Here is a 128,216-nt window from a genome sequence, read left to right on the forward strand (position 1 = left end):
AGAATGGTCATGCTCAAGAAAAACGATTTACCAATCATTTACGACAACTAGTCTTTTAGCAAGTTATTTCGTGCCCCGGTAGAACTGAACCAAGGACTGAATTTGATGTTTGTGTACTCCGATGTAGTGGAGTACAACGTTGTGGGACACACCTCTGTGCCGTTACTGCGTGTCATTCCTTTCAAAGTGGATTCTGCCACGGTCACTGACGAGGAAGGTGGAAACACTTACCACGTTCACCGCGAATTTGTACATCCTCACTATTTGCCTGTCAGCAAGTCGTATTTGGACACGGTCAAAATTACTATAAAAGGAGATCTGGGACAAAATATTCCATTCACCAAAGGAAAAGTCACGGTGAAACTCCATTTTCGAAAACGGTTCTCTCACGACTCGTAAGTCATGTATCCAGTGTACTGAGGGGTTGCTTGACAGCGAGGACACGGTTTAGGAGATATGCTGAAATCGGCCTTTCGTTCGGTGGCCCCAGTGTTGAAACCGATGGTGACACGCGGATTGCACGCCTTGAAAGATGCGGCACTGACACAAGGCAAAGAATTTCTCTAAAATGTCATCATCGACAAACAAAATCCTAAAGAAGCCTTCATGAGGGCAGGCAAAAATGTCTTGCTGCAAACGGGCAAAGACCTTTTGGGTCGACGAGACACACCTATAAATGCCCTGCACGCTACCGAGTCAGGCATTCAGCAAGGACAAGGCAGAAAGAGACGTCGAAGAAAACACCCTTTCACCAGATTCACACGTCTAAAGCTAGAAAGGCAAAGAAAAGAAGAACCGTTCGAGACTTAGACGTTTTCGATTATTGAGAAAGAGAAAAAAATGATGCACCGAGAGTCTTGCGCTTGTTCCAAGTCGGAACTGGATCTGTTTGCCATGCCCCCCACCATGATGATAATGCAAGAATCCCAATGGGTGGAATTTCACCCCGTCTCCTCTTTGACAGATTCAGCTCCCATCGAGTTTGAAATCAAAGGTCAGCCCGAAGATTACATCGATCTGAATAGCAGTTACCTTATTTGAAAGTGAAAGTGATCAAAACGGACAATACCAATCCAGGAGGCGATGCTAGAGTAGCTCCTGTCAACAATTTCATGCATTCCTTGTTCAGTGAAGTGGACTTGTACTTGAATAACAAACTGGTCAGCAGCAGCATGGATACTTACCCATATCGTGCCTACCTGGAAAATCTCTTGACATACGGAAAAGAAGCCAAGAATACTCATCTGGATGCTTGCGTGGTATGGAAACTTGACACGGCAGGTGTAGCCACGTTTAGCGACACAGTCCTGACAGAAGATGACAATCCTCACAATGTGGGGTTTAACGACCGTCGTAAGAAAATTCTGCAAGGGCGAAGTTTAGAACTGATGGATCATTTGCATTTGGACATGTGGTTACAAGAAAAGTATTTGCTGAACGGGGTGGATATCCGTCTGAGACTGAATCGTAGCAGTGCCGCTTTCCATTTGATGGGCCATGCCAATGAATACAAAACTATCATTCAAGAAGCCCGACTTTACGTGTGTCGTGTGGAAGTGTTACCTAAAGTGGGAAACGACGTCAGTCAGACGTTGAGCAGAACGACTGCCAAGTATCCGATACGACGCGTAGAAGTGAAAACGTTCACCATTCCCGCTGGACAGCGATCTATGATCGAAGATCATCTGTTCCAAGGACAGTTACCCAAGGGTTTGATTGTTGGTATCGTCAGGAATTCAGCCTTCAACGGAACCCACGATCAAAATCCTTTTGAGTTCCAACATTACAATGTGTCCAAGATCGAAGTCAGTCGCGACGGCAAGACCTTGTGTACCCGACCCTTTGAGCCTAACTTTGGTGTCGCGAAGAATTATTTGAGATCGTACTTGTCCCTGTACGAAGCCACGGGACAGTTAGGAACCAACACCAGTCACGGTATTTCGTACGACGATTATGCAGGAGGCTATGCTTTGTGGGGTTTTGATTTCACTCCAGACCAAGGCAGCGAAGAGGGACATTTCCACCCTATAAAATCGGGTCAGATTCGTGTGGAACTTCAGTTTGCAAATCCACCTCCAGATCACACAGTGAACGTCCTCCTGTATGCAGAATTTGACAATACCATAGAAATCAACAGTTTGAGAGAAGTCATTCTAGATTATTAGAAGCCATGGAAGACTGTTATCCCTCTTTACAAAGTGGAGAAACTTTAGAGATGGAATGTGAGGAGACCGTGGAAGAAGAAGTTATCATGATGAAGTCGAGATGGCCAGAACAAGAAGCCCATTTAGTCTCCTGTTTTGCCAAACACTTTTTCGAAAAAAGGACGGAATTGATCAAGAAAGATTGCTTTGGATGTCAAAACGATCATCCCAGTCAAATGCAACACGATAAATGCCTGATGCTGAGTCAAGAAGAAAAATTGGACGAGTATCTGGACGAAGCTTGGAGTCTCATCTCGGACGAAGTCGTGTTACATCAGTGGTATAAAGACTTGCGTGAACATTCTTGTCCACCATTAACCACTCAAGAGATTCATCGTATCGAAGCTGTCCTGAATCAGAGTGGGGAGACGAAGCTAAATGCCTTTTACTTGTCAGACATTTTCAAGCAAAAAGTCAGGATCGAATTGATCACTTATTATTACCTGTGAAGAAGAAAACCACACAAATCAATGGATACCTGGGAACTTTATTACCTTTTGAATCACAGCTCGTACACGGCTTCTTGGAATCCTGTCGTCTGTGCTAAAGATGAACTCCCTCATCGCAAACCTCAAGACCATCAAGCTTATGTGAACAACACGGACGATAGTCATCTCCCAGGAACCCACTGGGTAGCCGTCTACTTTCCTCAAGAACGATGTGTGGAATATTTCGATTCGTATGGATTTCCTCCTTTGGAAGACGATATCGTTGACTTTATGAGAAGAAATGCTCAGACCACCCGATTCAATAATGTGAAATTACAAGGCACAGATTCCTTGGTGTGTGGACAATATTGTGTGTATTTTCTGCATAATCGCAGCCTGGGCTATTCTTTAGAACATTTAGTGACTCATTTTGATCCTCGTTCTTCTTCTAGAAACGATGTGAAAGTAAATCAATGGTTTTGTGACCATTATGCTTATCTTTTGTCTCAAGCTAGGAAACGTAGTGTCCATCAATGGCCTAATGACTTCCAACAGTGGAAATCACAATTTCATTCACAACGTTGTCAGCCCTGTCCAAAATAATGTGTTAGTTGGAAAAAAATGTTTGTGATTTGAAAAAAAATGTTTGATGTTATATTGTTAAAAATGTTATAGTTGTTTGTTAGTGTTAAGTGATTTTAAATAAAAAATGTTGTGTTTTGAAAAAAGTGCCTTTGTCTTTTGTTTGGCTATAGAAATCTTGATTCATTCTCTTTGACTTCTTACTATCCCTCTCATGACACTCATTGAACGTTGCGGCTCGAAAACCGTGGAGGGATGTTTTCCTTCACGTCCGCGCTTTGACTTTAAAACCGGGGTAGCCTCCAGTCTAACCATCCATTGTCGACTCATCCTTCTACGAAGATGTGCTCCAAACTAGCTAAGCTAAACGAAGCCTACGTGAACTTGCATAGGGTCAGACACAGTCTGATACCGAAGCCTGATGAGACAGAGAATGTGAGAATGTTAAAAGTCACTGAAGACCTGATAGAAGAGCTCTTCAGAGAAGAAGTGAACAGGGAGAAAGAAGAATGGACAGAGAAGTACAGACTTCAGAAACAGCAGAGAGAGCAGCAACAGCAGCAACAACAGCAGCAACAGAAACCTGAACCTGACAGAGGCTTTGTCGACTGTCGTATCGACACCAAAGAGTTCTTCTTCTCTTTCCGAAGAAGCAGACCTATCGTCAGAAAGTCTATAGTCAGAGGACGTCGCATTCTTAGAAACTAAAAGATTGCCATAGCAAACAAAAAAGCAGCCCTTTTTAGGGCTACCCAATACTCTAGAAAAGAAATAGCAATCCATTTGCCAATGTGTGTATGTAGAGTAATGTGAATATAAACACTGACTCTTTTTTATAGTGTGAGTATATGTGTTTGTGTATATGATTGTGTGTTTGTAAGTGCTCACGTACGTTTGTGTGGATAGTACATTAAGATCATGTTTTTTTGCTGTTTGACGTGTGAGGAGAGTAGATTTGGGGTTTGATTTGATTGCTTTGCGTATGTGGATAGTATATTATTGGTTTAATAATTTTTTTAGAATAGTGATGGGTAGCATAAAAAGTGAGTGAGTGTTTCTTTTAGGTCCGCGCGTTGTTTGGTCATGAGCTAGGTAAGATCAATTTTGTTTTAGGGGATGTTTTCCATCACGTCCGCGCTTTTAGTATAAATTGAAACTCGCTTGGCAGTCTAGCTACCCTGTTCATTCGTTAACAAGACAATGAATACCAGAATAAGCAAACTTCTTGAACTCCAGATACATCTGGAATATGTCAGGCGCCTGTTAAATGAAATGGCAGCGGAGGCCATAGTAGAAGAGGGAAGAATAAAGAAGGAAGAGGAGGAGAGAAGACAGAGGGGAGAGGAGGAAAAGAAAATAGGAGAGAGGATGGCTTACAAGATACCAGAGACAGAGGATTGGGGTGCTGAAGCCAATCATCCTCCCTCTGCGCTCTCAAGAAAAAAAGTAAAAGGAGACTGGGGAAGAAGATGTGTGTGTGGTGCCAGGCCTGGAAGGTGCCATCATTAACCAGGTGTCACTGGAGTTAAAAAACAAACAGCCCTTTTCAGGGCTACCCCAATCTCTAGAAAAGAAATAGTAATCCATTTGCCAATGTGTGTATGTAGAGTAGTATGAATATCAAAACTGACTCTTATGTGGTGTGAGTGTATGTGTTTGTAAGAGCTGAGGTACGTTTATGTGGATAGTAGATTATTGGGCTTTGTAAGTGATCACGTATGTTTGTGTGGATAGTAAATTTAGGGTTTGATTTTAATGCTTTGCATGTGTGGATAGTAGATTTTGGGTTTGTTTATTGTTGCTGCAGGTATGTGGATAGTAGATCATATGAAATGAGAAAAGTAGGGGATGTTTTCCTTCACGTCCGCACGTTTTAAGTGATGATCTAGGTAATATAACTTTTGGGCTTCAGGGGGATGTTTTCCATCACGTCCGCGCTTTTCGTATAAGAACCCACAGTATTCGTCGTTCAAACCATTCTACAGAGAATAAAAAAGAAGATGGCTTCAAACCAACTTGATAAAATAAAACATTGCAAGACGTCCTGGACAATTTGGGTATGATGGAGCAAATGTTAGTTAGACTAAACGAGGATCACTATTCTTATAGTCCCCATCGAGTGAAGATGGAGATCAACAATTTAAGAAAAGTAAAGGACATGATCAGTGCTCTGATGAAAGAAATAAAGGAGGAGAAGGAGGATGAAGAGGAAAGGATAAGGATGAGAGAATGGAACGAAAAAAATGAAAAAGAAGAAGAAAATGAGAAGAGGAAAATAGAATAGAAGGAGAAGCAGAAAGAAGAGATAAAGAAGAAATAGGAGGATTTATTCCCCATGATTTATCCCCCATGTTAAATTCCCCTTGTCGCCAGGGTACAAACGTTTTTCTCTAATGTTAAAGTTTCCATTGTCGCCAGGGTACAACCCCCCTATTTTAACATTAAAGTCACATTGTCGCTAAAGTATCCCCATTAACTACTCATGTTTAAAAATGTTTAAAAAAAGAAGGAAAACAAAATAATAACAATGTAGGTGTTTTTAAAACTGCTCACTATATTATTTGACACCAATTTATTGATTTGCTGTAATCGCGAACATGTTCTCTCACGTTTTACATACATGTCTGTTTTATAAATTCGTGTTTAAATGTTATTAACAACCACTCATTACAGAAAGATTTAACTCTAACCTACATAACAATACATAGGTGAAATCTATTATTTTACTTGTTTTATGTAATATTACTTCAACTCTATAATTTTCGGTTAAATCATCGATGGGAATACACAATCTATCATCCGATATGTTACACCCGGTATTATTACATCTGACAATGACTTCAAGAATATTTCTGATCGTGCTTTACCAAAAAATGTCCATCATTTGTTTCCCAATCTGTTTCTTTTTTATATATGAATAATTTCCTATATGATCCATGTGCAATATTTTGTGCTTCTTTCATTCATTGTTTTTCGTGGCTTCCGTCGTTATTACTTAGTTTTAAAACTTGATGAACTTGATTTTGAGACGTAGTTATACAGTGAAACATGACAGATTCTAGTGGAAGCGAATTTGATAAATATCTTTTGTAAGCATGATTAAGATGAGGGTGAGTATGAGAAAAACAGTGGGAATTAGTAAATCATAAAATTATGCTGACAGATGTCTAATTAAAAACTTAAAACTTATTTGTAACTAGCGTATATATGGTTCATGTGTATTAAACATTTATTATATACGACTTACGTACAGGTAATAAAGTTCAATAATTTAATTGGGCCTTATTTTTAATTTATTGATAAAATATTGGTTCATGAAGAACAAATAAAGATTCTAAGAAAGGTAAAGAACAAAACAAAAAAGGTGACCAAAAAGCTGCTAATGGTGGAAGAGATTTTTTGTAAGATATCTTTGGTGAAAAATAGAAGTAAACTAAATCGAAATCACCAGACGAATAACAAGCTCTTACATAGATAAAAACATTAATATTAGTATTTACCTAATACAACTAATAATAGTTCCGGAGGATATATCAGTGTTAATAATGAACCATGACAGTGGTAAGTTTAAAAAAAAAAAAACATATTTATAAATTATTACCTTGACAGAATTGATAGTGAACAACCTGCAAGTTTATTAACACTGTAAGATTATTTACACTGCAATAACCAAGAGAAATAAGAGCATACTAAGTACTGTTGAAGTAATATCACCGAACTTAGAGCATACGAAAGTTGAACCATTTATATACGACGAAGGAGATAAAGGATATAAATAAAGACTTTATTTTAATTTAAAAAACATTTACGAAGCCAAATTAAAGAAATCTTAAAATAATACAAAAATATAAAGAGCACAAACATATAGACATTTAGCACACACACACGTACGTACGTATATGTATGTATGTATGTATGTATGTATGTATGTATGTATGTATGTATGTATGTATGTATGTATGTATGTATGTATGTATATATTTATAGGTTACTGCATTTGTATGTTAACATATGAACAAGTTTTTCGAATGGAAATACTGCACGACTTTGAGTGTGCAGTATATCCATCCGACAAAACGAGTTCATATGTTAACATACAAATGCAGTAACCTTTTTATTATATGCTCATTTTTTATTCTACCTGATGCTTAATTATACTAACAAAATACACTACAGAAAACAAACTGAATGTATGCCGTATTCCAAACTAAATACACAAGCAAAGATTCATCATTACACAACAACAACATTATTACTGCGCACATAACTCCGCCCAGATAAATTTGAATTTAGTCGCGCGCTCGACCTAACTTTCGAACGAAAATGGCGTGTCTAGTTAAAATGAAATTTGAAGTCATATTGTGAATGAATGCACATTGCAACAACTTTTCCATTTGATCTGAAATGCATAGATTTTGGTATTTTGTTCGATTCTATGAAATTTCGTGATTATGGACTGGATTTATATGTGACAATTCCACATTAAACACATCGGATTGAAGAAGCGAGGGAGAAGCGTGTTGACATCTGCAAATGTGTTTCTGTTTCTGTCATCGAATGTTTGAAATCATAATGTGGGAAAAATATGAAGTCTTTCAATTGCAATTATACAAAAGACGCTATGGAATTTAATGCTTATTTCATTTTGAGTGCAGCAAGGAGTATGTAATTGCACTTTTATTCGAAATTACAGTACAATTTCGAAATGAGTAATCAAGACTGAGAACGTATGACATGGCTCATGTAATTCGGATTTGCAGAACTAAGAAAGTACATTTTGAGGAAATTTAGGATGTAAGTATATTTTTTGCCATTCTTATCACCAGCTAAAGAAGACAGTATATGCATTGTCATTTGTATGGCATTTATAAGGACCCTTTCTTGCACCTGTTGTAAAGTTAGCCTAAATCCGAAACACTGTATTAAAAAGTACACGCGGATTGTGCCAAATCAACTGGTATGTGGCAGTCCACGAAACATCTGCTTTACTTCATTCAGAAACAAATTTAAACAACCACAACGTAAAGCACTCACTACTAGAGTGTAATGATTTGTTTACAAATCAAAAGTGCTGGCGTCTGCGTCCATTGTTTGTTTACAATTGGAAGTAGTTCCTTTATGCACGTGAAATCAATATGTGTATTGGCACACATATATATATATATATATATATATATATATATATATATATATATATATATATATATATATATATATATATATATATATATATATATATATATATATATATATATATATATATATATATATATATATATATATATATATATATATATATATATATATATATATATATATATATATATATATATGATCACAGAATGGGGGAGGGTATGGGCTAACTTGTGCAAAGGTAATAAATTTAAAGAAATGCTCAAAGTCAGGACCTTTCATGTTTCTTTTTTACTATGCAATTGTAATAAGATACTTAATAACGGAGGATATGACTAAAATAAAAACACGAATGTATGTATTTGATAATGTGTAACATATGAAATAGACAAATGCTATTGTATGCTAGCCTTCATAACCTCAAAGAATTATTCAGCAAAAAAGGGATGACCCACGGAGGAAGTATGGTGAAAATTAGCCCTAAATTCTAAATGTGGAGGGAGATAGAAGTTTATTTAAAATGGCACAATATTACTTTTATATTAAGCCTGAATCGATAGCAGTGAATTGAGTTTGAATTGATTCCTATTGTTGTACTATATATTTAATTCCAGTCTATTTATTAGAATAAAGAAATTAAAATTTGTTGACTTGTTTTGTGTATAAGCTTCTTAATGTCATTCAATAAAGTTATAATTATAACTACCTCAATATAGTGTTCTTTTTAATTGATGGAGATATGTAGATTGTTGACAACTATCTCTCAAATTTTGCTCCAGTGTCGGTTTAGAAATTGATCTTACTTAAATCCATATGAGAGTGAGCATTATGGATTTGTGGATTACAAGGTCAGATTGTTTTGAAAAACACTTTTCTTAAGGCAAATCATGAAGTACACTCTTCATGGCCTAGCATTATTCACAAAAATAAAACAAATGTTGATGGTAATGTCAATGTGGCACGGACAAAGAAAAACAGAAACCTATCTCCAGACAAGACTCTTTTTTATAATAAAAGTTGAAAATATGAATGCTGGTGGTGGGTGTTAGGGTTATGATGGCTTTGCATGTAATAGACTGTATATAAATATGAACAATATGTTATATGGCGGTGTAATATTTAGAAAGTCTGTTGACCTACTAGACTAAAAGAAATTATGACACGTTTGGGGTAGGAAAATATTGGTGTAGTTTCATTATTGCTCGCAAAACAAATTAGACTTATCAGAGAGGTTAACATATAAATGTTCCTAGATGATATTTCAACACCCTGAGAAGGAATATCGATATTTCCTGAATGGTACATTTTTTTCAAATATAACTGACTCTGACTGAAAAGACCATTCACATTATTAAATCATTTTCTTGTGTAAAGGACACATACAGTTATTTTATTTTCACATTTAATCTAATTATCCTACAGGCAAGTAAATAACTTTTTTGAAATAGTTAATGGCCCCCCATAAATTAAATTGTTGAAGCAAAGTCAGCAAAATGGAAATGATAACGACTAATTATATGCTCATTCTATAATTTTGGAAAAGTGCTCTGAAAGGTCCGGGTATAAATTTACATTTTTTTGAACAAAAGGACAAAGTATCCATATCAAATAACTCTCAAAAACTGTTAAAACTTCTTTTAAACATAATTCTACAGATAATATTCAACTGTTTATCATCATGTCTTACCGGCAGAACCAAGCACAATATTGAGCATACATGAAGAATAAAGAAAAAATAAACCTGCTGTAAGATCTGAGCAGAATCAGTTGTGTTATTGTTATACCAAATATTTAATTTGGGCTGGAATTTATTCAGATTTTTTAATTGAAGTTATTCTTCTATGGAAATACAAATGAAAATAACATTCTTGGAAATAGAGCTTTGGATTTATAGTGATATTCAAATAAGGATATACTCATGGATTGTATCATTGTGATTCACCAAGAGACAGTTGGTACATCACCAAAACGCAGGTCATCACAGTAACGTAAACACTTCCAGCATTGGATTTATATTGGAATACTTTTTTCGATATGTATTCCTGGGAAATAAATTATTGTTGAATTTTACAAAACTTGGTGGTTTCTGCTCTTTTCTATTACTTATTTTTAGACCATAGAGTTGTAATAATATTGTCTATAGAAAATTCAACCATTTCACTACAATAGATTCAGTTCCAATACCAAGAATATATGATTGAATTGACATAATTGGATAAGCAAAATATGTCACCAAGTTTGACATTTTGAAAAGGAACTTGGTAAATTCCACTCACAGAAAGAGCAAAGGAAATTCCAGCATTTGCAACTCCAGCTGGGCTTTATCAGAATAAAGTGATGCCCTTTGAAATGAAAAATTCTTTGGCAACATTTAAAAGTCTAACAGCTGGTTTAGATAAGTATGACATGCACCTCAATGACGTTATCGTCTACAACTAGACAAGAGAATTTCGCTTGGAAACCATTTAGAACTTCTTCGATCACTTCTTGATGCAAATTTGACAGTTTATATTATGTAAAATTGAGTTTTAGAAATCTTGTATCTCATTTTAGGACATATTGTGGGACACAGTCGTGTTTAAGTTAAATAAGTTAACATCAAGGTTGTCTGAATTCCAAGAGCATATTAGTAAAAACAATTGATGGGATTTTTTGGGCATGCTGGATATAAGCTAAAATGTTTCAAAAATTATCAAGCCACTGATAAATTTGCTGAGTAAGAAATCTGAGTTCATTTGGCATACAAGTGTCAGGTTTCTTTGGGCAAATTGAAGGCCATGCTTAGAAGTACATCTGTCCTTTCAACACCAAATTTCAGACAATTATTTAAAATGTTTGTTGAGGCCAGTGATGTCATAGTTTGTGAAGTATTGAATCAAGAAGATAAAAATGGTATGAATAAACCAGTGTGCAATTATTCTATTACAGAAAAGAAAAAACATCAGAAAAATTATTCCACAATTGAAAAGGAATATTTGGCTTTGATGCTGGTTTTGCAACATTTTGATATAATAGCTCAGCTGTTTCTCCAGTTGTTGTGTTCAGTGATCACAATCAATTTACTGTCATTAACATGGTTGTTGAGGTGGAGTTAAATGCTGTGAGAATATAACATTGACATTAGACACATCAGGGGAAATAGTCATTGAATCTACTTCAGTTTGTAATATATCTGTTTGGATCAAAAACACGTTCCATATTTTTTGCAGTTAATTTTTCTTATTTGCTTGATCATTTATTTCAACCACAGTAACACAAATAAGTTACTTGTTGCCAAGGCAGCTCGAGTAAAGTGCCTTGCAGGAGGACACATCACAGTAGCTGACCCAGGCTAGTCTGATGGCAGGATTCAAACTTGCACCTTATTGGTTGCAAGTCTGGCATGCTAACCACTGATCCACTGAGAGACCAAAACATCTTGTATCAAACTGATATTTATTACCTATTCTTTATAAGCATAATCTTTGATACATGTTTGTGATTTTTCTATTTCAGCAGCATGTTCATTTAAGGAGTTGGTAAAGTCTGATCAGTTATAATTTTATTGTATCTATTGAATCACAAAGAAAAGAGATTGAATCATTGGTGAAGAATTCTTTATTTAAATCTTAAAATACAAATTTATAATAAATTTGGCTCTCTAATGACTATAAAATATTCTAAAAATTTGGCATGCATACAAAAATAAGTAAAAATAAAGTCATAGACATTCTTTATCAGTTTTCATTACAATTTACTTGTGATGTCCTATTGCTGCATTTTGAATTTATCAAAATTTAAATGAAACTGCAAACATTGTAATCCGCTTCTTAAGCACCTTCTGCATATTCTTAATAAATTACTTCAGTTGCTGTGTCCCATTATCAAATGAGCTGTATACTTTACACAATTTTAAGTGATAAATATTTGATTTGTGTGCATACACTAAAATGTTTTATGTAAAAGCCTCATCATCAGTTAAGATGCAAAGAAATCTCAAGCAAGCTTGAAAGCGTACATGTCTTAAATCACCATAAAAAGACATCATAGATGGTCTCTATTTCCAATGAAAAATGATACTATCCATTCAGATAGAATGTAGGATCTCTCCATATAGTACATCGTTGTAAAAGCTAAGCATGAACTGAAAGACTATAGTGTGTTTCAGAACCAATCGTCTTGATCACTGGGATGGTGCTAATTTCTGCCTAGATCACACTAAAGAGCAGACAGTTTGTCTTCATCCATTGGAAGTTAAGCAGCAACAAACAAATACAGAACCTATTGTTTTTAGAACAGGTACATATCCCTAGTCTGCAAGAATTAATGCTGTCATATACAAATTATAGTTAGCATCAAGTACGCTGAACCAGTCATGAAGAGTTTAACAGCTCATGTTTGACAAGTGCATCCAATGCTATGTTCAAACCAGATGGATAGTAATCCTCCTTTTAACTAGGTATATTAGGCATGTCTTTCTTAAACACAGAAATAAATGCCATAAAATGTAATTCATAGGCACTGTGGTGTCATGGTTAGAACAGCCCGCTAATGAACTTTAAGACTATACAGTCTGAAAATACATGTAAAACAAAAATAAGCATTCTGTCTGAAACAAACAGAATCCAATATAAAATTGATTTTACATAGAAAATTTTAAACTTTTCAAAAGTGCTTTAGTATTTCTTTAAAGACACATGTATGCACATATTTACAACAAAGAAAATGGATGTAATCATCAATAACATTGTTTAAGAAAACACTTTATATAAGGACCAACAAAATATATTTGTAGAATAATATCTTCCTGAAAGATCTTATATTCATTTCAGATTCAGTTTGGTATATCAACACGACTCAAATAAGATAAAATGTTATAAAATTGGTGACTATATACATATGTATACATAGGATCCATGACAAATGTATATTCAGAGAGAAAACATAAATCAAACAAATGTGGAGCAAGTCTGATGGTAAAACAAACAAAAAGCTTGAGAAAAACTTTTGATAACAAACCTCTACTTTGAGATTAAAATTCAAACTATTGATGTTATAAAAATACTGCCAGTGAATTTGAGTTATGGAAATTTAGCTTAAAAGAGAAAAGCAAACTGAAGCTATGAATGCAAAGAAAGTTCTTCATGTTTAACTTGGTTATAAATAAAGTTATTTTACTATCAAAATAGTTTAAATCTGAGCCCGAACTTAAAATTCCTTGCTCAAAATGTTCTGAGAATTATACACATTCAGATATATTACATAATGATGTACTTAATGTACATGTCTTTCAGTTCTGACTGCTCTGGTGGCCTAGTGGTTAGAGCGTCTGCCTCAGATGCGGAAGGTCGTGAGTTTGATCCCTGGCTGAGTCATACCAAAGACTTATAAACATGGTACTAACAAGCAGCAGCAGACAGGGCGAATCCCACAAGGTATTTTGCTTAACAGAGCCTTCTATCGAAGACATTTTAGATAGAGATATTATTTTTGACAAAAATAAACCGTCCATTCAGAAAAACATGACGAAATAGGCTTTCTCTGCTGACTTGAAGAGTTATATCGTGAAAATAACTACCTATACAACTATTTCCTGGTACAAGGGTCTATCTTGCGAAAACACTCAGGGTGTTTCGCCCTCTCTGCTGTTCTGTGTTATATAAATTACGTCTGTGTCTGCCCCTGGAAAATATCCTGGCAGAGTTTGCCTGCAGTCGCCGTTTCTGCTGCTGTGAATTAAAAATTTAAGTTAACAATAATGGCCAACATTGGAGAAGCACATTCCGCTAGACTAGCTCGAGAGCGACTAGAAGCAATAAAAAAAATTCTTCCTGTACGAGATAGTGTAAGACAAAAATTACAAGCGCGGCAGCAAGCACAAGTTGAATTTGCAACAGGTGCAGAAGAATTATTTAAACCCGTTACAACAGCTACTGAAAAAGCTGCAGAGATCACAGAAAGAGCTTTATTGAGGGTATTCTTCCAGTGTTAAAACAAACCGCTGAGCAAACTGAAAAGATTGCTAGAAGAACCAAACAAACAAAAAAGATTTTACTAAAGCTTCCAACTGATATAGTTCCAGCTCAACCACAACTTGAAGATGAAGGAGAAGAAATACTTGAAGGTGCTGTTGGTGAAGCCCAAAAAAAAGAAAAGAAAGTAATCGATTTTAGGGAGAAATTTACTGAAGAGGGTATGCAGGAAATTAAAAAATATAAAATGAAAACTAGACAGGACAAAGCCAAGTTTGGTTGGTTTGCTGTCGAACGTTTTTCTTCCAGAAATCAATTTTTGAAACCCGGATACATTAAAGTAAGTAGTGATACATGGAGAGATTGGTTGTTTAAAATCAATCAAGATGTTGATTATATAGACAAGGAAGATGTTGGTTATAAGATTTACTTAAAAGGGGCACAAAGTTATTATAAAACATTAAAAGAAAAAAAGCAGGAAAAAAGACAGCAAGAACAAGAACAAAGACAAAAACAAAAAGAACAAAAGCGAAAAGAAAAAGAACAAAAACAAAAAGAAAAGGAACAAAAGCGAAAAGAAAAAGAACAAAAGCGAAAACTGAAACAAAAAACGCAGGAACCTTCACTGCCATTGGAGGAGCGTCCAGATGAGAAAGATGATGATGTTCTCTATTCACTATTTGGTTCCAGTGCAACTGGCAGTGGTTTGGGAGGTGATTTTATTCCCTGCCCTGATAATATCATCAATGACGTATCGCGGTTAGAAATTCTCATCGGAGGAAGGCGTGCCGGAAATAACTCACCAGAAATAATTAATGAAGCAGCTGATATATGTCAGCGATTATTTCGCGGCGGCATCATGGATGCTCACATCTACCGAGAACTTATTGATGAACTCGTGGACAGCGACTAGTTAAATAAATAACTAATTAAATAAAATGATCGTACACAATTCTCATCGTAGACCAGTCATGGTCAGGGTGGTAAATTCACGAGTACCCGTATACAGGATGACATATGGAAACGGACTCGGCGATGTTGTTCGGGGTTTATTCGCGAGGATGGCACCTAAAGCAATACCGATCGCAAAACAATTATCGATGAAAGCCATTAATGTTATTAAAGATAAAGCTACTGGCGCTGTTGGTAGCGATGCCAGTAAAGCATTCCTGGCAATCAAGGACAGACTAGCACGATTAATGCGCAGAACCAAAGGGGTCCACCACCGGTAAAATTACCAGCCACCGCAGATATGCCTGCAAATGTTAGTAAAGTAATAAATGAAGCCGCAAATCAAAAACTAGCAGCGCTGATAAATCAAGGGACTGAACAAATAAACACAAAGTTTGGTGGCGGGAAGTGGTCTTCGTTTTAGACGATAACTTTTATAATAAAATGTTTAAACGGGAATCCGACCCAGCATTCGACATAGACGAACCTATCCTTAAAAATGAATCAGTGCGTGATTATCAGTATTACTCTTATGACGCACGAGAGCCAAATAAACGAGGACGAATTGAATTGCAGGTTCAAGATACAAGTAGATATTTCCTACCCGCTGAAGCGTATATTGAAGTAGAAGGTGAAAGTAAAAAAATAGATAACACAGACTACGGGGATGCGTTTAAAATCGGTTTTGTCAATAACGGAATTATGGCCTTGTTTAGTAGCGCCATATATATGATTGATGGAAAAAATATCGAATCGATTCAGAATGATGTTGATGTTGCTACAACAATAATTGGTCTAGCGAGATATTCTGATGATTATACAAGATCAGCTGGTCCATCAATGATGTTTGCCAAGGACACTTGTAATCATCCTAACAGTGATCAGTACAATATTAGACGACCAAGAAATAGTGGCAACACCGCTGACGCTGATGTGGCGCCGGTGGTTCATGGTGCTAATGCAAATTTTAATTTAGGTTTTCATACGCGTAAATTAATGTTGAGCGGAGATAGTAGAAAATTTTCTTGTGCGATTCCGCTGTCGCATATCTTTGGATTTTGCCGAGATGTCCGAAAGATATTTTTTGGAGCAAAACATACAGTCGTGCTTATCAGAAAAAATGACGATAATGATGCTTTATGGCGAGAAGCTGGTGGTGGTGCTGGTGATGCTAGTAAAGTATTAATAACAAAACTATCACTGTGGATGCCGGTAATGACTCCGGCAATTACTGAAGAACAAGGACTGCTCTCTTTTATGGATCAAGGTGATAAATTGTTGTTATCGTGGCTTACAACAACCACAGATAGTATTCAAAGTACCATCAATGGTTTATTCACATGGCATATAGCATCACAGCAGGGGGTTTCCGCGCCGCGACATATTTTTATTGCTCTTCAAAATACTGCACAAGTAAACTCACAAACACATTCGCATATGATATTTGATCAACTTGGTATTACTGACGTTTCTGAGTTAGGAGCAGTTGGAACCGCTGCTGGAATGGCACTAAAGAAAGCCACAGGAAAAGGATAGAAAAAAAAGGGACGCGGTCTCAGACTCCCAGGAACTCCGCCATCATGGTACCCAAAAAGGTTTTAAAAACACAAAGTCTTTTCACACCAATGTCAAATTTTGATTTACTTGATGCTGTTAAACAATTAAATATAAAAAATTTCAGAGGCGTCTTTATGCGAGATCAATTGCCACAACAACCGAATAATCCAGAAACCGGAATTATTAATCTTGATAACAGCAACGGTCCAGGAACTCACTGGGTTGCTTACGCGATCGATCCACGTGGAATTATATATTTTGATTCGTATGGGTTAGCACCACCAGTTGAATTTCTTCGATATACAAAAAACATTCCCCTGACAGGGACTTTGTCAAAGACAAAGGTTTGGTATTCAACGTTACCAACACAAACACTGACCGATCCTCCGATATGTGGCCGTGAAGTATTAAATGTTCTTGATGCGATCTCGAAATCAAAGATTTCTCCTCACAAAATCGTGCACGAGTATACCATGGGTCGATTTAAACAGTTTCCTATCAAATAATGGTTGATATTTACGGAAGATCTCTTCTCGAAACAAAAACAAAAAAACTCCCCGATGTGGATTTATCAAAATATGCGACCAAAGATGAAATCGATAATCTTTTAAGTCTGACCGGGATAGACCCAGATGAGGTTGTTATTTTTCAGGACCGACACGGAAAACTTAAAACCAGCGATATCAAATGGCATGAAATAATTCGTAGGGTTATTGGAGCTACTCCGGGTAACATCCCTGTGTTCACTGACAGCGGAAAAATCAGAGTTTCACTCATATCAATCGCGGCGCTTCGAGATGACACACAAAAAGCTGCAGGGGAACGTGTAGCGAAGACCGGTGATACAATGACAGGTGAACTCAATCTCAGTGGTAACAAAATAACCGCGTTAGCGATTCCAACCTCGCCGGAAGATGCCACTAACAAACAATATGTTGACACCATTGACGGTAAACTAACAACGTTGCGGGCAGAGTATGATGTTCACATAAACTCGTTCACAAGACTTCGAAGAAACTTTCAAAAAACTGATGATGCCACGGATAAGTTCTTTCGAACTCTTCCCGTCATCGACATGAAACTTTCTGATATTAAATAAAAACTTACTGGTAACGCCAGCGAAGTCAACGCGATTAATGCCCGGTTAGGTGTAGTCAGAACAGATAGAAGTATTTCAGAAGCAGCAGAGGGGGCGAATCGGACATTTTGTCCAATCGTTATTTTGCTTAATTATTACTTTCTGCACTCAGCGGATCCGGTGTAGTCAGCGCCTGGTAAAAAAAAAACGACGTCGTCGTTGGGGGATCGTCCAAACGTCATTTGGTTTAATTAACACCTTCTGCGCGTCGATCCCCAGCGTCGTCAGCGTCCGGTAAGCACATCGACGACCGCGTCGATGTCATCGCCCCCTCTGCTGCTAAGTGGTTATTTACAATGAAGATCCTCATGATCTTACAAACAGAGTGATCACTAACTCTTCCTCTTGTAGATCAATTAGGTTATTTGACTGATCGGTAAGTCTAAAATTAATTCTCGTTAAAAACCGATCATGACATCGCATATAGACCGGATTAATCGGACTCTCAACGATTAAAAATCCCGGAGGGGCTGTTGGTGAAAATGAATAAAGGATATACCCCTGTTGAGCTTGATTTGATTGCTTGGTATTTACCTGGTAACTCCCTTCGATAACATCACACACTAGATTAATCGCTATCACCGATGCGATATTTACGTTGTACGGGGCGATATGCCTACCACCATCTCCGTTATCGTGTTTGAGGATATTAGTTGATGGACCGAGAAAATCATTAAGAGATTTTCTTAGTTCTGGCGCGTTGTATCCTGGAAACCTGAAATCGGGTAAATCGGCTTCTGTGATATTATACTCGGTTAGGAATCGTTGTTTATTATCATTTCTGTTATCGGATATTATTTTAACGACTCGTTCATTGATATATTCCATGTCTGATATAAGTTGATTTAACACCTCAACGTGTTTTCGTTCTTTTGTCTCCCGTAGTTGTTCTAGTTGCAATTGGTAATTACGATTAATCTCGGCAAACGCATCAGTGATATCACTTAAAATAAATGTTAATATGACGTATGATTCAGGAGTTTCATTATACTGAAAATACCACTGCATGATATTTCTGTCTTGAAATAAAAACCAACTGGGTAATAACGTGCTTTTTATAATAGACAAATCATTCAGATAATTGGGATTAATCTCATGATACGATTGCACATTTGTGTGCAAGTCCGCGGGTGGATTCTTGGGCCATCCTAGTATGGTTCTTATTGAACTGTTATAAATATCAACCATATACCCCGGTGTGCTTATTTCAATCGTCGACGATAACGTCGGTTCATGAACCGTAATAGCGATTTTTGATTCTTTTCCTGTGATCGATTTTATCCTGCGTTGAAATTCTTTATTGATTTGTTCTATTTGGTATGACCCAGTTGGTATTGTAACCTCATTCCAGTCTGGGGTCCCATCGGGTTTATTTGTCCATGCAAAAACCAGCGAGTTATTAGGTTGTTGTCCGTTAAATGCGTCCGCTCGAATATTAGGCCAACTGTGATATACTCGCAATTTTGCCAGCGCTATTTCCTTTACTGGAACCGGTGATGGAAAGTTCACACTGAATTCGGGTTTCGTTGACGTTATCGATATCATATTTGTTTGTACCGGAGTGGTATTCTCCACGATCCGCTGAAGTAATTGAGACCCTTCGGGGTTCAGCGACATTATTATTATTCGTTGTCTTTAGTGTCTAATTTCAACAACTAGGTGGTTCCGGCTTCCAGTTGAAAATCCTCGATTTTTGACATCGCGGAGCTATACAACTGGACCATCGTGGAGAATTCAACATCGGATTTGAACAAATTATCAATCGATAACGAGATCAACCCGGATAATTTCGAGTACGCGTCGGATACTATTTGATGTTTTACTGTATACTCGTTGAGTTTTTTCTGAAAACACGATGATATCTTCCTAGTGATTGCGTTGGCGACTCCAGCAATTGTTGTCATCGCGGAGACGGCGATTGGAACAGCGATCGGGGCTATCGTGGTCACCGTGGATAAAATAACACCGGTACCGGCTACTATACCCGACACCGAGTACACGACCGCGTCGATGGCGGTTATTTTTCTGCGGTATTTTTTTATTTTTGCACGGTATTGTTCGGAAAGCGTTTTCAAGTTCGCGGAAAATTCTTTTGCGGTATCGAATCGATATTGATGTGACGTCGGTGATACCTCTGATTCAATTTCCTTGGTGGTCATTTTTATTTTAAAAGAGCTAGTGTTTTTAATTACTTAGATTCGCTACAAATTCCACATACCATGTGATGTTTGCCCTAAATAGACTGCTATCAACGGCCTTAATCACAAACAGTTCAGTTGTGTCCTTGTCAATGATTGTTGACACTGTATTGTTAAACCCGGATGAACTCGACGATGATATATTAAACTGCATCGTCGAAATCAATGTCAATCGATAAATGCCCTTAACAATTGCGGTGATATTTACTGTATTCTGTGTAGGAGTCCAATCGAATGATCCGTATTGAACCGTGTATACGCTATTACCGATGCTCCCATGAGGTGTTTTTATTTTTTCGAGTTGCTCTGCCATTCTCGGTAGCCCGTCTTTAATCGCTTCAACAATAATTTTGATTTTTTCTATTTCCTGTCCATACGCAGTGATATCATTTATAGTTATTGTGATTTCATCCGGTTTGATATTTTTTTTACCAAAGAATTTATCAACGGTGCTATCAATCTTGTTAACATTTTTTCGTAACGAGGATAAATTGGCCGACAGTATCGTAAACTCCAAAATAGCATTTTTTATTGCTTCAAGATTTGGTTTGGTTACCGTCGGGGTCCCGAAAAAACTAGCGGTAGTGAGCTGTATATCGGTGATAGATTTTTTCACCTGCGCGTCAAGTTCGGTCACCGATTTATCCAACCTTGTAAAACCGTCTCGGATTAATGTTATCGTCGATAGATGTTCACCCGGTTTGAGTCGTCCGTCGCTGGTATACAGCGCGATAGTGTCTTCGGCGGCATCACGCTGTCGTATTAAAACGTCATCCAGCGACACATTACTGGATTTCAATTTACCCTGGCGGTCTTGAAATACAACTATTTCACCTGGGTCAACACTGGTTAAATTCAACGTATCAGCGATTTCATCCTCAATTAGTTTTTTTATGTCATCGGTGGCGGGCGTTTCCGTGGGCTTTTTCAGCGCCGAAACCGGTCGCCCCCAGATATCAATCATTATTATTGTAAATGTTATTCTCTAAAATCCGTTGAGCTTCTACGACCCCACTAGTGTATTCGTTTACAACCACATGAGGTGGTTTTCGCGATGATGAAATCGCCGCGAGTACGTTCAATACCTCACGACCACATATCGGTGGGTCACTTAATTGTTGTGTTGGCAGCGTGGAATAAAAAATCCGGGCTGAACACGCCCGGGTTGAACACGCCCGGATATACCGCATGAACTCTTTCGGCGGGGCTAACCCGTATGAATCAAAATAGACGATCGCACGCGGATCAATCGCGTACGCAACCCAATGAGTCCCCGCTCCGGCGGCCCCATCGAGGTTAATTATGCCTGTTTCAGTATTCCTTGGGGCCGCCGGTAATTGATCCCTCATAAAAACACCTCTGAAGTTTTTTATCGCTAACGCGTTTGCGGCGTCTATTAAATCAAAATTAGACATTGGAGTCAATAAACGGTTCCCGGTAGTCTTAGACCCTTTCCCGAGTACCATGAATACGGGGTTCCCGGTAGTCTTAGACCTTTCCCCGAGTACCATGAATACGGGGTTCCCGGTAGTCTTAGACCCTTTCCGGCCACGGGTCGTTTTTTTTTGTAGCCTTTCCCGGTTGCCTTCTTCAATGCCATTCCCGCCGCGGTACCAACGGCTCCTAACGCCGCCGCCTTAGCCACTGCTGGTGCGGCCGCGGCAATCAATGCCGGAATCGCAGCTAACAGCGGAAATATCCCACCGGTCTTTTCCATGTTTTTAATTGCTGCGGCTGAAAAATCTATTTGAACACCCTTTTTATTCTTCATCGCATCATTGAAATGTTTTATTTGACGCGCCGTCAACGATATCTTATGATTACCACCCGCCATCTGTGACGGCTTCAGCGTTATTGTGATCCCGCATTGTTTAGCCGACTTTGATCGTAATTTCTTGACTTGACCATCAGTCAACTCTACATTGACGACACTATACGACATTTTATTGTAAACGCGTTTTGTGCTTTCAATTACATGTTTTCCACTGGCGCATCAACGATTCTCATTCGTCCACCAACACCTTCTAGCAGCATTGATTTATCGCTGAGAATGATAGCGACCGCTCTATAATTAACACCACCCGGGGCTATACGAGCTCGGAAGTGTATATCAACGACGGATTGTCTCGTTAAATCAAGATGTTCCAGCGAAAAATAATAAATCGGATACAGGTTTTTAAAATCAAGTTGTGATATTTGCAAACCAGTGTCGACGTTTTGATCACGACCCATATACGACAGCAATCGATGATACACACGTGCGATATGGTTGTCGCCGTAATTAAGCTGTATATCCTCGGATGGTTCCTGTTGTCCGTTTATTCTCAGCGAAACATCCCTGACTCCTAATTGATCAAATATCATATGGCTGTGTTCTTGACTGCCCAATCGTTCCCTATTCTGTAGCGCTATGAATATATGACGCGGGGCTGAAACACCTTGTTTTGATGCCAGGTGCCATGTAAACGTATCGGCGACGTTATCTTCTTTAGCATCAGTTGTTACCGCTAGCCAACTCAACAACGATTTCCCTCCCTGTTCCATAAATGCTAACAATCGTGCCTCCGTGGTAACTGATGGAGTCAGCACCGGCATCCACAATGCCATTTTAGTTAAAATGACTTTACCGGCAGCGACGCCAGCAGCACGCCATATTGCATTGTTATCATCGCCCCTTCGCGTCAGCGCGATTGTATGCTTAGCCCCATAGACAACTTTTCTGACATTTCTGCAGAATCCGAATATGTGATGGAGTGGAATCGCGCATGAAAACTTTCGGCGTTGTCCTTGCAACATTCCTACTCGTGCTGCGAATCCTAGATTGTAATTATCGTTAAGACTTTTTATAACAGTGAAATTAGCGCCTGGTTTTGCTCTGCGATCTGGATTGGTTGCTTCAACCTGGTCAACTGCGGTATCTTTTTCCACTAGCACGTTAACGTACTGAAAATGGTCAGCGTTATCGGTGGTGTCCTTTGCGAATATTATAGATGGGCCCGCCGATCTTGTATAATCATCCGAGTATCTCGCCAACCCAATTATCGTCGTTGCAACATCAACCTCGCGTTCTATTGACTCAATTTCTCGCCCGTCAATAAGATATCTGGCGCTCTCAAATAACGCCATGATACCGTTGTTGACGAAGCCAACTCGAACACGATGGTCATCTGCGTATGGTGCATTATCGGCGGCATTTGTCACGAGTTCTCCCTCAATTTCGATAAACGCTTCACACGGCAGAAAGTATTTACTGGTATCTTGGACCTGAAGTTCAATTCGCGATCGTAGGTCGGGTTGCGTTGCATAATAAGAATAATATTGATAATCACGGATAGAATCATCCCTGCGCACTGGGGCATCCATATCAAACGCGGGATCAGCGGTACGCGCAAACATTCTATTATTTATCATGTTGATGTTTTCAATTGCGATTTTTTCGTCGTAAATTCCTTGAATTTAAACCACTCCCCGCTATCGCGTTCATGAGCGCGTTGGTTGCCGCATCGGCGGATGGCGAAGTCGCCAACGACTGAGTCGTCGCCAACGACTCTAGTTTTTCTTCCACGGCGTTATTTATTACTTTACTGACATTTGCAGGCATCACTGTCGTTGATGGCATTACCGGTGGTTTCTGTTTTCTTTTTGAAAATCCCCTAGATTTCACCAACGACATTAGTTTGTCTCGCGCGGCTGAAAGCGCCTTTCCGGCAACGTCTCCAATAGCGCTGATTCCCTTATCACGAATAACATCAATAGCCTTCATTCCTAATTGTTTGGCTAACGGCGCTACTTTTGGAGCCATTCTTGTAAATAACCCCGCAATGGTGCTACCGAGACCATCTCCATAGTACGCGCGGTAAACAGGCAATCGCGAGTTTACCACGTAGACGAGTACTGGTTTATCATGGTTGTAGTGTATGATCATCTTTATTATAAAAACACCAGTTTTCCAATTAATCATCCACGAGCTCGTCTATGAGCGTTCGATATGCATTAATGTCCATAATACCGCCTGCAAATAACCGCTTGCAAATATCAGCGGCCTCATTGATTATTTCCGGAGAGTTATTTCCGGCTCGTTTTCCTCCGATTAGTACTTCCAGCCGTGATATATCACTGAGAACACTATTAGGACAGGTAACGCCGTAGGATTCTTTACCAACAGAGTATCCTTTTCCTTTTTTTGGTGTTATACTCTTAACTTCCTTGTGGAATGCGTCGTAATCGGATTTACTACGATGTGGTAATGCATCTTTATGTTTACTCGCTAAATACACTATTCTTGCCCAGTCCTTTAACGACTTTATATTTTTCTCGTAACCGCTATTGATATGCTTCTTATCTCGTATGCTCTTAGCAAAATTGTTGGCAGCAAAATTAATTAATTCTTCCCTGTTGCTGAAGCCTCTAATTTGATCTATTGTGCTCTTCTTGAGTACAATACGGGGTATATTCCCCTCTTTTTCTTCCGGTTCTCTTGCGGTGGCGCCTAGTTCTTCTTCCGGTATTTCTTCTTTCGGTATTTCTTCTTCCGGTATTTCTTCTTCTGGTTCTTTCGCAGTAGCACCTAATTCTTCTTCGTCGGCCATTGTAACATAAGGTTCTTGTGGTTCGGTTATAGCGAGTGGTGGTGGCCTCCGTGTTGTAGCAGCCGCTATTTTCGCAGGGAGTGTTTCTAAAGACCTTTTTGTTTGTTCGGTCTGAGCCGCTATCTTTTCAAGCGCATCGAGGACGGGTACAGTTGCCGCCGTAACATCTTTGGTCGCTTTAGTTACCGGGGCAAAGAGTTGTTCGCTTCCAACAGTAAAATCGGTTTGTAGTTGCTGCCGCGTTTGAAGTTGTTCTCGGACCCTGTCTCGTAACGGTATAAACTTTTTAAGCGCTGCTAGCCGCTCTCTGGCTAGCCGAGTAGTAAGTGATTCGCCTACCATTATTGCAATTGCGAAGCAATTTCTAATTTCTCGCCGGAGTTTTCGTCTATAATCCTTCTAATGTTTTTGATCTTGCTAGAAATCTCCCGGCGTCGCTCATAAACACGTCCGAGTTTTTTTCGTATTATTTCAACGGCAGTGAATAGTCCAATGAATGCATTTGCGTCATTGTGGTACAGGTTCTCATTAATCGTATGTTGTAATCGTTTTATAAAAAAATACTCGCGGGCCAGGGTAAAACGCCCCCGTTTCGACTGCTCGTTAATAATTTCATAATCGGATAATATTTTTTCACTGTCGAGACCATCAGATAATTCAATTCCTTGATTTTTTAATTTTGAAATCTCGGCTAATATATTATTGATGTCTTCGATATTCATTATTCTTATAGAACATCTTGTTTTTAAATAAAAAAAAATGAAACCCCGTGTATCAATCCCGAGGTGTTCATACTTTGTTTTCTTTCGGAATGGACAATTTATTGTCAGCGCCGGTGACCTTGTCAGCGCCATAGGCGCTGGTGACTTCGTCACTCGCTGATATTTACATATGAAAATCGAATTCTATGCCCGGTCTTTTTTGAGATTGCTGTTTGACATACTCGTTCTGCAACAAATCGTACTGAGGTGCTACAAATGTCAAAATATTTTCCTGCCGCATACATGGAGTGAAATATTTTTTCCTCGTGCGTTGTTGTATCAAACGATTTGACACCCCTTGCTTGCTTTGAACACTTACCAGTTTGGCCTTTTTTACTGTTTTCACTCTGAGAGATGGCTTGCAAATTACACAGTCTGTTATCTTGACAATTAGAATTAATGTGATCAATAACGAGGCCATCCTTGATCAATCCGTTGAATGCTTCAAATACCACCCTGTGAACAAGATACTTCGTCTTTCCCGCACTAAACATTAGATACCCCTGATTACTTACGGTACCAACCGGCTTCTTCAGTCTGCGGTTTCTAACAATACCGTCGCGAGATGCCTCGTAATTAACGAGCACAGGATGCGGCTGAAATTCTTGGTCCATTTGTATAATAATACTACTTGTCTAATTTATTATTTGGTTTAATTATGAATCTTTCAACGTAGTCTTGGGGGGTTTTAATGACAAAATCGGCGGTGGGGTCAATGACGGCGTTTTTAATTCGCTTGTCATAATAGCGTTTTAGTTCCCTGTATCGCTTTCCGCCACAGTTAATACACAACTGCGATTTTCCTCTTACACCGACGTGGCAAACCAAGCACGGGAGGGGGCCAAGAGAACCATTACGAACGCTTTGTAAATGATACCCGCAGAATTCACCTCTACATGATTTATTGCACGGGGTTATCGACCCAATCATCAACCATTTGCAGTGATTCATTATACTATATTCTTTCATTTAAATACTTGTTTTAATTATATGGATGAGTTTGAGAGATTAGCAGTAATTAAGCCCCGGAAAAATATTAAGTTCAATCTCGATAGAGTCCTCAAGGACACACCAAAAGCGTTAATAAACGATAGAACCCTGTTGAATAAAATACGCGATTGTATCAATGAATTCAAGCGTGATGGTGCATCTCATAGTTGGTCAACATTTCGAATTGATGGCATTGTTGATGCTACCATGAACGACAACCGCGCAGCAACGATAATATCACAACTTGACGGTAAAAGATATTTCTTCAGAGTAAAATTCATTGTCCGGGTGGAATCAGGCGATTGGATCATACGTGATAAATTTGAACCAGTTCTCAGCGACATGAAAACAGTCACTGTTAGCCGCGACTCCAAGCCGGGGTTGTTAACCGGAATTGATAGACCATACTATGAACGAGCGTATCCTGAAACAGCAGTTGTTTATGGAATATACCCGTTAAATAAGAAACCTGATATCGGAAAACTGAAACCAATGAAACAGTCAACGGGGATAAATTGTGTAGCAGAACGAGTAATAGAGCATTTTACAAATGCGTGTCGAGGAAACAAATTGACTGATTTACGACGTAGCAAAATCAACCAGTGGGAACTAACCGTAAAAGAGCGTGGAGCAACTATCAGCGACATAGCGAGATTAGAAACGTCGTTGAGATTTCCAATAACCGTTACAACGATAACCGGTGAAGTATTATACGAATCAAAGTATAAATCGAAGGGAGCCCCAATCAAAATTATTGATCATAACGAACACGCATGGACGCCCGCGATCACAATATTTCCACGGGATAGAACAGTAAAGTATATACCCGAAGAATTCCTGGGAGAACAATTCTCCAAGGACGGTTTTCTCGCGGAGAGGAAACTATTTGATGCTATTGCCTGCTTGTGTAAAAACGACCCTGTGTCAGTGTGGTTACTTCGCAGCGCTGAAAACGACATGGATACCTTTGATCAGTTTGTAAGACCAAACGGCGAATTATATCGCACTGAAGCGTTTCACAACAAGATGAAAAAAACCGCCATGGAATTTGAAGAGCATGATGAACAACTGCTAACAAATTGTTTTACTATTCCATCGGTTGTAGCTCATGTTGCAGCAAGGAAAAATGCGTGGAGACCAACGCGCAAGGAATTTCTACCAGACGTACAATCCAGTTGTTTGGAATATTATCACGGTGGACTATGGAACACTGAATACAACCGCGACGCTATGATTTCCGTTGATATGGTTGCCTGTTATCCAGCGAGTTTTCTCGGGTATGGATCCGCCGCTGAGTATTTCAAACGATTTGGACATCCCAGACATGAAATGACTCGTGTTGCTATTAATGGACCACTGCCTGATTTTGATTTAACCGGATTCGCTCGCATAGTATCATTTGAATTCGCGGCAGGACTCCATCGCTGTTGCTATATTTGGATCGGTAGACACATGGCTGAAAAGAAGTGGTTGCCAATAGCGCTGCTACGGTATATGATTGATTGTAGCATGCTAGTTTCGTTGATTGTCAGTGACGCGATTATATCATACCGGGCGCAGACTGAAGTCTGGTTACCAGAACCGGAGCGTCTAGATAGCATAATTGACGAGTCCAGAAAAAACATTGATGCCGACGAGGAATATATCATCGAATGGTCCAAAAAGATATTCAACCAACGAAACCGCGAGGCAAAAGATCTCGGTAGAAGAATAATTGGTAAGTTCACACAAGGTGGAAAAAACTGCGACTACAAACGATATTGCTCACGGCTGATTATAGATGACGCAGAATATGATTTCGTAATCAAGGACGCAGTGGCAAAAAATAGATACGTGAACTGCAAAACAGCTTTCTTGTCCAATGGAACAAAGTTGGGTACAGTTGTTACCCACAGCGATGGAGACAGCCCGGCGTATCCACATTTGAGGGCGTCTATGCTGGGTTATGCCGCTATCAATTTATTCTCGATGATAAATAGATTCCCCGATACCGCGGTTAGAGTAGCCGTTGATTCATTTTATATAGACGCGAAGTATAAGAAAAACGTAACCGAGTTTACTAGTCCGGACGAGAGTTGGGGTACATGGAGAATTAAAAATGAAATACGACGCGATTATTCCCCGTCAGCAGATGTCACCGTTGAAAACAATTACTTACGCGGTGATAATTTATCAGAATGGTCTAATGCACCACCGTGTTCTGATCCAATTTGTAGACACAAAACAGTTTATTTAAGCGGCTGTGGCGGGTCAGGAAAGACGACTCGGGCAATTGAATTATTTCGAACGCGGGCAAGTATAATCGTGCTTACACCGACCCATAGACTAGCGCGAGAGATAAAACAACGAAATGTTGACGCCGTTACCTATCACAGCTTTTTTCGATACAGCGGCGGTGAGTGGACTCCTGATCGAATGGGTGAAAAATTTATTCCTGAAGTTATCATCTGGGATGAGATATGTACTGTTTCGTTAGATACTTTACAAATGTTTCTTGAGTGGTTGCTGCGCGCGAATACAGCGGTGATCATGTGTGGCGACCATGGCCAACCACCACCATTTGTCGGCGAGGGTCCACATGATTGGTTGAGCGGGTTCGTAGACTATTATGAAGAAACCGATACTGATTACCGAGCACTTGATGAACAACTGCGCGAGGTTAAAAAACTAATCAGATTACAGCCGGATAGAATTCAATGTGAAATAATTCGCGAGGTGATTCCGGAAACGCCGTTAAATGAATTCTGGGAAACATGGAGACCAAACGATTTGATTGTAGCGAGTAGAAAGATAGTCAGAGACACACTTCAGCGGAAGTTGTTTGCGTTGCATAAGGAAAAGTTTCCAACGCGTCCAGTGCCGTTATGTTATAGACCCGCGGACACACGGCGGCAGAACATTGAAGTTGAAATCCCGGGCCGGACAGCGTCGGGGACAAAAAAACAAATTCTCGTGCTGAATGATATCATGCTCGTTGATATCAGCGTCGTCGAGGACGCGCTACGTGCTGATAAATCCCCGTGGACGCTAGGATACGCAACAACAATACATTCCTCGCAGGGACTAACCATCACGGACACAATTGTTTGGATAGTTGATAATCGCATCGAATGGTCGAATCTAGTCTATCTTGCAGTGTCCCGAGTACGGAGAATAAATCAGCTTCGAAGAATTGTTATTGACGAAGCCGGTGACGGAGTCACTGACGGAGTCACCAACGACAACGACATTATCGATGCAAGCGTCATTGATAGAAAACTCTCGGGTTACCGCCAACAGGATAAAAAAAAACAGCGGCGTTTTGATATTGATGCCGAATTAATAATTGCGTTACGACAACAACAGAATAATCACTGCGCGAGTTGTAATTGTGTAATGCGCTGGCGTTATTCGGATAAAGACGCTCGCCAATTTACCGTGGACAGGATCGATAACAGTCTCGGTCATGTCAAAAACAATGTGAGGTTGACCTGTCTTGAGTGCAATAGACGCAACGGCGCTAGTTAAGACCACGCGGGGGTAATTGAGTATCGTCAGGTATCACTTGTAGTTGCTCGCGTGTAAATCCGCGCTGAGGAGCAGTTGAATCCAGTCTATAGATCGGTGGTCTACCAGTTGATCGTGTTATCGTTGATATGTTATGTGTGGTAACACTCCAAATAGGATCAGTAGCTCTTTTTTTACCGCCTTCAAGCTCTCCTGGTTCATATAGATATCTCACGGTGACATTGCCGAGAATCGGCTTGGAAACGCTATTTATTTTTGATTTTCCGGGTATATACTCGTATTTAATCGCGTCGCTGGGCTTCATGTTGATTGCTCGGGTAATCTCGTTATTTAACGCTGCAATTACACCTGGCAACCTTTTAACCCATTCACGAGATCGTTTTTCCTGAATGAATTCCTTCGCGTATTGATATCCAAATAACCGTTCAGCGAGAGTCCGATTGAATCGTTCAACAATTGCCTGATCACGATGTAGCGCAGTATGACCTCGTCGTATCGCGACGCTATGATGTTTTAGCGTTGATAAAACAGTGCCGCGAAATTCACTACCAGGATCAACTTGTAATAGATTTGGCCAGCGCAGAGGACCTCTTCGATAAATTCTTTCAAACGCACCGGCTACTTCAGTTGCTGACTTTGTTTTTAACGGCTCCGCTTGTTTGTATCGACTCGCAACATCAACTACGGTTAGCGCGTATTTGTAACCGTTGTCATGCGGCAAAAATAGTATATCAGCCTGATGAACCTCATTAGGTACGCTGACATCAAAGCGCGAGAAGTTGATTTGTTTAGGCGGTGGTAGATAAATTTGCCATATAGCCTGTTTGGATAACCAATTAGCCGCAGTGGCCTTTGTTACCTTTGCAGCGCTTGCAAGCTTACCAATTGCGGCCTTCCCCTTCCAGTATCCTCTCGGAGAATAATAGATGGATTCCATATTGTTATTATAAACGCTAGCGTTTTCAATTACCAGCGCGAGAAGCTCCGCTTCCAATCATTAATTTACCTTTCATAGCCGATTTTACCAACCATGAGGCCAATTTTTCTTTCACGGATTTATCAGGAATAGCATTTAGCGCGTGAATTAATTTTACATCCGCGATATGACGCTGTTGCAGATCACCGCTACGATAAGCTATATCATGTATCCGACATGCTTCGTCGATAGCGTTTATTGGATACTCACCGGGTTTGGGCTGATTTTGATCATCGAGTCTAATATCTAATCGTGTTCCGGGGCCACAGTAGTTATATCCTGGGAGGTGTTTTTCTCCTGGATACTTTGCCCACGGTGTTCCGGGGAGTTTTGCCAATTTGGCTGCGATGTCACCTCCTCGCTTTTTTTTAAAACATCTCCGGGTCTAATAGAAATAAATCTAAATTTCTTTGTACCGCATTGTACACACTTACCAGTAAGCGCCGATCTGTTATTTCTTGTTGTAGCGGTTGTCATATCATTTGTGCCAGTACGTACTCTACACTTCACACAATATAGATCCATAATTTATGTATAGAGATATGAATATAATTGATTTTTCGGCGACTAAAACAAGAGAACCAGTTAAGCATGTTGCAGCGTTACCAAACTCGATCCGGATGATTATCATCGGACCATCTGGATCCGGCAAGACGCAATTGTTACTCAATTTAATAATGAGATGGATGAAGTGGGATAAGTTGTATTTGGTTGCTCCTAGCGTGGATGATCAACGATGCTACGAGGTGTTGAAAGATTTCAACGAGAATGCATCAGCGATCGCTAAAAAAAATGTTATTGAGTTTATTACAGATATCAATGATGCACCAGGTATTGATGATATTGATGGCGACGTTAACAATCTAGTCGTGTACGATGATGTTATGTTAGACAATCAAAAAAACCCAGCTAGGATATTTTCCAGAGGCAGGCATAAAAACACCGACGTGATATATGTCACTCAACGATACACTCAGATTCCAAAAGTAATTAGAGACAACTGTAATATTCTTGCTGTATTCAACGGCGTTGATACACACACGCTACGAAATATTTGGCAGACATGGTGCGGCGGTGACATGGACTTTAATGTTTTTCGAAACTTTTTTAGTCATGCTCAGTCGACCCCACATGGATTCGTAACGATAAATTTACATGATCCTCGGACACGATATCGTATCGGACTTGACCAAATATTCGGTTAGTTGTAAATAATTTTCATTGTAAATAACCACTTAGCAGCAGAGGGGGCGATGACATCGACGCGGTCGTCGATGTGCTTACCGGACGCTGACGACGCTGGGGATCGACGCGCAGAAGGTGTTAATTAAACCAAATGACGTTTGGACGATCCCCCAACGACGACGTCGTTTTTTTTTTACCAGGCGCTGACTACACCGGATCCGCTGAGTGCAGAAAGTAATAATTAAGCAAAATAACGATTGGACAAAATGTCCGATTCGCCCCCTCTGCTGCTTCAGATCAAATCGCGTTGATACAAAATAACATTGACACGATCAAACAAACACAGCAAAACATCGTAGCGGGGATTCCTGAGATTGTTAGCAAAACCAGTTTGATTAAAGTCCCCACTGGAGTTACTCCTGGGCATATCACCAACATAGTATACACGATATCCTCTGGATTCGCAACATGGTCCAAACAAAATAATACTATCAAATATACAGCAACAGCCACTGGAGTGTATAGACTGTGTTCAGTGCCGCTAAATTTGAAATCTTCACAACATATCCCTGGAGACATTCAACCGATAAGTATTCCGGGGTTGTGACTATCATATTAAACAAGGAAACCGAAGAAACATTTATGCTGGAAGCCGCCGACAAGAAATTAACCGCAACATCTTACTGGTGGTGTTTGGAATTTGTAGCTGAAAGGCCTCAATTGGTTACCGCGTAAAATAATAAAATGGAATCAAAAACACAAAGTGTTTTGAAGTCAACATCAACGACAACATTAGATGCGCAGCAATATAAATACGATCAAGTACGCGAATGGCATTCAGAGTTAAAAGATACTATTGACAAGTGCACAACAAAGATAAAAAATACAAACGGCGTGTAACTATGTTAGACACAATAGTGTATTCGGTATCCGCGGTAGTTGCATCTACTGGGGTGCTATTGTCTGCGTTAACTCCGGTGACAACTGCAATCGAGATTACAATCACAATTTCAACATCAGCGACAATTGCAGGAGTTGCTAACATCATTGCGAAAAAAATATCCTCGTGTGCGCTAACAAAATTGCACGAATATGAAAAGTTAAACAGCGCGGCCACAAGCACCTACTCGAAATTGTCGTCGTTGATATCATCCAGCCTTGACGATACAACAGTATCAGATTCCGAATTCGCGCAGATGGCAGGGGTGTACAACCATTACACAAAGAACTTCGATTTGAAACGACAGCAGATAAATAATGACGGAATTACTTCAGCAGATAGTCGCAAATACAAGCCCGGCGCGAACATCTTTGTTAACAGTAACTTCAACTAAGCCACAATTCAGTATTAATTTTCCAACTTCGATTCCAGTAAACGAGATAGCGTTAGCACAGTTACGAGTATCTCACAGTTGGCCCAATATCAGAGAGAAATCATTTGGAAAATTGTCAGCAAATAATTCGTTTGTGTTTGCATATAAAAATAAACCCGATGGCACCCCAGACTGGAACGTCATTGGGTTACCAACCGGGTCTTATCAAATCGAAGAAATCAGTGAGGAATTACAACGTCGAATAAAAAATATTACAACAAAGGAATCCAAAATAGCAATAACTGTTCATGAGCCAACTCTGTCATCCACGATCGAAATAAACACCCCAGACTACGCCGTGGATATATATAATAGTTCAATCAGAACAGTGTTAGGATGGCCTGAAGTCGCTCCACTGGCACAACCAATACCACCAACACCTAAAACGTCTGACTATGTCACTGATAATAAGTCATATCACGGAGTTTTACCGATATACGAGGAAAATTTAATTCAGCTAAAAAACGCAAATTTGGGCAGTATATTTGAATTTCACAGTAAGGATAATATCAAATGGTTTTTTGCTTATGAAAGGGATCTCCAAAGAGGAACTGCTAAATACTTTGATACAAACCTAGATGAGATCAATCATTACTTCAAATTTATTGATGAAGAGCATAAGAAACAATTGCAGCAACTACAGCAACTTTTCCAAGAACATATTTTTGATACATCACTACGCAGCGAAATTATTAAACAAATTGAGATATTAAATCAGCTCGCATACGATATGGAATACTTTAATCAGCGATTAATTCAGGCGATAATCGATCATGTTGACGGCGTAACCAAAAATAAGCAACAATTTTTAAACTTCTTTAGAATACCAGAGGCGAATCTACCAAATTTTAAACTTCCCTGGTATAACGTGCCCGAGCTAAGAAAATCCGTCATCGACCTCATCAATGAATCCTTCGATGACATACTCGCACAACACAGAAAAACACTACCGGAGCCAACTATACTCAGACATAACAATAACACCGAAGGGCAAGGCCGTCATGTATCCCCGGGCATTGTAAATATAACTTCAGTGGTCGCGGTCAATCTTGTGTGTGATGTCATCGATGGCAGTTACAGCACAGATACGACATTATCAAATCAAGCCCAGCAAGGATTTATTCTTTATTCATTTACTCCGAAAGAACCACCTGGATTTCTGATTGTGCAAGAGCCAATCAATCAGGTCTATCTACGATGTCATAATCCATGGCTGACGAGAATAAATTTCACGCTGACAGACCAGTCTGGGAATCCCCTTGATTTGCGAAATGTAACACTACATATTAGTCTCCTAGTGAAATCCTAAGGACTTTCATCGTAAACGATTTTCAGTCTTAAGACTTTCAATCCTGAGGATTTCCAATTAATAATATTATATTATAATAATGTCCATGAAGAAAAAATGTGATGATGATTTCATTGATGATGTAACTGACGACGACAGTGATGATGATTTCATTGATGATAGTAGTGATAGCAGTGATGTCACTGACGACGATAGCAGTGATGTCACTGACGACGACAGCAGTAATGTTACCGTCAACATAAAAAATATTTCAATAAATTATTTTAAAAAATAAAAAAATATAATGAAAATCGCGGAAGTCTTCGACTTGAAAATCGAAGATTTTTAGGATTGAAAATCGTTCACGATTTCACAATTAATCAAGCAAGTATCATATAATGTAACACCGCGTGAAATGTTTCATACATAATAAAGAACTTCTTGATAGCGCTGTCAAAACCGGAAAAGTTACCCCAGAAAAAATAATTGCTGATATATACGGTCATGATGATTTTATACTTACTGATGCACAACTGCAAGTATTGACAAAAGAGATCATGTTGCGATCGCACATTGCGATATACATCAAATCCTCGAGTATATACACGTATTTAGATCGATAAATCTATAGATTAGATTTATATATATCTTAAATATGTACCACCACACAGATGTTTTCGTGTATAACAAACAAGCACTCGAGCAAGCAGTTAGGGCTGCATTTGCGCAAGAAGAAATTAACGTTAAATTGCTTATTGATGAATACGCAGATTTCTTACTAACACAGCAACAGTTAGATAATCTCAGACGCGAGCATATTACCGCAATAGTATGTGACAGAGATCAAATTTTCAATTATGCACACTCCTGCATTGAACCCGACCGACTTATCGCGCTGATTTCGTCATCTTGATTTTGTTGTCATCTTGATAAAATCCTTGACTTTGTCACCTTGATTTCATCCTTGACTTTGTCAAGGGGAAGTAAAAAAAAAATATATTACTTTTTTTTTACTCTCGATTTCATTTCCAAGTACCTGATTTCATCCTTGACTTTGTCAAGGGGAGGTATTTATTCCTTGATTTCATCATTGATGAAATCAGCGTTGACTTCATCACTGACTTTGTCATCCTTGACTTTGTCAAGGGACATACAATGTTTCAATTTCTAACGCGAGTATTTATTATCTTTTTTGTTTAATACTCGGCTGCCAGTGCCAACCTAATCTTTTCAATTGCAAGAGATAGTGAAACAAATTCATGTATTTGTGCTTCTTCTACTACTGTGACCAGCGATTTATACAAATTATTTTGAATTTTTTTTATGAATCGATATTGAGCAGGAAGAATATAACGCCCTGCGCGTTTAGCTTCATGCAATGATTCAAAATCGGACATAATTGTTTCAGGATTTAGTGATAAATTAAATCCTTGTTCTTCTAATTTTTTAATAGCAGCAATCACATTATTGATATTTTCGTAATTCATATATATATATATATATATATATATATATATATATATATATATATATATATATATATATATATATATATATAATATAATATTTATATATTTTAAAGAAAAAACATCACATCTCCTTTGAGCCTCTAGGGTGTCTTATAACATCCTACCAAACTCAGGAGCGGAAACACGACCCCCATGTGAGCCCTAACCTGTCAAATAACAGTCTAGAGAGCCCAGAGGGTGTGTTTGCGAGAGACGAGACATTCCCCGTATTGAACCCCCTAGCTTACCTGAATGATATGCTAGCAAGGTTCATATAGGGACAACACACAACATGTAGTATTTACATCTGTAAAGCTTCTAAATTGCCACCGCATTTTAGCAAGCCTACAGTAGTATTTTACACTATATAACTTAATTCTAACTTATCCTAGGACTGTAAAGCTTCCAAATTGCCACCGCATTTTAGCAAGCTTACAGTAGTATTGTAGACATATAGTAGTAACTAAGGACAGCACAATATATAGTAAGACGACTTATCCTAACGGAGTCATTTTCTACACTCAACAGCGGGACAATACCATCCCGAAAATCAACCCCTGGATTGACGCAAAAAGCATCCTCCATGGGCGGATATGACGGGATGGTATTGATTGCTGTTGAACTTCGAAGACTCCGTCTTCTAATAGGATCGTATCGTATATAAACCGACTGATACTTGGAAGCTCAAAAATAGCTCACGCGATGGGCGTGACTTGTTTAAAATGTTGTATTTGTTTTTTTCTTAAATATGATCATGTGGAAAATACAGATGAACCATAACCCCGAACAAGTGTAATAAAATAAAGATTTTATCCGCAAAAAAAGATAAATAGACAATTACGCCTTTGTCAAGGATAAAATCATTCTTGACTTTGTTAAGGAATAAAGGGAAGTTATTTACTTCCTTGTACACAGAAAACCGTCTGCTCGTTGTGTTACCTGTAAACGATTTACCTCTGTAGTGGTAACAGACAGTTAACAAATTCCGAATTTATTTTAAGTTCTGAATTGAAAAATACCCGTGAACGCGGAAGTGTTATAAATAATAATTGTATACCACTAAGTCGCGCTGGATAAATTTACCCACAATGACATCTCAAGGAGTATTGCACAAAGGGAGGGAACTAATTGCATAAGATATGCGTAACGGAGTTATCTCCGTTTGAAAATCCGAGGATTTTAGTGATAATGAAAAACAATTTTCTGATTATTATATTTTTTTGACAAAGCTGATTTGTTTATATTTTCTGCGGCTTTTCGTACTGAGGGTATACAAATATCAAAATACTTGCCAGCTGAGTTCATAGATGGAAATATTATTTGTTCTTTTGTATCTAAATTTATGGAAACAACCTTCTTGGCGTATTTACTATAACAACCAGTGTTTCCGAATTGACAGTTCTCGCGCTGTGTGACAACTCTCAGATTGGATAAAGAATTATCGGTTTTTACACCATTGATGTGATCAATTACAAGACCGTCTTTGATCTCTCAATGGAAACACTCGTACACGGCCCTGTGATTATAATAGCTTTTATTCCCAGTGCCGAATTTAAGATAACCAGTATTATTAACAGCACCAACTGGTTTTTTCAGCCTACAGTGTCTGACTATTCCCTCGCGAGATGCTTCGTAATTTTTAATGGTTGGATGTGGAACAAATTCTTGGCTCATTTATATAATAATATATTTGTCTAATTTATAATTTGTCTGAAAACTTAGTTATATAATCACGCTCGGATTTCAGCGCATCTCCATTATTTTTTTTATTGTAATATCGCTTGAGTTCACGGTATCGCTTTCCTCCGCATCCGCACACAACAGCGTTTTATCTCTGACCCCAATACCACATCGAAGGCATGGTATTGGTCCTGTGCTTCCTCGTTTGATGCTTTGTAGGTGTTCACCGCAGAATTCCTTCCTGCAGGACTTATTACAGACTGTTACAGATCCAACTTTTAACCACTTGCAATTATTCATTTGTATATATAATATTTCTTATTTAAATATTTGTCTTAAATATAATATGGAGGAGTTTTCGAGGTTATCTGCAGTTGGCGCCGGGAGATTCGATCTTGACAGACTAACCCGGGACTTACGACGACAATTCCTGACTGATGTGTTTGATATTATCAGGAATGCCAAAAAAGAATTCCGCGACGACGGTGCATCACACGTATGGTCGTCATTTAGAATTATCCGCGACGATTCTGTCATTGACAAAGTCATCGATGCTACAATGAATGATGCACGAGCAAAAACAATTATTGATTATCTCACCGCTGATGAGGGTGGTCGGAAATATTTTTTCAGAATAAAATTTATTGTGCAAGCAGATTCTGATATATGGATTATCCGTGACAAACTCGACCCTGTTCTTGATAATGGAAAAACCGTTCTGGTAAGTAAAGATTCCAAACCAGGAATGCTGACCGGGATTGATAAACCATATTACACTCGAGCGTATCCTGTGACCGCAGTCATTTATGGAATCTATTAAATAAAAAAACCCAAAATTGATAAACACACCACGATGAGAACATCGTCAGCGACTACGTCAATGACTTCGTCGTTGGCGCTGAATTGTGTAGCCGAGCGAGTAATGGAACATTTTAAAAATGCGATGCGGGGAAACGGTCTGACTGCGTTAAGACAGTCCAAAATAACAGCGTGGGCTGAGCGGGTCAAACACACAGGAGCATCAATAAACAATGTCGCCAAGCTAGAAAGCGCATTAAGATTCCAAATAACCGTAACAACGATAACAAAGGAAGTATTATACAAATCAAAATATAATCGATACGGGGCTCCAATAAATATCATTGATCATAACTCTCATGCTTGGACTAACGCAGTTACGATATTTCCGCGGGATCGTGTTGTGAAATATTATTCGGAAAATATATTTGATGCTATCAAACAGATAAGCAAAACCGACCCTGTGTCGATGTGGTTGTTTAAAAGCTCCGAAGATTCCGAGTATGATCAATTTGTAAAACCCAACGGTGAATTATACCGGACGGAGTCGTTGCAACAACAAATGAAAAAACTCGCAGAGAAATAAGTGAAAATCGAAGAAAACACCGAGCAGTTATTGGTTAATTGTTTTACAATTCCGAGTGTTGCCGCTCACGCTGCAAGAGAAAGAAATTCATGGAGACCAACCCGAAGTCAGTTTCTCTCGGATATACAATTAAGTTGTGTCGAGTATGGACATGGCGGGCTGTGGAATACCCGGTATGACAACCGGGATATGATTTCCGTGGATATGATCGCGTGTTATCCGGGAAGCTTTCTCGGGATGGGCGAGTGCCGCGAATACTTTAAGCGATTTGGACATCCCACGAACTCGATGACACGAGTTGCTATAAACGGTCCTTTACCCGATTTTGATTTGACAGGATTTGTTCGTGTGACTTCGTTTGAATTTGCCGCGGGACTTCATCCGTGCTGTTATGTTTGGTTTGGCAGACACTTCAGTGAAAAGCGCTGGGTACCAATAGTGTTATTGCGATATATGCTTGACAGCCGAATACTGGTATCGTTGACTGTCAGTGAAGCAATCATATCATATCGACCGCAGACCTCAGTTTGGTTACCAACACCGGAGCGTATCAGTCTCGATGAAGTTATTAGCGAGTATGCACGAGAGAGTCCAAATACTCCCACGGATGTCATTACCGGTAAGGCTCCTAAAGTTCTCAAACTTAGCAATAGTGAAAAAATAGCAAAAGATCTCGGACGAATAATAATCGGTAAATTTACTCAAGGTGCTGCATATGATCATAAACTACATCACTCGCGACTGATTATCGATGATGCTGAATTGGATTTTATAATTTCTGATGCCGTTGCGAGAAATATATTTTGTAATCGGGAGGATGCTTACTTGTCCGACGGGAAAAAGTTGGGCACAATTGTAAGTTATATCGACGGAGAATCGCCTCAATACACACATCTAAGATCTTCGATGCTGGCTTATGTTTCTATAAATTTGCTATCAATAATAAATCGATTTCCTGACACCGCAGTTAGAGTTGCAACGGATTCATTTTATATCAATAAAAGATACTTAGAATCACTGGCTCGTTTTACAAAGAAAGTCGAAGACTTTTACGATGAATCATGGAGTTCGTGGAGAATAAAAACGGAGATGTTACATGAATATTGTGAATCCGCTGATGTTACAATTAAGGATAATTATTGTAAATCAGAATTATCAGAAATGTCGAACGCACCATCTGTGCATGATCCAATCACCAGACACAAAACCGTTTATTTGAACGGACCAGGTGGGTCTGGTAAGACAACTCGAGCGATTGAATTATTTCGAAATTCAGATATGATTGTGCTAACACCTACACACAGGCTTGCCAGGGAGATGAAACAACGAGGTGTCAATTCTTGTACTTATCACAGCTTTTTCAAATACAGCGGCGGTGTGTGGACGTCAGATCGAATGGGAACAAAATATATTCCCGAGAAAATAATTTGGGATGAGATATGTACGGTACCGTTGGAAACGTTAAAAACATTTCTTGATTGGCTGCTAATAGCGAATACTGCAGTAATAATGTGCGGCGATCACGGTCAGCCACCTCCGTTTGTCGGCGTATCTCCACATTCGTGGTTAAAAGATTTTGTTGATTATTATGAAGAAGTGTCCGATGATCATAGAGCACTTGATGCAACGTTGAAGGAATTTAAAACATTAATCAGATTACAACCGAATAAAATTCAATGTGAAATTATGCGCGATATGATTCCTGAAACTTCAATGAGCGACTTTTGGAGCGCGTGGAAACCAGATGATTTGATAGTGGCAAGTAGAAAGATAGTCAGAGACACACTTCAACAACAGCTATTTCAGTTACAACAAGAAAAGTTTCCAATGCTGCCAGTGCCGTTATGTTATAGACCAGCTGATACGCGGTTACAGAATATAGATGTTGATATTCCTGGGAAAACAGAGAAACGGAATTTAGTACTGAATGATATTGTGTTAGTTGATATTAATGCTGTCAAAGATGCACTAAAAATTAATAAATCCCCGTGGACGCTGAGATACGCAATGACAATTCATTCATCTCAAGGACTAACTATCAGTGATACAACTGTCTGGATTGTTGATGATCGAATCGAATGGTCAAACTTGGTCTACTTGGCTGTGTCCAGAGTCAGAAGAATATCTGAACTGCGAAGAATTGTCTTGGAAGATTCAACAGCTGATAAAATTAATAATGAAAACAACAGCGACATAATAAAAAGAAAACTCGCTGGTTACAAACAAAGTGACAAAAAAAAATAATCGCGATTTCGACCTCGATGATGACTTCGTTGTTGCATTGAAACAACAGCAGAATAATCACTGTGCGAGCTGTAATTGTATAATGCTATGGCAGTATTCGAGTAATAATCCAAGACAATTCACCGTAGATAGAAAAGATAACAGTCGCGGTCATACACGCGATAATATCATGCTGACCTGTCTTGAGTGTAATCGACGTAGAGGCGCCAGCGCCTTGGGTGATAGTTAAGTGATCGGGGTGGTAATTGTGTGTCCTCGGGAATTACTTGTAATTGCTCACGTGTGAATCCACGTTGAGGAGCAGTTGAATCCAACCTGTAGATCGCTGGTCTGCCTGACGATCTTGTCACGGTGGATATCTTGTGTGTGGTAACACTCCAAATAGGATCAGTCGCTCTTCGTTTACCGCCTTCAAGTTCACCTGGTTCATATAAATATCTTACAGTGACATTACCCAGTATTGGATGTGCTGAAGAATCACGTCGTACGGGTATATGTTTTTTTGTGATCGCGATGGCAGGTTTCATGTTGGTTGTTCGAGTTATTTCATTAATTAACGCAGCTATCACACTTGGTAATCTTGCAACCCATTCACGAGATCTCGTATCCTGAATAAATTCCTTCGCGTACTGATATACAAATAACCGTTCAGCAAGTGTTCGATTAAATCGTTCAACAATTGCCTGATCACGGTGAATTTCAGTATGCCCTCGTCTGATGGTGACATTATGTTGTTTCATCAGTGATGATACTGCACCTTGAAATTCTTTGCCAGGATCAACTTGTAACAAATGCGGCCATTGTGGAGGTCCTCGTTGATAAATTCGCTCAAAAGCAGAAGCAACCTCAGATGCTGTTTTAGTTGTTAAAGGCTCAGCATCTTTGTATCTACTTGCAACATCAACTACAGTTAACGCGTACGTGTATGTGTTTTGACGTCTTCGGATTTTAATGGTATCATGTGGCAGAAATAATATATCAGCCTGATGAACCTCATTTGGCACACTAACACTGAAATGCGCAAAGTGAATTTGTTTAGGATGCGGCAGATAAATTTGCCATATTGCTTGTCGGGATAACCACGTTTTAGCAGTAGCTCGCGTAACTTTTGCTGCTTCAGCGAGTTTACTAATTGCTGCGCTACCTCTCCAATATCCATTTGGGAATAATAAATCGACTCCATTATATGCCAGCACCTAGCGCTAATTTACCTTTCATTGCGGATTTTATTAACCAGGATGCTAACTTTTCTTTGAAAGATTTATCAGTGATGGCATTTAACGCATGAATTAATTTCACATCCGCGAGATGACGCTGTTGCAAATCCTTACTTCGGTAAACTACATCATGTGCATGACACGCCTTATCGATAGCATTTATCAGATACTCACCTGGATTGGGCTGATTCTGGTCATTAAGTCTGATATCAAGTCGGGTTCCAGGACCACAGTAATTATATCCTGGAAGATGTTTTTCTCCTGGGTATTTAGCCCACGGAGCTCCTGGCAGCGCTGTTAACTTGGCTGCGATATCAACTCCTTTTTTTAAAAAATAAATTTAAACTTTTTTGTGCCGTATCGTTCACACTTGCCTGTAAGTGCAGATCGATTATTTTTTGTTGTAGTGGTTGTTATGTCCGCAGTTGAGGTACATGTTCTACATTTCACACAATATAAATCCATATTATTTTATGATATATCTAATGGAGATTACTGACTTTCTGCTACAAAACAACGAGAGCCAATCAAACATAACTCAGTGCTACCAAATTCTGTCCGAATGATTATTATAGGCCCATCTGGGTCGGGTAAGACGCAGTTGTTACTTAATTTAATAATGAAGTGGATGAAGTGGGATAAGTTGTATTTGGTAGCTCCATCTGTGGACGATCAGCGATGCTACAACGTGTTAAAAGATTTTAACGAGAATGCAGCGTCGATAAACGACGGTGATGATGTTATTGAATTTATTACTGACATCGATGAGTCGCCGGGTATCGATGATATTGACGGGAGCATCAATAATTTAGTCGTGTACGACGATGTGATGCTGGACAAACAAACAAACCCTGCCAGGATATTTTCACGCGGCAGACATAAAAACGTGGATGTGATTTATGTAACTCAACGATATACACAAATCCCGAAAGTGATCAGAGATAACTGTAACATTCTTGCGCTGTTCAACGGCGTTGACGTACACACATTACGAAATATACATCAGACTTGGTGCAGCGGCGACATGGACATAAATAAATTTAAACATTTCTTTAGTCGTGCTCAGGCAAAACTACACGGATTTATAACGATATTTACATGATCCTCAAACACGGTATCGAGTTGGGTTAGATACAATTTTTAACTAGACAGGCGACGACAAGCAAACTCTGCCAGGATATTTTCCAGGGGCAGACACAGACATAATTTATATAACACAGAGCAGCAGAGAGGGCGAAACACCCCGAGTGTTTTTGCAAGATAGACCCTTGTACCAGGAAATAGTTGTATAGGTAGTTATTTTCACGATATAACTCTTCAAGTCAGCAGAGAAAGCCCATTTTGTCATGTTTTTCTGAATGGAGGGTTTATTTTTGTGAAAAATAATCTTTCTATCTAAAATGTTCTCGATAGAAGGCTCTGTTAAGCGAAATACTTTGTGGGATTCACCCTCTCTGCTGCTTAACAGCTGCCTCACTTGGCACTCAGCATTAAGAGGTTAGTCTTAGGACTGGTCGGCCTGGTGTCAGGATAATGTGACGGTGGGACATCATGTTATATGTCTGCGTCATGATGCCCCAGTGCTAGACATCACAACAAACTGCCACATTGCAGACATCATAGTGGTACGACTGAAAACTTGTTAAAGCTATGTTAAAAATCCAAATCACATCACTTTCAGTTCTGGTTTTCTAGATATAAGATAGAAGGCACATAGCTTAGCTGGTAGAGGGTTGGACTGATAATCCAAAGGTTGCAGGTTCAATATGCATCCACACCAGTCTGGATTGGAGGCCTTAGCGTGTCCTTGGGAAAGGCATTTAGTTTCCATTACCTTTACCAATACAGCAAAAATTGTATTAAAAGTGCTGTAAGAAACCAACCGATGACCCAATATGAACAACAAGTACAGAAAATATCAAAGGAAAATCTCACTTGCAAGGATTCAAGCCAAACATATGTTCTAATTTGCTACATCGGTGTAACTTTTTCATTAACTTTTGGGTTTATTTGATTTCAAGAGAGACAACCACTAGGTTAAAACTTGAAAAAGTAAAAGCACTGACACAAAGTCTCCTTCATAGCATTATACAAGCTATTAAAAATATATTTTAAAATGTATAAAAGAATGATATTAATGTCTTGAAAGACAGAACATACAAATTCATGTCTTAACATCTTTATAAGCTGAAACTTTAAAGTTGACCATTATTGAATTTATGAGTCTACATATATATACATAGGATCATGACACATGTATATTCAGAGAGAAAACACATAAATCAAACAAATGTGGAGCAAGTCTGATGGTAATGCAAACAAAACACTTGAAAGAAACTTATGATAACACACTTCTACCTAGAGTTAAAAACTCAAACCATTATATTATGCAAATACTAGGAGTGAATTGTGTAATGGGAATTTAGTATGAAACAAACTACAGCTATGAATCTAAAAAGAGGGCTGCCATGTGTATGGATGATCTTAACACAGCCCCACTCAGTTCAATGAACTTGGTTTAAAAACTGGTGTTAAATATGCTAATACCTATTGACATAATTTATACTGTGGATTTATGACACTATTAAGTGTAAGTGAAATTTAATGGGCACATTTTCATTTATTCAAGTGAATTTGGAAACCTGTTCAAAACAATGGATTTTAGGTTATCCGTTTAGATGGCTACCGAAGTAGATTAACTTGAAATTGAACTACATCTACCATATCTGATCTTCAGTTGATACCAACTCAAACACAATATGCAAGTTTCTTTCAAAAGTTTATGGATATGTGCTAGTCATATAAAAGCATTTCATATACTTTTTATCACTGTTATGAACAAGCTGAAAATATCAGAATCATGGAAACATATTTAAGTACCAGCCTTGTATGTACCTTACTCAACACTAAGCTCAACCTTTTCTGCATCATTCTCTGGCTTTAGTATGTCTGATATACCTGAAGATCAGAGCCACACAGATAATCCCATGTAGTAAAGTCATGTACAGAATGAAAATGAAAACAATGGTACAGATGATAATTTGGAGTTATCCAATATGGCTGATATTCATCCAGAATTCCTGAGGGTCAAACATAATAAATACAGTATCACTGTGCATATAGATCCACAAAAGTTTGAGTTTGTAAAACAGATATTGGATTCAGAACCTTGCATGACTTCATGCAGTTCAAGTGTTCAAAATGGTACTATCTACAGAACACAAGAGAAAAACACTGTGACAGTTACATTGTATAAAACAGCATGTGTCTTACACATACAGGGGCTGAACCGTTTCACATGGTTGTATCATATTATCTGTAAATGTAGACAGGATGAGAAAATCCATGCTAAAGGCAGTTATATGCTGACATCTATGCCAGTAACTAGATGTAGTACCAAACATAAAACAGCTCATAAAGTGTCAGGCAATTACACGCTCCATAAATCATGACCATTACAGTGATGGCTTAAACCATAATTATTTCTCCATGTGTGTACATAAAAAAACAATTAGGAAATTGGAGGCCCAGATTGAAGGATTAAAACTACAGTTACATGCTATTAAGTCAGCACAGGGAAGGATTAATGAGCAATTAGTAACCTCATGTGAAATAGCAATTCAGACAGACTCCCAAATATCAACAGTGGCAGATGCTCAGACACAGACAATCCCAATAACAGCCAAGAGAAAATGTAAAATAACCATGCAAATAAGAACTTATACCCAAAGTAATCCTGCATTGCAAACTACAGTACCTCCCTCTCAGTCATGTGTCACACCTGCAACAGCAATAAGTGTACACCCATTGGCCCTCAGCTCAGACAAGTCTGTTGCCTGCACCAACAACTGCATTTCCCAGTGCTCAGACAAATGTGTCAACATCAGCTCGATCAGTTCACACAACTGAAACACCAATTTCAGCACCCCTTCCTCAGAGAGATGTGTACAAAATACAATCCAGAGTCCAATACATGAAATCACAAGTCAGGAAAGATAGGACTCTAATAATTGGCTCCTCAATATTGAAAAGTATAATACCAAGGAGACGTTTTAAAACAGATGTACTAGACTCTAAGAGGTGCAAAAATTGACAACATCACAGACAGAATAATGAACAGTGACCTAACCTAATACAACCAAATTATTATTTTAGTAGGTGGAAATGATGCCAGTGAGGAAAGGTCACTAAATCAAATCAGAACAGATTTTGAAAGTTTACTGTATGCTGCTAGGTATTGCAGTCCAAATACATGTAAAATAATGGTATCAGGGCTACCTCCTTGTGTGGACACCAAGGTGAAAGAAATCAATGATCTGATAATTGATCTATGTGAAGATTTCAACCTACAGTGCATTCCACAATACACATCTTTCTTTCTTCAGAATCTGGATGTCAACCTTAGTCTCTACCACAGAGACAAATTTCATTTAAGCAGAAAAGGAACCTCTCAACTACTGAGAAATATTAACATGTATGCCCCCATTTTCAGGCACTATCTAGTACTGTCTCTACTGTGGAGAAACTGGGCGCATGACACAGGTATGCCATCATGGCAAACAGATTGAGTGCTTCAGTTGTCATAAATATGGACACAAACAAAGACTCTGTCAATCAGTGTATTATACATACTAGGAAGCTGGCAATGAAGAGAATGTCAGTGTTTCATTTACAACAAATCTAAATGTACCTAGTGAGACTCTTGTCTCCAACTATTCATTGGACACTATTGCAATTGCAAAAGTTAATGCATTTTCAGGGTCTGTATGTGACTCTGAAGATGCTAATATATGTTAACATTTATATATATAAATAGGATGTTAGAATGTTAAAAGTAGTATTGAGACACTCTCAGTGAGTACCCCATTGCATGATGACACACATATAATTGATATGAAACTAAATACAAAAGGTTTTAACATAGGTCACTTAAATGTACAAGGTATAGTGGGAAAATAGACCAGATTATGTTAATGTTGTCTTCCAAGGAAAATAATATACATGTTTTAGGACTCACTGAAACCAAATTAAATGCTAACCACAATGATGATCTATTTCACTGTCAAGGCTATAATAAACCATTACGCAGGGAGAGAGAGACATCAGGGGGAGGTCTTGTTGTATACATTAGGGAAGATGTAAATGCAGAAAGGTGACCTGACTTAGATTCACATGAAATTTTTCAAAATAATGCAAAATCATTCCTAGTTGGTTTCATTTATAGGCCACCTCCTTCCAAAGCAATTTGGAATGATAACATTTTGAAACAAATGGAAAATGTTCATGCACAGGAAAAAGAAACATTTATACTCGGCGATATAAATAAGGACCTTCTCAATACTCAAATAAGGAACAACTGAATGGAATTTATTGAATCATTAGGCCTAGACCAGCTGGTAAATGAGCCCACAAGGTAACAGAAAAATCAAGCACTCTTATTGATCACATTTATACCAAACTCCCAGACAATGTGGCTTGTGTTAATGTACCGAATGTTGGTGTTAGTGACCACTATCCTACTTTTTTGACAAGTAAGATTAAATGCAAGAAAAATAAGAAAAATACACACAAAACAATCACTTACAGATCATTCAAAATTTTTAATGAAAAACAATTTCTCAATGAGCTCTGAGGGTGTGGACTGACTTATTCAATGATGGAGTCTCTAAGCATGCAACACTGAAACTACATTGAGTAAAGAACAAAATCTAACCTAACTGGCTTACTACTGAAATCCTAAATGCAATGAAAACACAAGACCAATTCAAGGCTGTGGGAAACCATGCATAATATAAAGTATGGAGAAATAAAATAACAATTATACTTAAAAAACGCTATAAAAAACTTATTATCAATCATTGCTTGAAAACAAAAACAAAAAAAACAACACAAACTCCATTTGGAAAGTCTTCAGTGAACTCACTGGAGGAACATACAAAGATAAGACAAATAAAATTCACTCACTTCTGGTAAATAACACCATAGGTACTGATGACACTGACATTGCAGTGATAGAAAACAACTTTAATGAACTGAAAAGGTTTTGCAGCAGCAAAATCTCTAAGGAGATATGTTTCTCTATCCCACCAGTATAAAAAAACTTTGTTAAAAAATGTCTTAGTGAACTTGATACCAAGAAAGCTAAAGAACTTGATCAGATTGGTCCACGACTCATTAAATCTTCTGCCTCTGCTATTGTAGATAGCATAACATTCATGATCAATTTAAGTATTGCAACCTCATCTGTCCCCAAAATATGGAAAACTGCAAAAGTAACTCCTATTCACAAATCTGGTTCTAAGGATGATGCTGATAATTACCGACCAATCTCAATACTACCTAACTTGTCAAAATTGATTGAGGTACATGTCCATGACTTATTCATGTTATATTTAACCAAACACTTGCTGTTACACCCTAATCAATCAGGCTTTAGACAGAAACATTCATATGAGACTGCCTTGATCTCCCTCACTGATAAATGGCTTCAAGCACTAAAAATTGACCAAGGTAGAATAATAGGATCTGTATTTGTAGATTTCATGAAAGTTTTTGACATGGTGGATCATAAAATCCTTTTGAAGAAACTGAAAATCTACCAATGTGATGAAAGAACAATTAGATGGTTTACTTCATACTTATGTAAGAGAACACAACACGTATACATAAATAATGTTCTGTCTGAACCTGGAGCAATTGGATATGGAGTACCACAGGGCTCAATTCTAGGTCCATTACTATTTATTTTATTTATTAATGACATAACACTTTTACTAAGAGACTCAATATCATCTACAGATCTCTAAGCAGATGACACAACATTGTCAGACATCCAAAACACAAAGCATGAACTCGAAATTTTTTTGCAAATGCCCTAAACAAACTGGAAAGCTGGTGCACATGCAATGGCATGGTGGTAAATACTGGTAAAACTAAAATATTACTTATCTCAACACGGCAGAAAAGGTCAAATCTTGATAGTGGTGAACTATGTCTGACATGGTCTGTCATGATAGACTTCTTGGTGTTCTGGTAGATAATAACCTATCATGGGCTGAACATATCAAACATATCAGTAAAAAAGTCAATTCAAGTTTATGGCTTCTCAGTAGGATAAGACACAGAAAACTATTTTATAACAGTTACATACAACCCTATTTAGACTACTGTAATACAGTATGGGGTAATTCAAATGATAAAAACAGCAAAGCTGGCACATCTTCAAAAAAGAGCATTTGGGCTAATATCAATCCAGAAAGAAAGCAAGACAAATTCATCTGGTAAGTTAAAAATAGCACCTATTAGAGACCAAATCTGTTTGAGAAAAGCCAAATTAATGTACAGGATATCCCATAATAGTGCTCCTGAATATTTTCAATCCAGTTTAGGCTACCTGGTAATACTCCCCACCTGCGATCCATGTCTACCAAACTATATAAAACTCCCAAACCAAATAAGGAATTATTTTTAAAGAAGTTTCTAATGCTCTGTAACTTTGCTCTGAGATTAGAAATGCCCACTCTATTTCCTTCTTCCAAACAGAGATGCAGCTAAAAATAAATAAATTCCTTTGTATGAGGGCCTCAAGGTAGATTAGTTCTTAGCTAACTGTGTTACCCTCTTTAAATAAGGTTGTTGTTAATAAAAGTTCTACATGTCTAGCTATGTTATAATTAAAGTTATAGACTGTGAATATACTTCAGGTTTGAGCCTGAACTGAAATTCCTTGCTAAAAATTTTAGAAAATTATACAAGTCCTGATACCACTTAATGATGTATTTAATGTAGTATATGTCTCAATTCTGGAGTTAAAGAAATTGGAAGGGAGCCACTTAGCTTAGCTAGTAGAGGGTTGGTTAGTTTCCATTTCCTCACCATGAGATAGCCAAAACTGTCTTACAAGTGCTGCTAAAAAAATGTCAATGAAATAAACAAGCCAAACAACCAAAGTAACAACAACTGCAGAAAAATATTTAATTTACTAAGTATATACCCAAATATACAGTCTTTAAAACAATGTCCATGAAAATGCATAAAAGATGTACTAAGATAAAATATGTAATCACTCACAGTGTTATGAAATATACAATTCAACTAGAAATGTGTCAGATTGATGCAATAGAAAAAAGTTAAAAGTCTAAAACCTTGGTCATAATTCTGTATAATTTTGTCAGAAAAAAAAATGAAAATTGAACTTGACCTTGATCTAACTAAAGTAAAGCCTCGTACCAAATTTTGTTGTAATGCTTGAAGTTTGGCTTCATAAACGAAATCTGCAACATGAAGTGACATGACGTGAACTGATGGGATGGATAGACTCCAGTAACATTAAACAATCCATCCATACATACGGTGAGAGCATATAAATTTTGCTTTTGTATACTGTATTTTTTCATGTTAAGTGCTTCTTTTTCTTCTTGAATTAGTTTTATACAATGATACAGTTTTTAATAAACATTAATCATAAATTGTGTGCCAAATAAGAACAATTTCAAAAGTATCACCATAAGAAATTTGCACTACTTGAGTGTAAAAATAATTTTCATTAAAAGTCAAGTTCTACTCCTTAATAAATCTTAACATATCCAGTTTTATTTATCCAATTTTTTAATATAATTTTAGTGAAAAATGTGCCTTGTACAAAACCATAGTATTCAGATATTACCAATTACTTCTCACTGTTAATTTTGCACCATCAATGATTTTTTCTGATACAGAATATTTTTCTTTTAATTAATATGAAGCAATATAAGAAGTGCTTTAACTTTGCAGAGTACTTGCTGACCCTACCACACCTTATGCTGGGTCTATAACACACCATGTAGATAATACTGTTAACTACACTAAATAAACTACCAGTGCTGCTGTGGTGTACAAGCCAAAACCAAGCAAAACATTGTATGCATTTTTATATTTAGCTTGTGACCACACAGACTTGCCTACCATGAAACTTATAATGGGAATATATATTGATCATTATAACATTTTCACTGCAAAAGCAGATCACTTTTGTGATCCATATTTTATGTTCACTGACTGGTTAAACTGTGTGTCCTTCTTCTATCCAATTTCACTCGATAGTCAAAGCAAGAACCCAACCAATGTCAGTAGTATGGACAGATTGCAAGGCTTTACTTTTGTCAGAATGGTATAATGCTCATTATATATCATTATATTACTCCAAATACAATAGCACAAGAATAAGTGTCCTGCACATTATCACTGGAGCATGAAATAGAGGTCACAATGATCTAGTTTAGACTAAAATTATAAAATTCTTCATGATTCATCTATCTATCAAGTGACATGAATGCAAGCAATGGTGTCTGAGAAACAGAGGTGAACAAAAGTGCCTGGAAAATGAAATATAGGCCATAATCACCTTCTTAAGACTGAAGTTGAAATATTTTCTATTAGGCATCTACAAACCAGGTTAATATGGCTCTTTAAGCAATAGGATCTTAGACATTGACCTAAAAGGCAAAGGTTGATGTAGACAACTGAAGTGTGAAATAAAGGTCACTATAACATAGTTTTCACAAATGGGTTAAGTACTCTTTTTGACAATTCGAGAACAAAAGCTGCATGATGGCAAGCAAGCATTTCTGAACGGTTATTGAACATCAGTGGATGTAATATAAAAATAAATGAAGATACCTAGCTTTGATAAGTGAAAGGTGTAGCACTCTTTACAGCGTATCTACATGTCAAGTTATATAACTCAGTGAGCCTTAGTGTCTGAGGTGAACCCTGACAGAAGTGTTGATACCAAATGAAGTGGTGAACAAGACATCATCAAATCAATTGACCAGAATTGCTTTGAAATTTGGATCCATTGTGATTTGTTCTGAATAACACTTAGATCTTGAAGAAAGGAAACAATTTAAGTACATCACATGCAAGGTCACCTTACAAATATGCATGGATCTCACTCATTTTCAAAATAGTCTTAGATCTTGGTCATATAAACATATATTGCAAGTTTGATAAAAACTGGGTCACTAATATGACTTTCAAAGCAGTAACAAACTCCATCGATTAACTGTAAGATCACATCCTTAATATAGGTGGATTTATGTTACTCACTCCTGATGATGTAAGCATGATGGGGGTGCGTGGCCTGGGCCTGACGTCCCGCTTGCCAAAGGAAAGTGAAGCGTCTCTCATAGCCTCTCCTTCCCAGGTGTAGTGATCGCCGCAGGACCACTGTCTCGCTCTGCGGGGCAGGAGGTTACTTGCATATGGCCTCTCCTACACTATTGTGTCCACAGCAGCACCTTCACGCGGTGCCCCCTGTTTTAACAGAGCTTGCTGTGTGGCGCGACCGAATACCCGGCGGTATAACTGGGTGGGCAGACTGGGCTCATTAGCCTTGGCAGGCAACCAGTCTAAGAGAAGGGAAACTCTGACCCCAAACCCGGGCAGATGAACCTCGTTAGCCTTGTCAGGCAGTTCATCTAGGAGAAGGAAACTCTGATTCAAAACCAACCAAGTCCCATCCATTGGATTATGGCTCCACTGCCTTGTGGATATCTTCGGGAGAAGGAAAGGCTACGGGAGTAAACCCAACAGAAAATCAGAAGTGGAGCCCCTAAGGCGGCTGGGGGTCGACTACGACCTCCTTCCGGCAGCTCCTGCATCCAAACTGGTGCCAAATGTCATGCTCAGCATTCCTTTGGACCCCACCAGCAAGGACGAGAGGGGGATCCTGACGTCTGGGCAGCCCAGGATCTCCATACTCCACGCCCAGGCTTGCGCCCTGGAGAGGACACTCCAGTCTCGCTACTGAGTGAGGAAACAACACGGAAGCTGACAGTTTACGGGTTATAAGTCCCACCCGATTGGCGTAGGGAAGGGGCGCCACGGGTCAGCTTTGACGGTGGGAGGGATCATCGTGTCCCACTGGCCAACTATCGCCCGCCTCAAGCCGGGCAGCCCCCGGTCAATAAGGTGTTGACCCGCCATCGTCTGCCTGCTCCAGTGGGTGTCTGGAGCTCAGTGTGTTGTTCAGCATGACAAGCAGACGGTAATTCCACACCAGACAAAAGAAACAAGAAACCAATAAAGAAGACTCCAGCTCTTCGATTTGCAAGCTGGAATGTGCGCACCATGTGTACAGGCATCTCCGACGACCTCAGAGAAGTGGACGACACCAGAAAGACGGCCATCATCGATAGAGAACTCACCAGACTAAATATCAGCATAGCTGCCCTCCAGGAAACCAGGCTCGCCTCTAGTGGCTCCCTCAGAGAGGAAAACTACACCTTCTTCTGGAAGGGTCGAGAACCTGAGGAGCCCCGTCAGCACGGAGTGGGCTTTGCCATCAAAAACAATCTCCTGGCCTCGGTTGAACCTCCAACAGGGGGCACTGAGCGTCTCTTGTCCATCCGCCTCACCACTACTTCAGGTCCTGTCAACATCATCAGTGTCTACGCCCCAACCCTCACGTCATCAGAAGACGTGAAGGATCAGTTCTATGGGCAGCTGGACGAACAGATCAAAGGATGCCCCAAAAATGAACCACTATTCCTCCTCGGCGACTTTAATGCCAGAGTAGGTGCGGACCATGAGTCCTGGCCTACCTGCCTCGGATATCATGGCACTGGAAAGACCAACAAAAACGGCCAGAGACTGCTGGAGCTATGCACCTACCATGGCCTGTGCATCACAAACACCTTCTTCAAGTGTAAGCCACAACACAAAGTGTCATGGAAACACCCCAGATTTCATCACTGGCACCAACTCGACTTGGTCATCACCAGGCGCTCTGCCCTTAACAGCGTCCTCTCCACCAGAACCTACCACAGTGCAGACTGTGACTCCGACCATGCCCTTGTGAGCAGCAGAGTGTGACTACAGCCACACGTACTACACCGCACAAAACCAAAAGGATGTCCTCGCATAAACACTGCACAGATGTCAGTCCCTGCCAAGGTGGAGGAGTATGTGTCTGCCCTGAACAAGGCTCTCCAGGACCTGCCTGAGTATGACGCTACAGCCAAGTGGAACGCCATGAAGGGTGCCATCTACAGTACAGCTATGTCAACGTTTGGCAAGAAGGAACGACCCAGCCAGGACTGGTTCAATGCACACCTATCAAGGATGGAACCACAAATCGAGGAGAAACGAAAAGCCTTCATAGCTTACAAAAAATGCCCTAATGAACGGACGCTTGCTGCTCTCAGAAGTGCCCAAAGTAACACCCAACGCATTGCTAGACAGTGTGCGAACGAGTACTGGCAACAACTGTGTGAAAGGATCCAGCGCAGTGCCGAGTCTGGACACATCCAAGGCATGTACAGTGGCATCAAGAAGGCTCTAGGCCCTACAGTGAAAGGGGTCGCTCCCCTGAAATCCCTGACGGGAGAGAAGATCACAGACCGTGGGCAACAGATGGCCAGATGGGTGGAGCACTACTCAGAACTATACTCCAGAGAAACGTCAGTCACTGATGCAGCCCTCAGCAGCATAAAGAATCTGCCCACCATGGAAGAGCTCGACAAAGTGCCAACCTTAGAGGAGCTCAGCAAAGCAATCGACTGCCTTCCAAACGACAAAGCACCAGGTAGTGACAGCATCCCGCCCGAAGCTATCAAACGTGGAAAACCAGCATTGATTAAACCACTGCACGAGCTACTTTGCCGCTGCTGGGAGGAAGGAGTAGTCCCCCAAGACATGCGTGATGCCACAATTGTGACCCTTTACAAAAACAAGGGCGACCGCAGTGACTGTAATAATTACAGAGGGATCTCGCTCTTGAGTATTGTTGGTAAAGTGTACGCCCGCATCATACTCAACAGGCTGCAGTTGCTGGTAGACCGTGTGTACCCGGAATCACAGTGCGGCTTCAGAGCAGGCAGGTCGACGACAGACATGATCTTCTCCCTACGACAACTCCAAGAGAAGAGCAGAGAGCAAGGTCAACCACTCTACATGATGTTCATCAACCTCACCAAGGCCTTTGACTTGGTCAGCAGGAAGGGCCTTTTTGAACTTCTGAGTAAGATCGGTTGCCCCCCAAAACTCCTCAGCATGATAATCTCTTTCCATGCAGATATGAAGGGAACAGTCCTGTATGATGGATCATCCTCAACTTCCTTCCCAATTAACAGTGGTGTGAAGCAGGGCTGCGTGCTGGCACCAACACTTTTTGGGATCTTCTTCTCCCTGCTCCTGTCCTACGCCTTCGACATGTCCACGGATGGCATATATCTACACACCAGGTCTGATGGGAGCCTGTTCAACCTGGCACGACTGCGCTCAAAGACCAAAGTGAGAGCTGTGCTCATCAGGGAGATGCTTTTTGCAGATGACGCAGCTCTTGTGGCCCACACCGAGGAAGCCCTCCAGAGACTGGGAGACCGTTTTGCTGTTGCTTGCACGCACTTTGGTCTCACAATCAGCTTGGAAAAAACAAATGTCAGCGTGCAAGATACCACCATTGCCCCTTCAATCAAAATCAACGGTGTCACCCTGGAAGCAGTCAACAACTTTACCTACCTAGGGTCAACCATCAGCAACACTCTCTCGATTGATATGGAGCTGGACAGAAGGCTTGGAAAGGCAAACACCATCATGGCTCGATTAACAAAGAGGGTTTGGAAAAACAACGCGCTGACAGAGCACACCAAGGTCCGAGTCTACCAGGCCTGCGTTCTCAGCACCCTTCTATATGGAAGTGAGACGTGGAGTATCTACATGAGGCAAGAACGCCGGCTCAACTCCTTCCATATACGGTGCCTAAAACGCATCCTGAAAATCAGCTGGCAAGACCGTGTTCCACACAGCGAGATCCTGCAGCGTGCAAGTACCCCCAGCATGTACTCCCTGCTAATTAAACGCTGCCTTCGATGGCTGGGTCACGTCCGACGCATGGAGGAAGGAAGGCTGCCAAAGGACATCTTATATGGACAGCTGGCCACTGGCATGAGAAGAGTCGGACGCCCCTCACTCCATTTCAAAGATGTGTGCAAGAGGGACATGAAGGCATGCAACATTTCACCCGATGGCTGGGAAGAGCTGGCTGAGGACCGAGGCACCTGGAGACTGATGGTAAACAATGGCATATCAGTCGCTGATGCGAGGAGAGGCCAGTTGGTGGCAGAGAAACATAAGAGAAAGAAGAACGCAACAGCAACCACAGTAATGCAGACTTCCCAGTATGTCTGCACCAACTGCAGTAGGGACTGTCACTCACGTATAGGCCTGCACAGCCACAGCAGACGTTGCCAACAGAGACAGGCAACACCCTAAGGGCGCTATTCGCATGGTCTTTCGAGACCGAGTCGCCAATGATGATGATGATGATATATGTTCCAAGCTTTTTAAAAACGATCAGAAATCTGGATTCAAGAGTGGTATAATCGGATCGGAAATACGGCTTCCAGAAGGGTAACAATCTCCATCAAACTAATGCAAGATCACCTCATTATGCATGGATCTCACTCATTACTGAACTTGTCTGATATCTGAATGATATAAGTATAGGTTTTCTAACAACACTGGTAATTGTTTAGGAGGCAGAGGTCGAACTACAGGCCCATCGGCCAAATTTGACTTGCTTCCATACAAAAAGTCAGTTCGATACTAGCAGTATAATATATATATTGTCACGTTTGCCTGCCCACGATTACATATGTCAGGAACAAAGGAATGGGTTAGTGCAATGAGTATGTCGACCCTACACTGTTACGGCGATTTTGTTTGTACAAGAACCCTCTGTTAGGTGTTAAACCTCTCATGTAGATGTAAAGTTTTGTTCTAAGAATAAAGGACCCTCGATGCTATTGTAAATCTCTCCGCTTTGACAGATGGCCCAAGGCTCATCTGTTAATCTGAACTGACTGGGGGTAGAATTGATATCCAATCAGAACTAAGGAACGGTGGGGCCATCAATTCGAACCAGAACTTAACAGTCCTTTGAACTGATAACCAATTAGTGATTTGTAAGCCGTTGTACGGGTAAAGCAGAATATACTTACTCCGAGGGAGCCACTCGTGATTTGGCGGGAAAACTCTTAGTACATTCTAAGGACAGAAAGCTTCGTAAAGGAAGCTTTTGGGGACAGAATAGTCAAGTCCCGAGTCTCAGAGAGACAGGATAGAAGTAGGCGAAGAACGCCGGAAGGAGAAATAGAGAATAGAATTAGGCGGGGAAAAAGCCTCGTTGAAGGAAAGAGAGAAAGAAAGGAGGAGGAGAAAGGAAGACAAAAGGGGAGGAGGACAGGAAGAATCGGAGAACGCCCGAAGGAGGAAAAGCAATTGGCGTAGTAAACTCAGATGAGTAGAAACCAAGTACAGGGGGAAGCGATCTCACACTAAAATCACGTGATGAAATAGGTTGTCACTTGGTCGAGAGGAAGCAGATTGGTTGAGAACTTAATATCGTTTAATTTGTATTATGTATTAAATTGTTATTCTTTTGGATTTCACCCTTGTGTTCTTAATAATTTAATTGTCGGTATTGCTGACTTTACCTCTCTCTATCACTAATTTCACTTCCTACAAAAACGAGCCAGGGTGGGAATTCCTCAGTAATTCAAATAAATATTGGGATCATCCCACCCCAACGACTAACAGGGAGTCATATAAAACTTCACACACACACACACATTATATATATATATATATATATATATATATATATATATATATATATATATATATATATCACAAACTTGACATGTTTGGTCCATCTGGCCCATGGTGTTGAAGATGGTAGACAATACTGACCAACTTAAGTACTGATATCTGACTGGTACCTTGGTTGGTTGTCAAACTTCACTGGTAATGGCTGAGGTTGAATGACATACTGACTTAATTACTGATATGTAGATGGCGCCTTGGTAGGTTGTCTAACTATACTGATAATGATTTAGGTTTAATGACATACTGACTTGTTTACTGATATTTGAGTGGCACCTTGGTGTGTAATGTCTAACAACAATAATAATGGTTTAGGTTTAATGACATACTGACTTCTTAACTGATATTTGGTTGGCACCTTGGTGGGTAATGTCTAACTACACTGGTAGTGGATTAGGTTTAATGACATACTGACTTCTTTACTGATATTTGGGTTGCACCTTTGTGGGTAATGTCTAACTACAATGATAATGGTTTAGGTTTAATGACATACTGACTTCATTACTGATATTTGGCTGACACTTTGCTAGGTTGTCTAACATTGGTAATGGTTTAGATTTAATGACAATACTGATTTAATTACTGACTGCTAGCTGGAGGCACTATTAACACAATCCAAAAGAGCTGGCTGGCCTTGGGTTTGTTTATAATTGCTAACAGGTGTATGGTCATGGGGATTGACATCCATAGAGACTTGCTGTATAATTATGGTGTCATGTATATACTTATCTTGTGTTGCCTGATATTCGTCATTTAATTCTGCTGGTTCTGCATTTATGGCATTGTGGACATAATTGCTGAGAGAGAGTTGACTGTGGTTGTTGCTGTGTGCTGATATAGACTGTGTACTAAACACATGACCATTGACAGCTGACTAAAGCAGAGGTTTGTTGTTAGGTGGTGGCAGATGAGGATTGATGACATTAGTGACATAACCACTGACAAATGATTGACACTAGCTGGGGACTTGTGCCATTGGGGAGAGAAGACAAGAACAGAAAGTTCATTCTCACTATTGCTATTCCCTGACAGCTGAAAAGAATTTATGACATTATTGACATACCCAATGACAGCTGGCTAACCCTTGGTACTTCTGTCTGCTAACATTTGCTAACACTGAGAGAAACTATTGACATAATTATTGACAATTGATTCACCTTCTGACACTGTTGGTGGAGATTTGATACCAGTAATGCAATTACTGTCACTTGAGTGACCTATGCTATTGCTAGCTACTTTTACTGGTTCTGGACTTGTGACACTACTGACATAATTATTGACATCTGGTTGGCTCTGATCAATGCAATCTGCCAGTGTTGACTGATGCTGTGAGACACCTGGAATACAATCAACTGCTTCAAGTTGTCCTTGTTCATTTGGCTTGCTTCTATCTTGGGATGACTTAACATTGACCATACTTTGCACATAGTCACTGACAGTTGGTACTGCTGACAGTTTATGATTTATGACACATTGGATGTTATTAATGACTTCTGTTACTGGATGTTGACTGTCTGGTAGTGATGGCTCAAAATTACACCTAACATCAATGTTGATGGCTAGGGTCAAATCTGATTCAGTACCTGTGTGTCCTTCTAATACATGTTCCAAATCACCCGCATTATCAGCATCTTTCTTCATGGATTCAGGGATCTCCCATAGCTGAGGACTTTGGATCTAAATAATAATAATAATAATAATAACATTAATAACAATAATAATAATAATATTAATAATGCTTTGATAAATGACTGCACTGTGGGATAAGTTTGGATCAACCAAGTCTGGTACACTCTTTTCTGTCTAGTTTTCTAAGAGGGCATTAACACTATCAGTTTTGCCATCATCATCATCATCATCATTGCCCTTATTATCATCATAAATGTCTGTCACAATCTCCCATCACATAATAGGTATTTTACCTGGAAATGCATTCCAACCCTTATGTAACTGTTTTATAATACAGACTTACAGATCATGGGTAATCTGCTTTATTACAGGTGTGAGATCAGTTTACAGAATTTTTATATATACATGTATCATAATATCTCATTATTTCCCAAGTGAATGAATGCAAATACATAACTTGTCTTGTGAACCACTGGTCACATGGCAGGTATACTTATAAATGTTCTGTCAGGAACTAGTTAAGTTGTGCCATGGGCTTTATCACATCTGTTGTATCAATGGCAAAACATGTAAGAAATGAATGTAACTTTTTTGTTCTTTCATTGGTATATTAAGTCGGGCATGTCACTAATGACATTTTCATAAATCCGTAAGTGACATGCCTGACGTCTTAGACTAAGAAACAACAAAACAGTACAATCAGTTCTTATAATTATGTCTTACTTTTTGAGTATTGCCTGAATCACTCTTTAATAATGTGAAATTTTAATTTTAGTTTTCCTCTATTACATGTCATATTATGAATACATTAATAGCATTTTAGCTCTTTCCTTAAAGGTCATGACCTTTGGGCATTTTTTACTGTCTGATTTTGGGGCCCCAAGTGGTCTAAAACATTCGCTGTTACTGATCACTACCATTTCACCTCTGTCTGCATGGGTTCGAGTCTCGGATTTGGCCAATGTGGGTATGTGAGAAAGCTTGCCAGTAGCTTCTTGTGGGTTGGTGATTCTTTCCAGGGTTTTCCCAGGTTCTTTCTCTACCAATTATTATGTCTGCCATGTATAGCCTATCGTGTGCTGAAAAATGGCATTAAACCCTACAACAACAACAACAGCAACAACAACAACTGTGTGATTTTGCATCTGTTATACCAAAAAAGCATTCTTTTTCATTTTGTTTCTTTTTTATACTTAGTATCATTTTTTGAATCTTCATTCAGTCTATTGATAATGGTATGAGGTGTTTGGTACATCGCTCTTTATACTCTGAATACCTTGAGTGTAGTAACTATGGTAACATCAAAAAGAGTACCTCAGCCAATAATAGGAAACCTTCGGTTTTGAATGTTCACAGCATGTTCCTTATATTTTGAATGGACATATGTACCCTGTGTGGAAACTTGAAATTCAAAGTAACTTAGGTGTAATGTTCTTTTAGACATACAAGGACTCAAAGATTTGACTTGAGTGTTGGTGGATACATATTCTGAAGTTGGCTTTCTACAATCATCATTATGTGACTTGGGTTTCTACAGGCATCATTATGTGACTTGGGTTTGTACAGGCATCATTATGTAACTTGGGTTTGTACAGGCAGCATTATGTGACTTGGGTTTGTACAGGCAGCATTACCATTTCTTATGTGAAGTTTTCATCATTTATTTTGAGTTGAAGTTAAAACTACACTTGTTGAATGTACATGCTGAGTTGCTTGCAAAACCTTACATATAATTATGTTGAAACTTATATTGAGTGTTTGTTGACTTCCTGTGTTGTCAAAAAATAAAATTTGATGTAACCACAGGAACAGAAAGTTGGGACAAGCTGATTACTTGCTGATGAATTTGGATTTTCTTGCAAAGTGGAAATTATGAACAGATTTGACTTGTATCCTCTTCTTCTTTAGTTGTAAAGTTTCTATTAAGAGACTTGATTGAGGACTCATTTTTGTTTCCTGATATAAACATTATGTGTAAAATTTTTAGGCCAGTACCATTCTTTGCTTGGATAGAAACTGCTCTAAGACAGTGTACAGTGTACTTAGTTTATAAAAGCAACCTTGTCCATATGAAAAATAAAACAGGCACTTTTTGTGACATTTACTTAAACAAATTTTCAATGACTCAACAAAAGAGGGTACATGTCTTACCCAGTTGCACACATTCTTCTGTCGGCAGCTTCATGCCTGAAATTCAAGCCCCCACAAACAAAATGGATTGCTAATATGTACCATATGCCAATGAAATTCAAGACCCTTACTTACAAAATTTATTCCCAGTATGTACTATATGCTCTTGAAATTCAAGCATCCTACTTTCAAAATGGATTGCCAATAATGTTCCATAAGCCGATGAAATTCCAGCTCCATACTTACGAAATAGCTTGCCAGTATGTACCACAAGCTCTTGAAATTCAAGCCCTATAATTGAAATAGGGATTGCCACTACATACCATATGCTGATGAAATTCAAGCTCCAAACTTACAAGATGGATTGCCAGTATGTACCATATGTTGATGAAATTGAAGCCCCTAACTTACAAGATAGATTGTGATTATGTACCATATGCTGATCATGATTTATTTCCCTTGAATGCAAAGTGAAAATTTTAAAAAAGTTTACATTATTGTGAATTAGGTCCCAAACAGCCATAAAAGTTATATCACAGATCCAAACATATAGATTATTCTGAATGAATTCCAGTGGTGTTCTGAATTAAGTCAAATTTTGAATGTGTTGATGTACCAGTAGTCTCAATGTATCACAATGATATAATCCAAAATGTCCTTGAATGAATCCACAGTAATTCCAAAAAAGTGATTTAGTCCAAAAAGTATTGAGCACTTTGCAGTTCCAGTATAAAGAAATCCTCCAAATTAAACCTGAACACAGAAATGAAACTGACTCTACTTCAGATGTTAAGGTACAAATGAGTAATTCTAATATAATCTACATAATAGTGGCCGAGTGGTCTAAAGTGCTCACCGTTCCGGATCACTGCCATCTCACCTCTGTTTGCATTGGTTCGAGTCCAAGGCTCGGCTAGTGTGGATACGTGGGAAAGCCTGCCAGTAGCTTCTCGTGGGTCGGTGGTTCTTCCCTGGGTTTTCCAGGGTTCTTCCTCCACCAGTTATACTGGCCGCCATATATAGTCTATCTTGTGCTGAAAAATGGCGTTAAACCCTAGAACAACAACAACAACAACAACTTTAATATAAAAACCTAAGACACAATTCAAGAAACAGGGTGAGAGTCAAAAGTTCATTTCCAGAAAATTCTAAGTTATAAATAATTTCATATTATATAAAATCCCTATTTGTGATCTTAATGGAAATTTCCATCAAACGATAAACAATTCTTTTCTAGAAAATTCTAAGGTCAGAATTAAGGTTGTATCCAGAACTCAGACTTAGTAAGCATGTTTATCATACATCATATTAGACATGTAGGGCCAACTCCTACACTCAGTTATGGATAAAAGTCAATCACACAACACAAATTAAATATACATAAGATATAATGATGGAAAACAGCCAACACACAATACAAATTAAATGTACATAACAGTACCTGGAAATTTGAATCAGCATCATAAAATTTGCAACTTTTAATTAAAAGTCATATATTTTGTTAAATTTTTCTTCGAAGAAAACATTACACAGTACACTATAAATATTAATATTTGATGAAATTTTGATCAGTGAAAATAGTTACAATTACTTGTGGCAGCACTTTAAGAAATAAATGCCAGGTAAATTAGTTTTGTCATTTAAAATTCATGTTTTAGTTCTATCTTTTAATTTGATTTCAGTGCAATCCTCATAAATGCAATACGCTATTCTGTATTCCAACATGAAAAGTGTCAATCTACCATTACAGCAATGTCTATTAGCATTTCTCTGAGAAACTAATTAAGTGTCAGCTGTGTTCTGATCTTTGTCAACATGTTTTTTGTATTGCTACAATCAATTAAAAGTAGACCTGTTTTGTATTGTCAGATTAATTATGTCTTTGCATCAAATCAGAAGAAGGGAGTGGAATTTTAAAAAACATTACAAGACATGCAATTCCTCAATGCACAAGAGCTAACAATCATGGTGGTGGATCAGGTCAACTCATTAGTAATTTACCAACTATTCACTGTTATTCATATTATTTTTAGGGTACAATTAAAGTATCTAATATAATCATTGGCTTATCCTACTAATTTGCAAATACGATCACTAATAGTGTCATGGAATCATGATTGTGTCGGTGTGCTTTGCAGTTTACAGTTATGTTTCTCATGCGCAACAGTGTGACTAGGCAGTTATGTAATTTATACTTGCTGCTACATAGACATGGGTAAAAGCACCAAAGTTTTATGTGTCTATGATAAAATGAAACATGAACAAGTGCAACAAATTGCCACTGCAGATCCCCATGCTGTTTACTGCATATTCCAAACAGCAGTAATCCAGCCCCAAACAGTGACCCTGGAGTCATAACAGGATATAGATCTGTGAATGACCTAGGGGTCATAAAAGAAAATCTGACATGAAATTTTTTGCTGCTATGATGATATATATGAAGTTTGATCAGAAAATATTTAAAAATGTCATTGTAACTGTAATGATTATATATTTGATATTTGATCCCTCCCAGGAAACCAAAGGCAGAGAGACAAGGATGACACCCTTATTCATAATGACCCTAGGGCCAGTATAAGAGTTCCATCAATTTCCAAGCAGCATATGTGGTAATGGACATACTGGAACACTGATAGAGAGACAGATAGACAAATGAAGGGTATTAAGATATAAATGCTTTAACAAAACCCATGAGAATTGGTAGGATTAAATTGAAGATTAGGGCTAATTTGAGGTACATCATGTAGGTATGTCAAAAAAACACCAGAATTTCACACTCAATAATATTTTCTAATTTTCTGATGTAGCCATCCCAGCAGTAGGCACCTTACATGCAAGATAAGTGGGTCAATGGCAGATGCAACGTGGCCACACAATGGTGGCCATATTGAGGCTCAATTGGAATTATTTAATTTCATTTAGGGCCATTGGTCTGGTGCTAAAAAAAGAAGTGAGAGAATGCAGTAAAGAAATGAGGGAATGCATGCTACTTAGATGTGGGGAGGAGGAGAATGGCAAGTGCAAATAATGTAAGGGAATGCGCAAAAATTACAAGGGATTGCTGTTATCCCACATTTCCACAGCACTACTCCACTGTTTAGGACCAGCTAGATGCCATAAGAACACTTCTGATGAAAACCCAATATCAAAATGACTCTCCATTTAAGATATGTAGTGATAATAAGATTTCCAAGACACCAAATAAGCACCGTTATAATCTTGGATGAAAATCCAATATTGATATGACTTGTTTTAGAGGAGTAACAATTACAAGATTTTCATGATGGCTGCTGTGGTGGCCATATTCGATTGATATTAATATGTGCATTTTTTCCATTCAGACCAACTAAATATCATATTAAGTCTTCTGGATAAAGCACAATGTTGAGATGACTGGCCAGCTAGAAGTAGCACTAATACAACCTTCAAGATGGGTAGTGTGGCTGATATATTTTTAAGTCAAATTTACAACAACAAAACATCATAAGAAGTCTTTCAGTGAAAACCCCATGCTGATATAATTATTTATTCAGGAAAAATAATGATCACAAGATTTATAACATGACTCCTGTGGTGGCCATACTGGATGTCTAAGCAGCAACATTTCATTTATGACCATCTTAAAATCACAAGATTTATAACATGACTCCTGTGGTGGCCATACTGTATGTCTAAGCAGCAACATTTCATTTATGACCATCGTAAAATCACAAGTTATTTAGTAAAGAAAGGCTATATTGATATGACCATCCATTCAGGAGAAGTACTAGTAACAAAAATTATTCAATATGGCAGCCATATTGGATGTATAAGTAGCACTATTTCCAATTAGGACCATCTCTATAGATATCATAAGTAGTCTTCTGGTGAAAACTCCATAATATTGGAATTTCATTCAGGATGATTAGTGATAACATGATTTTCAAGATGGCTGGCATATTGGATGTCAGATTTGTACCATTTTCATTGGCAATCAACTAGATATCAAAAGTCAGTCTTTTAGTGAAAACCCCCATGTCAGCATTACCATCCATTCTAGAGGAGTAGTAATTAAATAAGTTTTAGATATCTTCTGTGGAGGCATGTTAGAACAGATTGTCACCATTTTCATTTGGTACCAACTAGACATCATAAAACGTCTTCTAGTGAAAACTCCATGTCAATATTAATTTCTGTTCTGGAGAAGTAGCAATCCAAGATTTTTAAAATGCCACTGTGGGGGCCATGTTAGACATCAAATTAGCAACATTTTCACTTAGGACCAGCTAGACTATGGGATGAATGTGTGTGTAAAGTTTCATGACAATTTCTTAAGCAGTTTAGGATGAATTGTGAAAACAAACTTTTGCTAAAGGACAGACAGACAAAGGATGAAATACAATCTCATAAGCTCATCTGGTCAGTATAGCGAAAAATCATAAAAATGACCATTTTAAGCAGAATTATCCCAACTGAATTCCTAAAGTAAAAATCATGAATTTGACCCTGAGGGTGGGCCACATCATGTGTTTTAATACCACCCTGGCATTGCTGATGTGCCATTATACAAGGCACAATGCCTTGCTTGCTCTATTTCTCAAAACTGGAAATTGAAATGTACTTTCTTTGAGGCAGATGGATAAATATTAATTTGCAATGGACTGTTATCACAGCAAGAGGGAGTGCATTTTAGTCACTTAAATCATGGATAGCTGTATAAGCTCCAACCTAATGTGTCGACAATAGGTTCAGGATAACTTTAACTTCAGCCTCTTTTAAACATTGCCATTAATAGAAGATATACCTTTAGCTCCACCAATCCCACAGTGGTCTCTGGCACAGGTATTGGGCTTGATCCATTAAAAAGATCAAGGCCTTCAACTGTCATATAGTCTTGTGGCAAAGCAACTCTATTGGTGTTTTGTTCTTTCTCTTTCTCCTTTCCCACCTCATCTTCTTCTGAAGAATTTTTACTTCTATGTTCTTCTGTAAACCCACTGTCCTTACTGAGTTGTCGCTGAATAAATGGAAAAGGAATTGTCAACAAAACCCTCAACAACTGTGAATATAATGCAAAGAAATAAAAGTTATACTAAGAAGAGTCTACCGCAATATATAATAAACTTCACCCATAATGAAGACTTGGGGATCTAAAAACCATTAGCCCATTGTATACTGATACTGTTATATGACACTATGAAAATAAATGAAGTTGCAGCTTGCCAGGAATGAAAACATAATCATTATATGGAGTTTGTTGCTTTATCTGTTTTCACTATATATGAAGTTTACTGTTACATAGTCCAATCACAGGTGTCAGCTCTGTGACACTGATAATTCCATCATTTCATGCATCCTCAAACTGCATCTTCTTATCTCACACAAGGACTGCTGATTGATCCTTGGTGAATGATTTCATAATTTGTCTTAATGCTGGCAAACATTAGTGCCCTTATCCCATTTTTTGTAGGGTAGGACAATTTGCTTTGCCCTCCTGGGCAGCTGTGATGTCTTGGATTTCCAGAGCTTTAATATTCTCTGTTAATATTCTACCTGTGTAACCAGCTCCTTACATTGATAGGCAGTAAGTACCCTGACCATACTGGCAATCAGCACTGTACATTGATAGGTAGTATGTACCCTGACCATACTGGCAATCAGCACCATACATTGATAGGCAGTAAGTACCCTGACCATACTGGCAATCAGCATCATACATTGATAAGCAGTAAGTACCCTGACCATACTGGCAATCAGCACTGTACATTGATAGGCAGTAAGTACCCTGACCATACTGGCAATCAGCACTGTACATTGATAGGTAGCAAGTACCCTGACCATACTGGCAATCAGCACTGTACATTGATAGGCAGTAAGTATGCTGACCATACTGGCAATCAGCACTGTACATTGATAGGTAGCAAGTACCCTGACCATACTGGCAATCAGCACTGTACATTGATAGGCAATAAGTATGCTGACCATACAGGTGGCAAGAACCCTGTCTTGACATGCAACTTAACTAAACATGTGATGTCTGGTTGACCAATGGCAGATTACTAACAATCGACAGTCAGAATTTTGATTTGACTATAGGACTGAGCATAAGAATGTTTATATCTCTTTTGGTTTTAGGCCTTGAGAATATCAAACTCGATTTGCTTGACTTTTTGGGTCAGTTTCAAGAAAAGTTTCCACAAGCACTGCGGAACACATGCGTCTTAAAACAAAACATGCAAACTTTGGCATAGTTTTTTTTCTGTATAGGTTTGGTTGGCTTGATGCTAATAACGCAATAACACAAGCATGTTTTTAGTGCTCAGTCAATTGGAGTAAAATACCTTGCCCAGGAACACAGCACAAGAGCAGGCCAAGTCTGATGTGGTGGTAGGATTCAGGCCTGCAACATTTTGGTGATGAATATTGTGTTAACAGCTGAGTCACCACATGTCCCAGATGGTTTTGGAACAAACTCATTTATGAATGCATAAGTATAACAGCCTAATAATCAGTTTAGAAAGGGTGCAGTATGTACTTGCTTGTAAGTCGAATCCAACTACAAACTATACAGACCTGGATCTGCCATTGCACAATGTGCCAAAAGATCCGAGTCTATGCCATTTGTTAGGAGTAATCAATAGAACAAACAACAAAGACCATGACAGATCAGAGTCTGTATTATTTGCAGCTAGACTCAACTTAGAAGCAAGTACACACATTATGCAGATTGAAAAGCAATCTGATTACATCTGACTTTTGCTCTTGCAAATCTGATGAAACAACCCATAACAATACAGAATACATATAATGATGTAAGTACTGTGAGCTAGACTGACAAACACGGAAAATAAAAGTGAATCACACAGTAATTTTGTGGACTACTTTTTTTGTTTGATGCTGCTGCATGATCCAAATATCCCAAAACTGTCAACAGGGCAAGACAGTAGTCCAATGTGACCTATTTAAGAAGTTTCCAGAACGCATTCATCATGTTTTTATGACTGTATACACTATACCAAAATTCAATGTGAATTTGGATACATCATTGCCATAGCATGATTCCCAAATATTTACTAAATTTTCGCTAATTTATCTGAACTATGATTGCTAAATTCCTGCATTGGTTTATTGTTAATGGAAATGGGTTTGATTTGTGAAGTAGATAATTGTTAATCTAATTTGCAATGAACCATGAGCAATAACATTTGTCTTTTGTCTTGATGTCTTGAATGCACTTTGTTAATACTTGCTTAGTCAATCAGCATATGCACCTGAGCACTGAACAGTGCCATTTTGAAAGAAGTTTATCATCTAAGTTGGTAAATTAATTTATCAACTTTATAAGTAATTGCAATTCATCAACATTAATCCAACAGTAAACATTTATTGCAACAGTCATGGAACAAAAGCCACTGCATGTTATCAGCCAATGGTCATGTGATAAATTAACTGGCAATAGAAGGTCAATCAGTTCTTTGGTAAACGTTGAACTCTATCTCAAATATCTATTCCTTAACAAGACAAAATGAGATATTTTGTGTGTAAATATACTGCAGATGTATATCACGGTGGACAAACTGGGGGTCAGATCAACAACATTTTCATTAACGATTAACGACCTGTTAGGGGTTCTGGTTTACTGAGAACTCCATGTTGATAGGACTTGCCTTTGATGAGGAATCACACCAAGAAGATTTTCAACGTAGCTACCATTATTTCCATATTGGATCAACAGCATTTTGATTTATAACTAGACCTTGCAATGAATGTTTGTAAAGTTTTATGTAATTATGTAAAAGTAGTTTGATAGAAGTAGCAATAACAAACCTGTGCTAAAGGATGGACAGAGGATGGTCAAGAGCCCATTCTATCAGCTAAAGGATGGACAGAGGATGGCGAAGAGCCCATTCTATCAGCTAAAGGATGGACAGAGGATGGTCAAGAGCCCATTCTATCAGCTAAAGGATGGACAGAGGATGGTCAAGAGCCCATTCTATCAGCTAAAGGATGGACAGAGGATGGTCAAGAGCCCATTCTATCAGCTAAAGGATGGACAGATGATGGTCAAGAGCCCATTCTATCAGCTAAAGGATGGACAGAGGATGGTCAAGAGCCCATTCTATCAGCTAAAGGATGGACAGAGGATGGTCAAGAGCCCATTCTATCAGCTAAAGGATGGACAGAGGATGGTCAAGAGCCCATATCAGCTCTTCTGGTCAATGACTAACAGAGTTCAAGCTAGGGGTTAAGGAACCCAAGTAAATATATATAAATTATTTTTGACATTGTATTTTGTGACTTGATTTTTACCTTACACTTGTGACCACTATTGTGCTCTGTCAATCCAGTAGGTAAACTATAAATGATATCTTCCTTTTCATTATCATCTTTGTCATCCTTGGAAAATATGATGGATAAAAATTAAATATGACAGACCAGAAGCATGAAGCAAGTACTTGAATGTTATATATTTTCTGCAATATGAAAACAGTCTGGTCAAGAGCAACATGCAAATATGTTGCCTTATAACCAAATTATTGTTTGGTTAAATGTTATAGTGACGTTCATATTAGAATTTATAAATCCCTTCACCAGATTATTTGTCTGTGGTCATCTTTAGTTATGAAAAATTCCAAATAAGAAATTGTTCAATGTTTTAATTGTTCATTTCTGATCTATCATTATGATATTTTCTTTCTAGACCATTAGAAGCACAGTTCATTAAATAATTCACTCACAAAAGTATTTATAAACAATAATTGCCATGAATTAGCTGCATTTGAGGGGGTAACAATTTGCATACTGACCTACATATTGGTATGCAAATCTAAAAAAGTGGATTTCACTTTTGGTGTAAGGTGGATGGGGGGACAATAAGAAAAAATAGTATCTTTAGAAAGGTGTTACAACAAAGAGAGGCATACATTCTTGCAGTACTGCAGGATGCAATCAATTAAAGATGGAAAAACTCCTCCCTGACTCATCAAGGGCGTACATTGACACTAAATAATAATAATAATAATAATACTAATAATAATAGTAATAATAATAATAATAATAATATTATTATTATTATTAGCACATTCCTTCTTTTGATTCACCTGCATGCTCACTTTCATCAATAAAAATAGCATGATATTGAGGAAAAGCAATTTTATGACATAAAAGATAGTCTTGCATAAGGTTGAAATGGATGTCTGGCCTCAAAATTCTGCAGTTTTCCTTAAAATTGTCTCCAATGATAACCCAGTATTTCATGTTGGGGTAAGGAACTTTGTTTTGCTATGATTTGCTTAAAGACCTTTTAAGGGATATTAGGATATTAACCACAGATACCCAAATGTATGTTACTCTGACCTCATCTATTTGACTCTAAAGTGTAATTTATATCAAATCAGGTATCCTGATTTCTCATTTACCGCACATGTCCAAATGCAAGCAGTACCAGAAGATTTATCTTGTATAAAATTTAAAGCGAAAAGAATCTGATCTGTCAGCTTATTGCACAATGGCAGATATATCAGCATTGTTCCTAGTTGGGGATGCATTCTATTTAAGCAAATATGATACTGTACTCTTTTTTGACTGAGTCTTCTTTCTGGTCCAAGTGCCTGTGAGCATGAACTAATATTGGTTTACATGGGCATAAACTCATTACAGAGCCTCATGAACATAGCTTCTTACTTGGCCCTGATGGCATACACTCATTACAGTCATATGGGCAATGACTTGGTCAATCAGCATTATGGGCATAAATTTGTGACTGAACATCATAGTCATAAACTTGTCATTCATCACTGAGTCTCATGGGCATAAATTTGTCACTCATCACTGAGTCTCAAATGCATAAACTTGTTGCTCATCACTGAGTCTCATGGGCATATATTTGCCCCTCATCACTGTCTCATGGGCATAAATGTGTCACTCATCGCTGAGTCTTAAAGGTATAAACTTGTCACTCATCACTGAGTCTCAAAGGCATTAACTTGTCACTCATCTCTGAGCCTCATGGACATTAATAAACTTGTCACTCATAACTGACTCTCTAAGGCATAAACGTGTCACTCATCGCCAAGTCTCATAGCATGCACTCGTTATTGAAATTCATGGACATGTAGTCATTACTGAGATTCTATGGCATATACTCATTCCTGAGAATCATAGGCATGCAATCATTACTAAGATTCAATGGCATGTACTCATTACTTAGATTCATAGGCGTGCAGCCATGACTGAGATTCTATGGCATGTACTCATTACTGAGATTCATAGGCGTGCAGCCATGACTGAGATTCTATGGCATGTACTCATTACTGAGATTCATAGGCATGCACTCATTATTGAGATTCATAGGCATGCACTCATTACTGAGATTCATAGGCATGCACTCATTACTGAGATTCTGTGGCATGTAGTCATTACTGAGATTCATAGGCATGCACTCATTACTGAGATTCATAGGCATGTAGTCATTACTGAGATTCTGTGGCATACACTCATTATTGAGATTCTATGGCATGTAGTCATTACTGAGATTCATAGGCATGCACTCATTATTAAGATTCATAGGCATGTAGTCATTACTGAGATTCATAGGCATGCACTCATTATTGAGATTCATAGGCATGTAGTCATTACTGAGATTCATAGGCATGCACTCATTACTGAAATTCATAGGCATGTAGTCATTACTGAGATTCATAGGCATGTAGTCATTACTGAGATTCATAGGCATGCACTCATTATTGAGATTCTATGGCATGTAGTCATTATTGAAATTCATAGGCATGTAGTCATTACTGAGATTCATAGGCATGCACTCATTATTGAGATTCTATGGCATGTAGTCATTACTGAGATTCACAGGCATGCACTCATTATTGAGATTCTATGGCATGTAGTCATTACTGAGATTCATAGGCATGCACTCATTACTGAGATTCATAGGCATGTAGTCATTACTGAGATTCATAGGCATGCACTCATTATTGAGATTCATAGGCATGCACTCATTATTGAGATTCATAGGCATGCACTCATTACTGAGATTCATAGGCATGCACTCATTACGGAGATTCATAGGCATGCACTCATTACTGAGATTCATATGCATGTAGTCATTACTGAGATTCATAGGCATGTAGTCATTACTGAGATTCATAGGCATGTAGTCATTATTGAGATTCATAGGCATGTAGTCATTACTGAGATTCATAGGCATGCACTCATTACTGAGATTCATAGGCATGTAGTCATTACTGAGATTCATAGGCATGCACTCATTACTGAGATTCTATGGCATGTAGTCATTACTGAGATTCATAGGCATGTAGTCATTACTGAGATTCATAGGAATGCACTCATTACTGAGATTCATAGGCATGTAGTCATTACTGAGACTCTGTGGCATACACTCATTACTGAGATTTATGGGCATGCATTAATTACTGAGATTTATGGGCATGTACTCATTACTAAGCCTCAAGGGCATAAACTTGTTGGCACATACTCAGTACTGACCCACAAGGGCATAACATTAAGGGCATGCACTAGTTACTGAATATCAAAGGCATAAACTTATGGGCATGCACTTATTCTGTGCCTAAAGGGCAGAAACTTCAGGGCATGCACCCATTTCTGTGCCTAATGGGCATAAACTTATGGGCATGCACTCATTACTGAGCCTCATGGGCATAAACCTATGGACATGCACTCATTACCAAGCCAAAACACCGTAAAGTTATGTGCATGCACTGATTTCTGAGCCTTATGGGCATACACTTATGGGCTTGCACTCATTACTGAGATTCAAAGGCATACACTTATTGGCATGTACTCATTTCTGAGCCTCAAAGGCATACACTTAATCAGCATGTACTCATTACTGAACCTCATGGGCATAGAAATTTATGGGTATGCACTCATTATTGAGCCTCAATGGGATTAACTACTGGGCATGCACTTATTCCTGAGCCTGAAGGGCATCAACTTATGGGCATGCAGTCATTTCTGAACTTCAAGGGCATGCTCTTATGGGCAGGCACTCATTCCTGAGCTTAAATGGCATAAACTTATAAACATTCACTCATTACTGAGCTTCAAAGGCATAAACCTATGGGCATGCACTTATTGCTGAGCTTCAAGGGCATCAACTTATGAGGCATGCACTCGTTTCTGAGCCTCATGGGCATAAACGTATGGGTATGCTCTCATTGCTGAACCTCAAGGGCATAAACTTAAGGACATGTAGGCATAAACTTGACAATTACTAGTTACACATGCAGCTGACATTTGACAATATATAGACCTACCTGCAGGGACTTAACACCTTGGTGTTGCTTCTTATATGGTTTGAAAATGCACCCAATTATCAAAAGCCCATAGGTTTTATGTTCAAAGCATGGAGATCTAGATACAGACATGTCTGGTCTAAGTCAAGAAGTGTCCTCAATTATCTTCATGAATACCTAATTGTTCACTGGACCTTTATATTTAAGGCATTAGTTTCAAATAAGATAAAATCTCCTGTTAACAAAGGTTTGGAGAGTATTTAAGGATGGAGCAAAAACATCTAACACTACAAACAGGCCTTTTTAAATTATTTGAGTTCTCAATACAAAGTGGGGGGGTCATTAATGAAGATTAAAAATAACAATGGACCCAATACTGACCCTTCTGGAACACCATCCTTAACAACAGATGAAGATGTATAGATAATTGCTGCCTTTTGTGTTGAAGATAAAAAGTTAACTTTCATGATGCTGTCATCAAATTTAATTATAGTCATTTTCTGATCAGGATTTTATGATCTACTGAATGAAATGCCTTTTTAAGGACAATGTAAACATTAATACCGGTCATATTTCCTTTATTCATTTCCGCTAACAGGTGTCAGTGATGTTTTTATGTGCTTTTGGACAGGAATGGAAATTCCTGAAACTACCCTGCTACATGATGTGACATGTTCAAATGAGGTGAATAATACCTGCCAGGCTTCCATCTTAATCTAACTAATGATAGCTTATGGATGATCAAAATTTGTAAATTAGTTATTTTCTTAACAGAGTCTTGTTTTCTTACTCTGATGTCTTCATTTGGATATGAGATGATGGACGAGTTGCTTTGATATGTCTCAAGATGTGTTTGTGATTTGGCTTTTTTAATATAGCTTAAACAATTTCTCAGTCATATTGCTATGATGACTGCAGTGTGGCAGTTTATAGTGATGTCTAGCATCATGCCACAGACTTGTAGCATCATGTCCCACCCAGACACATTATTCTGACACCAGGCTAACCAATCCTAACTATAAGTCTTTGATATGGCTCATCCAGGGTTTGAAGCTGTGACCTCCCGCATCAAAGGCGGACACTCCAACCACTAGGCCACCGGAGCGGTCATGTCTTGAGGTAACAATAATGAATAGGTGACATATGCACCAGATTTAGTTGTCAAGGAGTGTTATTGTTACCTCTCATCTGACAAAACGTGATTAGGAATAAATAAACTGTCAAACTCTGTCTTTATATCAGATTTATTTATCTGACAGTCGTGTTCATTCAGTGATATTTATTGCAATGACTTCGTTAATTAAAAAGAAGTAGACTGTACATACAATTTAACACAAAAAGTGCAATTTTGGGAAATTATCTCATTAGAGCATGTGGACAGAATGATATGCACATCAGGGCTTAAAATTAGCAGTAGTCCACTAGCCCGAATCTAGTAGATTTCCTGTTGGACTTTCATAATGTTAATAGTCCGATGGGCAAGTAAGTCTCGGTTATCAACAATCCATGTTTCTTTATGCTATTCCCTAGTAAAGACTTGACTTTAGCAGATGTTCCGTAGAATCAAAGCAGTGGCCATTGTAAACACAGTCGTAAAATATTAGCATGAGAAGACGAAGAAATTTTCTGCCTTGGAATGGTATGTTTTTATAACAAGAAGCCATCCGATTTTGTGCATTTCGCTTAACAGTGCCAATTATGGTCCTGTCATTAACAACGGATGTTTGGTAATTGATCCTAATTAATCTGGTAAAAAATTAAATGAAAAATGATGTGGTATCACACTTTATTCACTCGACCACAGTGACAAACTACAAAGCGGTATACTACACAAAATAACATGGCAAAAACTTGAAGAAATTAGTTTGCATGTTTGTTTGTTTAAGTTTTTTTGTTGTTACTCCCTAGCCAAATGCTCCAACAGTCACAAATGAGAAACTGCATATTTTACATTTTCAACTGAAACATCAAAATAATTATAAGAATTAGATCAATTTATTACGATTATGTTATTGACACATCCTTTCCATACAACTACTTTTTCTATGATGATAAGAATAATTTTTGTATATTTTCCCTCACAAGAATGAACAACTAATTGAATACACATGGAGATATCTAAGCAGAATGCCGTACATTTGTTGGAAATTAAAATCTCTGAGCATGGGCATCTAAGGTTTGAAAATTTTTCACTTTATTATTAATTTCAACAATACAATGAGGTCCGATTAATTAGACCAAGTACCAAACTTAACGTTATTAATGATAAGACCGTAATTTGAGCTGTTAAATAAAATGCGCCAAGTCAGATGGCTTCATTTGATGGGAAGAACATCTGCTGAAGCCAAGTCTTTATTAGGGAGAGGCCATTTATTTTAGGGGGAGGGGCAAAAGTACATGTTTTGAAATGTGTTTCTTGCTCTGACTTTCTTATATAAAGGACACTGCCATTCTTTTTCTTACTTTAACTAATTCACTTCAGTTATACTGTAACATCTCGTATTTCAAAACAAAGCACAATTCCCTCCTTATAAGACAGGCAAAATGTGGCGTTTTATAGAAGGTGTTCATCTACCAGAGAAAAAAAAACAAATGTTGAAAGAAAATGACATAAAGGAGAGGAATAATTCTTATAATAGGGAAAAGCGCGCACGTGTGTGTGTGTGTGTGTGATTTGGATTTTTAACATAGCTTTCAACAATTTTTCAGTCATATCGCTATGATATCTGCAGTTTTGCAGTTTATAGTGATGTCTAGCAGTGGGGCATCCTGCTGCAGACATGTAGCATGATGTCCCACCCAGTCACATTATCCTGACACCGGGCCGACCAGTCCTAACACTAACCTCTTAATGCTGATCACCAAGCGAGGCAGCTGTTAGTACCATTTTTGTAAGTCTTTGGTATGACTCGGCTGGGGATTGAATCCACGACCTCCCACATCCGAGGCAGATGCTCTAACCACTAGGCCGCCAGAGCGGTGGGAAAAGCATAATTGAACGTTTCAGAAAACATGGACAAAAGACAGAGAATAGCTGAATTATGATGAAGAAAAGAACATTATGTGGTGTAACTGGAGTATGGAATTTGCAACACCAAACACAGAAAAAACATCCAGTTTTGTTGCGGGTTGTTTGAACTTTAAAATTGAATTGGTAAACCTACATGAAAGCTGTGGGCAACACACAAAGTGTTCAGAAAGAAAACCAGCTATGCAGATACCACCAGAAGAATTGACCACTGGTAAGATCTTGGAATGTTAAAATTGGAATGTTTGATTGACTCGTTAATTTGTTTAGAAACGCACATGCTATCATAAAGAACAGAAGACCCTTCACTAATTTTGTATGGATGTGTAAGCTGGATGAGATGAAAGGAGTTGATGTTGGAGAGACTTACAGGAATGATAAAAAGTTTGTTACATTTACTCACTACATGGTTGAAAGTGAAAGGCAGAAATTTGTCAAAGGTGTGAATGAAGCAAGATTTCTTGCAGTAGTGTGTGACGGTTGTACTGACAGTTTAATTCAAGAAGAGGAAATTGTAAATAAAAGAATCTGCAAAGGAGGAGAGATTCAATCATTGTTCCTAGCATAGTGTAGAGAAGGCAGATGCTGAAGTTGATCACCAATGCACTAGATAATGCTGGAATCACAAATTGGCAGAATAAGATTGTTGCATTTGGTAGTGACTGAACAAGCCTAATGATGCACAAAAATGCTAGAGTTGTATCTAAACTGAAAACATCCAACCAGCTTTACAGGGTATTCACTGCTTTGCACACTGGCTTGACTTGGCATATAAAAATGTAGTGACAAAAACATACCATTACACAAATATGAACACTCTTTTGATGGGACTGTATTATTACTACCACAACAGTCACCTCAACAGAAGTAATTTAAAGAGGTCCTTTGCTCCTCTAGATATATCACCAGTGATGACAAGCAGTGTTGGAGGCACACGCTGGTTACTGCACAACGAGAGAGCACTTGACAGCCTCTGGATAAGATATACAGCCATCAAGAACCACCTTGAACAGGTATTAATCTTTAATGTAAAATCTAAATACTCATTGAAAATATAAAATGCAGCTTTAAAAGCATGGCTATGTCACTCACATATAATGCAATTGAATCTTAATGTAACAACATATCACATGAAAATACCTTCCATTCATAAGTTAATTTGTACAAAGTTTAATTGTAAAAATTGCTTTCATTTTTTAACTTATATTAAAAGGGCACGTTTATTACTACTGCTTATTTATTTTTTATCCATATTATGTTAATTCGTCCACATTTTTTATTGAACTAAGGAAGTAATGTTAGATTTTCATCAAAAGTAATTTTTGTTATCAGCTTCCTTCACAGAAAGGAGCTATACCAGAAGCACTTGGAAATACCAAAGGTTTATTGAAAATAATGAGAGAACCTGCTACATGGAAATTTATGCTGTTCATGACAGATGTTATATGACTTCTGTCCAAACTGTCATTAATGCTACAAGACACAAGTGCTTCAGTTGCTGACATCAAGCAGAAGTTGGATGCCACCATTCCCATTTTGAAGAAGTATAAACTCAAGTATGCTTAGCTAATTTATTTTCCTCGTCTTCAGACTGTTACATTCATTACTTACTTGAATCATACTGATTAGATTATATGCAAAATTAAGTTTACGGTTTGTCTCACAGAATGTTTATTATATTGATCTTTACATATTGTAATTGCAGTTGTGTAACCAACAAATATAAACATCATTAGGCAAATACAATCATTTATGGTTTTAATACTCATGTCATTCCAGCTGTTCTAAGAATATAAATTGTCATAGCATACTTATACATTTTTATTACAACAGTCAAGTACATCATTCCAACACCTGCATATTTTACAGGGATGGCCCTCGACTTGACAGTTTGGCAGTATTTCTATGCTGACAGGTGTAGATTTTGGTGAAGATGATTTGATCCAAAACACCAGAGAGGAAGTGACACCATCCTTAATCTCATGTCTTGAGAACAGATTTAGTGATGCTTATGATGGTGTTATAGGTGCATGCAAGATAGCAGACTTAAAGATATGGCCATCTTCACTAGACAGTTCAGGTAATCTCCAATTACTGTTTTTATCAGACAGTTGATGTTTTGCACATTTTTAATATTTATATATCGATTTATGGAGTTATTTATTTGGGGTTCCATAACAGAAATGTATAGATGTTGTCCAAATGTTATAGACATCATATTTCTTCAGCACTAAATTATTTTTCTTAAAATGCAACGTTTTGGTTTAATACAGACTTTGGTGATGATCGCGTTGCAAATTTGGTGGAGCATTTCTAGCCAGTGCTTGTCAGTACAGGTGTGGATCCTGTTGCAGTGGAATTGGAATGGGACATATTAAAGAGTTTAGTCTACAGCAAGTAGGTGTATATTCAGAGATTTGAAAATAAATACAAGAAACATCACTGATGCCAGATTTATTAAAAATTCTTTATTTAGCATAGTATCTTGATCACAAAAGGCAACCATTTAAAGAGCTAAAGAAAGCTTTTAAAAAACAATTCAATATAAACATGATGTAAGTACTGACATTACATTTTTCTTTATGTAAATTTATTCAGATTAATATTTTCTTAATATGTTATGTTATCTTGCAGTTACAAAGACGTCTATGCTTTGACTTGGCCCACAGTTGTAAATTCATGTGCTGCTGACTGCAAGAATATTCTGGCATTGATTGACCTTATCCTGACAATCCCAGCCCACTCTGCTGATGCTGAGAGGGGTTTCTCAGGGATGAAAATGGTGAAGAGTGACTGGAGATCATGTTTGAAATCTTGGGTTCTGTCTGACCTACCCTTTTTAATATTCCATACAATTGATATTCCAACATATGATCCATCACCACCAATACATTTGTGGAATGTTTAATGGAGATGGGTAAGGAGACCAGAACAAACCCCTGATGGACCCAGAGTGCAGGTGAAGGATGAGAAAGGACACTGGGATCACTTTCTAGAACTGGATCCAGTTATCTTGAGACACAAGAAATGTGAATTGACTGATTAATGATTTGAAGCAGGATTTAATACTTTTGTACTTCTGCATTTCATATGATAATGCTATTTATGAAATAAAATTGTTGTTAATCTCAATACAAGTGTGGGACATTGTTTTGTAGACAGGACTAGTAAAGATTTGGCAGGACTAGTAAATTTTTCAGTATACTAGCTCTTCTGGCTACAAAGAAATTTGTGTTAAATTCGAGCCCTGCACATGTTCAACTGATATATAATTATTAATATCAACCAAGTTTAAGGGCAATTCATCCCATGCTGTGGGACTAGCTGTACATAAGCATAAACATCACATACAGTATCTGTCTGCCAAGTTTCAACCCTGTTCATTAAAGCTGTGGGACAAGTTGTACATAAATATCACACATTGTATATACATGTCTGCCAAGTTTCAATGCTGTTCAACAAAGCTGTGGGACTCGTACATAAAAATAAACATCGCACAGAGTACATACATGTCTGTCTTGTCTCAGGCAATTCGTCCAAAGCAGAGGGACTAGTTGTACATAAACATCACATACAGCATACACATATCTGTAAAGTCTCAGCACTATTCATACAAAGGCATGGAATTAGTTATGCATACAATAACCATCATATATGGTATATACAGTTAACTTTAAAAAGGGGAATAACTTTGGAAATTAAGTGGAGCATGATGACTAAACCACACACACACACACACATTCACATAATGTCAGTAATATATGCAAACATTCATCACAGTCCAAAGAGGCATGAGAGTAGTTGCAAATACATGTACCAGAATTTCTGGACATTACCAATAGACAGATGGCCAGTATAACATGATATGATCCTGTCATATTCAAAAAGCAAGTGCATCATAGGAAAAGTTTTTTTTTGAAGACTGAAAGACACTAATACTGCATTTTAGTTCCTACTGTCTTCTGAATTTCTCAGAGAAAACTTCACAGTTGCTAACTATGCAATAAAAAAGTAAGATATTTTTAGAAAAAAATTCCATATGAAAAAATATGATTTTGAACTGATTGGTGAACTTGGGCTGGATCTGCCAGTACATTCTCTGCACATTATGGGTGAATTCCTTTCAGTGAAAATAGCAAGGGTATCGTCAGTAAATGTGTTGATTTGAGTCATTGCCAATGTTCATCATTTTAATTCTGCCATAAAAACAGGCCTTCTGATGCAATATGAGATTTCAAATATTACATTTTTTATTTCTTCATTTGACAGTTAGGCTAATGACAGAGAGGGAGGGTGACAGTAAGAGACAGACACAAAAGTTTGTATATTAAAGGAACTTGGGAGTAAGCATGGAAGAATGGAGTATATAAATCAAGGTTACGCTATAAACATGTATACAATGTTCAAAGAGCAGGATGGACTAAATGTACTTACCATTGGTATGTTTATATATACTAGAGTATCTGGAACTTCTAAATGTACTTACCATTGGTATGTTTATATATGCTAGAGTATCTGGCACTTCTATTGGTGGTATACTAAACCTTTTTGTCTTGACATATCTGCAAGCAACAGGGAAATATGTCTGAATTATTATTAAGATGCTTATTTTATGGAATACAAACATAATGAAATAGTTTTCTGCCATTTCAAATGATTTTAAAGTATACAAAAAATGTTGACATCCAAAATGCAATGAATGATATTAAAATGTTAACAGTAAGTGAACCAATAATTTTTAGAAAGACTAGATTTATGTACAACGTTTCAAACAGTATGGCCCCCCCCCTTATATCTCGAAGAATTATTTAATCAAAATCAACTAATCTGTTCCTACTATACTAATACCTCAACGTGCTTATATATTCAATTGTAACCATAAGTATGGACACCAATATACACAGAGGTGTAATTTAGTGAAGGAAGTGCAGTTGAGTTGAAATAATGTTAACTGTCATTTGGTAGTTGGAATGGTGGTGGAATAATGACCACTATACTGTATATATTTGTTTACAAATCAAATCCAACTGCAAATCTATACAGACCCAGATCATCTGTCACATAATGTACTGGCAAATATAGATCTATGCAGTTTCTTAGAATTAATCATTACAATAAACAACGTAGATCCTGATCTGCATTATGTGCCAAGAGATCAGGATCTATGTTGTTTACAGCTGGACTTGACTCATAAGCGAGTACATTAAGCAGTGAAGAGAAGACTTAGGAGAGCCATGACTCAGCTGACTCCATTCTAACGAAATTTTACTTCTAATAAAAGAGTTCCACAAAATGATACATCTTGCCTGCTCCACCATGGCATAATCAAACATCTTGCAATGTTACCAGTACAAGAAAAAGACCACTGTGACCTACTTTTATGGTGCTTAGTACCCTTTAAAATAAATATACCCATCCAGTTTCATGACTGTGCATACAACAGTGTCAGTAAAACTGATGTAAAAAATCATGTTGATATGCTTATGTTCAGGCCCTGGCTTCATTCATTCATAATCATTTTCAATTGCTATTTTAGAATATGGATTACAGTTATTCCACTTAGAACAGATTAACTCCATCATTACAAAACCTTTTACAGTGTAATCATTAAGTTCTTTATCACTTCTAAACATATTTCATCATCATTGTTGTTTACTTTTGAAAGCTGCAGTGGCTCAGTGGTTAGTGTGATGGACTTAAAACTGAAAGGGTGTGAGTTTGAATCCTGTCATCAGACCAGCCTTTGTCAGCTACCCTGGTGTGTCCTTGGACAAGGTACTTTACTCTGGTTGCCTTGGCACTAAATAACCTATTGGTGTTGATTTGCCATGAAGCACCAACCAAACAAAAACTTTTGTGTACCATAAAAGTGATAACTATGTATTGTTGATATCATATATACTCATTTATGATTCAAGTCCAACTGCAAACAACACACCCTGATCTGTCATTGCATAATGCACAAGTAGATCATGGTCAAAGTTGTTTGCTGTACTGGTTACTCCTAATAAGCTATATAGACCTAGATCTGCCAGTACATTATGCAAGTATATACTGTAGTTTAGTCACATAAAATTCCTTGTTATTTAAATATTACTGAGCTAATGCTCTCATCTTCTAGCAGATAAAACATTGTCAAGTGCTCCATGGTATACAATGTTGAGTCTGACGTGTCAAGTGCTCCATTGTATACAGTGTTGAGTCTGACCTGTCAAGTGCTCCATTGCATAGTATTGGGTCTGACCTGTCAAGTGTTCCACTGCCTACAGTGTTGAGCCTGACCTATCAAATACTCCACTGCATACAGTCTTGAGCCTGGCCTATCAAATGCTTCACTGCATACATTCTTGAGCCTGGCCTATCAAGTGCTCAACTGCAGACAGTGTTGAGTCTGACCTGTCAAGTGCTCCATTGTATACAGTGTTGAGTCTGACCTGTCAAGTGCTCCATTGTATACAGTGTTGAGTCTGACCTGTCAAGTGTTCCATTGCATAGTATTGAGTCTGACCTGTCAAGTGTTCCACTGCATAGTATTGAGTCTGACCTGTCAAGTGCTCCATTGTATACAGTGTTGAGTCTGACCTGTCAAGTGCTCCATTGTATACAGTGTTGAGTCTGACCTGTCAAGTGCTCCGTTGCATAGTATTGAATCTGACCTGTCAAGTGTTCCACTGCCTACAGTGTTGAGCCTGACCTTCAAGTGCTTCAATGAGTCTGACCTGCTCTGACTTAATGCATGGGCAGAATATATTTTAAACTATACAACAAACAGCAAAAACCATAATCAGATGCTATATTAAGTACCAGCAGATCTGGGTTGATGATAGTGACATTCATAATTGGGTGCATTCTACATACTACTAACTGCAATACAATGTTTCAAGCATGTTACATAACTATATTAGATTAAAATTGTTCCACAAATCTTTCATACCTGAGAGTGAAAACTGCACCAGCCACTGTCAGGACCAGCACAAACAGACCTCCTATCACAATACCAAAAATTTCTCCCAGAGTCAGGCCTGTAATAAAATTTTATTTTCCAATTACTAGCCAATAATGTGCTATCTGGTAAAGTCAGAAGCATTGCAAGTTTTAATCCTTTCAAGAAAGAGTTGGCTTCTCTTCCTTGGTTCAAAATTTCAATGACCTACAGATACCATAACCATAGGCAAGGATGAGGTAATTGGACAAAAGAACAAGGTAACATAATTAACTTTAGTTTTGCCTCTTTCTACCTGAACTGGTAAAATACAACTAATTTTAAAAAGCCTATTAACCTATAGCAATAATTGGTTTTTCTTTTTTTCTGTGTCATGCAGAAAACCCCATCTCATGCCTTTTAGTGAAAATCTTATGTTAATATGACCTTATTCAGTCAGGAGAAGCAGTTGTAAGAAGTGGTGCCCATGCCTGTATGAAATTTTTAGGCAGATTCTGCCTGGATTTTAGATGGATTCAGGGCGTATTCCACCTAAAGAAAACAAATTTCAGACGGACTTTAGGTGGACTGGGAATATAGCAAAGGTGACAGACTGAATCCATCAATAACAGTTAAGAGTAATATTTCTTATATTCCTCCTAAAGGATAACTTTTAGATGGAAAAGTTCTAATTGTCCAGTTCATTTTTCTACTTTAAGATAGATTTTGAACTTTATCAAAATTACTACAAGCTGAGCTGAATCTATGGACTTTGGGTGCAAAGTGGATTTTGGGCTTAATCTGATCTTTACTCAGAAAAGTAAGTTTTTTGCTCAACAAAAATCATACTCTAGTGAAAATGTGACTGAAATTTCAGAGGAATCACTGTGAAATCTTTTGACTTTCACTCAAATGTCCTTTTTTCACTAAAATTATGGTATTTTAGGAGATTTTGACCTAAATTTCTGAAAATATCAGTGAAATTTTGTAATTGAAATTTCACTGACTCTGCCAACATTTCTGAAATTATCAGTGAGAATCTGTGATTTAAATTTTAGAGTTTGCCAAAAAGTCTGAAAATATAGTGATATTTTGTGATTGTAATATCACTGTCATTTAAATAAAAAATATCAATAAGATATAATAAAATTAGTTTTTTGTTTTATGTGTAATCTGAATGATTTTCAGCAACATTTAGATTTCCTGTTTCTGATAGCTGTAATTTTATTGTTCATTTTGGGAACAATAACTTGTTTCCACATCTTTCCATGTTATATTTCTTTTTCAAATTTTTGTTGTTGTTGTTCTTGTATTTTTTGTTTAACTTCAATTGGATTTAACTACCCTCAAACAAGATTGTTTTCTTGTTTTCTGTTTTAAAGCAGAATTTCGCTTTTCTCCTGACCTGAATCTGATTTTCCTTTATATAGACCCTTTTTTTAATACCATCTCCGAAACTGTTTTTAAATTTTTTTATAATGCTCAATCTGGTCCCATTCCGCAACGAGCTTTCTAATAGGTATTTGTTCAGTATATTATTTAACAGATGATCACTGTAAAGAGCTTTTTGATTGGTCAAACGTTTGTGCTTGCCCAATGAATCATTGCATAACAGAAACTGATGGAGCATGCTTGCTAAACATGGTGATACAAGTTTGAATATCCATTTGAAATAGCCTGAATGCAAAGTCACTGGGAGCGTAATTGGTCAATCTGTATGAAAACTGATCTCCAGGACTAGCATTTTGCTTTTTATGCCATAAAGAGCTTTACAGTAATGGCTAGCATGCTAATTATGACAAGGAATTGAACCAAGATGATTTCAGAGTTATATAACTCCACACTGATTAACTTCCACTGGTGGGAATTGTTGCTGATATTGTTGCAAGATATCTATGTCTATCAAAGATAGTCATATCTTTGTGGAGTTTTCTCGGCCCACAAGTAAAATCATCCTTCAGTATCATGAGTGGTATTATTGTTTATATTATCAAAATATTCTAGTTGTATTAGAATTCAGTATAAAATAAGAGTAATTATATCAGAACACAACATGTTTTCATAAATAATGTTCTGTCTGAACCTGGAACCATTAGATATGGAGTACCACAAGGATCAATTCTAGGTCTATTACTATTCATTTTATTTATTAATGACCTACCACTTTTACTAAGAGTCTCAATATGATCTACAGATCTCTATGCAAATGACACAACATTGTCAGACATCCAAAACACAAAGCGTGAACTCGAAATTTCTTTACAGAATGCCCTAAACAAACTGGAAAACTGGTACACATGCAATAGCATGGTGGTAAATACTGGTAAAACTAAAATATTATTTATCACAACACGGCAAAGAAGGACAAATCTTGATAGTGATGAACTATGTCTGACATGGAAGGATATAAATTTGCAAATGGTCTGTCATGATACTTGGTGTTCTGGTAGATAATAACCTATCATGGATTGAACATGTCAAACATATCAATAAACAAGTCAATTCAAGTTTATGGCTTCTCAGTAGGATAAGACATTTTCTCCCTGAAAGGCACAGAAAACTATTTTATAACAATTACATAAAACCCTATTTAGGCTACTGTAATACAGTATGGGGTAATTCAAATGATAAAAACATAGCAAAGCTGGCACATGTTCAAAAAAAAGCATTTGGGCTAATATCAATCCAGAAAGAAGGCAAGGAAACTTTAGCTGGTAAGTTAGAATTATTACCTATTAAAGACCGAATCTGTTTGAGAAAAGCCAAATTAATGTACAGAATATCCCATAATAGTGCTCCTGAATATTTACAATCTCTATTCCAGTATAGGCTACCCGGTAATACTCCCCACCTGCGATCCATGTCTACCAAACAGTATAAAATTCCCAAACCAAATAAGGAGTTATTTTAAAAAAAGTTTCCGATACTCTGGAACTCTGCTCTGGAATAGTATTCCAGTTGAGATTAGAAATGCCCACTCTATTTCCTTCTTCCAAACCCAATATATCCGGTGGCTTTAGAGATGCAGCTAAAAAAAATAAATTCCTTTGTATGAGGGCCTCAAAGTAGATTAGTTCTTAGCTAATTGAGTTACCCTCTTTAAATAAGGTCATTATTATTATTATTATTATTGTGATAAACGTAATATGTCATGGCTGCTTATGGAACAATGACTAATTCAAGAGACCAAAACAGCATTATAGTTTGTATATTAATCAAAAATCAAGTCTGCAGTACAACAGTGACATAAGGCAGGCTCCTGGCATTTCTTTTTTTTCATAATCAGTGTCTCAAATGGACGCTTTTCTGTAATTTTGCATCATTTTCACAGTTGAATTTTTCAATGCAGGATAATATTTTGTATGTTATATATGTTTATGTGTTCATAGATGCCTGTGCATATGTTCAGGCTTGATACTTTGATTTTTAAAATCACTTAATTATTTAGTGTCAAGCCAGATTCTTCGCATCATGTTGTATATACTATATATATATATATATATATATATATATATATATATATATATATATATATATATATATATATATATATTGTACATCACAGATAGAAGGCCTCATGGTAGATTAGTTCTGTAACTAATTGAGTTACCTTGCTAAATAATGTCTTTATTATTTGTATTATTGTTATTATTGTTATTAACCATATCTCTTGCCTTGGATGTCATATAAGTGCAACATCTGTATGATTTTATATCATGTACACTGAAATATCACCTTAGTTAATAAAGTTCTGTTTAATTCATATCCATTATTTATTGAAATGTCTGAAAATTATGAAAACTTAAGTAAAATACTTTATAATGATCAAAATTTTAGTGAAATCTCACCAAAGTTTTAATAAACTCTCACAAAACCTTCAATGGGGGCCCCGAGTGGCCGAGTGGTCTAAAGCGCTCTCCGTTAAGGATCACTGCCATCTCACCTCTGTCTGCATGGGTTCAAGTCTTGGATTCAGCCAATGTGGGTATGTGAGAAAGCTTGCCAGTAGCTTCTTGTGGGTCGGTGGTTCTTTCCGGGGTTTTCCCAGGTTCTTCCTCCACCCTTAATACTGGCCGCCATGTATAGCCTATCGTGTGCTGAAAATTGGTGTTAAACCCCTCAACAACAACAACAACAACAAAACCTTCAATGAAATGTTAGAGATCTCACCAAAAGTTATGTGAAAGTTTTGGCCAACATTTTTGTGAAACCTCAAAAGAATTTCACAAATATTTAAGTAAAATTTTAATGAGATCTCACCAGAATTTCATTGAAAATTTTGGTTAGAATTTTTGTGAAATCTCACCAAACTTTCAGTGAATGTAAAAAGACTTAAATGATGCCATCATGGATTAGGTTTTGAATGCAAGAAAAAAAATGATGACAAGAAAAACCTAAATCTTGTTTGATAATGTCTGTCAAAAAATAATTTATGATCCATTTTAAAAATTAATGTGAATAATTATCATTGATTTCCAATGATATCTAAGGTACTTTCACTTTTTCCCTTTTCCAACCTCCCTACTGTCTCACCTCTTTTTTGGCCCTCAAACTCTGTGTGGGTAGGTAGATAGGTAAGTAAATACTTAAGTGGATATGTCCGTGGATAATTCCGTGAACATGTCCATGGTGATATTTCCCCTTTCAAATTGTCACGGAATGGTGTAAATGTTGTTAATTAAATACATGTACTCGGGTTTCGTTTCTTTTTCTCTGTACAACGATACCCGAGGGTGATTATAATATGGTCTATGCATTTCGAAATCGTGAGTACGATTCGTCCTGTGCCACACGTGCAAGGTGCCTTTGATAAAGAATAACGAAAATTCTAAAGGTATAAATACGTTACTACATGTAAAGGACCTTTACAATACTAATGGTTTTGTCAGCAAGCGGCCTGCTTAAAGGATTCGCACAACTCCAGCTGTAGGGGTAGGTAATGTTTTGGGTTTTAAGTGATAACTAGTGTATTACCATATTTGCCTTTGCATGTTTGTTATAGTTTTCTTTACATACCATAATGCGTGCATTTTTTATTCTTGTTGCGACGTAGTGCAGGACTTATATTGGTAATGTAAAGCTACATTTTTTAAAAAAGAACTGTTTACTACTGTCTTATCAAGCAGGGTTAGGTTTACTATTGAACCTCTGTTTTGTAATTGCCATTATAATATAATCTTTTTAACTTACCATGTATAACGTCCTTACGTTATGTCTGTATCAAGTTTAGTACACTGTATCGGGTATATTTTCAGCTGAGTTTTTGATGGTAGGAATATCCGGGGTGTCCGGTGTTGTCAGAGTGTAGAAACGTCCGTGTGTCCGGAGCGTTTAAGGTGCCGGAGTGTCTAATATCTAGCGTCCGGAATGTCAAGAGTGACTAAGGTGACCCAGCTGTAGAGCCGTCAAAGGACCAGGGGGTCCGGAGGGTCTAATATTTCAAGTGTCCGGAGGGTCTAATGTTTCAAGTGATCATAGTATTCCGAGGGTCCGGAGTCTATATTGGTTGTGAAATTGATTCGGAGGAGCTGTGGAGCGGATATGGTGCACGGGTGACGGAGTACATCTCCACACATGTATTTTTAGCTGTATGCTAATTTTGGGTTAGTAAGACCCAGTGTATTATTCAGGACTGGAAGGATAGATTGTATATCCGTTCTTGTTTAGTGACATAATTTCGCTACCTGAGCGAATACATTTTTTTTTTACTATGTGTAAACGCTTACATTGTTTACTATTTGAGTGAACTATATTCATCTTTCCATTATTGAATCATTTGTGAAATCATTTATCCTGTGTTTTAGGGTTACTGACCTAAATTTATTTGTACATTTTTTTCATCTTTGAAACTGTGCGTTTTTTGTTAAATAGATCCAATATTTGGATTATAAATACGCACACATCTTCATGATCCACTACTCATATAAATCACCACATTAAACCATATATCTGTGTCGTCAAAACGTGTTCTGTTGTTAATCCGAAATATCCCACCCGGTTATCTTGTTACACAAATAGATAGAGAAGCAACCTAAATATTCTGTCCTACTGGAACCAGATCATTACTCCCCACTCATTGTGTCAGATATCGTTCTATCGGAATTCCATCAAACCAAAGGCTGTCTGGTCAAGCTAAACATGGCAGACCATAAACAAACCTAGTTTCACAAGATTAAAGTACTTCCTAATGACTATTTCATTACTGATTCCATTAACATTACACGTGACATAACGGTTCTGTTCTTGTCTCAATTACACAAATGAATGAATGAAATTCATTATATGACTTAACTATGTTATTTTCAGCGAATACACACATTCAAGTCTTTAGCATACATGAAATCATCTAAGATCGGTGAATTCAACGGATTCTCATAACTTATATAAACTAAAGTAATGCATGAAATTCTTAGATTCCTATAACAATCAAGATGACAAATTCAAACAATTCGTCAAACTTATATAAAGAAGATCATTGTACAAATTCAGATAGATTAACTCAAACAGTTACACTCATTTCAAGAGAATTGATATACAGATTTAAACAAATAAATTTGTGCAGATGTAAACAATTAAATTCAAGCAAATCATTATATTGGTATCAACGAACTACATGAAATTGATGCAAATACCTTGTGCTTTCAAGCTTTGTTCACTTCTACTGCCAAAATTGTGTCTGTTGACTTTCCAAACATTCGGTCCCTTTAACCAATGTTTTATGAGAGAATGTCTTCCAAATTCAGTCTTGAAGTCCCTTATATTTTCACTCTTGCAGGAAAATTGCAGACTGACTAGATTTCTTTCAAAAAGGGCAATTTAACCCCAAGGAGTTCATGTGGGAACCATGCCCTTTATTTAGAGCAACCAATCAGGATTAAATATATTTGCTGCCTTTTATAAAAGGCGCAAAAATTGCGGTCAGCATGACTTCCAAACAACAGATCTTGAAAATTTCAAATATGACAGTTCCGATATAAAATCGAAGTTAAACGTCCCTTTTCTAGTCGTCTAATAGCTAAGTAAATGAAGGCTTAATTAAGAATCACTTCCTCTCCCTAGAAAGACATTACAAATCCTTGCAGTATAGCAATTTAACAAGCACCTGTCCCCATAAATCTAATTAATTTTTCTCTGGCCCAAATTAATGTGTTCTTCACAGATCAACAGAAATTTGCATCCTTACCCAGATTTTTTTATTGGATATTTATGTGGACATTTTAGGCAGCCTCTTTTTAGATGGAAACTTTAGGCAGTGTTTTATTTCAGGTGGAAAGTTCAGGTATTTTTTTTCTTCAGGTAGAATGTTTTTTCAGGCAGAAATCCTAAATGGATTTTTTTGTTTAAGTGGAATATTAGGACAACTAATCTGCATACTTTGTCCAAAATTCCGCCAGAAATCCACCTAAAGTCCACTTGAAATTTGCCTAAGCTTCTTTAAGTTTACGGTTAGACAGAAAATGCTTAAGTAACCTGTCTGAAATCTGCCTAAAGTCCGCCTGGAAATTATTTGTACAGGATTTCAGACAGATTTTTATTCAAGCAGATTATTAAAAAACTAATTTGCATATTTTGCCTGAAATTCCGCTCTGAATCCACTTGAATTCTGCTTCAGCAATTATGGTTTAGGCAGAAAGTGCTTAAAAAACCCATCTGAAATCCGCCTTAAGTCCACCTGGAAAGTTTTGTAGGGGTGATTCGAATATTGTAATTAGTAGAAATAATAAAACAACAAAATCAATTATATTTTTTATTTTTCAAACAAATTATATTAGTTTATAATAGTTCCATCTAATAATTCATTTAACAACCATGAAGTCCTTATTTAGAAATAAGTTTATGATCAATAAAATATGCAGAGAAATCAGAAGAAAGAAAACCAAAATTTCCAAGGTGTTCTAAGTCTTATAGTACATGAAAGAATGGAAATAATTTCATGATCCAACATTTATAGAAAATTAAAAAGTTAATTTTGAAAATAATTAAAGGTGTCCTAAGACATACCACAGTTAATTTACATAAACAATAATCTTACAAAACTTGTATTCTTAAAACATTACAAATGTAACTACACTATAAAGGGGAGATAACTGCTTACTTACTCTTATCAACTGGTGTGCCATATATCCAATCACTTTTGGGACCTTCCCCCATATCAGAAGAAGCAGTAACCCAGAAGCCGTATTGTTGTTCTGCCTCTAGGTTATTTAGTTTTAGGAAGTCCTCGTCAGGCTGCATGTCTTTTTTATTTATTGTACCTATTGATATCAATAGAAACATAAATGTGGGCACAATTTCACAAACAAGCGAACAGCAGTTGCATTCAGTGTAGTTTAGCAAGTTCAGCAAACACTAATCCCTTTAAAACTTCCCCGATCAGTGCAGTATTCAATAAACAGATCAAAATATTGCCAACTAGATAAAGTTTTCACAAATTTTGCCATGCGATACACCCATCTTTGAAAGTGCACAGTACCCAGAGGACATCATAGAGGACAGTAGTGAATGGGGTGAGATTAGCGACAATGGGAATTAGCATTAAAAACACCCCTTGGGTAAGATTAGCGACAATGGAAATTTAACATTAACCACCCTGGGTAAGATTAGCGACAATGAAAATTTAACATGGGCAAAAAACCCTGGGTAAGATTAGCGACAATGGAATTTAACATTGGAGAAAGGAAAAAAAAAGGAAATATCCATTTTAGCGACAAAGGCATTCGAACAATGGAAAAAAAAATATCGATTCTAGGGACAAAGGCAATTGAACATGGGGAATAGAGTTTGGGTCTGTCTAGGGACAAGGGGAATTGAACATGGGAATAGAGTTTGGGTTTGTCTAGGGACAAAAGGGAATTGAACATGTTAGAAAAAAAAAAAAAACTACTTTAGGGACAAGGGGAATTGAACATGGGATTTTTTTTTTTAAAAATTAAAAAAGGGGTAGGCAATTGAAAGGCTATCTCTTTTCGAGAAATGTGGGTGGCCCTGAAAAGGGCCTTTGGGTTTATGTTAATATTAATATTAACATAGACGGCATCTGTCACATCTTCTTCTTCTTAAACTCCTTCTAACTGCAGGTCCATACACAAGTACCCTCTTGAGGCATCCTTGTCTTTCTATGTAAACTCTTCTCATCCATAGACTAGTATCTGTCCTATCGACAACAACCCACTTGGACCGGACATACATGAGCATGTCCGTCCTAAACATCATTGAAGACACAAGGGTGGATGATTCAACTGTGGTCCACATCGTGAGGCAACGAGAACAGGTGAATCAATGCAGTGAACTGCGCTTATTTATAGGTAGAGGAAGGATTGAAACGGATTGAGTTCATTCACAAATCTGAACACGCGTTACAAAATTCAGTCAGTCCGCATCCAATCCGAAGAGAGCAGTCTTTGACGTCATGTAGTCTATATAGATTCGCTAGTGCCTGTGTGCTGTCAATCTATGCGACAGTGATTCAACATGACGGAAACTCAGAAAACAATCCATTGGGGTGCACCAGCAGTGGAGACCGCCCAAGGGAACCCAGACTTACTTTTAGAAGAGGTACATTGGGATTTTGTGGATTTTCTTACCTCGCAAGAATTTGTTCCGGAACCTTCGTCTCATTCTTCATTACCGCAAGTGGAGAATTTTAGACAGAGACAGAAAGAAGAATTGGAGAAATTTATGCAACGACAAAAGGAAGCGGAACAAGCTTTTCTCCTACAGCAACAGCAACAAGAAGAGGTAAGAAAAAAACAACAACAAGAAGAAGTAGCAGCAAAGAAACAAGAGGGTGAAAATCAAACGGCCACGGTACTGTTGGACATTTTAGCGGAGTTAAGAAGTCTGAAACAAATGTATCAGACTTCTTTATCACGACCGAAGAGAATATGACCTTCCCGAGCTAAACACGCCAACCCTGTGACTAAGCCTATCGTACCACCCTTAGTGATTTCAACCCAATCATCATCATCAGAAGTAGGCCTCGGTCGTGGCAAAGGCTTAAGGCAGTTAAAGTTGATTGCTTAAACTCACCCCTTCACCAAAAAAGGCCCTTTTCAGGGCCACCCACTTCGCTCGAAAAGAGATAGCCTTTCAATTTGCCAAGAACTAAAAAATCAAAAAAAAAAAAAAACATTTTACCCTTATAGTACATGTCTGTGTATGAGTGCGTGAGTGTGGCTTCTTATTTAAAATCAAAACTCAAAGACACTTACCTTATATAATTAATGTATTCTTTTCTCCATAGAAATTTCTCCATCCAATTCACAATTCACAACAGAACACTTTATAAATTACATTCACTTCTTCTGTTTCTTTTTTTTACTCTCTCTTTTTTTTCAATTTCTTCACCGTCACAGTCTTTTCCTCCTCTTCCTCCTCACTTCCTTCCCTTCTTCTTTTCTTCTCCTGTTTCTTTTTCTTCACCTGGCTGCTTTCTTCCTCTGAAGAATCTCTCTCTTCTTCTGAAGAATCCCTCTTTTCTTCCGACTCCTCTTGTTTCTTTTTTGGGCAATCTGGAGACCAATGTCCTTTTTCTTGACAATAATAACAAGTATCTTGACTTTTGTCTTTTCTAGCCCCTGTTTTTGTTCTTTTTTGATGGTCTGGACACTCTGAAGACCAATGCCCTTTCTTCTGACAGATATAGCAAGTATCTTGACCTTTATCTCGAAAGGAAGGAGAGTAGCCCGTCGGCTGGTCTGAAGAGAATTTTCTAATGACCCCTAGCAAAGCTCTGATGAAACGTTCCATCTGGGTAGTCTCTTCCATCGTTGTGCTCGGTTTGAGAGTGAAATGAATAGTGAAAGGACAAGACACACACCCTTTTTATATACGCTGGTTTGCCATGACTATAAATTAGTCTATGGTGTTTAAACTTGAGTCATTTGACGCTTTGCACTCAAGATGAAACGATCCTATTCATTCGAGAAGAAAGAAGAAGAAAGTAAGAGGCAGAAACGTGATCTATCGCCTCGTACCAGAGCTGAAGTCTTGGCACAAATTCATGCCAGTGATTTTGAAGAGGACATGAGTGAACCAGAATCCGAACCCACTAAACAAAGTTCACCACCCTTAGTCAACCCTGAAAAGTACTATTTCATTCGAGAGATGGAAAAGCGCTCCTCTAGAAAATTTAGAACCACGGCTTACACCTACACAGTGAAGTTTAAAGATTTCAAGTCCAACGTACCATTGGAGAAAGCAGAAGGGTTTATTACCAAGATGTGGGATTCTTTGCTCACCGCACTCAAGCGACAATGTCAACCCAAAGAAGACAATTGCTTGACACTATCCATAGATCACGACAGCTTGAAATCCCCTGTTTGGATCGAGTTTAGCAGACCCGCAGAACTAACCCCTTCCAAAGTCATGGACAAGATTCAACACGTACAACAATCTAATGACCAGTTTGACATCACCGATGGTAAAGCCACACTGAAAATGGCCCACGTCTCTCCTCCTCAAGGGACCGGACAACGCAATAAGGTGTTATTGGTGAACGACCTTCGCAACACCAAAAAGAGTCTCATCCAAATTCACAATTCTCAAGACCAGATGTGTTTAGCCCGAGCCATCGTTGTGGGACGAACCTACGCCAACAAGAACGACACGGTAGAATGGAAAAGAGCCTGGAAAACTATTCAACGGTCCGACTGAGCCAAACAACGAAACGAAGCAGAACTCCTGTTACAACAAGCCAGACTGTCCAAAGACACACCCTGTGGCATTCCTGAGGTGCAGAAATTGCAAGATGTCCTAGCTCCACTCTACACCTTGAAAGTGCACCCTCAAGAAATGCGCGGACCTCTGTTGTTTCGAGGGAAAGACTTTAAGGACGGAAAATACATTCATGTCTATTATCATGATGACCATTTTGATACCATTACCACTATCACTGGATTCCTGGGATGCAGTTATTACTGTGAGAAATGTGACTATGGCTATAACAATCGAGAGCAACACAAACATTGTGGATGGAAATGCCCAGGATGTTTGGCCTCTCCACCCTGTCTGAGCAAAGGACAAGAAAGAGTAGATTGTCCTGCTTGTCTGCGCACGTTTGTCAGCCCTGCCTGTTACCAACAACATCTGAAGACGCAAGGTTCACAGCAGAAATGTGCTTGTCAACTGCTGAGATTGTGCCCTACGTGTCGACAAGGCCTACGTACCAACAGTACCAAGACACACGTATGTTCAGGAAAAAAAAAATGTCACATTTGTCACCACATCGTGGACCTGCAACACGAATGCTACGTGCAAAAATACCAACCCCCACCAGAGAAAGAGGACGGTCACAAGAAGAAAGGCAATTTCATCTTTTTCGATTTCGAATGCATGCAAGAGACTGGCATTCACATTCCTAATTTCTGCGTGGCTCATCAAGCATGCGAGAAGTGCATTCAAGAACCTATCTTCAGTCATTGCCCTCACTGCAGCAAGATTCCCGGAGGGCGTGAAAAAATCTTTCGAGGACCGAACACATTAGCCGATTTTGCCCAATGGGTCTTAGATCCCATCGACAAGACGTGGAGCCAAGAGGACATCGAACGTCACGGAGATTGTCATTGTCATGCCACAGTGATGGCTCACAATTTCTCCAGATACGATGGACAGTTTCTTCTCAGATACTATACAGAACAAGGCACCGAACGTCCTAAAGTCACTTTGAACAGAGCCAAAATCATTTTCATGCAAGTGGGACAAGTGCAGTTTAAAGATTCGAAGAGCTATTTGGCCATGCCTTTGAGTCAAATGCCTAAAACGTTTCGAATGACAGAAATGGCTAAAGGGTACTTTCCACACTTTTTCAATACGGAAGCCAATCAACATGCCGTTCTACCCCATTTACCTGAGGCTCACTATTATGACCCCGACAACATGCGTACCGAACAACGAGAAGCTTTCTACGCTTGGTACCAGACTCATGCCTCCGACCCTTTCGACTTTCAGGAAGAAATGCTAAAGTATTGTCGTTCCGACGTGGACATTTTACGGCGTTGCTGTGGAAAATTTCGAGAACTGTTCATGGAACACGGAGGGGTCGATCCTTTGAAAGAAGCTTGCACCATTGCCAAAGCGTGTTCCTTAGTGTATCGACAACAATTCATGCCTGAAAACACCGTGGCTGTCATCAGCCCTCAAACGACCCACTTTGTCAAACGTCAATACTCGGTCAAAGCCCTACGCTGGTTACATTACTTGTGCGACAAGGAAGACAAGTGGATTCAGCATGCTCGCAATGGAGGGGGTGAAAAGACCATCGGAACATATTCGGTCGATGGCTGGGACTTAGAAAACCCCAAGATCGTGTACGAGTTTAACGGTTGCTTATTTCACGGATGTCCCGTCTGTTACCCTGATCGTAGCACTAAAAATCAGTTTTTACAACGAACCATGGAAGACTTGTACCAGGACACTTGTCAGAGTCGCCTAAAGTTAGACAGGAAGGATACCAAGTGGTGGAAATGTGGGAACACGAGTATCATCACCGTATGAAAACCGATCCCGAGTTTAAACGCCTCGTGGAAAGTTACCAGTTCATGGACCCGCTGAACCCGAGGGATAGTTTGTACGGAGGAAGGACCAATGCCACCTGTTTGCTGTACCAAGCCGACGAAGAGAAAGGAGAAGAAATTAGATACTTGGACGTGTGTTCGCTGTATCCCTATGTGTGCAAATATTGTCGCTTTCCTGTAGGGCACCCGCAATTGTTGACGGAACACATCGACCTGAAAAACATTTGACAATACGAAGGCTTGATCAAGTGTAAAGTTTTGCCTCCCACGAACCTATACCATCCCGTCATACCTCACCATTGTCAAGGCAAACTGATGTTTCCCTTGTGCCGTACTTGTGCCGAAACGTGCAGCCAAGATCAACCTTGTCAGCACACCCAGGAAGAACGTGCCTTGACGGGAACCTGGGTCACCGTGGAATTGTTCAAAGCTCTGGACTTGGGATACCAACTGTTAGAAGTGTACGAAATTTGTCTCTTTCCCAAGAAAGAACAATACCACAAGGGTGACCCCACGCAGAAAGGCATTTTCGCCGACTACGTGGATGCCTTTTTAAAACTGAAGCAAGAAGCCAGCGGCTATCCTTCCTGGTGTCACACTTCCGAAGACGAAAAGACATTCAAAGAGAAATACTATGAACAAGAAGGCATCACTTTAGATCACATCGAGAAAAACGAAGGCAGGCGATTGTTTGCCAAAGTGATGTTAAATTGCTCGTGGGGGAAAATGGCACAACGACCTTGTTTACCCAAGACGGAATATTTGACAGAACCTTCCCGCTACTTTCAGATGATTCGCGACAAAACCAAATACATGAAACACGTGGACGTCGTTCGCAAGGATTTGATCTTGGTCAATTACGAAGAAGATCTGGACTTTGTACAAGACGACCCCTTTGGAAATGACATCATTGCGGCTTACGTGACAGCTCATGCTCGCTTAAAATTGTACGAAGCTTTAGAACTGTTAGGGGAACGTGTCCTGTACTTTGACACGGACAGTTGTATTTACATCCATCACCCGAGTCAACAGTACCTTGACATCGAAGGAGACCGTTTAGGAGCCTGGACAGACGAACATCCTGACGACAAGACTCTAAGTTTCGTCAGTGGCGGTCCCAAAAATTACGGCTATGAATATTGGGACCCACAAGGAGAATTGCACACGACGTGCAAAGTGAAAGGACTGACTCTGAATTATCGTACCAGTCGTGTGGTGAACTTTGGGATATTGAAAGAAGCCTTGCAATCAGGAGAGGATGGAAACTTTAAAGTGACCACCTATCAACCCAACAAGATTGTACGTTTACCCACTCACCACATCATCAGTCGACCCTTGGAAAAAGTCTATCAAATCGTGTACCAGAAGCGAGTGCGACTTTCCAATCATTTCACCTTACCGTATGGACATGTCGGTATTGGTCTGTATATAAAAAGGAACCCTTGGCAAGATCGATAGTTCATTGTGACTACCAAGACCGAGCGAACAAGATGAATACTTTCAGAGAAACACAAAACAAGTTTAGACAGGCACAATTCAAGTGTGGGGCTTCTGAAGTGGAATGCGATTGTGAGCCTTGCGACTTTTCAACCTGTGTTAGTGACGGTGCCAGAAGAACCCGTCACCCAGGACATGACTGTCATGGACAGACCTGAAAGACCCTTTCGGGAGGACACTTGTGTAACCTTACTCCCTATAGAACTGGTCAGAACATTACCCAAAACATGTTGTACAGACACTTGTGTTTATTCCAAGTTGATGGTTATCATGTGCCTTTTATCCTTGTACTTAAGCCTTTGGCTTTTATGTATTTTTTTTTTGTCTTTCGTATTCATGTTTGAAACATTCAATAAACGTGTTCTGGAAAAAAGTATATAAACTCTCGTCTTGTTTGTTTTCGCATCACAAGTGACATTCCAGACACTATGGCTACCTCTGCTGTCTCTGATCGCTCTTCCCCTACTGTCAAAGTCATCGACAAACACTTAGATCGTGCCAGTTGGGAGGCTTTGTATCTTCGCCATCCCTTTAACATGCTCATTGCTGGACCTAGTGGTTCAGGCAAAACTGAATTCGTCAAACGTTTGATCGAACATAAACATCATTTGATCGATCGACCTCCTCAGCGGATCGTGTGGTGTTACAAAGAGTGGCAATCGGCGTACAGCCTCTTGCGATAAAGTCAAGGCGATTCCATCGTGTTTGTGGAAGGCATTCCTAAAGAAGACGACGGCATCGTCTCTGACTCCCGTCAAACCCATTTGGTCATTTTTGACGACATGTTAGGAGAAGACGAAGAAGAAATTAAACTGTGGTTCACGCGCAAAGGGCATCACCGTAATGCCAGTGTCGTTTACAGCACCCAAAATTTGTTTCAACAAAGTAAAGCCCATCGCACCATCAGTCTCAATGCGCATTAAGTGGTTATGTTTAAAAGCCCTCAAGATAAATCGCAAGTGCAAGTCTTAGCCAAACAGTTAGGAACGCCTTGGCTGACTCAAACGTACGACGATGCCACTCAAACTCCACACGCCTATTTATTCGTCAATTTGAAACCTACGACCCCCGAGGATTTGCGATTTCGTACCCACTTGTTTCACCACTGGTGCCAAGATGGAGGGCCTGTCCTGTACACGTCTCCGTCCTCGACTTAATTTCACTCCACAAAAAAAATCTATAAAAACCTCAGACCCTTTTCGTCTGTCTCACACACATTTTGAACATGACGTCCCTTCAGTCGCATCTTCCCGTCAAATTGAGTCATGCCTTGTATGGCATCAGTCGAGAAAAAAATCCACAAACACGAGCTCGTGTCTTAGAAGCTAGTCTCAAAGAAGTCTTACGATGGTTCACGGTGACGGCACGTCAATTACTCCAAGGGATCATTCAGATTCCTCATCAAACCAAACGCTTTTTTGATCGATACAAAGTCGCTTTGGTCCAACTGGCCGATCCCCGCATCGACACTCAAACCAAAAAACAAATCATTTTGAAACCTGGAGGGAGCGGTACTCTCTCTCTTAAGATGGGATCCTAATGCTCCCAAAGTTCTCCCCAAGAAAAAAGTCAAACGAAGCTCCAAGACAAAGAAAAAGACCAGGTCCCCAAGGAGAACTTCTCCAGTGGCGGGACCCTCCTCTGACCAGACGCCACCCTGGAAAAAGAAAAGAAGCCCCCAGAAAAAGAAAAGTCCACAGAAGAAAACTAGTCGCAAGAGAGGCACTTCGGCCAGGACGCAACCTTACACTCTCAAACCACGACCTGACACGGCGGTGACCGCGTCTCCGGCAGCCTCACGTTCATCCACTTCTCCGTTGATGACACCAAGAACTGAAGAGTACTTGGAGACGTTGATCACACCAAGAACATCTCCGTTGATGACCCCAAAAAGAACTTCTCCAGTGGCAGGACCCTCCAATTTAGTGGCAGTGGCTGCTGCTCACAAAGTACCTTCTCCCAAAATCAAAGTCCAAGAAAGATCGGGCATGTTACAAAGTTTACTGGATTTGTCCAAGCAAGAACTGGCTTGATTTAGTCCGTTACGTACCCCTGCACGACGTATCATGCCTGTCCTCAAACTGATACGACGTAAAGACAATCAGTGGTGACGCGTTCCAGTATAAAAAAGGTCTGTGACCAAGTAGGGGTATCAGTGTTTTTGGTGCTGAAGACTCAAAGATGTCACTCTCCAGAAAACATCCCTCTTCTAAACAGCCCCAAGGAAAGAAAAGAAAAGGTCTGCCTCCTCGTTTAGTTAAACATGGGGACATGTTATCTGTCCTGTCCAAAGCTTCTCCACCCCTACGAAAAAAACTCATTCAATTGGCCTCCAAAGAGGTCATCGATACCGTGTGCGAATGCTGTTTGAACGTCTTGAAAGGCATGATCCCTTTGTCCAAACACCAGAAACAATGCTTAGGTAAACATCGCCACGTTCTTCGCCAAATGGTTCAAAAGAAAATTCCCATTTGTCAAAAGAAGAAGATGTTGGTCCAACGTGGAGGCATTTTACCCCTCTTGTTAGGTCCCTTACTGAAAGGAGTCTTGGGAACCATGTTGGGAGGACTGGTGGGAGCAAGATAAAAAGGGCCTCGGAAGTCCCAAGATCTCAGAATCGACCCCTGACAACCCCATGGAAGGACGAAAACTAGCTTTAGTGCCTTACAAACGATGGATGGAATACCATCGTTCGCAAGAACAACACACCCTGCATTTACCTCCCAATCCCCATTTGAGCGAGATGTCCCAGTTACAGCATGAATTGCAGTATTGATGGATCTCCAAGATTTGTCCGAAACAGAAAAATCACAAAAGTACGGTCAACTCTTGCAACGACTGCAACTCTTTCACCAGAAAGCTTTAGATGAAACAGCTCTACCCACTCTAAAAGATTTTAAGACCTTGATGAAAAGTCCAGCACCATCACCAGTACCAGTACCAGTACCACCACTACCAGTGACCAAGATAGAAAAAGGAGAAGAAGAAGAAGAAGGGTTTCAAACTCCACCAGAAAAAGTACGCAAGTTAACAACACCACCTATCTCCAGAATTGGATGGATTAAAAAGATGATGGCCACCCCTTCTTCATCACAAGAGAAAAAGAAAGTGAAGACAGAAGTGAAGACAGAAGTGAAACAAGAACCGATATCCCCCGCTCAGACATCCTCCTCTTCAACACCTATTGCCAGTCGCACACGCAAAGCATTGCAATCCAAGAAAGTACCCCAAGAGAAAAAGAGTAGCATCCTCCAAGAGTGGGTGTCTTATTAACACACAAACACAAAAAAAATGGAAAAAGTCTTAGCCAGCATTTACTACGATCCCTCTCATCCTGCAGGTTACGCAGGAGTTCAAAAATTGTATCGTGTTGCCAAAACTCGATTGAAAAGTCTCCATTTACCTCAAGTGCAACGATGGTTACAAGAACAAGGTACCTACACTTTCAAAAACCCATTCGACGCAAGTTTGCCAGAAGTCGCACCCGAGTGGAAGGCGTCGATCATCAATGGCAAGCCGATTTAGCCGATGTCTCTCATTTGGCCAGCTACAATCGTGGCTACAAATATTTGTTTTGTGTCATCGATGTCTTTTCCAAATTTTCCTGGGTCGTGCCCTTGACTTCCAAATCGAGCAGCGAGTTAGTGCGAGCCCTGCAACGAGTGTTGAAACAAAGTGGCCGTCACCCTCTTCGATGGCAAATGGACAAAGGCACCGAATTTCTGAACCAAGCTTTCCAAAAAGAATTAAAGAAACGTGACATTCATTTTTTACCACCGAGAATCCCGAAACCAAAGCCAGCATCGTGGAACGTTTTCAACGCACTTTGAAAGAACGCATGTGGAAATATTTTACGCATCACCACACTCTGAAGTACATCGACATCTTACTGCACCTGGTGCAAGCATACAACCAATCTTACCATCGAAGCATCGGACGTGCCCCGCAAGAAGTGACTCCTGACAACGAAGTGTTGGTGTTTGAGCGCCTGTTTGGTACGTTCCCGACGAGGGCTGTCCCCAAGAAAAGTGGAGAGTTGGCCGTAGGAGATTGGGTGCGTATTGGCAAAACCAAACGCACTTTCGACAAAGGTTACTTACCTAACTGGACAACCGAATTGTTTCGTGTCACTGGACGAGTGCATGGCCGCCATCCTGCCGTCTATAAATTGGAAGACATGAACGGAGAAGTGCTCAAAGGAACGTTTTATTTGCCCGAGTTACAACGTGTCACCAAACAAGAAGACGACGTGTACGACATCGAAAGCATTCTCAAACGCAGAACCCGTAAAGTGGGCAAACGACGTGTCAAAGAAGTCAAAGTACGTTGGAAAGGATATCCACCCAGTTTTGATTCTTGGATCGACGCTTCGCAAGTCATCGACTATAAAAAGAAGTGACCATCATGCCCTTTCACACAGACGCAGCTACGTCGACCACTCCTTCACCTAGTTCTTCTGTGCAAGATTTACAAAAGAACATGTGCCTAAAACGCAAATTGTCTTTTTCTGCCAAATCTTCGTGGTGTATTGTGTCATCGGGGCAGCCATTGCCAATTTGAGTTTGCAACAAGGAGACAAACAATTGTGGACCATTTTATTGAGCAGTTGCATCGGTTACCTGCTTCCAAATCCCTCCCTGAAATTCTCCTCGAACGGGAACCACAGGAACCTTGTGTCCAGTGCCAGTGCCAGTCACCATTCCAACCACAACCACAACCCCATTTTGGGCGGAGACACGCCTCTGACGTCCAGTAACCCCTCGGACAGCCACAGAACTCTGGAATCATGAGTCACCAAAACCAATTTTACTTAACCTTACCCAGTGACAGTTCCATGGATGTGTTTCCCCACAACACGTTGTGCTGTTACACGGCCAAATTACCTCAGGCCATCCCATTAGATCACGAAGCCCATTGGGAAGTGGCTTTGGTAGAAATGATTCACCCAACACAAATCAAAAATATCACTGCAAAACACTTTTGACGTCGAAATTCTGGACCCAACAGTGCAGCAAACCATGACGAACACTCCTCTACATAGATCATTTCTTGCGAAGGACCCATTACCCCGCAGCAGCAGTGACACTTCTCCGCCTTTTTATGTTTATCACTTTAAAATTAACTCAGACCATTATTTTAGTGGTCAACATCTGGTGGAGGCCATCGCTGACAAATTCTATGCAACATTTGACAAAGTTCTGACCGGACTAAGAAAACGTGTCACCATTGAGTACCACAAACTGTCTCACCGTCTACTCATCAAATTTGAAAGTGAGGAAAAAAGTATACGTATTAAATTTTGCCCTGAATTGTATGACATTTTGGGTGGAGACCTCAATTTGGTCACGGATAAAAAGACCAAAAAGACAGAGAAAGCAGAGATTGACAACAACGGGCATTTTGCAAGGTATTTTCGTTTCCCGGTAGAACTGAACCAGGGACTGAATTTGATCTTCGTGTACTCCGATGTGGTGGAGTACAACGTGGTGGGACACACCTCCATGCCGTTACTGCGTGTCATTCCTTTCAAAGTAAATTCTGCCACGGCCACTGATGAGGAAGGTGGAAACACTTACCACGTCCACCGCGAATTTGTACATCCTCATTATTTGCCTGTCAGCAAGTTGTATTTAGACATGGTCAACATTGCTATAAAAGGAGCTTCGGGACAAAATATTCCATTCACCAAAGGAAAAGTCACGGTGAAACTCCATTTTCGAAAATGGTTCTCTCACGATTCGTAAGTCATGTATCCAGTGTACCGAGGGGTTGCTCGACAGCGAGGACACGGTTTAGGAGATATGTTGAAATCGGCTTTTCGTTCGGTGGCTCCGGTGTTGAAACCGATGGTGACACGCGGATTGCACGCCTTGAAAGATGCGGCACTGACGCAAGGCAAAGAATTTCTCCAAAATGTCATCATCGACAAACAAAACCTCAAAGAAGCCTTCATGAGGGCAGGCAAAAATGTCTTGCTACAAACGGGTAAAGACCTTTTGGGCCAACGTGACACACCTATAAATGCCCTGCACGCTACCGAGTCAGGCATTCAGCAAGGACAAGGCAGAAACAGACGACGAAGAAAACACCCTTTCACCAGACTTCACACGTCTAAAGCTAGAAAGACCAAGAAAAGAAGAACCGTTCGAAACTTAGACGTTTTCGATAATTGAGAAACAGCAACAAAAAAAAAATGATGCACCGAGAGTCATGCGCCTGTTCCAAGTCGGAACTGGATCTGTTTGCCATGCCCCCCACCATGATGACCATGCAAGAATCCCAATGGGTGGAATTTCACCCCGTCTCCTCATTGACCGATTCTGCTCCCATCGAGTTTGAAATCAAGGGACAGCCCGAAGATTACATCGATCTGAATAGCAGTTACTTGTACCTGAAAGTCAAAGTTCTAGATAAGGATGATGGTGGAGTAGAAGACACTGAGAATATAGCTCCCATCAACAATTTCATGCATTCCTTGTTCAGCTCAGTGGACTTGTACTTGAATAACAAACTGGTCAGCAGCAGCATGGATACTTACCCTTATCGTGCCTACCTGGAAAATCTCTTGACGTACGGAATAGATGCCAAGAATACTCATCTCAATGCTTGTGTGCTATGGGAACCTGATGAAGCGAAGGAGTTTGACGAAATAGATAAAGACAATGACGGCTTTGTGGAAAGACGAAGCAAAATCTTAAATAAGAAGAGTTTAGAACTGATGGATCATTTGCATTTGGACATGTGGTTGCAAGAGAAATATTTGCTGAACGGGGTAAATGTTCGCTTGAGACTGAATCGTAACAGTGCCGCTTTCCATTTGTTGGCTGATACTGCTGCTGGCAATCCCAAAAGCCAAATCGAGGAGGCCAAACTCTACGTACGACGCGTGGAAGTGTTACCTAAAGTGGGAAACGACATCAGTCGAACGTTGAGCAGAATGACCGCCAAGTATCCCATACGACGCGTGGAAGTGAAAACGTTCACCATTCCCGCTAACCATCAATCCATGATCGAAGATCATCTGTTTCAAGGACAGTTACCCAAGCGTTTAATCCTTGGTATGGTCGAGAATAAAGCCTTCAACGGAGCCTTCACTAAAAATCCTTTCAACTTTCATCACTTCAACGTGAAAAAAATCGAAGTCAGTCGCGATGGCAAGACCTTGTGTACCCGACCTTTCGAACCTGACTTTGATCCCACAAAGATGAATTACTTGAAATCGTACTTGTTCCTGTACGAAGCCACCGGACAGTTAGGGACCAACACCAGTCACGGCATTACGTACGAGGATTATGCAGGAGGTTATGCTTTGTGGGCATTTGATTTCACTCCAGACCAAGGCAGCGACGAGGGACATTTTCACCCTATAAAATCCGGCCAGATTCGTGTGGAACTTCAGTTTACAGACCCACTGAAAGAGACAGTGAACGTCATCCTGTATGCAGAATTCGATAATACGATAGAAATCAACAGTTTGAGAGAAGTCATTCTAGACTATTAGAAGCTATGGAAGACTGTTCTCCCTCTTTACCTAGTGGAGAAGCTTTGAAGATGGAATGTGAGGAGACCATGGAAGGAGAATCCCAACACAAAGACGAAAAGGACATCGTGATCAAGTCGAGATGTCCAGAACAAGAACAGCAATTGGTCTCCTACTGTGCTACATACCTGGCAGACACAATTACGATATGGATGAAGCATGATTACTATGGATTTCAAAACATCAGTCAAGAAGAAAAATTCAACGAATATCTGGACAAAGCTTGGAGTCTGTTTAAAAAAGACATGTTACGTTGGTGGTATAAAGACTTGCGTGAACATTTCTGTCCTCCATTAACGACTCGAGACATCCATTACATCAAAGCCCTCTTTGACAAATTCAAAGAGAAAGTCGAGATCGAAATTGATCACTTATTATCAGCAAAAGAACATTTAGTGACTTATTTTGATCGTGATTTTTCTAGAAACGATGAGAAAGTAAATTGTTGATTTTGTGACTAGTATGCTTATTTCATTGTCTTCAGCTAGGAAACGTAGTGTCCATCCATGACTCAATGACTTGCAACAGTGGAAATCACAATTTCATTCACAACATTCCCAACCCTGTTTAAAGTAGAGTGTAAATTGAAAAAAAATGTTTGTCATTTGAAAAAAATGTTTGATGTTATATTGTTGGATTATTGTTAAAAAATGTTAGAGTTGTTGGTTAATGTTAAGTGATTTTGAATAAAAAATTTTGTGTTTTGAAAAAAATGCCTTTGTGGTTTGTTTGGCTATAAGAATGTTGATTTATGCTCTTTGGCTTCTTACTATCCCTCTCATGACACTCATTGAACGTTGCGGCTCGAAAACTGCAGAGGGATGTTTTCCTTCACGTCCGCACTTTGACTTTAAGAACCGGGGCAGTTTCCAGTCTAACCATCCATTGTCGACTCATCCTCCTACGAAGATGTGCTCCAAACTAGCTAAGCTAAACGAAGCCTACGTGAATTTGCACAGGGTTAGACACAGTCTGATACCGAAGCCAGAAGAAACAGAGAATGTGAGAATGCTAAAAGTCACTGAAGACCTGATAGAAGAGCTCTTCAGAGAAGAAGTGAACAGGAAGAAAGAAGAATGGACAGAGAAGTACAGACTTCAGAGACAGCAGCAGCAACAGCAACAACAACAGCAACAGCAACAGCAGCAGCAGCAACCTGAACCTGACAGAGGCTTTGTCGATTGTCGTACCGACACCAAAGAGTTCTTCTTCTCTTTCCGAAGAAGCAGACCTATCACCAGAAAGTCTATCCTCAGAGGACATCGCATTCTTAGAAACTAAAAGATTGCCATAGCAAACAAAAAAAAAACAAAAAAAACCAGCCCTTTTCAGGGCTACCCCAATACTCTAGAAAAGAAATAACGATCGATTTGCCAATGTGTGTAGGTAGAGTAGTGTGAATATAAACACTGACTCTTTTTAGTGTGAGGGTATGTGTTTGTGTAAAGGATTGTGGGTTTGTAAGTGCTCACGTACGTTGGTGTGAATAGTAGATTAAGATCATGTCTTTTTTTTTTGGTGTTTGAGGTGTGGGGAGAGTAGATTTGGGGTTGGATTACTTTGAGTATGTGGATAGTATATTGAAGTGATTAATGAAAACTTTTTTTAGAATAGTGATGAGCAGTATAAAAAAGTGGGTGAGTGTTTCTTTTAGGTCCGCGCATTGTTTGGTCATGATCTAGGTAAGATCAATTTTATGTTTTTAGGGAGATGTTTTCCTTCACATCCGCGCTTTCACTATAAATTGAAACTCGCTGGGCAGTCTAGCTACCCTGTTCATTCGTTGACAAAACAATGAATACCAGAACTGTGAAACTGCTAGAACTCCAGATGCACCTGGAATATGCCAGGCGCATACTAAATGAACTGGCGGAGGCCATTGTCAAAGAAGCAAGGATGAAAGAGGAGGAGGAAAGAAGAAAAAAAGAAGAGGAGGAGAGAAGAAACAAAGAAGAGGAGAGAGGAAATTTCAGAATCCCAGAGACAGAAAATTGGGATTCTGAAGCCACATATCCCGCCTCTGCACTCCCAAGAAGAAAGGTGAAAGGAGACTGGGGAAGAAGATGCGTGTGTGGTGCCAGGCCAGGAAGGTGCCAGCATTAGATAGGTGCATCTGGAGTTCAAAAAAAAGCCAACAGCCCTTTTCAGGGCTACCCAATACTCTAGAAAAGAAATAACCATCAATTTGCCAATGTGTGTAGGTAGAGTAGTGTGAATATAAACACTGACTCTTTTTAGTGTGAGGGTATGTGTTTGTGTGTTTGTGTTTGTAAGAGCTAAGGTATGTTTTTGTGAATAGTAGATAAGGGGTTCGTTTATTGTTTCTTAGCGTATGTGGAGAGTATAGTTTGGGTTTTGTAACCGCTCACGTACGATTGTGTGGATAGTAGATTATGGATTTTGTTTATTGTTTCTTAGCATATGTGGAGAGTATAGTTTGGGTTTTGTAACCGCTCACGTACGATTGTGTGGATAGTAGATTATGGATTTTGTTTTAATGATTTGCATGTGTAAATAGTAGATTTAGGGTTTGTTTATTGTTTCTTAGCGTATGTGGAGAGTATAGTTTGGGTTTTGTAACCGATCACGTACGATTGTGTGGATAGTAGATTTGGTGTTAGTTTATTGCTGATTCACTTATGTGAATAGTATATTATATGAAATGAGAAAGTAGGGGATGTTTTCCTTCACGTCCGCGCTTTCACTATAAGAACCCACAGTATTCGTCGTTCAAACCATTCTACAAAGAATAAAAAAAGAAGATGGCTTCGAACCAGCTCGATAAAATGAAAACATTGCAAGACGTCCTGGACAATTTAGGTATGATGGAGCAAATGTTAGTGAGGTTAAACGAGGATCACTATTCTTATAGCCCACATAGAGTGAAGATGGAAATTAACAACTTAAGAAAAGTTGTTGTTGTTGTTGTTGTTGTGGGGTTTAACACCATTTTGCAGCACATGATAGGCTATACATGGCGGCCAGTATTAATGGTGGAGGAAGAACCCGAGAAAACACCGGAAAGAACCACCGACCCACGAGAAGCTACTGGCAAGCTTTCTCACATACCCACATTGGCTGAATCTTAGACTCGAACTGCCGCAGACAGAGGTGAGATGGCAGTGATCCGTAACGAAGAGCGCTTTAGACCACTCGACCACTCGGGGCCCCCTTAAGAAAAGTAAAGGAAATGATAAGTGCTGTGATGAAAGAAATAAAGGAGGAGAAGGAGGATGAAGAGGAAAGGATAAGGATGAGAGTATGGAACGAGAAAATTGAAAAGGAAGAAGAAAATGATAAGAGGAAGAAAGAAGAGGAGGAGAAGCAGAAAGAAGAGAAAAAGAAGGAAGAAAAGAAAGAAAAGAAGAGAAAGAGTGTAGGAGAGAAAATAAGAAGTTGGTGGAGAAATAGAAGAAATTAGAAGAAGAAGAAAACCAAAGGCCCTTTTCAGGGCCACCCACATTTCTCAAAAAGAGATAGCCTTTCGATTGCCTACCCCTTTTTTAAAATTTTTTTTTAAAAAAAATCCCATGTTCAATTCCCCTTGTCCCTAAAGTAGTTTTTTTTTTTTTCTAACATGTTCAATTCCCTTTTGTCCCTAGACAAACCCAAACTCTATTCCTATGTTCAATTCCCCTTGTCCCTAGACAGACCCAAACTCTATTCCCCATGTTCAATTGCCTTTGTCCCTAGAATCAATATTTTTTTTTCCATTGTTCGAATGCCTTTGTCGCTAAAATGGATATTTCCTTTTTTTTCCTTTCTCCAATGTTAAATTTCATTGTCACTAATCTTACCCAGGGTTTTTTGCCCATGTTAAATTTCCATTGTCGCTAATCTTACCCAGGGTGGTTAATGTTAAATTTCCATTGTCGCTAATCTTACCCAAGGGGTGTTTTTAATGCTAATTCCCATTGTCGCTAATCTCACCCCATTCACTACTGAGGACCTATTCATGTGAAAACACTAGAGGGTATGAAATAATATTTTTTCATCTAAATACACTAGAGAATATAATAGAATATCTGATATAGAATATCTATTCACCTAAATATACTAGAGTGCATGACAGAATATCTATTCATCAAACACACTAGAGGATATGATAGAATATCTATTCACCTAAATATACTAGAGTGCATGACAGAATATCTGTTCATCAAATACACTAGAGGATACGATAGAATATTCATCTAAATACACTAGAAGATATGATAGAATATCTGATCATCTGAGTACACCAGAACCAATAGTGATGGGTGCAACACACATTGCCCAGCTCATCATAATTTGCTAAGGCAGATCTTACATAAAAGAACTAATGTTGGAAAAGCGAAGTTGGAGAAAACGGGCATTCAGGAGCTATAACTCTAAATGATGAAATGAAATGCTGGCAATTCAACTAATTCCATGTTTCATCAATGGAAAGGTTCATGATAACTTGGCTGATAAGCAGTTTTCCTTAGTGAAAGTAAGTCATTCAGTCGCCTGGACATTTGACCCCAAAAGTCAATACGATTCTTCCTTGCCTGAAATGCAAGCCATAGACACAGTAAGATTGAGGTAAGTGATGTAGAAATGAAGTTATTGTGTGGAAGTAAAATTGTTTTTGTAAAGTGTTTCTTTAATAATACTCACCTCTGGTCGCATTATGATTAGGATACCTTGCTCTCCTTCATTTGATTCTAGCCTTCCCTAAAAATGTCTAGATCATAAAGTTGAAAGGATGCAACTCTTACAGATTAACTGCCCTTTCTATTTGCTAGGTGGCTATTGTTATATCTATATGTAACTGTCCTTTCTATTTGCTAGGTGGCTATTGTTATATCTATATGTAACTGTCCTTTCTATTTGCTAGGTGGCTTTTGTTATATCTATATGTAACCAGTTTTAAATTGAGTGAAATCTATAACAGGATGCTTGCAATATGAGGAAGGGCATGAGGGATTTTTAGTATTGTGATAATGTATATATTAATGGAGAAACCTAATTTACTAAATTATTTGCTTTCTCCATCAAAGACTTTACCTGATCACACTGACATTAGGAGAATAGGTAAGAGGAGGAGGAAGTGCTGAACATTCTACCTCTACCCTATCACCCAATAGGAGCATAATTGCTCTACTAAAAGGATGAACTTCTAATGTTAGATTGTCACAACAAGAGACAGTTTGCATATGTTTGAAGGAGATCCCTGAGGTCAGGGGTGCAGTGCTGTGGGAAAACATTGGAACAGCATCCCCAAACTTATTTTGCATGTTCCATTACTTTTTGCACTCCTCATTCCAACCCCTTCTGCATCTGAGTAATATGCATTCCCCCACTTCTTTATTGCATTCTCTCACTTATTTAGCACATGACCGTGACTGCCTATGGTGGAGACAGCTGACTAGCTTGCCCAGTCTACCATCTCTAGCTTCAGTTTGCATTACATGGCCATGCTAAAAAGAGGAACTCAGTCTTATTGTACCAGTGGTAGCAGCAGTCATACAGTGACCATGCTCCGTTCATTAAAGCACAACCTTTGACCCAGGAATGAATTTGCTATTTTCAATGGTTTATGGTGAGACAACATTAAAAATATGGTAAGAGAAGAATAAAAATATAATTTATTGATACAAAACAAATTAGTAATAAAATTGAAGAGTAATATTATGATAAATTCCAGATGAAGTAATATTCCAATACAGTAAGGCAAAGGTCCCATGATATTTACCCCATTTTTCAAGAAATGTCACCACAACCAATTTGTTAGACATTATCAGGACTGTGTTTTGAAGGCACTGAGAATGGCTTTCATTTCCAAGAGGTTCATATGAAGAGCCTTCCACTTGCCACTGATCATTACAAATTCATGTAAGTGTGCTCCCCAACCAGAAAAAATGGCATTGTTACAGACCCACCATTGCACCGAGTAGGCTAAAGAGCTGTAAGAAACTTCCTTGTCTAACAATGTCTTGCTGATGCCATACTGTTGATGCGTTTCAGAGAAAAATGCCAAGTTAACATGTATGAAGAGTTCCATACCTAGATGGGCAAAATGACGAGAAGGGATAAGGTTCAACTTCTCTACATTGATTATGCACCTTGAAATATAAATGAAGGAAATAAGGTTGTTAATGTTATTAACCAAAACCATACTTCCCACATGTTTTTTGTAGTATGTCATCCAGGAATGCTGCCATCTGCATGGAGTAGGTACTGAGCTGGAATATGATGTGGTCTAATGTATTGATGATGGTCCACGTCAGCATCTTACAGCATACCTTCTCAGATACATGATGAGTGTGCATGCAATACAGCAAGTTGATATATATTTAGGGTTCCATATGTACATGAATAAAGTGTTGAGAAGGGATAAAGTACATCTTCTCTAGGCTTATTATCCACCACATAATTAAGGAAGTTTCCTTGTTCATGTCATGATCTGAGACCCACCTTACCAAATGTTTTGGTGGTGTGTCATCCTGGAACATCGCCATCTTTGTTGTGGATGTGCAGAACTCTTAAAGAAGGCCCAAGGGCTTCGACAGGGGCTGAATTGAAGAGTGTGGAAAAAGTATACTACCCCCAAGTATGCAATGATAAGGTAGTTTGCATGATGCCTTATGAATCTGTATGTAGAAGTGTACATTGGGCATCTCAAGATTGATCACACACCTAACACATCATACTGAAAGATAGAATAAATGCGAGGTGGAGGAAAGCATTCCAGTGGAGACAAATTTAAAGTCCTATTGATTTCTTCTGTTACTGCCTTAACTAAATTCAGCTCTCCATTCAGTTGTTGGATCACATGTTCTGGCCTTTCTGTTTCATCCCCTTCATACAAATGAGGACTGTCTCACTCCTGTGCATCCAGAGTTCAGGGATACCGCCCTCCATGTCGTGATGATGATGAAGTATCATCAGCATGGATCATCATTTTGTCCATATGATATGCGATCAGCAGCAATCGCATAATAGAATGCTAGACCAGCACAGCTGGTAAGCCTCCACTGGACAGCTCAGTCGCATTATAGAATGCTAGACCAGCACAGCTGGTAAGCCTCCGCTGGACAGCTCAATCACATTATAGAATGCTAGACCAGCACAGCTGGTAAGCCTCCACTGAACAGCTCAATTGCACTACAGAATGCTAGACCAGCACAGCTGGTAAGCCTCCACTGAACAGCTCAATCACATTATAGAATGCTAGACCAGCACAGCTGGTAAGCCTCTGCTGGACAGCTCAATAAGTAATGTCAGTTCATCATGAATTTCATAGGGACAGCAATCAAATTGATCAGTTGGCTGGCTGGCGAACTGTTGGAAATAACAGACTCCTGACCTCTGTAATTAAAACAAGTAGCTTGTTCACATAGCTTGACCAGTAGGTCAGCAGTTGCATAGGTGTACAAAAGATGATATTATACCTTGTGTTCTGGCTCTCTGGTACAGCTTGGCCATTTTGGCAGGCTAGCAGTATTGGTTAACTTGCAAACCTTCGTGTCTGCCGTCTTCCTTTATATTTTCATGCGTGGATAGGATAAATGTTGCTTGCAACATATATGCTCACAGCTCACAGGCAGATGACAAGTTTGACTGAATTCTCACATACCACAGGAGATCCTATTTGCTAGTCCTCTTGCCTCTAAGGCAGGGTCCTAGGTTTATTCCCAGTATGACCACAATATAAAATTGTCATTTCTACTCATTAACACATTGAAGGCAATGCTTTTTGAGTCATTTGTTTGTATAATTTAATTCCAATTTTAAATTAGAATCACCTGTGGTTTCTACTGTACCGATGTTCTGGCATTGTTTTTGTATCTTCATGGGGGAAAGTGGAGAGGGCATCTCAACATCATCGATGAGACTAATCAATGATTCTAGTCTATTTAATATTGTATAATCTGGTGTGGGTTTTGCATCTTCATGGAGTGGTGGTAGCGAGGACATCTCCGCGAGACTAACAATTCTACTATGTTTATATTTACAGTATGTTCTGGTGCAGTGTCTGTATCTTCACAGTGGGTTGAGAGGGCATCTTGAACTCTTCCAAGAGACTACCAGTAATCAATAATTAGGGCATTGTACTATCCTTTGAGCTGCTTCTCAAAATTTCTGGCCATAACCCACATATGTGACAATGAGCAATTGTATATGTAGATATTCTGTGTCCATCCACCATAACCTTAAATGGTATACACTTCTTGCACTTCATTGTGAATGGATGCATGGGATGACTGATTGACACTAACACAATATCCCCAACACCAAAATATATCATTTAGTGGGAGGAACTATCAACTTTATTACAATATCTTGTGTGGGCATGTGAGAAAGCTTGCCAGTAGCTTCTCGTGGGTCGGTGGTTCTTTCCGGGGTTTTCCGGGTTCTTCCTCTACCATTAATACTGGCTGCCATGTATAGCCTATCGTGCTGAAAAATGGCGTTAAACCCCACAACAACAACAACAACAACAATATCTTGAACATCAAAATGGATGGGAGGACTGATTAATGTTATCACAACATCAGCATATATGGATGGATGGGAGAACCTATCAGTGCTATCACCATATCCTCAACATCAAAACATGGATGAATAGGAGGACCTATTGATGCTATCACAGTATCCTAAACTTAAACATGGATGGATGGGAGTACACATTGATGCTATCATAGTATCCTCAACATAAAAAAGATGGATGGGAAGACTGATCAATGTTATTCAAGACCCTTAATATCTAAACATATGAATGGATGAATGGGAGGGCCAATCGATGCCATCACAATATCCCCAACACCAAAACATATGGATAGATAAGAGGACTGATCAACATTATCACAGTATCCCCAACACCAAAACATATGGATAGATAAGAGGACTGATCAACTTTATCACAGTATCCCTGACACCAAACCATGAGGATAATACTAATTCTACTACTACTACTACTGCTACTACTACTACTAATAATAATAATGTGTCAAAGATATCCTAAGAAACATTTATTGTATGCACTTTTACTACAATTTATGCCATTCTTCATCAGTGTAAGTGTAGTTATCGATCAATATCAAATAATGCATGAATGTTCTTACATTGGATATTGCAATCTTAATTTGAAGCAAAGAAACCAAGCATGAATTCCTACACATATGAATCCAGATTATTGATCACACTAAAAGCAAATTAATAAGTAATGTATTTTTACTCGATTTGAGTAAATGTTTTACTACCTGGTTACTTGTCATTACTTCCCAATTACTTCTTATTAAATGTTATTTGGAGTTCTCTATCAAAATGTTTAAGCACAGACAGTTTCATGATTATAGGATGTGATAAGCATGCAGTTTATGAAGGAAAAAAGTCACAAATATTTCAATCACATACTTGTTGTGCACTGTTTCAGCAAAATGCCTATTTTCTTGTATTGGACTCGTGTGTGACTTGATTTATTCAAGCTGAATAATTTCAACCTGTTATTGCAAGTTTCTTCACATCTGTGTTCAACATGTGAGAGGTTTTAGATAACTGTGGGTCTTGGTACTGGTTCTAATAACAATTAAAATGTCCTCCTTTAATTATTCTGTGCTCTAATTATTAACTTCACAATATAGTCAATTATATAAAATGTAGATATCAAGAGTTTTCATTATGGTTTATGGTACTGGCTAAGAGATATGTGCAAAAGATTATAAGACCACTGATTAAGTTGGTAGGTACCAATGAAGTAAAAGAAAGATAGATTATTTACAAAAACTAGGCACATAAAGGTTCTACTTATCTTCTTCCAAGGGTCCTGTCAGGATTACACACATGCAATGCAGTTTCTCTGTTAACAATGTAGTACATAAAGACAGAAAAAGAACAATTCATACAACACAAGCCTAAACCAACCTTTACATTTCTTCTTCTCCTGAGTCTTGCAGTAGTAGACTGTGTACTTGATGATGAATGGAGAACCAGACTGACAGGGCAGTATCTTCCAACGGACTGATAAGGTCTTGTCCTCCGAAGTTGAGATCAATGACAGTTCTGGTGATATCCATGGCTCTGTTGGTATCCGAGAAAATATGGCAACAGGATTACTGGATTTAATTGCTTCCTTTCTTTATTTATTGTTTCTGAACAGATACTTGTAAAATTAACATTTCTTGGCAGAAACTTATATCTGCTCCGTCCATGACCAAAATATAAAATAATTTACTGGAAAATGGTTTAAATTCTTTGTCAATAATCATTTAAAAGCATAGTATAAACAATAAACAAAATACACGCCACTATAGATGCACAGTTAAAACAGATTTAGACTTAAATAACTACCTGGTAGTCAAAAACTATTACAAAATATCATGTAATAATTAAAACTAAGTTGATAAAGAAACTTTGGTATTGGTTGACTGACAAAAATCCCCAGACAGATTACAAAATAAAACCTAAACAAGATTATTTATGGCAGGGCTCTGGGTGGCTGAGTGGTTTAAGGCACTTGTCATTACTGATCACTTTTATCTCACTACTGTCTGTGTGGGTTCAAGTCCTTGGCTTGACCAAAGTGGGCACATGAGAAAGCTTACTAATAGCTTCCTATGGGTCAGTGGTTCTTCCAAGGGTTTTGTTCCTGGGTTGATCCTCCAACAGATATACTAGCTGTCATGTTTAGCTTACCATGTGCTGAAAATGGTGTTAAGCCAACACCACCTCCAACAACATTTAGGTCTATAGAAGTTGTGAAATGATAATAAGAGCATTTGTTTATGATAAAGACCTCATTCCTATGACAATAATAAACTGTACCCCAGTTTTACCTGTCAACAGTCATAAATTACTCATAAAAATTTAAATCTTTACTTTCGTTACATACTTATTTTATTTCATAGCATCGATGCAGAAGTTCTTATTGCAGTATGATGTTTTTTCATTCTCATGTGTGACATAGTTTGCCTACGTGAGAAAGCTGTGTGACACAGTTTGCCTGCGTGACAAAGCCATGCATGACACACTTTGCCTGTGTGAGAAAGCCATGTGGTATAGATATGCACTTGTGATGCTATGGATCATGTCATTAAGCTTGATGTCACGAACATCTGATATTTTTTTCATTTGATTTTTAATACTGAAAATAAATCTGACATGATATCCTGTCTGTATTCACTTATAAGTCGCATCCATATGCAAACAGCAAAGACCCAGATCTGCTGTTGCATTGTGCACTGACAGATCTAGGTCTATGCAGTTTGCTAAGTGTAATCAGTAGAACAAACAATATAGACCCAAATCTCCTGGTGCATTATGCAATGGCAGATCAGTGTCTATGTCTTTTACAGTTGGATTTGACTTACAAGTGAATATCTGTTGCAAATAGCAACCTTTATTTACTACATATACTTTGGGATCATCATATGGAATTCAAACTTGTCATGGTCTTTCTAATTATACAAAAACATTTTGGAAAATACCCTATATTTTTATGGTTACAACCATACCAATGATAAAACATATTGTTTTCTTTTCACCAGTCTGGCACCAATTTCACCAATACAAAACATAAGGTTAGGTCTAGACATATGACATTTGGTCATTTTTCAGTTGGTCCTAAATTTCAGCCAGGGTATACCATAGCCGAACATATCAACGATTACTCAATATTTAGTGAGAGCAAAAAATCTTTTTTCTGATGAGTACTCTTCCATCAGGAAAACTTTGTCACGACATCGATAATTTTGTAATCATATACTTGAAGACAATTGTAATTTTTTATATTTTACGAAATAACAACCATTTTATACCTGCCTGACATAGTTTGCCTCTCTAATTTATATGCTCGCGGGTTCGTGTGTTTAACATGAAGACGGTTAATAAATACATCTCAGTGAATGTATGATAGCTATCCCTGGTGTTGGCAGGGTTAAAGAGATGGCAGATTTGCTACAGGGTATTAGATCTAGGCAGCTATCTTTTTTTATCAGATTCAATTGTGGGTTATGTAACCCTATCATTTATTATCTCTTTCTTTAAACATCTTGTGAGAGTGCAAAAGCACAAATGCCTCATGTTCTCTCTTATATAGACCATAGAGCTAGACCTGTTAAACCAAATGATTAATGTCCATGGAGTGAGTGTGCTGTAAAGATTCTGCTTGTATTGTTTTGGACTGCAGAAGCAGAACATTTCTTGAAATGTGGATTCTATTCAACATGACTATGTACAAGACAAGAAAATTGGAAAACAGTTAAATCATATTAAAAGTCCCTACTACAACTACATGTATGTGGTACCCAGAGGGGGTAGGAGAAATAAACAGGATGGTAGCAAAATGTTTTGTGACAATTTAATTTTTTTTATATATTTGAAATTAAATATATATTTCATTTTATGGTACTTGTGCATTTAATTTTGTCAAATAATTATGTTTTAATAATGTTATAATAATGTGTATTATAATGAGATAGAGTTGAGTGTTCTAACAATAAAACAGTTTATCTTTTATTGACATTTGTCTTCTTACAAACATACAGAGAATGTTCCAAAAATTAATGGGTGGTGGAAGGCATACCATATGCTTAAATTAAATATGGATGGTGCAGTGATTGAGACTTCTGGCTTTTTGTAGATCAGTACCTTCTGTTCCTCCCTGTCTGAGGTGGAATTTGGGAATGTCCTTTATGCATTACTGATTTCTAATATGCAACCTGATTCAATCATTTCCATAAGAAAAGTTGTATAAGTATTGCTACTCACTTTCATCTTTGATGTATATGCACTCTTCCCAATGCAGTCCAGTGCTTCTTCTATGATCTGTATTTTCAGTGCATGTTTCAAGGGAAACAGCAAATTTATACTGATCTGGCAAGTCAGTTGTGTTCAAACGAGTAGATGTGACATTGTTATATTTCTCCCAGTACACCTGTCCCTAGGGAAGAAAACAGCGTAATACTAGAACCTGATTATCTATTGTGCATAAACTTGTGCACATTATTAATATTTTGTGAGTAAATAAAAATCCTTCAAAATTCTAGTGACTACCTGCTGGTTTCCATTTGTAACTGAGCTGTATTCAGCAAGACTATCATTATACACCATTTAAGTGCAGAAGACATTCTGGCTCTAATGAAAAGATTCTTGCCACAAATGACAGCATGGTGGGCAAATGTTTCTATTAAAATGGCATATTGCATTCAATTTTGAACAAACCCTGTCCTACAAAGATTAACAAATAAATATTACTTGCATACTGATAATGTATACTGCCATTGGGCCTATTATGGCAACATTTTGAGCATTTTTGTTCAGTGCTTTCATCATGTGTCACATCTGAATAACTCATATGTAAACATAATGTCAGAAAGTTGACATACAGATTATAAAGTGGAGAATAACTATATTCACGGTTTAAAAAAATCATATATGTACACATTTAAGTAAACTAATGCCAAGCAATATGTCAAAACATCATCTGCTCCACAACTTAAACAAGCTGAATTAGTCACCTAAGATATAGCAACGGGGGGGGCGAATCCGACATTTTGTCCAATCGTCATTTTGCTTTATTAATACTTTCTGCACTCAGCGGATCCGGTGTCGTCAGCGCCCGGTAAAAAAAAAAAACGACGTCGTCGTCGGGGGGTCGTCCAATCGTCATTTGGTTCTGCGCGCCGATCCCAGCGTCGTCAGCGTCCGGTAAAAAAGCGCGACGACCGCGTCGATGTCATTGCCCCCCCTGCTGCTAAGAAGTTATTTACAATGAAAATTAGTTACAATTTAACCGAATATTTGGTCAAGTCCGATACGATATCGTGTCCGAGGATCATGTAAATTTATCGTTACAAATCCATGTGGGGTCGACTGAGCATGACTAAAAAAGTTTCGAAAACCATTAAAGTCCATGTCACCGCCACACCAAGTTTGCCAGATATTTCGTAGCGTGTGTGTATCAACGCCGTTGAATACAGCAAGAATATTACAGTTGTCTCTGATTACTTTTGGAATCTGAGTGTATCGTTGAGTGACATATATCACGTCGGTGTTTTTATGCCTGCCTCTGGAAAATATCCTAGCTGGGTTTTTTTGATTGTCTAACATAACATCATCGTACACGACTAGATTGTTAACGTCGCTATCAATATCATCAATACCTGGTGCATCATTGATATTGTAGTAAATTTAGAGTATGTGCACGTGGTTGTAGTGCCCCGTTTTAAGCAATTCTTAGATTTGTGTGATTACTTGTTTGATTATTGGAATTTGGCGCCATGGAAATATTCCTGGCCCGAACTAATGAGCTAATCAATAGAAGCAAACGTCACGGAGTGAAGTGTTAGTGTGTTTCCATGATGTCCTGGTTCACTAGTAGTGAATTCCGACCAGAACCGAATGACTGTCCCTGTCGTAAAATAGTACATATTAAAATCTAGTGGTATACATTGGTAGCGTGCCTGCAAGGACAGCACTTACGGTATTAAACCGGTAAATTACACAAGGGCATAAATAAAAAGGGACTTGGCAGAGACCGTTTATATCGCCATGCGGCCGAATATGGTGCAGTTATATCGGCGAAATGTGCCTGGAAAGCATACATTGACTGGCCTAAGGTGGCGGAGTTAAAATAGTTCCCATTGTTAGGGAGTACTCACATAGGTTCTAAGGCGTGAACGGTTGGTGGTACGGAAACATAATGAAGCCAAAACACGCAGATGTACGGTTGATGGATAGTTGACAGTTTGGTTTTTCTGTGGTCTTGCATTAATTAGAGGAAAATTTAGGTATAGAATGGACACGTCGGGCTTTCTGATTTACAACTGAGGTTGTATGGAAGTCTTTGGAAAGTCGGGGAAACTTATGACTTCTAGCGAGAATCGCGCCAGGGTTTGACAACCGCTCGGTCAAGTAAATACCCGTGTGCGTATAACAATATCTGTAATAAACTCAATAACATTTTTTTCAGCGATCGCTGATGCATTCTCGTTAAAATCTTTCAACACCTCGTAGCATCGTTGATCATCTACGCTAGGGGCGATTAAATACAACTTATCCCACTTCATCCATCTCATTATTAAATTGAGTAACAATTGCGTCTTGCCGGATCCAGATGGTCCGATAATAATCATCCGGATCGAGTTTGGTAACGCTGCAACATGCTTAACTGGTTCTCTCGTTTTAGTCGCCGAAAAATCAATTATATTCATATCTCTATACATAAATTATGGATCTATATTGTGTGAAGTGTAGAGTGCGTACTGGCACAAATGATATGACAACCGTTACAACAAGAAATAACAGATCTGCACTTACTGGTAAGTGTGCACGATGCGGTACAAAGAAATTTAGATTTATTTCTATTAGACCCGGGGATGTTTTAAAAAAAAGCGAGGAGGTGATATTGCAGCCAAGTTATCAAAACTCCCCGGAACACCGTGGGCAAAGTATCCAGGAGAAAAGCACCTCCCAGGATATAGCTACTGTGGCCCCGGAACACGATTAGATATCAGACTCGATGATCAAAATCAGCCCAAACCCGGTGAGTATCCAATAAACGCTATCGATAAGGCGTGTCATGCTCATGATGTTGCTTACTACAAAAGTAGCGATCTGCAACAGCGTCATATCGCGGATGTAAAATTAATTCACGCGTTAAATGCTATTCCTGATAAATCCCTCAAAGAAAAGTTGGCTTCATGGTTGGTAAAATCGGCTATGAAAGGTAAATTAATGATTGGAAGCGGAGCTTCTCGCGCTGGTAATTGAAAACGCTAGCGTTTATAATAACAACATGGAATCCATCTATTATTCTCCGAGAGGATACTGGAAGGGGAAGGCCGCAATTGGTAAACTCGCAAGCGCTGCAAAGGTAACAAAGGCCGTTGCGGCTAATTGGTTATCCAAACAGGCTATATGGCAAATTTATCTACCACCGCCTAAACAAATCAACTTTTCGCGCTTTGATGTCAGCGTACCTAATGAAGTTCATCAGGCTGATATACTATTTCTGCCGCATGACAACGGTTACAAATACGCGCTAACCGTAGTTGATGTTGCGAGTCGATACAAACAAGCGGAGCCGTTAAAAACAAGTCGGCAACTGAAGTAGCCGATGCGTTTGAGCGGATTTACCGAAGGGGTCCTCTGCGCTGGCCAAATCTATTACAAGTTGATCCTGGTAGTGAATTTCGCGGCTCTGTTTTATCAACGCTGAAACATCATAGCGTCGCGATACGACGAGGTCATACTGCGCTACATCGTGATCAGGCAATTGTTGAACGATTCAATCGGACTCTTGCTGAACGGTTATTTGGGTATCAATACGCGAAGGAATTCATCCAAGAAAAACGATCTCGTGAATGGGTCAAAAGGTTGCCAGCGACGCGATTAAAAAAAAGTATATACCCGGAAGATCAAAAATAGATAGCGTTTCCAAGCCGATTCGCGGCAATGTCACTGTTAGATATCTGTATGAACCAGGAGAGCTTGAAGGCGGTAAAAAAGAGCTACTGATCCTATTTGGAGTGTTACCACACATAACATATCAACGATAACACGATCAACTGGTAGACCACCGATCTATAGACTGGATTCAACTGCTCCTCAGCGCGGATTTACTCGCGAGCAACTACAAGTGATACCTGACGATACTCAATTGCCCCCACGTGGCCTTAACTAGCGCCGTTGCGTCTATTACACTCAAGACAAGTTAACCTCACATTGTTTTTTACATGACCGAGACTGTTATCGATCCTGTCCACGGTAAATTGGCGAGCGTCTTTATCCGAATAACGCCAGCGCATTACACAATTGCAACTCGCGCAGTGATTATTCTGTTGTTGTCGTAACGCAATTATTAATTCGGCATCAATATCAAAACGCCGCTGTTTTTTTTTTATCCTGTTGGCATTAACCCGAGAGTTTTCTATCAATGACGCTAGCATCAATAATGTCATCGTTGTCACTATCTTCGTCAATAACAATTCTTCGAAGCTGATTCATTCTCCGTACTCTGAACACTGCAAGATAGACTAGATTTGACCATTCGATGCGATTATCAACTATCCAAACAACTGTGTCCGTGATGGTTAATCCCTGCGAGGAATGTATTGTCGTTGCGTATCCTAGCGTCCACGGGGATTTATCAGCACGTAGCGCGTCCTCGACGACGCTGATATCAACGAGCACGATATCATTCAGCACAAGAATTTGTTTTTTTGTCCCTGACGCTGTCGGGCCCGGGTTTTCAACTTCAATGTTCTGCCGCCGTGTGTCCGCGGGTCTATAACATAACGGCACTGGACGCGTTGGAAACTTTTCCTTATGCAACGCAAACAACTTCCGCTGAAGTGTGTCTCTGACTATCTTTCTACTCGCTACAATCAAATCGTTTGGTCTCCATGTTTCCCAGAATTCATTTAACGGCGTTTCCGGAATCACCTCGCGGATTATTTCACATTGAACTCTATCCGGCTGTAATCTGATTAATTTTTTAACCTCGCGCAGTTGTTCATCAAGTGCTCGGTAATCAGTATCGGTTTCTTCATAATAGTCCACAAAACCCTTTAACCAATCATGTGGACCCTCGCCGACAAATGGTGGTGGTTGGCCATGGTCGCCACACATGATTACCGCTGTATTCGCGCGCAGCAACCACTCAAAAAACATTTGTAAAACATCTAACGAAACAGTACATATCTCATCCCAGATGATAACCTCAGGAATAAATTTTTCCCCCATTCGATCAGGAGTCCACTCACCGCCGCTGTATCGAAAAAAGCTGTGATAAGTAACGGCGTCAACATTTCGTTGTTTTATCTCTCGCGCTAGTCTATGGGTCGGTGTAAGCACGATTATACTTGCCCGCGTTTGAAATAATTCAATTGCCCGAGTCGTCTTTCCTGACCCGCCACAGCCGCTTAAATAAACTGTTTTATATCTACAAATTGGATCAGAACACGGTGGTGCATTAGACCATTCTGATAGATTATCACCGCGTAAGTAATTATTTTCAACGGCGACATCTGCTGACGGGGAATAATCGCGTCGTATTTCATTTTTAATTCTCCATATACCCCAACTCTCGTCCGGACTAGTAAACTCGGCTAAGTTTCCCTTGTACTTTACGTCTATGTAAAATGAATCAACGGCTACTCTAACCGCGGTGTCGGGAAATCTATTTATCATCGAGAATAAATTGATAGCGGCGTAACCCAGCATAGACGCCCTCAAATGTGGATATGCCGGGCTGTCTCCATCGCTGTAGGTAACAACTGTACCCAACTTTGTTCCATTGGACAAGAAAGCTGTTTTGCAGTTCACGTATCTATTTTTTGCCACTGCGTCCTTGATTACGAAATCATATTCTGCGTCATCTATAATCAGCCGTGAGCAATATCGTTTGTAGTCGCAGTTTTTTCCACCTTGTGTGAACTTACCAATTATTCTTCTACCGAGATCTTTTGCCTCGCAGTTTCGTTGGTTGAATATCTTTTTGGACCATTCGATGATATATTCCTCGTCGGCATCAATGTGTTTTCTGGACTCGTCAATTATGCTATCTAGACGCTCTGGTTCTGGTAACCAGACTTCAGTCTGCGCCCGATATGATATAATCGCGTCACTGACAATCAACGATACAAGCATGCTACAATCAATCATAAACCGTAGCAGCGCTATTGGAAGCCATCTCTTTTCAGCCATGTGTCTACCGATCCAAATATAACAACAGCGATGAAGTCCTGCTGCGAATTCAAATGATACTATGCGAGCGAATCCGGTTAAATCAAAATCAGGCAGTGGTCCATTAATAGCAACACGAGTCATTTCATGTCTGGGGTGTCCAAATCGTTTAAAGTACTCAGCGGCGGATCCATACCCGAGAAAACTCGTTGGATAACAGGCAACCATATCAACGGAAATCATAGCGGCGCGGTTGTATTCAGTGTTCCATAGTCCACCGTGATAGTATTCCAAACAACTGGATTGTACATCCGGTAGAAATTCCTTGCGCGTTGGTCTCCACGCATTTTTCCTTGCTGCAACATGAGCCGCAACCGATGGAATCGTAAAACAATTTGTTAGCAGTTGTTCATCATGCTCTTCAAATTCCATGGCGGTTTTTTTAATCTTGTTGTGAAACGCTTCAGTGCGATATAATTCACCGTTTGGTCTTACAAACTGATCAAAGGTATCCATGTCGTTTTCAGTGCTGCGAAGTAACCACACTGATACAGGGTCGTTTTTACACAAACAAGCAATAGCATCAAATAGTTTCCTCTCTGCGAGAAAACCATCCTCTCCCAGGAATTCCCCCGGGATATACTTTACTGTTCTATCCCGTGGAAATATTGTGACCGCGGGCGTCCACGCGTGTTCGTTATGATCAATAATTTTGATTGGGGCTCCATTTGATTTATACTTTGATTCATATAATACTTCACCGGTTATTGTTGTAACGGTTATTGGAAATCTCAGCGACGTTTCTAATCTCGCTATGTCGCTGATGGTTGCTCCTCGCTCGCGCACTGTCTCCTCCCATTGGTTTATTTTACTACGTCGTAAATCGGTCAGTTTATTTCCTCGACACGCATTTGTAAAATGCTCTATTACTCGTTCTGCTACACAATTTATCCCCGTTGACTGTTTCATCGGCGCTAGTTTTCCGATATCAGGTTTCTTATTTAACGGGTATATTCCATAGACAACTGCTGTTTCAGGATACGCTCGTTCATAGTATGGTCTGTCAACTCCGGTTAACAGCCCTGGCTTGGAGTCGCGGCTAACAATAACTGTTTTCTTGTCGCTGAGAACCGGTTCAAATTTATCACGTATGATCCAATTACCTGATTCCACCCGGACAATGAATTTTACTCTGAAGAAATACTTTTTACCGTCAAGTTGTGATATTATCGTTGCTGCGCGGTTGTCGTTCATGGTAGCATCAACAACACCATCAATTCGAAATGTTGACCAACTATGAGATGCACCATCACGCTTGAATTCATTGATACAGTCGCGTATTTTATTCAACAGGGTTCTATCGTTTATTAACGCTTTTGGTGCGTCCTTGAGGACTCTATCGAGATTGAACTTAATATTTTTCCAGGGCTTAATTGCTGCTAATCTCTCGAACTCCTCCATATAATTAAAACAAGTATTTAAATGAAAGAATATAGTATAATGAATTACTGCAAATGGTTGATGATTGGGTCGACAACCCCGTGCAATAAATCATGTAGAGGTGAATTCTGCGGGTATCATTTACAAAGCGTTCGTAATGGTTCTCTTGGCCCCCTACCGTGCTTGGTTTGCCACGTTGGTGTAAGAGGAAAATCACAATTATGTATCAATTGTGGCGAAAAGCGATACAGAGAGTTAAAACGTTATTACGACAAGCGAATAAAAAACGCCGTCATTGACCCCACCGCTGACTCAGTCAAGGACAAAATCATTAAAACTCCTCAGGACTACATTGAAAGGTTTATAATTAAACCAAATAATGAATTAGACAAGTAGTATTATTATACAAATGAACCAAGAATTTCAGCCGCATCCTGTGCTCGTTAATTACGAGGCATCTCGCGACGGCGTTGTTAGAAATTGTAGACTGAAGAAGCCGGTTGGTACCGTAAATAATCAGGGGTATTTGATGTTTAGTGCCGGAAAGAAGAAGTATCTTGTTCACAGGGTGGTATATGAAGCGTTTAACGGACCAATCGAGGACGGTCTTGTTATTGATCACATTGATTCTGATTGTCTAAATAATTCTCTTATAAACCTACAAGCATCTCTCAGAGTGAAAATAGTAAAAAAGGATGAACTGGTAAACACGCAAAAAAGCAAGGGGTGTCAAATCGTTTGATACAATAACGCACGAAGAAAAAATATTTCACTCTATGAATGCGGCTGGTAGGTACTTCGATATTTGTAGTAAATCAGTTCGATTTGTTGCAGAGAATATAACTAAAACAGCGATCTCAAAAAAGACGGGTCACAGAATTCGATTTTCGTATATAAATAAATCCTTGTCACCGTGACGAAGTCGCCATGACGAAATACTTCATACTAGATAACACACCTCGGGATTGATACGCAGGGTTCATTTTGTAAAATAATTTTTTTTTTATTTAGAAATAAGATGTTTTATAAGAATATGAATATCGAAGACATCAATAATATATTAACCGAGATTTTAAAATTAAAATATCAAGGAATTGTATTATCTGA

General features: G+C 38.8%; 2 protein-coding genes across 2 annotated transcripts; one reads left to right on the forward strand and one right to left on the reverse strand.

Annotated features, from left to right (window-relative positions):
- Positions 1–56,938: 56,938 nt before the first annotated feature.
- On the reverse strand, positions 56,939–119,909 carry LOC149806395 (uncharacterized). The gene is made up of 7 exons (XM_089952794.1): positions 119,751–119,909; positions 116,907–117,062; positions 92,567–92,722; positions 84,480–84,567; positions 82,032–82,107; positions 67,032–67,244; positions 56,939–60,166 (listed from the first exon to the last, which is right to left on the reverse strand). The coding sequence occupies exons 3-7, from the start codon at positions 92,700–92,702 to the stop codon at positions 59,600–59,602; spliced, it is 1,080 nt and encodes a 359-aa protein (XP_089808920.1). The 5' UTR covers positions 92,703–92,722; positions 116,907–117,062; positions 119,751–119,909; the 3' UTR covers positions 56,939–59,599.
- LOC149806396 (zinc finger protein 862-like) lies at positions 79,520–80,561 on the forward strand. Its single transcript, XM_089973725.1, has 2 exons — positions 79,520–79,625; positions 80,180–80,561. The coding sequence occupies exons 1-2, from the start codon at positions 79,576–79,578 to the stop codon at positions 80,451–80,453; spliced, it is 324 nt and encodes a 107-aa protein (XP_089829851.1). The 5' UTR covers positions 79,520–79,575; the 3' UTR covers positions 80,454–80,561.
- Positions 119,910–128,216: the final 8,307 nt, after the last annotated feature.

Source organism: Sinohyriopsis cumingii, chromosome 1, assembly GCF_028554795.1.
Source record: "Sinohyriopsis cumingii isolate HCF-2022 chromosome 1, ASM2855479v2, whole genome shotgun sequence".
In the NCBI taxonomy this organism is placed as follows: Eukaryota; Metazoa; Mollusca; class Bivalvia; order Unionida; family Unionidae; genus Sinohyriopsis; species Sinohyriopsis cumingii.

Coding starts and splice junctions, on each gene's coding strand:
- LOC149806395 (XM_089952794.1), bottom strand. CDS start 92,702: ATGCAGCCTGACGAGGACTTCCTAAAACTAAATAACCTAGAGGCAGAA. Junction 82,108..84,479: donor GGTGCAGTTTTCACTCTCAG/GTATGAAAGATT, acceptor TGTTGCTTGCAG/ATATGTCAAGACAAAAAGGT. Junction 60,167..67,031: donor TGGGATTGGTGGAGCTAAAG/GTATATCTTCTA, acceptor ATTATTATTTAG/ATCCAAAGTCCTCAGCTATG.
- LOC149806396 (XM_089973725.1), top strand. CDS start 79,576: ATGCAAGATAGCAGACTTAAAGATATGGCCATCTTCACTAGACAGTTC. Junction 79,626..80,179: donor ATCTTCACTAGACAGTTCAG/GTAATCTCCAAT, acceptor GTTATCTTGCAG/TTACAAAGACGTCTATGCTT.